Source organism: Salmo trutta, chromosome 19 (assembly GCF_901001165.1).
Source record: "Salmo trutta chromosome 19, fSalTru1.1, whole genome shotgun sequence".
Taxonomy (NCBI): Eukaryota; Metazoa; Chordata; class Actinopteri; order Salmoniformes; family Salmonidae; genus Salmo; species Salmo trutta.
The window spans coordinates 35,845,584-35,947,422 of record NC_042975.1 but is presented as its reverse complement, the minus strand read 5'-3'; the positions used below and the strand labels follow the sequence as shown (position 1 = coordinate 35,947,422).

General features: G+C 41.7%; 4 protein-coding genes and 2 long non-coding RNA genes across 11 annotated transcripts in view; 2 read left to right on the top strand and 4 right to left on the bottom strand.

Annotated features, from left to right (window-relative positions):
* LOC115154466 (sestrin-3) overlaps window positions 1-5,237 on the bottom strand; it is a 19,433-nt gene extending 14,196 nt beyond the window's left edge. For 2 of the 3 annotated variants that reach the window (XM_029700723.1, XM_029700724.1), the window contains exon 1: window positions 4,919-5,237. In XM_029700723.1, the coding sequence (XP_029556583.1) occupies window positions 4,919-4,996 (78 nt within the window). In that variant the 5' untranslated portion in view covers window positions 4,997-5,237. The remainder of the gene's footprint in view (window positions 1-4,918) is intronic. The other variant, XM_029700722.1, reaches the window with a different exon arrangement.
* Window positions 5,238-17,403: 12,166 nt separating this feature from the next.
* LOC115153703 (uncharacterized) lies at window positions 17,404-18,448 on the top strand. Its single transcript, XR_003867742.1, has 4 exons — window positions 17,404-17,420; window positions 17,506-17,624; window positions 17,722-17,795; window positions 17,940-18,448. It is a non-coding gene; the product is annotated as an uncharacterized LOC115153703 (long non-coding RNA).
* Window positions 18,449-29,415: 10,967 nt separating this feature from the next.
* On the bottom strand, window positions 29,416-38,481 carry LOC115154464 (protein FAM76B). 3 transcript variants are annotated; one of them, XM_029700719.1, is made up of 10 exons: window positions 38,042-38,481; window positions 37,031-37,095; window positions 36,850-36,904; window positions 36,594-36,749; window positions 36,314-36,492; window positions 36,025-36,075; window positions 35,770-35,871; window positions 35,393-35,528; window positions 33,858-33,959; window positions 29,416-31,119 (listed from the first exon to the last, which is right to left on the bottom strand). In XM_029700719.1, exons 1-10 carry the CDS (start codon window positions 38,126-38,128, stop codon window positions 31,030-31,032), a joined length of 1,023 nt encoding a protein of 340 aa, XP_029556579.1. In that variant the 5' UTR covers window positions 38,129-38,481; the 3' UTR covers window positions 29,416-31,029. The 3 variants fall into 3 exon arrangements, with proteins under 3 accessions (XP_029556579.1, XP_029556581.1, XP_029556580.1); XM_029700721.1 differs by having other exon boundaries at window positions 35,393-35,525; window positions 35,794-35,871; XM_029700720.1 differs by having other exon boundaries at window positions 35,794-35,871; window positions 38,042-38,478.
* A 348-nt stretch (window positions 38,482-38,829) lies between these two features.
* LOC115154463 (myotubularin-related protein 2) lies at window positions 38,830-46,068 on the bottom strand. Of its 2 annotated transcripts, none has more exons than XM_029700716.1 (16): window positions 45,828-46,068; window positions 45,213-45,318; window positions 45,074-45,097; window positions 44,883-44,946; window positions 44,710-44,804; window positions 44,209-44,313; window positions 43,906-44,010; window positions 43,723-43,806; window positions 43,495-43,644; window positions 43,174-43,362; window positions 42,764-42,949; window positions 42,482-42,688; window positions 42,121-42,213; window positions 41,831-41,944; window positions 41,448-41,624; window positions 38,830-41,019 (listed from the first exon to the last, which is right to left on the bottom strand). In XM_029700716.1, exons 1-16 carry the CDS (start codon window positions 45,905-45,907, stop codon window positions 40,858-40,860), a joined length of 1,941 nt encoding a protein of 646 aa, XP_029556576.1. In that variant the 5' UTR covers window positions 45,908-46,068; the 3' UTR covers window positions 38,830-40,857. The 2 variants fall into 2 exon arrangements, with proteins under 2 accessions (XP_029556576.1, XP_029556577.1); XM_029700717.1 differs by having other exon boundaries at window positions 45,213-45,346; window positions 45,828-45,889.
* A 166-nt stretch (window positions 46,069-46,234) lies between these two features.
* Window positions 46,235-100,082, bottom strand: LOC115154462 (cGMP-dependent 3',5'-cyclic phosphodiesterase-like). The gene is made up of 29 exons (XM_029700715.1): window positions 99,725-100,082; window positions 63,572-63,661; window positions 61,956-62,047; window positions 60,179-60,288; window positions 59,699-59,754; window positions 59,546-59,605; window positions 59,272-59,425; window positions 57,706-57,758; window positions 57,525-57,599; window positions 57,382-57,423; window positions 57,210-57,278; window positions 56,942-57,072; window positions 56,670-56,781; window positions 56,447-56,486; window positions 56,306-56,369; window positions 56,133-56,214; window positions 55,834-56,008; window positions 55,587-55,699; window positions 53,681-53,758; window positions 53,434-53,556; window positions 53,146-53,339; window positions 52,967-53,054; window positions 49,284-49,331; window positions 49,044-49,118; window positions 48,853-48,952; window positions 48,197-48,309; window positions 47,754-47,792; window positions 47,525-47,631; window positions 46,235-47,360 (listed from the first exon to the last, which is right to left on the bottom strand). The coding sequence occupies exons 1-29, from the start codon at window positions 99,827-99,829 to the stop codon at window positions 47,204-47,206; spliced, it is 2,745 nt and encodes a 914-aa protein (XP_029556575.1). The 5' UTR covers window positions 99,830-100,082; the 3' UTR covers window positions 46,235-47,203.
* Window positions 50,380-54,244, top strand: LOC115154465 (uncharacterized). Its single transcript, XR_003867898.1, has 3 exons — window positions 50,380-51,226; window positions 53,151-53,294; window positions 53,458-54,244. It is a non-coding gene; the product is annotated as an uncharacterized LOC115154465 (long non-coding RNA).
* Window positions 100,083-101,839: the final 1,757 nt, after the last annotated feature.

Genomic DNA, 101,839 nt, shown 5'->3' with positions numbered 1-101,839 from the left:
TAGTAGCAGTAGTAGTAGTAGTAACAGCAGTAGTAGCAGCAGCAGTTGTAGTAACAGCAGTAGTAGCAGCAGCAGTAGCAGTAGTGCGTTGCAAGGTAACGAAGGAAACGATGACACTTTTTATGAATCTACTGGCCATGTGTATGTTGTCTAGTATATCATGGGCAGGATAGGCTCTAACAATGGGAATTCCAAACCACCTGTTGTATAATAAACACTAGACTGGGGTTGTCTTGTGTATTTAGCTGTCTTACAGTACATCTCCATGTAATAATATTACATAATGGCTAAGGGCCTCAAGTTCAAAGGTGGGAAGAAGGTTTATAGTACGAATGGATAACAAAGCTACATAAACCACCAAAATATACAGTAAGACAATGTAGTTCTCTATGGGAGAGAAAGTGTGTGTGCGTGCGTGTGTGTGAGAAAGTGATGTTTGCGTGTGCGTGAGCGAGAGAGTCAGACAGAGACCCCTCTCTGTTCTAGTGGCATATGTCTTGCTACATAACAGACGTTTGAATGTGCGCTCTGTCAACAGACAGGCCATTTCCTGTGAATTTAGCTAATTGGGTTGAAGCCCTGACTCCCACTGCTACCGGTGACACAGACAGACCTGCCCTGGGCTGCAGACAGTTTCACCCTGGTATTAATCCCTCCCTCTTTTCCTCCGTCTCTCCATCCCTCTCTCCTCCTCTCCTATCTCCTCTCCACCCTCTGTCTGTCTGGCCCTTTGTGTGTGTTGGGTGATGAGTGTCTGTTGTTGGGGCAACGTGGCTGATGCAGTTAACTGAGATTCCATAGAGAGAGGTGGTTCTAGTGCTCCTCTCTACCTGCCTGTGCAGGTTTAAAGAAGAGCCTGGACCCGTCTGTCTCTATCATCTCCATCACAAAAAACAAATAGCCTAAAGCCAGTTTATAAAAACAACAATGCTTTTTAAAGAAAGTTGTTATTGTGGAACTAGTATGTGATAGATAAGTAATAAAGCATCAAAAAAACAGAATCTTACATCATAATTAATGATAAAATATGAAATGACAGTTTCATCGCTCTCTCAGAATACTGTAATTTCCAACAAAGAGGGTTTCTGTTGAGAACAACCTGTATGAAACCTCTTGGATTCAACCTACAAAATTAAAGATCTATACTCTCTGCCTTCACCAGTATATTTCTATGTGATCGTGGCATTGTGTATTTACCAGTATCTATTGGTAACTGTAGACGGCAGACATAAAACAGTGCTTTTTTCTGTCCGTGATGTTTGTCAGGAAAGTGCTGACTCTGGTGTGCAGACAGACAAAGCGGTCTCTAGGCATTGTAATCTATGGATGTCCACTCCTCATGTTTTGCTGTTAAAGGGTTTCTCCACGTCAAAAAGCACAAGAGAGAGGATTTCGACACCCACCATCTCAGATTGCGCTGAAATGGTTTCTGTGGTTGGAAACAGATAAGATTAGCATCCCTGCAACATTATTTTGTGGAAATAGAATTTGATCTCTGAGAAATTAAGCTAATTGATTGTATCCAAATTGGCCATTTTAATTTATAGAATTCATATAATATTCAATAAATGTAGTACCTAACATCCGATTTGGCCCAAACTTTTTTCGAACAATGAGTAAGACGTGAGGAATCTAAAGAAATGGTCAAAAGCCCCCCACGGACCTCCCACACTTCACACCAATCCCACCCCAACAATGAATATATAAAATCAGTTCTCTATATTTGACTAGTAGTATGGAGCTCCAGCTCAGAGTATTGTCTCTTCATCCTATTTAATGTATTATCAGTGAATTTGGTGACGTTTTTTCCCCTGTTCAGATAAATGAGTCATTGAAGTTGTTAGGTTGATGTCCCATCCTACATCCTGATATTACAGGTTCTGACCACTAGATGGTGCTGTTCCTGCTGTTAAGTGAAATGAATCTCCCCCCCATTGTTCAAATCAAATCAAATTGTATTTGTCACATACACATGGTTAGCAGATGTTAATGCGAGTGTAGCGAAATGCTTGTTCTTCTAGTTCCGACCATGCAGTAATATCTAACAGGTAATCTAACCTAACAATTTCACAACAACTACCTTGAACACACAAGTGTAAAGGAATGAATAAGAATATGTACATAAAAATATATGAATGAGTGATGGCCGAACAGCATAGGCAAGATGCAGTAGATGGTATAGAGTACAGTATATACATATGAAATGAGTAATGTAGGGTATGTAATCATTATATAAAGTGGCATTATTTAAAGTGGCTAGTGATACATTTATTACATCAATTTGTCATTATTAAAGTGGCTAGAGTTGAGTCTGTATGTTGGCAGCAGCCACTCAATGTTAGTGATGGCTGTTTAGCAGTCTGATGGCCTTGAGATAGAAGCTGTTTTTCAGTCTCTTGGTCCCCGCTTTGATGCACCTGTACTGACCTCGCCTTCTGGATGATAGCGGGGTGAACAGGCAGTGGCTCGGGTGGTTGTTGTCCTTGATCTTATTGGCCTTCCTGTGATATCGGATGGTGTAGGTGTCCTGGAGGGCAGGTAGTTTGCCCCCGGTGATGCGTTGTGCAGACCTCACTACCCTCTAGAGAGCCTTGCAGTTATGGGCGGTGCAGTTTCCGTACCAGGCAATGATACAGCCCGACAGGACGCTCTCGATTGTGCATCTGTAAAAGTTTGAGTGTTTTTGGTGACAAGCCGAATTTCTTCAGTCTCCTGAGGTTAAAGAGGTGCTGCTGTGCCTTCTTCACCACGCTGTCTGTGTGGGTGGACCATTTCAGTTTGTCCGTGATGTGTACGCCGAGGAACTTAAAACTTTCCACCTTCTCCACTACCGTCCTGTCGATGTGGATGGGGGGGCTGCTCCCTCTGCTATTTCCTGAAGTCCACGATCATCTCCTTTGTTTTGTTGACATTGAGTGTGAGGTTATTTTCCTCACACCACACTCCGAGGGCCCTCACCTCCTCCCTGTAGGCCGTCTCGTTGTTGTTGGTAATCAGGCCTACCACTGTAGTGTCATCTGTAAACTTGATGATTGAGTTGGAAGCGTGCATGGCCACACAGTCGTGGGTGAACAGGGAGTACAGGAGAGGGCTGAGAACACACCCTTGTGGGGCCCCAGTGTTGAGGATCAGCGGGGTGGAGATGTTGTTACCTACCTTCACCACCTGGGGGCGGCCCGTCAAGAAGTCCAGGACCCAGTTGCACAGGGCGGGGTCGAGACCCAGGGTCTTGAGCTTAATGATGAGTTTGGAGGGTACTATGGTGTTAAATGCTGAGCTGTAGTCAATGAACAGCATTCTTACATAGGTATTCCTCTTGTCCAGATGGGTTAGGGTAGTGTGCAGTGTGATTGCGTCGTCTGTGGACCTATTGGGGCGGTAAGCAAACTGGAGTGGGTCTAGGGTGTCAGGTAGGGTGGAGGTGATATGGTCCTTGACTAGTCTCTCAAAGCACTTCATGATGACAGAATTGAGTGCTACGGGGCGATAGTCATTTAGCTCAGTTACCTTAGCTTTCTTGGGAACAGGAACAATGTTGGCCCTCTTGAAGCATGTGGGAACAGCAGACTGGGATAAGGATTGATTGAATATGTCTGTAAACACTGGTCAGCTGGTCTGCGCATGCTCTGAGGACGCGGCCAGTGATGCCGTCTGGGCCGGCAGCCTTGCGAGGGTTGTTAACACGTTTAAATGTTTTACTCACGTTGGCTGCAGTGAAGGAGAGCGCACAGGTTTTGGTAGCGGGCCGTGTCAGTGGCACTGTATTGTCCTCAAATAGAGCAAAAAAGTTATTCAGTCTGTCTGGGAGCAAGACATCGTGATCCGCGACGGGGCTGGTTTTTCTTTTGTAGTCCGTGATTGACTGTAGACCCTGCCACATACCTCTCGTGTCTGTGCCGTTGAATTGCAACTCTACTTTGTCTCTATACTGACGCTTAGCTTGTTAACCCAATTGACAAAATTACATATTGGTGTTCTTAACCTGTAAGCAATCTATAGACCAGGTATGACAGCAACCAATGCTTTGGTTTTGTTTACCTGGCCACTGTTTCAAATGCAAACATTTTAGCATTTGTGTCATAATTCCAATGCAAGCCAATTTTTACCTACTTTAGGATTTTCACGCTTCATATCCAAATCATCTATAAGTAACATAATTGAGTTACACTATGCATTTTTTTAAACATTAGGACATGAAATGTGAAAATGCTAATATAGCTTTTTTGCATTTTCACACTTCATGTCCAAATCATCCTAAAGTATCAAAACATTTATTGTGTAACTCAATGATGCCCTGGAGATGACAGAAACGGACCTCCTTCTGCCTTGAGATCATCGTACGATGACTCCCGAGCAAAAACTGGGTCATATGTACCTAGACTAATGGCTACTAATAATAGCAGTCAGACTCAGAAAGCAGGACACTAGAGAGAGATATCCATGTTCTTATCAAATCATCAATCTATCCCCCAACTCTATCGCTATCATACTGATTGACGACCATCCTGGGAATGAAATGAATCCAAATGGGGCAATCTGTTGCAGATAACTGTACATTATTAGGTTTGAGATGGTTAAACTAGGCGTAATTGGAATTACAAACGATTCTGAAGCAATTCTATAGATGATGTGAAATACAGAATGCAGATGAATGCACAAATATCAGTATGGCAAGGAGAAGACCAGTGAAAAACAATATGTTTGTTCTGCAGTCTGAATCAATAGATAAAATGAAAGTACACTAGGGCCTAGGCTACTTCTCCTGCAGGATCTCAGTGACATCTTCATAACATGCAACGACATTTTATCTGAATTGGAAGGAATAATAAATAGGCCTGACTGATCACCTTTATAAAACATGATATTGGTCGACAAGTAAAAGTAACATTTGGAGAAATCAAATCAGGAAACATCATACCTTTTTCCTTATCACCTTCTGACAGATGTTACAGATGTGAAATGGGTTGGAGGTGAAAGACTCCGCGCTGACGTTCATATTGGCTGCCACTTGAACAGTCCTAGACACCGTATTTTGAAAAGTTTACACAGTAACGTTACTTTTACTGTACAATTAAATTACAGTATATCCTTCACTTGTAGGTGGGTCGGCAGCGGCGGTGGTGGGTTGGAGATGGGGAGACCGAAGAGCTGTTAAATTACGAAGCCTTTCTCGAGAGTTCTATGGGCTCCGTCCTCCCCAGTCTCGCTCACCACACACAACGCCAGGCAGTTTCCGAGCGAACTTCTAATTTTGCTCTGCCGAAGGTAGACACGCCCAACAGCCAATTGCCGCCAGAGGGGTGTGTTTGCTGAACAACAAAAATGTTCCACAAACGGCACTTTTTAATAGGTCCCAACACAACTAAAACGTACATTGAATCCGTAACAATAAAGCAAACAATTTCAGCAATAGAAAAACTATCATATGAGTTTTGTTTGTGTCACCCAGTATAGAATAGTCTTTAGGGTTAAATTGCAATAGCCTACATTTGCCATAGGTATTTTAAATAGGATAGAACAGGATAGATATAATATACTCAGGTCTACAAGGTTCGTTTTACTAATAGGCTTCAGAAAGTATTCACACCCCTTGACTTTTTCCACATTTTATTGTGTTACAGCCTAAATTTAAAATGGATGAAATTTAGATTAATAAAAAATGAAAAGCTGCAATGTCTTGAGTCAATAAGTATTTAACCCCTTTGTTGTGGCAAACCTAAATATGCCCAGGAGAAAACATTTGCTTACCAGTCACATGGACTCATACCATGACGAGATCCTGAGGCCCATTGTCATGTCATTCATCTGCCGCCATCACCTCATGTTTTACCATGATAATGCACGGCCCCATGTCACAAGGATCAGTACACAATTCCTGGAAGCTGAAAATATCCCAGTTCTTCCACTTACATTTTAGTCATTTAGCAGACGTTCTTATCTAGAGCGACTTATAGTAGTGAGTGGATACATTTTCATATTTTTTTTTTTTTTATACTGGCCCTCGTGGGAATCGAATCCACAACACTGGCGTTGCAAGCGCCATGCTCTACCAACTGAGCCATACGGGATCTATGACCTACATACTCACCAGACATGTCACTCATTGAGCCTGTTTGGGATGCTCTGGCGTGACGTGTTCCAGTTCCTGACAATATCCAGCAACTTCACACAGCCATTGAAGAGCAGTGGGACAACATTCCACAGTCCACAATCAACAGCCTGATCAACTCCATGCAAAGGAGATGTGTTGCGCTGCATGAGGCAAATGGTGGTCACACCAGATACTGACTAGATTTCTGATCAACACCCTTACCTTTTTTTAAGGTATCTGTAACCAACAGATACATATCTGTATTCCCAGTCATGTGAAATCCTGAGATGTTTTGTTACTGGCCTACACACACAGAAAACCCCATGAAGTGGAATTATGTTTAAATATGTTTTTTGTTTTTTTCAAATTAATAAAAAATGAAAAGCTGAAATGTTTTGAGTCAATAAGTATTCAACCCCTATGTTATGGCAAGCCTTAATAAGTTCAGGAATAAAATGTTGCTTAATAAGGATCGTACCCTTTTTCAATTTTCACCTAAAATGACATACAAATACAGGCAGTTAGATTTGGGTATTTGTATTTATTATGGATCCCCTCTTGTGGCATGTCTTGTGGGGTATGCATGGGTGTACCAGAGGTTTAGCCAGACAGCTCGGTGCATTCAACATGTCAATACCTCTCAGAAATACAAGTAGTGATGAAGTCAATCTCTCCTCCACTTTCAGCCAGGAGAGATTGACATGCATATTATTAATATTAACTCTCTGTGTACATCCAAGGGCCAGCCGTGCAGCCCTGTTCTGAGCCAATTGCAATTTTCCTAAGTCATTTTTTGTGGCACCTGACCACACGACTGAACAGTAGTCAAGGTGCGACAAAACTAGGGCCTGTAGGACCTGTCTTGTTGATAGTGTTGTTAAGAAGGCATAGCATAGCTTTATTATAGACAGACTTCTCCCCATCTTAGATACTACTGCATCAATATGTTTTGACCATGACAGTTTACAATCTAGTGTTACTCCAAGCAGTTTAGTCATCTCAACTTGCTCAATTTCCACATGATTTATTACAAGATTTAGTTGAGGTTTAGGATTTAGTGAGTGTTTTGTTCCAAATACAATGCTTTAAATTTTAGAAATATTTAGGGCTAACTTATTCCTTGCCACCCACTCTGAAACTAACTGTAGCTCAGGACCTGAAGCAAGGATATGCATATTCTTGATACCATTTGAAAGGAAACACTTTGAAGTTTGTGGAAATGTGAAATGAATGTAGGAGAATATAACACATTAGATCTGGTAAAAGATAATATAAACAAAAAAACATGCGTTTTCTATTCTCTGCACTCACGCACACTGGTTTGGTGCTTGTTCACTGGGGCAATGTAGGTACCAAAATAATACAATTACAATACAATATCTTTAACAATGTACCTGATAGGAACAGCCCAAAATTGCACGTCATGCAATTTTTTTTTTTTTTTTTTTTTTTACAAATGTTAGATTTTGTTCTTCCGCCTTCATCCAAAAATGACAATTAAATCCATTTTAATCCCACTTTGTAACACAACTAAATGTGGAAAAAGTAAAGGGGTGTAAATACTTTCTGAAGGCACTGTAACTGTGCTAGAAACTTTTATGAGGTTGTGTGTGTGAATGTGTGTACACAAAAACGATGAAAGATGAAGGCTAAGTAATTTGCAGAGCAAAGCAACACAGGCCTTCAGCCCAAATATATCTTCACGGTTACAACCATTCTTTTCATCTTTATACTGAAAAACTATGAACAAAGACATAAAGGAAGGATTCTGCTTTTGTTTTTGGTGTATGGGGCCATGGTAGTGCTGGTAGGCCTGGAGTGAGACACCTATTTTCTGCAGGTATGCTGTAAATTGTCTTTCATTTGAAATGCATTTATAGTTCAGAAGAAGCAGGAAGCATGAACTGCATACAAACACAACATTGAGTCAGCAAACTGAAAGCGAGCAGTGGTGGTAACAGAACCACTCAGCAATAAATCCTGACCAAACCGGCACCCACAGACATGCATCTTTTTTTCCTTTCAAATACCTCTCACCCAGCAACAACAACATTGTATCAGCTGAGACCAGCTGTGACCAATTAAAGTGCTGGATAGCTGGCTGCATGTGCAGGGTTAGTAGTGGGCGCATTTGAGTGGTAAGGCGAAAGCAACCGACTGTAGACGAAAGACGAGTGAAATCGGGGAAGGTGCATCTGCGACAGCCAAAAGTCAGACACTAATGTGGTTTTCCAACAGCAAAGCTCAGATTACTATGGCAGTGTTGCCATTATTTATAAAAGTTGTTCTTTATAATGCCAAAATAGCATGGCTCCAACCCCCATATCACACACTCACAAACTGAAATCGTATGTGTGTACATTGTACAATCAATCAGTGAGAGAGAGCATCAAATATCACATTCATTTGAACTATACACTGTATACATCGTGGCAAAGTTGGTTCACGGTTTCAGTCATGTCTTTGGTCACATTTGCGTGGGTCAAACAAAACACCCTAATGATTGGATTGCGATAGAGCCTCCCACAATGCAGGCGATGAAGTTGGTAAACAACGATCGTCACCATCTTGACAAAAATGATCAGCTCGAAAATGCTCAGTGTTGTTTCCCTAGTTATGGCTGAAACACTGTCCTCTCACATCCCCTTCACTCACCACAGAAGTCCTTTCTGTTCAAGAGTCACGCAAGTAATGCCTTTTCTAGTGTGATTTGACAAAATAGGTTTTGCACATTCAATACAAGACATTAATAGACACAGGCTGGAGTTATAATATTCCTAAAAAATAAAAAATGTCTTCTTTGTGTTAAGTTTCTCTCTACATTGGACATTGATGCCAATACATTTAGAAAATAGAGTATTGACATACTGTACATGATTAAACTAATTGTAGATAGTAATTTGACTCTCTTAATATCTCTATGATACGTCTTACCACTGCCCTCTCTAGTTTACTGCCTCTTGCAGTTATGTAAATGACCATTTAAAAGGGATATGAGTTCACAGGCGTGATAATGAAAGAAAAGGCAGCTTACACTGAGGGTGAGCAAAGATGTGAGTCTTCATTTATGTTGATATGTCATCTTCAGTGTAGGGGAAGCTACTCTGAAAATATAGTTTACCAAGCTACCAATTACTGCACACAGGAAGAAGTTACGCTACACTAAAGCTACCCTAAATATAGTTTACTTAACTAAAGATACTTAGCTAACTAAAAGTACTTCACTACATCCAAACTACCTTCTGAAAAATAATCTAAATCTGAAATGTCATAGGATACACATGTCAAGAACAGATCACAGTAGTCAGATGTTAACAGAATCAGTGGCAACCCGTCATTTAGGGCAGTTGGGGCAGAGTCCCACCTGTTTTGAGCCCCACATTTTTAGGCCAAAAAATTAAATATATATATTTTTTTGCTGCATAAATTATATTAGCCAGGGAGATATGTATACTGTAGCTAAAAAAGTAATACTAAGTGTATGTTGTGTATGTTGTGTAGTAAGCTGTTAGTAACCCATGTGCCTCACCCTAATAATTTGGTCTATTTTCACCTCTTTTGCCTACTGTTCTGATTTGGTGGTGCACATGTAGCCTATAACCTGTTTTAGAGAAATATAATCATCAAATTTTGTAAGAGCTTTCATTGTCTGCTTATATGCCTCCTTTATTTATCCTATGGATCTGACTTGGTGTACAGGGAGAACACTGTAAGAACAGTCCATGTTCTGAATTCTGTCGCTGTACATTTCAAAAGTCCTAAACAAATAGTTATATTGACTACGCCCGTCCTAGCTCGCTCATTAATGTCTTAATCGAAATAACGGATTGCCTCTTATCCGCTTGTCGTCCCCTTATGCCATCGTTTGTACATCTCAATTGTCATTAGAAACCACATTTGTTTCAGCAAGTCAGCCAAATGAGCTATGTTTTTTTTAAAGGCAGTAAATGAGGCAGAATGAACTGTCTCGCTGCCAGACAACGCTCCGCTGATGGCCAGGTGTAGCAGTGGTAAGATGTTGGGACTGATGTTGGGACAGCTTTATGTAGGCCCTAACAGTTTGTGGGCACCGTTTGTCACCGTTATAGTGCAATGAATGTATTGTTTAGTGTTGTGTTGTGTAGTGGCTTTGCTGGCATGCGTCACACTTACTTTTTTTTTGCCCCACCAAGATTTACATGCTAAAATTGCCAATGAACAGAATGTGTAATTTATCCTATTAAACACAAAAACAATGTTTCAAGTGAGAATTAGGCAGGTTTGATACCAAAAAAGAAAGGAAATTATTGAATTAGAATTTAGTTCAACTACCACCAAGCTTCTGCAAAATGTAGCTTAATTACTAGTTGACACTAGTCATCTTATAACTCTTACTGACAGTTGTGGCTGCTTCACGGGATGTATTGTTGTCTCTACCTTCTTGCCTTTGTGCTGTTGTCTGTGCCCAATAATGTTTGTACCATGTTTTGTGCTGCTACCATGTTGTGCAGCTGCCATGTTGTGTTGCTACCATGTTGTCGTCATGTGGTGTTACTACCATGCTATGTTGTTGTCTTAGGTCTATCTTTATGTAGTGTTGTCTTTCTTGTCGTGATGTGTGTTTTGTCCTATATTTTTATTTGTAATCCCAGCCCCTGTCCCCGCAGGAGGAGTTTTGCTTTGTGGCAGGCCATCATTGTAAATAAGCATTTGTTCTTAACTAACTTGCCTAGTTAATTGAAGGTTAAATAAAATTTTAAAAATCAGCTTCTCCCTCACATTCTCTTTTTAAATTACTGTATCTTTTTTGGAACTATCTACATTGTTTTTTACTTAACTGATTAAAAAGCTGGTCAAAATGTAGCTAGGGACAATCTCCTCCACCTCAGTACCAGGGAGTCTCAGCAGGCAATACCGGGGCCGTATCAACAAAGCATCTCAGAATAGGTGCTAGGGTAGCAAGCATGAGTTTTTAATCACCAAAGTAATAACACAGTGTAGTAAAAGACTTAGTAACTTAGTTGTAGATACGGTCTGGTTACCTATAACTACAAACATAGTTATGTTTTTGGGGTTTTACATACTTCTTAACGTATTACCCACAATGCACTATTTCTCATGTCATATCAAGAATCTACTCTGTTTTATTTTTAAGATTATAAAAACTCCAATGCCCAGACAAACTCTAAGCCAGAAGTAAAATCAACTCATAATAGTTTATCTCAGCTGGTAATCACAACAGTTTGAAGTAGCCTACTGCAAAGGAAAGCTAGTGATGACGCTCATTGACATTGTTGCAAATGATGGGGGAATAACCAATTGCCATGAGGTACTGCCAGCTGTGAGAATATGGTGTAATTGCAGACCGCAATTAGGGGCGTTACTTGATGAGTGTTCCCGAGTTAAATAAAGGTTAAAAAAAATTATATCAGAAAACGCCCATTGATACCTGCCATTGGTCAGTTCCGGTGTTATGAACTGATGGTTTCTGGACACAGATGACTTGTTTACAAAGCAGGTTAGGATAACTAACGTGGCAGGTTAGGAATAGGCTTAGGGTTAGGTTTAGCTACCATTGTCAACAACTGTTGTCCTGGAACGAAAGAAACGGCCACGGACAAATGGAGATCATCAATGGACGTCGCCTACATCAGAAAACGCCCCTCACTGAGTTCTGCAATTACACCCTTCTCAGGTGTGAACTAAATTGCTGTCTTCAAATGCTAGTCAGAACTCAGAAACTTCCGACTTGCTAACTGGTTCAATGTGGCACGTGTAGCCTATAACTACAACCAGTTAGTAAGTTGGAAATTTCAGAGATTCCTAGTTCCAACTAGCAAGTGAACCTGGCATATAAGCAAGCTTCAGACAACCATTTGACTGTCCATCAAATGATGCAACGGTAAAACGTTTGATATAATTTTGCCTGACACGGACACTTTGCCTTTTATTAATTATCGCCTATATCGCCAATTTGTGTGGTCGTTAAAAGCAGAATTTTTACAATATTACCGATATATCAACACCGAGGTAAAGACAGTTTCAAGTTGGATATTCGACGGATATTCGCGCTTTCAAACATCAATAGCTTTCAAACCACTTGAGCCACAGACTCCAAATAAGTGTCATTATGTTGGGAAAATTGTGCACAACATTGCACAGGTCTTATTTTCATGACTTGGACATTAATTTGCTTTCCAAAGCTAATAAACATGTGGAAATGTGAGCAGCATTTTGTATTCCTAGTTGAATTAGTTAGGGAGCGAGCGTAAACAAAGTATTTATTTATTTTTTTTACATTTGAATTTCAATAGCTCATTGGTCATGTGACCTACTTCACTCAAACAAGGTCCAGAATGTCCACTGACTACCCTTCTCAATTGCACACCTTTAGTTTGTCCATTTTCATCTCACAAGATTTTACATGAATTTTTCTAAATGTAAACTTTCAATAGCTCCTTGGTCATGTGACCTAGTGACTTCAAACAAGGTTCAGAATGTCCACTCAGTGGGCTAACACATTGCACACCCTTTAGTTAGTCCATTTTCATCTCACAAGATTTTACATGAATTTTTCTAAATGTAAACTTTCAATAGCTCCTTGGTCATGTGACCTACTGACCTCAAACAAGGTTCAGAATGTCCACTGACTATACCATCATATCGCACACTGATGTTTTTCTACTTTCATATCATGCTATTAGACTTAAATCTGTAAGCTTTGCAGGCCTTCATTTCACATGGGTGTTAAAAAAATTAAGTTAACAAATGTTCCAGCCTCACAATAACTATCTTTCACATGGACACTGAAAAGATCCGCAAACGGCTGTATGTGGTATGGATCAAGGACAGGAGAGGTGTTCGAACAGAGGTGCTTAAAGGAAGGCGCACAGGTAGGCCTCATGAAAAACAATGTTTCATATGCTCTTTTTAATCCTAGTAATAGGCAGTGATTTGTCAGTCACAGTGAGCTTGATAAGGTGAAAGAATCCTTTTCATAGCATCACTTTCATATACTGTACATTAAGACAAATCCTTCTACGTTGAGTATTAGAACGCAGTTTACATAACCTGATAATGACTTGATATTTGAGTGCATTCACAACAAGCCACCTGCAGACAACTTACAATAGTGCATTTGAGAATTGGTTTTTCTGATGAAAATAATTATTTGATGCATGGCCTACTATTTCTAACTGGAAAAATTTATTTCTACGTCTTTTGTGAGTAAAATCCTTCTTCCAAAATTGATTCAGGTACTTTTTTGTGAAGTGGTATGAGGGTTTTGATATTGGTCTTTTTTTCTTTTTTATTGTATTTCCACCCCTTTTTTTCTCCCCAATTTCGTGGTATGCAATTGGTAGTAACAGTCTTGTCTCATCGCTGCAACTCCCGTACGGACTCGGGAGAGGCGAAGGTCGAGAGCCATGTGTCCTCTGAAACACAACGCAACCAAGCCGCACTGCTTCTTTGAAACAATGCACATCCAACCCGGAAGCCAGCCGCACCAATGTGTCGGAGGAAACACCGTACACCTGGCGACCTGGTCAGCATGCACTGCGCCCGGCCCGCCACAGGAGTCGCTAGTGCACGATGAGACAAGGATATCCCTGCTGGCCAAACCCTCCCATAACCCGGACGACGCTGGGCCAATTGTGCGCCGCCCCATGGGCCTCCCGGTCGCGGCCGGCTGCGACAGAGCCTGGACTCAAACCCAGAATCTCTAGTGGCACAGCTAGCACTGCGATGCAGTGCCTTAGACCACTGCGCAACTCGGGAGGCCTGATATGGGTCATTTAATAGTAAAATCATTTAAGGGATCAATACATTTGTATATTGCTTCCCCAGTATCTGCATGAACCATCAGGCCAAGTGTTTTTGGTTGACCCTGCTGGACAGAAAGAGAAGGAGGAATCGGAAGACGCTGCATTCAAATTCAGGTCTTAGTTATTCCATTGTACTGGATCTAATATATATTAGCATTTTACATACATTCAAAAAGAAAAACTCTTGGCTGCTGGCTCTGTCACTTTCAGACATGCGCAGAGCAGACTGAAAGGGGAAGGGTAGCTCTTGACTTGAACCACAGGGGTTCTCTGTAAATAGAGAATAATCCAAAAGGCACAGACACACCCCTTGACTTTCAATTGGCACCGTTGACCTGTATGTATTCTCTCCTTATTGGCTCTGTGGTGCAGTCTGGCAGTCTGACTATAGTGCCAGAGGTATGAGGAGAGACATCCTCCTTTGTATTTATGGGAACAAATATTTCCTAACACTTTGGATCCTATTCTTGGACAGTTAGGGAAAAAAAGGAAAAAAAAAAGAAATGTATGAACTGTATGCATTCACTACTGTAAGTCGCTCTGGATAAGAGCGTCTGCTAAATGACTAAAATGTATATGTAAATGTAAAAGTTAGAAGACACAATGCATCAATGCAAAAAAAATTATAATTACTAATAACCTCAACCTTGTGGGTTTGTGGGTGTTTGGATCAATAAAGTGCCAACTCAATTCTACCAGTGACGAGTCTCTCATGCCCCTATGAACGGGGACACAGGGCAATAGTCTTTAATCTAAACCAGCCCTTTTTACTGCAGTACACTAACCCCTAATCGGGGCTCTTTTCTTGACACACAGTAACAGTTTACCAGATAAGAAGTCAAGAAGATCAAAAAGTAGATTGTTGTAAGGGTGTATTACATCCTGTGTTGGCCCCATTGTCATATCCATTCTGGATTCTGAGTGGTAAAATCACAGCTGAAAAATGCCTCTATGTATGTGTATACATTTTCCTCCAGACAATCTACTGCAGAGATAGCCTGCAGAGTTCTGTCATACTATCCAGGTCTGTGCCCAAACAGTTTGAGATTCTACTTTCAAAAAGCCACCTTTCCAGAAATAAGTCTCTCACTGTTGCCGCTTGTTACAGACCCCCCTCAGCCCCCAGCTGCGCCCTTGACACCATATGTGAATTAATTGCCACCCATTTATCTTCAGAGTTTGTACTTAGGTGACCTAAACTGGGATATGCTTAACACCCCGGCCGTCCTACAATCTTAGCTAGATGCCCTCAATCTCACCCAAATGATCATGGATCCTACCAGGTACAACCCCAAATCCGGAAACTCGGGCACCCTCATAGATATCATCCTGACCAACCTGTCCTCTAAATACACCTCTGCTGTCTTCAACCAGGATCTCAGCGATCACTGCCTCATTGCCTGCGTCTGTAACGACCACCCCTCATCATACCACCCCTCATCATAGTCAAACGCTCCCTAAAACACTTCAGATGGCAGGCCTTTCTAATCGACCTGGCCCGGGTATCCTGGAAAGATATTGACCTCATTCCGTCAGAGGATGCCTGGTTATTCTTTAAAAGTGCTTTCCTCACCATCTTAAATAAGCATGCCCGTTCAAAAAATGTTGAACCAGGAACAGATATAGCCCTTCGTTCACTCCAGACCTGACTGCCCTTGACCAGCACAAAAACATCCTGTGGCGTACTGCATTAGCATCGAATAGCCCCCGCGATATGCAACTTTTCAGGGAAGTTAGGAACTTATCGGCAGACTCAACAGCTTTAGTTTCTCAAATGACTGCCTCGCCCGGTTCACCAACTACTTCTCGGATAGAGTTCAGTGTGTCAAATCGGAGGGCTTGTTGTCCGGACCTCTGGCAGTCTCTATGGGGGTGCCACAGGGTTCAATTCTTGGGTCGACTCTTTTTACTGTATACATCAATGATGTCGCTCTTGCGGCTGGTGATTCTCTGATTCACTTCTACACAGACGACACCATTCTGTATACTTCTGGCCCTTCTTTGGACACCGTATTAACTAACCATACAACTCTCCTTCCGGGGCCTCCAACTGCTCTTAATTGCAAGTAAAACTAAATGCATGCTCTTCAACTGATCGCTGCCCGCACCTGCCCGCCCGCCTAGCATCACTACTCTGGACGGTTCGGTCTTAGAATATGTGGACAACTACAAATACCTAGGTGTCTGGTTAGACTGTAAACTCTCCTTCCAGACTCATATTAAGCATCTCCAATCCAAAATTAAATCTAGAATCGGCTTCCTGTTTCGCAACAAAGCATCCTTCACTCTTGCTGCCAAACATACCCTCGTAAAACTGACTATCCTACCGATCCTTGACTTCGGCGATGTCATTTACAAAATAGCCTCCAACACGCTACTCAGCAAATTGGATGCAGTCTATCACAGTGCCATCCATTTCGTCACCAAAGTAGCAAAAATAGTAGCAAAAATATGCTACTCACCACTGCGACCTTTATGCTCTCGTTGGCTGGCCCTCACTTCATATTCGTCACCAAACCCACTGGCTCCAGGTCATCTATAAGTCTTTGCTAAGTAAAGCCCCGCCTTATCTCAGTTCACTGGTCACCATAGCAGCACCCACCCGTAGCACTCGCTCCTGCAGGTATATTTCACTGGTCACCCCCAAAGCCAATTCTTCCTTTGGCCGCCTTTCCTTCCAGTTCTCTGCTGCCAATGACTGGAACGAATTGCAAAAATCACTGAAGCTGGAGACTCATATATCCCTCACTATCTTTAAGCATCAGCTATCAGAGCAGCTTACAGATCATTGCACTTGTACATAGCCCATCTGTAAATAGCCCATCCAACTACCTCATCCCCATATTATTTATTTTATTTATACCTGTAATTTGTTTTGCTCGTTTGCACCCCAGTATCTCTACTTGCACATTCATCTTCTGCACATCTATCACTCCAGTGTTTATTTGCGAAATTGTAATTATTTCGCCACTACGGCCTATTTATTGCCTTACCTCCCTAATCTTACTTCATTTGCACACAGTGTATATAGACTTTTCTATTGTGTTACTGACTGTATGTTTGTTTATTCCATGTGTAACTCTGTGTTGTTGTTTGTGTCACACTGCTTTGCTTTATCTTGGCCAGGTCGCAGGTGTAAATGAGAACTTGTTCTCAACTGGCCTACCTGGTTAAATAAAGGTGAAATATAAAAATAAAGAAATACTGTATGTGGGAATGTCTTATGTCCGTCCTACATGTAGTGTTGGTACATTGAATATTCCTCAACTGCATGTATCATAAATTGCTATTGCAAATAGAAGAATTATGTTCAACAACTGACATTTTCATACAAATCTGGCTTGTGTATTAATTTGCCTATAACTAATCAGAATTCCATTATGTTTACATAAAAAAGAGAATACTTCAAAATGAGAAGATCCTGTCATGGAAAAGACGACTGGGCGGACGTAAAGTGGAAAGGAGGGGAAATAACTCACTCCATGCAGCAGGACACTATCAGCTGCGCGGTCTTTGTAATGCAGGTTTGATAGTTCTATTTTCAATAATGAATGGTTAGCTGTTATGTGACAATTAGGTCAAAAACTCTATTTTATTTTTTTGGTGTAGATGGCCAAGGAAGTTGCACAGAACTTCCCCAACATCCCCTCCCAAATTGATATGGAACCTTGAAAAACACATGGAGCAACTGCGAAAAGAAATGGCTGAGGATATACTAAAAATGTCTGGTATGTAATGACATTTAATTCAAAGTAAATGTAGATTCTTTATTTTTATGTAGTTGTGTGGGACAGCCGTATGTTCAGTTCATGCCTATGATTTCAGAGTTCAACAAAGCCAACAACTGCTTCATGTGTGCCACTGATAAAGAACCTGGATGTGGCCCAAAGACTGACTGGGTTAGTAACTTTATTTAACATGTTTAGAATCTTTTGACAACAGTGATGGCATGTAAGACAATTTATGATATAACACAATGGATGGCTAATTCGTCATTCTACATTGATATTATTTATAACGTGCTAGGCTTTGTTTTGTTTTAGATTGAATGTTTTGCATGCCAACGGTGGTTCCATGTGCTGTAACTAGGAATGAAGACAAGAGTTCAACAGAGTAAAGAACACAAACTGGAAGTGCAGTCTTTGTTGTTGAAAATGTATGCTATACCCCATCCACAGGCTCTGAAATGTATATCAACCAGGGATAAAGAGAAAGTTAACACTGGGAAATGTTTCATACTTATTTGAATTTAAGTGTATGTTGACATGTTGGAAAAGATTAAAGGTGGACAATTTCTGTTTAATTTGTCAATATTCAATTTTTATTCATTGATTTACTGGCCACCATTACAGTGGTTACATGTTCAGTATATGTATTGATGAGCAAACTAACTGCAGCCTACCTCACTAGCTCACTCTCCATCCCTGCTTTGGACAATTAATAGCATGACTCTGGAACTTTGCCCTTTTCCTTTATGGTTGATATTAACGACGAAAGGAGATATTATCTGTCTCTCTCCTATTGTGTACCGCTGTTAAATACTGTGGAAAAATAAAAAACTGGGAAAATAAGTACTTAGAACTACCAATTATTATAGATAAATATTAAAGAAAAGGGTAAACACAACACTGGACTGAATCCCTTATTTGTCAAACTAATTTTAATGTACAACAATATAGAAGATACATGACTAGAGGTTATGCAATATGGGTGTATATCCACTGCACACTTCTTAGGTGTGTAATTGACATAACCGAGGAGCTATTGAAATTTAAAACTATGAAAAATGTACATTAAACCGCGTGATTTTACAGCACACAAACAAGAGTGTGCAATATAGAAGGGTACATTCTGCACCATGTTTGAAGTCATTAGGTCACATGACCAAGGAGCTATTGAAATTTTACATTTGGAAAAATTCATATAAAATCTTGTGAGATGAAAATGGACTAACTAAAGGGTGTGCAATATAGAAGGGTGATCAGTGGGCATACTGAACCTTGAAGTCCCCTGGTCACATGACCAAGGAGCTATTGAAATGTTAAAAACCATTTTTAAATCATGTAAAAACGTGTGAGATGAAAATGGACAAACTAAAGGGTGTGCAATATAGAAGGGTAGTCAGTGGACATTCTGAACCTTGTTTGAGTCCAGTAGGTCATATGACCAATGAGCTATTGAAATTCAAAAATGTAAATAAATAATTTCAAATAGTGCAAGAGGTAAATTAACAAAAAAAGAAATGTGTGCAATGTGTGTCTATGCCATCGGGTTAGCTAGAACCAGTTTTGAAAGTTTTAGGAGTAATGGTTAAATAGCTATTGGAATTTGAAAAATGTGATTTGTCACTATGTTGACGGTCCCTAACTGCTGTTAGTGGACGTAAGGAAAACTACAGGCGAATATCCAACCTGAAACTGTTTTTACCTTGGTTATATCAACACACTAATCCCTGCCATTTAACAACTCTAAATCGCCTTGGCATAGTATGCATCAAGTCACTTGCCAATAAAGTTGCATACAACGTTTGAAAGGTTTATCATTTTCATCAAACACTATCAAAGTTAACATATGCCTTAGATGCCTTTAATTGCCCAATTTATAGGCATGCCCAATGTAGGCATCTTTTTTTAACAAGGTGATATTGCGCTCCAAAGGGATAACTTGAAATAACAATGTAGATAATTAAATAATCGGAAAAAAAACATGTTCATTTATTAGCCTAGTGGTTATATGTATTTGGGCATAAAATGTGAAATAGACCTTACGTGAAATCATTGTCAAAGGCACAAGAGGTCTCGATTATTTATGGTTTGATTTACGTTACATATTAGACGTTTAGCAGACGCTCTTATCCAGTGCGATTTGCAGGAGCATTGGGCTTAAGTGCCTTGCTCAGGGGCACATCATCGGATTTTCCACCTAGTCGACTTGGGAATTCGAACCAGCGACCCTTTGGTTACTGGCCAAACGTTCTTAACCACTAAGCTACAGAAATATCAAAACGTTATTTTAACAACTCCAAAGCAATTGCTTGTCTATGGCGCAGGAACCACTGACTCGCTGTATTTTTCTATTATCAAGACACCTGCTGGTAACTTTTAACTAGTTAGGACAGCTCATGAGGTGTCCTAAATACTGTATCTGTAGACTAGGTGTGACTCTTATGCTTGATCCGAAAATGTGATCAGAGGCGCGGTATGGATCATGTGAGGCAAAGCGAAGCCTCTGGAGGCACACAGAGGCCTAACTGAGCACTGTACCGCATCGCTGTGCGCCTCAAATTTTGTAACAATGCAGAGGGCTCCATATAGCTCCGCATTTACATGATTGGTTGACGGTATGTGGGCGCTTGACAACTTCCTTCACAGCAGCTCTGCAGTGCTCCTATCAGCGCAAGAAGTATGAATGCCCTGACTTCTGCAAAGGCCCAATGAGTATGAATGCCCTGACTTCTGCAAAGGCCCAATGAGTATGAATGCCCTGACTTCTGCAAAGGCCCAATGAGTATGAATGCCCTGACTTCTGCAAAGGCCCAAGAAGTATGACCATGCTGCCCCTTTAACCATTAAAGAGGCTTCATGCATAGCTTTCAGTGGTGTAAAGTACTTTAGTAAAAATACTTTAAAGTACTACGCAAGTTATTTTTTGGGTTATCTGTACTTTTGCCAACTTTTACTTTTATTTCAATACATTCCTAAAGAAAATAATGTTATTTTTACTCTATACATTTTCTCTGACAGTCAAAAGTACTCCTTACATTTTGACAATTCACACACTTATCAAGAGAACATCCCTGGTCATCTCTACTGCCTCTGATCTGGAAGACTCTTTAAACAAATGCTGCATTTGCAAATGATGTCTGAGTGTTGGAGTGTACCCCTGGCTATCTGTCAATAAAAAAAGAGAAGAAAATTGTGCCATCTGGTTTGCTTAATATAAGGAATTATTTATACTTTTACTTTTGATACTTAAGTACATTTTAGCAATTCCATTTACTTTTGATACTTTTAGGCTTTCACTCAAGTAGTATTTTACTGGGTGACTTTCAGTTTTACTTGAGTCATTTTCTATTAAGGTATCTTTACTTTTTCTCAAGTATGACAATTGAGTAGTTTTTCCACCATTGCTAGCATTTATTATAGTTGTCACGGTTGTCTTCGTCCTCTGACGATATAACGAAATTGTCATCGGAAAATGTGGACCAATACGCAGCAGGTTCGTGAATGCTCATCTTGATTTTTATTCACTACAAAAATGAACATACAAAAATAACAAAATACGAAAACGAACAACTAACAGTCTGTCAAAGCATAGTGCTTTACACAGAACAATCACCCACAAATCACAAACACACCCTTATATATGAGACTCTCAATCAAAGGCAGATAGCCAACACCTGCCTTCAACTGAGAGTCCCAATCCCAATTAACCAACATAGAAACACACTTACTAGACTAGACATAGAAATACATAAACAGACTATAAACCAAAACCCCGGAAATACTAAATCAAACACCCTTAATCAAACACACCACCCTGAACCACATAAAACAAATACCCTCTGTCACGCCCTGACCAGACTACAAAACAATTAACCTTATATACTGGCCAGGACGTGACAATAGTAGTAAAATGTCTCTATTCTCAGCACTAATTTTCTACTCTGAGACACTGTGGATACTGAATGGTTTAATTAAGGATCATGAAAACAATGTAAACCGCATGCCATGACCATCTGTCACCAGATCTGAGCACAACTGAACACTTATGGGAGATTCTGGAGCGGTGCCCGAGACAGCATTTTCCACCACCATCAACAAAACACCAAATTATGGAAATTCTTGTGGAAGAATGATGTCGCATTCCTCCAATAGAGTATTACATACACAGTACAGGCTTCCACAGTTTTACAATGGAGTGTACCTTGTATCTGTACTTATCCTCCAGAAATGAAACATCCAGATTATTTATCTTTACCTCAAGACTCCAATATAAACCTGTCCGGTGTTTAAGATGTGTGCTACACTACATAACCCCTCTATATGGTCAATACTGCTGTGTCTAACATAATCCCTCTGGCATTGAATCTAGTTTGTGCCTTTGTGTCCTTTTACCCTGTCCCTATAGCACACATGTGCTTCTCCATTTGGTTAAAAAATGTTGGTATTGCCTGTCCACCTTTCTTCCAGTTCCTTTGTAGCTGATTTACTTTCCTGGCTGTGGCTAAAGCAACAGACTGATTCCCAGTCCCCTCTAACTAGGTGTTCTGAGGTTATATGGAAATGGCTTGGCTATATTGCAATTCGCGTTTATGCATTTTACAGTCTGCCCCACAGATATGTAGTACAGTGACCATACCTAACCGCTGATTAAGATAACTTTTTAAACCAACAATCTTTTTTTCCCATTGCTTGACAGTGACACAGAGAGGAAGTTCAGATTGGTTGCAGTTCTTATTATACCTCAGTGGCCAGTCCCCAAAGAGAGCCTGTGACGCGACTTCCAGTTTTGGACGTTAACAAAGAGACACTCCATCTTAACTCCTCCTCCATATTTACTGGATTGGTTGAACAGTGCAGAAGAGAACCTCCCCTGACAGGCTCTCTTGTTCAAGCTGTGTTTAGAATCTTACAAAACATTATGGCTTTTGTCAACGTGATTATGTGAATTCCTTGCCAGTAATTATCTTATTATTCTTACATTATTAGAAGGCTGAAAGAGAAAATAGTGTATGATCTAATCAACAGTAAATTGCACAAGCACCATTGTAAAAGTGCGAAATGACACAGGGGGAACTCTTTGCACAAAGGGGGGATTTCTGGAATTGTAAAGGGCATTATAAAACAGCATCTAAAACCATATATGTAGGACCACACATATTGATCGGGTCTAAGTCATATATACATATACTTTATATAAAATGTAACTTATTTATTTTAAGAGGCCAAAGGAAAAAAACAGACCTCCTAAAATCCCATGTTTTGAGATGATATTATCATGTTCATCACAGAATGTGCCATTGACATCAACAATAAATTCTGACAGGAAGAAGAGGAAAGAGGGGAGAAGAGAAGAGATAACCATCCATAGAGATAATACTACCTCATACAAGAGGACCCAGGTGCAAACCATTATGCATTGTTCCACATTCATACCTACATTGACCAACATTCTGGACTGTTGACCCTTATTTCAGCCCAGCTGACCCTCCTGAAGCCTTCATGTCCTTCAACCGGGCAAATAATAGATTAAAACACATTGTTTTGCAATGAAGGTCTACAGTAGCCTCAACAAGACTCTGTAGGGTAGCACCATGTAGTAGCCAGAGGACAGATAGCTTTCTGTCCTCCTCTGGGTACATTGACTTCAATATAAAACCTAGGATGCTCATGGTTCTCACCCCCTTCCATAGACTTACACAGTAATTATGACAACTTCCGGAGGATGTCCTCCAACTTATCAGAGCTCTTGAAGCATGAACTGACATGTTGTTCACCCAATCAAAGGATCCGAGAATGAATCTAGTACTGAAAGCATAAGCTACAGCTAGCTAGCACTGAAGTGCATCAAATGTGATGAGTAGTTGACTCAAAGAGAGAGAAAGACAATAGTTACAGTTTTGAACAAATTCATTTCTTTAAAAAATGAAGGAGAAGCACAAGAGAAAGAGAGAGCTAGCTAGCTAGCTATATTTTGTTGTATTTTTTTCACTTTCACTTACTTAGCTAGCAAATGCATCTAGCGCAGGAGGTTGGTGGTACCTTAAGTGGAATGGTATCAAATACATGGGATCACACGCAACAGAACGAAACGGGGATAAACATACTTGAATTTGTCCACTAGAAACTCTAGTTTGCAACTGTTGGACTAATGATTACGCCCTAGATCAGCTAGATGCAGGCAAGAGCGTGCAAGACAGTATTAAATGTCAATGTCTGTCACCTTGATTACTGAAATTTCTCTCGACCTGTGCACCTACGTTGTAACCGTTCATTCAAAAGCTAGGTTGTAGCAATCTCATGATAGGGTATAGGGAACATTTAAGCATCAAGTAGTAGCCTAAACTAATCAAATGTTACATTGAACTGGGTGAATGGAATATGAATGACAGTCATCCAATATGCTGTAATAGAAATAAGGCCATGCTCATTAAAAAAACATCCTCGCTCATCTTAAAACTTTTCTCAATTTCCGCCTGAATAACATGCCCGAAGTAAACTGCCTGTAGCTTAGGCCCTGATATGCATATAATTGGTACCATTGGAAAGAAAACACTTTGAAGTTTGTAGAAATGTTAAAATAATGTAGGAGAATATAACACAATAGATATTAAAGGAGAAAATCCAAAGATTATTTTTTGAGAGAGAGACCATCCTCTTAGAAATGCAAGAGAAAGGTCATATTGTAAATTATCTCCCTGGATGCAATTCCTATAGATTACACAGGGTGTCAGCAGTCTATGTTCAAGGTTTCAGGTTTGTAACTTCGAAAACGAATAAGAAATACGTTTTAGTAGAAGGACACAGTCTTGGAAATCCGTGTTTGCATGCGCCATGAAGAAATTACGCACCAGCTAAAATCGGTTTCCTATTGAACATACTTCTTTCCTAAATAAATATTATAGTTTAATTACATTTTAGGGTATCTGCTGAGTAAATAGATACGTATTTTGACTTGTTGAAACAAAGTTTAGGGGTAGATTTTCGGATTCATTTCTCTGCAAGTTGAACGATTGGATTACTCAAATCGAAGGCGCCAACTAAACAGACTTTTTTGGAAATAAAGAAGGATTTTATCTAACAAAACGACACTACATGTTATAGCTGGGACCCTTTGGATGCCAAATCAGAGGAAGATATTCAAAAAGTAAGTGAATATTTAATCTTTATATGTGAATGTATGAAACCTGTGCCGGTGAAAATATATTTTGATGTGGGGCGCGTTCCTCAAACAATCGCATGTTTTCGCTGTAATAGCTACTGTAAATCGGACAGTGCAGTTAGATTAACAAGAATTTAAGCTTTCAGCCAATGTAAGACACTTATATGTACCTAAATGTTTAAAATCAATAATATTTATTCAAATTTATTTGAATTGTGAGCCCTCCAGTTTCACCGGAATTTGTCCCGCTAGCGGGACACTGATCCTTATTAAATGGCACCGACCACCACTGGTTTGCACATACCATTTTGAATGACTAACAGATAATATATGTACACTACCGGTCAAAAGTTTTAGAACAGCAACCCATTCAAGGGTTTTTATTTTTACTAGTTTATACATTGTAAAATAATAGTGAAGACATCAAAACTATGAAATAAGACATATGGAATGTAGTAACCAAAAGTGTTAAACAAATCAAAATATATTTTATTTTCGAGATTCTTCAAATAGCCACGCTTTGCCTTGATGACAGCTTTGCACACTCTTGGCATTCTCTCAACCAGCTCCATGGGGTAGTCACCTGGAATGCATTTCAGTTAACAGGTGTGCCTTGTTAAAAGGTAACTTGTGGAATTGATTTACTTATTAATGTGTTTGAGCCAATCAGTTGTGTTGTGAAAAGGTAGGGGGGGGTATACAGAAGATAGCCCTATTTTTTAAAAGACCAAGTACATTATGGTAAGAACAGCTCAAATAAGCAAAGAGAAACGACAGTCCATCATTACTTTAAGACATGAAGGTCAGTCAATACGGAAAATTTCAAGAACTTTGAAAGTCTCTTCAAGTGCAGTCACAAAAACCATCAAGCACTATGATGAAACTGGCTCTCATGAGGACCGCCACAGGAATGGAAGACCCAGAGATACCTCTGCTGCAGAGGATATGTTCATTAGAGTTACCAGCCTCAGAAATTTCAGCCCGAATAAATGCTTCAGAGTTCAAGTAACAGACACATCTCAACATCAACTGTTCGGAGGAGACTGAGTGAATCAGGCCGTCATGGTCGAAATGCTGCAAAGAAACCACTACTAAAAGGACACCAATAAGAAGAGACTTGCTTGGGCCAAATAACACGAGCAATAGACATTAGACTGGTGGAAATCTGCCCTTTGGTCTGTAGTCCAAATGTGAGATTTTTGGTTCCAACCGTCGTGTCTTTGTGAGACGCAGAGTGGGTGAACGGATGATCACCATATGTGTGGTTCCCACCATGAAGCATGGAAGTGGTGTGATGGTGCTTTGCTGGTGACACTTTCTGTGATTTATTTAGAATTCAAGGCACACAACCAGCATGGCTACAACAGCATTCTGCAGCGATACGCCATCCCATCTGGTTTGCGCTTAGTGGGACTATCATTTGTTTTTCAACAGGACAATAACCCAACACACTTCCAGGCTGTGTAAGGGCTATTTGACCAAGGAGAGTGATGGAGTGTTGCATCAGATTACCTGGTCTCCACAATCAAACCACCTCAACCCAATTGAGATGGTTTGGGATGAGTTGGACCGCAGAGTGAAGGAAAAGCAGCCACGTGGGAACTCCTTCAAGACTGTTAGAAAAGCATTTCAGGTGAAGCTGGTTGATAGAATGCCAAGTGTGCAAAGCTGTCATCAAGGCAAAGTGTGGCTACTTTGACAAATCTCAAATATATTTTGATTTGTTTAACACTTTTTGGGTTACTACATAATCCATGTTTTAATTCATAGTTTTGTAGTCTTCACTATTATTCTACAATGTACAATAGTAAAAACCTAGAAAAACCCTTGAATGAGTAGGTGTGTCTAAACTTTTGACTGGTACTGTACACAAACGTGACCTAAGACTTGACTGAAACAGGAACCAACTTTGTGGCCATTCATGTATACAGTGGATATATACACAAATGAATGTGATATGAGACACTAATTGATTGCACAACGTACACACATTTGATTTTAATGACGTCAGACCGAGGCTCTGCATCTGTCCTCATGCTCCTAGATCTCAGTGCCGCTTTTGATACCATCGATCACCACATTCTTTTGGAGAGATTGGAAACCCAAATTGGTCTACATGGACAAGTTCTGGCCTGGTTTAGATCTTATCTGTCGGAAAGATATCAGTTTGTCTCTGTGAATGGTTCGTCCTCTGACAAATCAATTGTAAATTTCGGTGTTCCTCAAGGTTCCGTTCTAGGACCACTATTGTTTTCACTATATATTTTACCTCTTGGGGATGTCATTCGAAAACATAATGTTAAATTTCACTGCTATGCGGACGACACACAGCTGTACATTTCAATGAAACATGGTGAAGCCCCAAAATTGCCCTCGCTAGAAGCCTGTGTTTCAGACATAAGGAAGTGGATGGCTGCAAATTTTCTACTTTTAAACTCGGACAAAACAGAGATGCTTGTCCTAGGTCCCAAGAAACAAAGAGATCTTCTGTTGAATCTGACAATTAATCTGGATGGTTGTACAGTCGTCTCAAATAAAACTGTGAAGGACCTCAGCGTTACTCTGGACCCTGATCTCTCTTTTGAAGAACATATCAAGACTGCTTCAAGGACAGCTTTTTTCCATCTACGTAACATTGCAAAAATCAGAAACTTTCTGTCCAAAAATGACGCAGAAAAATTAATCCATGCTTTTGTTACTTCTAGGCTCGACTACTGCAATGCTCTACTTTCCGGCTACCCGGGTAAAGCACTAAACAAACTTCAGTTAGTGCTAAATACGGCTGCTAGAATCCTGACTAGAACCAAAAAAATTGATCATATTACTCCAGTGCTAGCCTCCCTACACTGGCTTCCTGTTAAGGCAAGGGCTGATTTCAAGGTTTTACTGCTAACCTACAAAGCATTACATGGGCTTGCTCCTACCTATCTTTCCGATTTGGTCCTGCCGTACATACCTACACGTACGCTACGGTCACAAGACGCAGGCCTCCTAATTGTCCCTACAATTTCTAAGCAAACGGCTGGAGGTAGGGCTTTCTCCTATAGAGCTCAATTTTTATGGAATGGTCTGCCTACCCATGTGAGAGACGCAGACTCAGTCTCAACCTTTAAGTCTTTACTGAAGACTTATCTCTTCAGTAGGTCCTATGATTAAGTATAGTCTGGCCCAGGAGTGTGAAGGTGAACGGAAAGGCTGGAGCAACGAACCGCCCTTGCTGTCTCTGCCTTGTCGGTTCCCCTCTTCCCACTGGGATTCTCTTCCTCTAACCCTTTTACAGGGGCTGAGTCACTGACTTACTGGTGTTCTTCCATGCCGTCCATGGGACGGGTGCGTCACTTGAGTAGGTTGAGCCACTGACGTGGTCTTCCTGTCTGGGTTGGCGCCCCCCCCTTGGGTTGTGCCGTGGCGGAGATCTTTGTGGGCTATACTCGGCCTTGTCTTCGGACGGTAAGTTGGTGGTTGTAGATATCCCTCTAGTGGTGTGGGGGCTGTGCTTTGGCAAAGTGGGTGGGGTTATATCCTGCCTGTTTGGCCCTGTTCGGGGGTATCATCGGATGGGGCCACAGTGTCTTCTGATCCCTCCTGTCTCAGCCTCCAGTATTTATGCTGCAGTAGTTTATGTGTCGGGGGGCTAGGGTCAGTCTGTTACATCTGGAGTATTCTCTTGTCTTATCCGGTGTCCTGTGTGAATGTAAATATGCTCTCTAATTCTCTCTTCCTCTCTTTCTTTCTTTCTCTCTCTCGGAGGACCTGAGCCCTAGGACCATGCCTCAGGACTACCTTGCATGATGACTCCTTGCTGTCCCCAGTCCACCTGGCCATGCTGCTGCTCCAGTTTCAACTGTTCTGCCTGCGGCTACGGAACCCTGACCTGTTCACCGGACGTGCTTGTTGCACCCTCGACAATTACTATGATTATTATTATTTGACCATGCTGGTCATTTACGAACATTTTAACATCTTGACCATGTTCTGTTATAATATCCACCCGGCCCAGCCAGAAGAGGACTGGCCACCCCTCATAGCCTGGTTCCTCTCTAGGTTTCTTCCTAGGTTTTTGGCCTTTCTCAGGAGTTTTTCCTAGGGAGTTTTTCCCAGCCACCGTGCTTCTTTCACATGCATTGCTTGCTGTTTGGGGTTTTAGGCTGGGTTTCTGTACAGCACTTTGAGATTTCAGCTGATGTACGAAGGGCTATATAAATAAATTTGATTTGATTTCAGTTTGAGTGTGTGGGGGTTAGAGGCATGTTTATTCCGACATTCTAAAGAAAAACAACACTGCCATATTGATCTGACCCTTGCTGTTGGAATACCAGTGTCTGACGCTCGGCTGTCGCAGATGCACCGCCCCCGACATTCGTCTAGTCAGATCAATCTTACCACTCAAACAAGCCATTTGAGTCAGCGTGTCAGATCTTATAGAGTAAAGCAAAGTAACGAGTGCTACCTAGTGGTCAAACATGGAATAGCCGTTGACAAAAACCCCAACTCTGGTGGAAGAGGAAAAAGTACAGGCAAAATCCAGGCTAGAAATGGTGTTTGTGTGGGGTTGACACTATTATAAAGGATTGCTACAAGGCCCAATAGTAGAGAGCCACTACTTGAGATAATGGTAGTAAAATAAAAACAACATATGTTTAACCATATTTAATATTTTTGAAACATTGGGTTTGGAAAAAGTACAAAAGTGATCAGTACGCCACAGTATGAAACCAGCTCAGTCTGGTGCAGAGCTGAAAAGGTACGTTCCTTTAAAAAGCCTATTCTACAGATGTATTTATATAATTAACCAGCCTTACCTGACACACTCACTAAAACCAATACAAGTTACACATTTTAAATACATAGGCTGATCCCTGTAATACCTTTACACGCATAAAAAAAAAAAAAAAAAAAGGCTGAAAAAGTACATTACAGCAGGGGTTCTCAACTTTTTGGGTCCGGGGACTCTTGTCATAGCAAATTCATCAGGGACCCCCTCTTAACCAGAACAACTCGAGTGAGAAGAAGTAGCATACAAGCTAATACCCTACAAGCTAATGTCCTGCAATTCTACACATTTTGCTATGAGGCAGAGAGAACTTTAATTACAGTGCATTTATGTTCTGCATTTTCTTGGGTAAGAAGTAACGAGTTGAAAAATAGATAACTGGTGGAGTACTGTGGATACCAATATCCCTGTGAGCCTCCCAGGGCCATTCTGCCCAGAGTTAAGAACAAACCGTAGATTAATATTATTAAATTGTATTATACCCTCAACTTAATCCACAGATACCTTCACCAAATCTAATTTAATAATTCATCTGTTAGTAATATTCATGATTTTTATTTTTAAAACAAAAACTTATTTTGAGATCTGGCCACGGACCTCCTGCATTACCTCCCCAGGGGCTGGTGAACCCCAATTTGAGAAACCCTACATTATAGTACAGGAGACCACAATGCTAACCTGTATGTCAGTAAGTCATGCAGTATTACAAATCGTTCCACTACAGAAAAACAGCAAAGCACTACAGCTGTCACACAGTGAGAAAGAGGGCAGCCGGGAAGTGTCTCTACAAAACAAAGTTTAAAAATCTCTCAGAGTTGATGCTTTTTGGACTTCAACATCTAGAGCGGTCTCTGCTGCTGGCCAGCAATGCTGTTGTCAGTCACCCTATTGACATTTGCATACATAGTAAGTTGAGAAGGGTCTCCAATAAGGAGTGTTTCTCTTCCATAATTACATCCATTTAGAAAAATATAATTAATATGTTACGAGAAAGTTGCTGTTGAAGAAAAAAAATCTCCCAAACCTGGGAAATGCTCTGAGTATGTGCTGAGAAAAAACCAAAAGCTACAAAATGTAATTGAATAAATAAAATTGCATGACATCCGTAAAAATCAAGTGGGATCTGTGATGTTGACAGAATCGTATCCACCTTGCGCAAAACATGCTGCTGGACCCGGGCAGTGTTAACGAGGCTCTCTCCTCATCCACAGTCACATCACATCCAGTGGCAGAGTAAAATTCAGGGTTAGAACATTTAAAACATGTTGAAATTGAGGAAGCGTCCTTATTTTCATGTCAACATGAAAGAGGATTTCCATGTATAGCATGGTCACCAGTTTTCAAACGAATAACATAACTGAAAAGATCAAAATGATTGAGAAAACAGAAGGAGGGAGGGGAAAGGTAGAATGGCATCAGGCTTTCACAGTGTTAAAACAATGAAGCCACTGAGCCGTGGTTGGGTGGGCTTGTCGTTACGGTAACAGCAGTGAACTCCCTGTCCTGTCAAACTTCTTGCCCTTTGAGAGGGCGGCCACTTGTTTCAGCAGCTCCCGGTTTTTGGCCTGTAGTAAAAGAAAATAAGTGAGTATGTGACCATCTATGTTTAATGAAAGCCTTTACCACAAGCTAGGAGCGTTTGATTCGTGCCTTCAGAAAGTATTCACACCCCTTGACCTTTTCCACATGTTTGTTGTGTTACAGCCTGAATTTAAAAAAAAAAGATTAAATTTAGTCTTTAGTCAAAAATTATTCAACCCTTTTGCTATGGCAAATGTGCTTAAATCACATGGACTCACTGTGTGCAATATGTGTTTCACATTTTTACTAAATGACTACTAATCTCTGTACCCCACCAGAACATGTGAGGGGAGTTGAGCGGTTTACCACTCCGGTGCTCCATGCCTTTCCCTACCGCTGCGCTAAAAGCCACTCCGCGCTCACAGAAAAACAAACTGCCGCTCCAAATTCACTCCATTCAAATCACAATTTAACCAAGACCTACCTAGACCTACCAATTGGTTTGTAGGTATTGAAACCAAATCATATGGATTTTAATGAAAAGTATTTGAATAAACATGAAAAGAAGCTGCCATTTCAAATAGACTAAATGTCATATTAAACAGCATATAAAAAACACTAAATAGGCCAGTAACCAGACAGTGAGCCTAAGAAGGAACTAAAATGAATTATTTAAAGCCATTTATTTCAAGGCTATAGCCTACAAAGATATACATTGTGAAGCACTTGCGAGTGCGACATAATAGGCTTGTGGTATTAAATAATGTATCTATAAATTGCACATATAGGCTGTGACTTACTAAGAATGAAATACAAATTATACAACAAAAAATCTTATTAGAAACAAGTTTGGCCAGTCTGTGGCTTCAGGCTCATGCGATGGTGCCTGGAGAGCAGGTCAGCAGCTGAGAACATCCTCTCCACACTTTGAGCCACTGGGGTCACTATAAAGATAAAGGCATCCTTCCTAACTCAGTTGCCGGAGAGGAATGAAACCATTCAGGGATATCACCATGACAGTTACCGAGTTTAAATGGCTGTGATGGGAGGAAACTGAGGATGGATCAACATTGTAGTTATTACTCCACAATAGTAACCTAATTAACAGCATAAAAAGCAGGACGCCTGCGTAGAATTTCAAAACATGCATCCTGTTTACAACAAGTCACTAAAGTAATACTGCAAAAAAATGTGGTAAAGCAATTCAGTTTCTGTCCTGAATACAAAGTTGTGTTTGGGGCAAATCCATTTTTATTTATTTACTTAATTTTTTTTATTTAACCTTTATTTAACTAGGCAAGTCAGTTAAGAACAAATTCTTATTTACGATGACGGCCTACTCCGGCAAAACCTGGACGACGCTGGGTCAATTGTGTGCCACCCTATGGGACTCCCAATCACAGCCGGATGTGATACAGCCTGGATTCGAACCAGGTACTGTATTGACACCTCTTGCACTGAGATGCAGTGCCATAGACCGCTGCGCCACTCAGGAGCCCCCCCCCCAATATAACGCATTACTGAGTACCACTCTCCATATTTTTAAGCATAGTGGTGGCTGGATCATGTTATGGGTATGCTTGTAATCGTTAAGGACTGGGGAGTTTCAGGAAAACATTTTTACAGAATGGAGGTAAGCACAGGCAAAATCCTAGAAGAAAACCTGGTTTAGTCTGCTTTCCACCAGACACTGGGAGATTAATTCACCTTTGAGAAGGACAAAAACCTAAAACACAAGGCCAAATTCTACAGTGGAGTTGCTTACCCAGAAGACTGAGTGGACGAGTAAAAGTTTTTACTTAAATCTATGGCAAGAACAAAATGGTTGTCAAGCAATAATTAACAACCAATTTAACAAAGCTTGCAGAATTTTGAAAATAATAAAATGGGCAAATATTGTACAATCCAGGTCTGCAAAGCTCTTAGAGAGACTTACCCAAAGACTCAAAGCTGTAATCGCTGCCAAAGGTGCTTTTACAAAGTATTGACTCAGTGGTATGAATACTTATGTAAAAACATGTTTTCACTTTGTCATTATGGGGTATCGTGTGTAGAAAATCTATTTTATCCATTTTGAATTCAGGCTGTAACAACAAAATGTGGAATAAGGGGTATGAATACTATGTGAAGGTATGCTTCATCCTAACTTGTTAGGAAAGTTGTTTGAATCCCATGTGCTTGAGAAGCAACAGGTCAACATATGAGGTCCTCCCACGACAACTCAGAAAAGCATGCAGTTTATTAGGCTACAGATGAAATAAATGATGAACTTCACAGGGTGGTGAAAGTGCACAGTGATGAGCTTGATGCTGATCTCCAATAAATGTCAAGGGTCTTATTCTTTGACAAATAAAAATTATCTTGCTCTTTTGTCCATAACAAATCATGTTGGCTATACCTGCACTGTATCCGCAAGCTGTTGGCTAGAGTGCATGTGCCAATACCAGAGTGGGCAAATTCACTATAGAGTGCAAAATGTTTTGAGAGAAAACGATCAGTAGTTAAAAATGCAATGGAAACCCATTTAACTTGTATTTTTATTCGGTACATGGGAATTTAACCGCAAAAGGTATTTTTATGTGCACTACGTCATCACGCACTGCCTTTTATGACCAACAAGTCAATTTGATGGAAACATCTCGGATGGGAAATTGTGCATATTACTTTTATGCAGATTTTAGAATAGTCACATGAAACTGTGTTGCCAATTGGATGGAAACCTAGCTAGGGGCCCACAAGATGTCTGTTTTTTTTCATGTCTGTATGGTCATTTTTACTCTACCTGTTGCTGTTCCATGGCCTCTTTGTGCGCCTTCTCCATGTTGTTCATCTTAACCCTCATGTTGGATTCCTGGTACTGGAAGTCTGCCTTGAGTTCTGTGAGCTGGAAGTACAAAACAACATGACCAAAAGTCACATCGAACATAGCAAAACAGATAGTTTGTCAAATCAAATCGTATGTCACATGTGCCGAACACAACAGGTGTAGTAAACCTTACTGTGAAATGCTTACTGACAAACCCTTAACTCTAATTTCTTAACTGTGTTGTTGGTTAAGAAAATATTTACTAAAAAAACTAAAGTAACAATAACGAGGCAATATAAAATGGGGTACCGAGTCAATGTGCGGGGGTACAGGTTAGTCACGGTAATTTGTACATGTAGGTAGGGGTAAAGTGACTATGCATAGATAATAAACAGCGAGTAGCAGCAGTGTAAAAACAATGCAAATAGTCAGTGGTCATTTGAATAATTGTTCAGCAGTCTTATGGCTTGGGGGTAGAAGCTGTTAAGGAGCCTTTTGGTCCTAGACTTGGCGCTCCAGTACCGCTTGCCGTGCGGTAGCAGACAACAGTCTATGACTTGGGTGGCTGGATTCTGACCATTTTTAGGCCTTCCTCTGACACCGCCTAGTATATAGGTCCTGGATGGCAGGAAGCTTGGCCCCAGTGATGTATTGGGCCATACGCACTACCCTCTGTAGCACCTTACGGTCAAATGCCCAGCAGTTGCCATACCAGGCAGTGATGCAATGGGTCAGGATGCTCTCGATGGTGCAGCTGTAGAACATTTTGAGGACCCATGCCAAATCTTTTCAGTCTCCTGAGGGGGAATAGGCGTTGTCATGCCCTCTTCACAACTGTCTTGGTACCATGATAGTTTGTTGGTGATGTGGACACCAAGGAACTTGAAGCTCTTGACCCACTCCACTACAGTTGGTAGAGCATGGTGTTTGCAACACCAGCATGGTGTGTGCAACGCCAGGGTTGTGGGTTCAATTCCCACGGGGGGCCAGTACAAAAAAAATAAAAAAATAATGTATTAAAATGAAATGTATGCATTCACTACTGTAAGTCGCTCTGGATAAGAGCGTCTGCTAAATGACTAAAATGTTTAAAAAAACAATTTAAAAAGTAAAATGTACAGCCCCGTTGATGAGAATGGGGGTGTGTTCGGCCCTCCTTTTCCTGTTGTCCACGATCGGCTCCTTTGTCCTGGCACCACACTGTTGTCCTGGCACCACACTGCCTGGTCTTGGACCTCCTCCCTATAGGCTGTCTCATCACTGTCAGTGATCAGGCCTACCACCGTTGTGTCGTCAGCAAACTTAATGATGTTGGAGTCGTGCTTGGCCACGCAGTCGCGGGTGAACAGGAAGTACAGGAGGGGACTAAGCACGCACCTCTGAGGGGTCCCCGTGTTGAGGAACAGCGTGGCAGATGTGTTGTTGCCTACCATTACCACCTGGGAGCAGCCTGTCTCAGCAGTGGTCGTTTAGGGGCATGAATTACTGTGAAGATACAATTAGGTGTGTACCTTTCGGTCCTTCTCCAGTATTGTCTGATCCCTCTGTTGAAGCATTCTCTTTAATGACATCACTTCCTCTTTCAGCTGGCTGATCAGAATGAAGTTGTCCGTTCCTCCAGAATCCATAGATTGGGTAATGGAACTACTGATGGGAGAGAGGACAGAGAGCAGGGAAGAAAAGTTAAGATGTCAGAAAAAGGAAAGTACCTTAACTCAGATCTTTTCACACTGACCCACTTTGTACCATTGCCTGCTCCAACACACCTTGATGGCATCTATCAGAGATGTGTGTTAGAACAATGAAGTTCAAAAAAAGTGTCAGTAGGAACCTACTGGATGTTTTCCATGTTTACTTCAAAAGTTAGAGCTGGCTTGTAACTCCTTACATGTGATTGAAACTCCTCTCGTACCTGTCCCCGTTGGATGGCTTCACCTCCAGTTTTGGCTTCTTCTTTGGGGTCTCCTTCTGGATCGAAGACGATTTATGGCTGAGGGGAGAACCAACACACAACTTTAGCCACTGAGGCTCTCCATCAGACCTGTAAAGTGTCCCAGAGTATGCCATAGTTCAACTAAGTTGTATAACTAGGCAAATAGACTTGTCATAACAGTCAATCAAGACTGGGGGGGGTATGTCTTACCTCTGCTTCCACAGTCCCTGCTCCTGCTCTGGACTTAGGCTCCCACTGAGTCTACAAAAAGACAAAGAACAAACACCAAGTTATCAGACATTTTTCCCTTCCAACATGTTCCTTCAAATATCTGACACATGCATCATTACTCAGAGACCACAACATCCTTCCAAAAAGTGCCCGTTCAGCACAATACATATACAGTATTGTGACAGAGTAGAGCCCTGCAGAAGACCCGCATCACAGAGGAAGTAATGGCCTAACAGTTAGAGAATAAGGCCGTGGCACCATGGCCTACTTATGTGAGCTGCTGTGTCTGTGCTGGTGTTGATGATGCTGCTGTCTGGAGTGGTGGTCCTTCTCATTGAGCGAGGAGTTGGAGTGGGAGGAGCTGAAGCCTTTTCTTTGCTCCTTGGTCTTCTGCAGCACACGGCGGTAGGACAGAGTACATAGCCAGCACAGCAGCTTCCCATCCACCTGACAAGACACACAGGACAGTGGAAAATGGTAAATACGCAACCCCATGAGTGCTGGACAAAGTGTGTTAGGGTATCAATGCAGCGGGTGAGCGTGCCTACCTTCCTCCTACCCTCTTCCTTGCGGTCAAATGCACACTGTTGTTTGCACTGCTCACAGGTCTGTGGAGGGCCATACTTCTTCTCTGAGTTAGTGCAACGCTGGCACTTTGTTCCGATGAAAGCAGCAATGATGTTACAATACTGGCAGGGTTTAGGCTGAGTGGGGAACAGAAGAAGATTTGGCAAACATAACCATAACAGAGTCAATACATGCTGTAAAATTATAAGAGGGACGTCAATTCAAGTCAAAACTTACCGTCCCAAACTGCTTTACATTCTGGGCACATTTCTTGCAAATGGTGTTTGTTTTGCTGGAATAGAGAATGTGAAAAAGAAATCGTATCAACATTCTGGAACCAATGTTATCACTATATTACATGGTGATGCCTTTGGAATAACAATACCATGCACAGTAAAGGTGATGGAGCAAAACTCACCTCTCCTGCTGAAACTCTGATCTGCAGTATGTACACTTGACGATGGGATGAGCGATGCGACACTCCTGTTGACACAAGAAACAAAGCATTTGAGGGATTCATCTGTCGGAGAGTTTATTTAGCCCTTTGCTTAAAAATAAATGCAAACAGATACAATGTAGGACATAACATTTTAAGAATTCACTAAACGCTAAATCATGACTTTGGTTTGTCCAAAATGTCAAAACCCCTTTGTATGGCGTTATTTAGTATTAAATAACCATGTATATTAACCATGTATTGAATAGTGTTCTTACCTTTTATTCAGACATGTTTTCAAGCCTTCTGCCCAGTATGTGTGTGGTGTGCTTATTATGGCAATGTGAAATATGCATTTCCAACGCACCAGCATGAATAGAAAAATGTGATAATTTGCCACGAATTATAACTTGATTTTTGCCCATTGCATGAATAATTTATATGGAACATAGCCTACACTACTGGCCGAAGAGGGATGCTACACTGAGCCCCCTAGAATGACATTTTGTAGCTGCCGGTATGTTAAAGACACCGACGCTGTGGCTACATTGATGCTAAAATACACTTATTTGTAAAGGGCATGAAGTGTAAACAAATGCTAAATGAACAGGTCATGGGAGACGTAATGTGAAAAGATCTAGCTAGCTAACCAATGTTTATCTGACGTTATTTTGTCTGCTACACCCAGCAGACACGGCATGAATAGAACAAAAACATTTCGCGAAGAAATGATATCGTCCTGCGTGTGACATTATCTAACAAGGTTGGCCATTTGCGTCCCAGACAGGTTGCAAGGATACTAGTTAGTTGTTACATCATCTATCAAAGCCATCGCTTGCGATAAGTGCTGAATGTGGCCAGAGACCTTATAATTAAACATCTAGGGAGCAGTCGAAATGCATATGAGCCTGTAGCAGTTGCTTTGTAATCTATTCATATTGCAAAATGTGGTGCTAGTTAGCTAGCTATCACCCACACACTTCCAGTCCAAACCTTGCACAGTTGCTGTCCCTGCGACAGTTCTTCGAAAGGATACCGCTGGTTACACTTCGTACACGCGTACAGGGCCGATGTTGCCATTATCACCAAGATCAAGAAAAAGTCAAAGATAAAAACAAATAGAGTCAAATAGCTAGTCACCCAGACAATTTCCTTGGTAGCTAACTAAGCCTGTAGCTAGCCAGCTAGCTAATAATAGCTAGGCTAATGCTAAATAAACAGCTAAATATTGTTAAATATTATCATCTCTCTCTGTTGGCTAGCTAACATAAGTTACTTGACATAGGTAGTCAAAAATACTGATCTAGCATCCGCATAATGTATAAACAAGAGTAAAATGTAAATAGTTTTTTCGCTGTTCTTAGCTAGCTAGCTATTCCTATTTTCCCTTTCTCTTTTTTGCATCCGCAGCGTCGTCATTCAAACCGGATGCGGCCAACAACAGAAGAAAGAGAAGCCAATCACGACACATCATTAGTGCGCGGGACTTTGTATTTTGAAACACAGAAGCCAATCACAGTGCAAAACAACACAGCGATTAAGTTCCATTAAGCTGCCTCAATTTGTATCACTGTGATAAGAGGAATATGGAAACAAAGTAACTAGAATGTACATGTGCAGTGTTACTGTTAGATCTTTTAATTATAAAAGCTAGCTACATGTAATTAAATGTCACTGTCAGGTGGCTGCGGATAAAAGAGAACAATATATTCATACCATTGTGTACATTGTCAGAGTCATTCTGAAAATATTAGGCAATGCAATGGCACTATGAATTCTGATGAAGATTGTGTTCACAACACACATTTAATTTGTGGTGGTCTTTTATTTATCATTAAATGAAGTCAACAGCAACTGACGTCAATCCTGGATCAAAGAGCAAAGTAAATCCAGGCTGGATAAACTGCTGACGTGCTGGGCCATATGCTGTGGTTCACAGGCAATATAAAGTCATGTTGTATCTACCTACCTACTAACAATATATTGGTGATCATAATATAAGGACAAGAAATAGTTTTATTTCCTATTTTGCAAATTAACATTTAAACAAAAACAAATAAATTATCAAAATATCGCGGTCAAATGTGTATTGTTGACAGGCATGGGTTACAGTCCATGGTAGTCACCTTGCTCTATGTTAATGGCCTGCAATTAAACTGACCATAAAATTCTCACCAAATTAATTATTCTACTAACACATAAATATTAGTTAAACAGTTACTGATTTATATTGATTAAGGATGTGCCCTTGTGAGGCCATGAAAAAAGCCACTTCATCATTGCACTAGTGGGGAATGAGCCTCACAACTTTTCCTCTGGTTAGTAATCAGATCACTGTTCAAAGACAAAACCCTGTTGTGACTATTTATTTTAAACAACAGTGCAAAGCTCTACATCACTGTGCCTGTGAGAGGCATGTTGTTGGTGAGTATTAACATCTTCCATGGAGGAATGGTTAGTGCCATCTGTGGTATTCAGTTTCTAGTTTCTGTAGAATTTGTTATTCTATACATATGCAGCATTTATTAACAACCTGTGGGTATGACCTTTCAACTAAACCATGTCATGCACATTGTCAATTTTACTGATCTGTTTTGGGTAAACAGTCTGCTACGTGACATCACCAAAGCCCTCAAGTTATCACCTAATTATAACTGAGACTCAAAGCTCAGTATTAACCTAAAAGTCTATGGTATAAACTGTACACACAATCTAGACTAAGGGAATGGAAATAATATGTAGTTAACTTGCTAGTAAAAAGAACTCAACAGCTTAGAAAAAAACATCAACATACTGATCAGATGGAATGGCAAACCTAACTATACACCCACATTCATTCAACCTATTTGGTCAAAATATTTGTCCATTCAGTAACAATATTTTCAGCTTCAAAACAGCAGACATTTCTGACCTCAAAACCTATTTGGAATATGTCAAGTAGAAATAAACAGAAAATTGCTTAAATAGCATGTCTTTTTTTCTTTTCTTTTTTTTAACAATTCCCCACCTCGCTTTCACAACAGAGAAATTCAATGAGCATTTACTTTTAGTGTGTAGCTACTTGTTTTATCCTATTAATAATTTAGTGTACTTATTACTTTAGAATAAACTAATGCATTAATACTGGATGTAGTTAAGCCGATATGCTATAGCATACTTGTGAGGGATTATTTGATGATCATTATATGTTACAGTACTCTTGACCCTGGTAGCAGAGGTCAGCAAAGTATAGTATGGCTATAGTGAGGTGGTCTCAGAGATAAATAGAGGACTCATCTTTATATATGTGCCATTATAGCATGTGTGACAGCATGGGCAGCGCCATTGCTGCTACAACCCATAGGAATCCCCACCCTATTGAAAACATTGATTACTTTAAAATTGCGGAAGCATGGTGGAAGCCCTTAATGATGCTGCCCATGCTAAAACAGCCTTTTGGCCACTAGAGGCCTCTGTTATTGTCTATGGGTGGTCTGAAACAGAGGCAGCTCTGTTTTGTGCATAGACAACATAGAGTTCTGACCATAGACATATAAATTCATATTCTTATTCTATTTCTATGGGTCTGACCCTGTACGACCTCAGCTGTTGGAGCAGCAGTGAGATGGAACAGCCAAAGGCCAATACATGGTTTCTACAGACACTTGGTGGTTGCGTTGCTTCCTACAGGAGTGTGTCATGTTAAGCAGGAATGTGTGACACAGCAAGTCCCCTGCAGTGCAGTCTATTAGTTATGGGCATGGCACCTTATCGTTGTGGGGCCTCAGTCCTCAGCCTTACTCTATAAGCCCCCTGTCAAACAATGTTTGTCAAACAAAGGTCTGAACGGGAGTGATGGAGCGGGTGGGCGAGCCCGCCCTCTCAGTGGAGGAGGCAGAGCGATTGGTCACGTCTCGCTGCAGCTCCTCCACCCTCTTCTGAAGCTCCGCCCGCTTGGCCAGCAGCTCCTTGTAGCGCTGGTGAACAGGCTCCTGGGAAGAAGGTACACAAACAGTAGTGGTCAACACTAGAGCAGAACTATGCTATAAACAAGCATATAAACTGCCATTTATACTCATACTAACAAGCAACAGTAAACATGTCATCCCCCACAAATGATGCAGCCCCCCCGACAAATTGAGATACCGTGTGTGACTAACAGATCCCGCCTTGGGCCAGTCAGTGTAATTTTGTAAATGCCGGATCTTTATGGCAAGACGCATCATTCACCCAACTTTGGTGAAAATCGGCCAGTGCTGTAGGAGATATCGCGTGTGACTAACATACTAACAGGCGGAGAGAGATCCATAGTCCCCTCCTCAATTTCATTCAGGGGGACAATTATACAAGATAGCATAAATATTACTACTATCAACATCAGTACTACTACTACTATGAAAGTGAGGTAGTTTGCCCAGACCTGTGGCCTCATGCGAGGGTTCCAGCGGATGTAGTAGCCCACCCAGAGCTCCAGGTGGCGCATGCTGACCACTGGGAACAGCACATGGTTGGAATAGTTGACATAAAGAGGGTTGGTGAACTCCTCTAGCTGGCTGTTGATGTAGGCCCACAGAGAAACTGTCTTCTTAGGCAGCTCCTGCAGAACAATTAGATGTATGAGATGTTGGTTTTAACATTAGCAAATAAAACATATCTCTTAGCATATTCCTATTAGCACTGTTATGACAACTGTGTGTGAAAAGTCATCCATGAGAGACAGTCAAATAAACACAGTTTAGTTTCAGGTTTTCTGAATTGCACTCCATCCAAGTGGTGTTTAAACCTAACAGTCTGCACTCTCACCTCCTTCACCCTTTGCTGTTCACTGTTACACATGAATGTCCCAAACAGGCAGCTGTACATGTGGTCCAGGATGGTGACCAGGAAGTACTCGTTGAACTCAAAGGCTGCAGGAAACTAGACAGGAACAGTTAAATTATAATTCATATACGATCAGGAGAATCCGGAGGGATTATGTACATCAGTAAAACATCCCGTGTGTAATGTGTGTACCTTATTACTAAGCCTGGAATTTTTTTCTGGTCAGGCCACATGACTACCCATCAACACCCCCTACCAGTGATGTCCCTCACCTGTCGGGTAATCTGCCACACACAGTCAATGAACTGCAGGAAGACAGGCGAGCGGTCTGCGTCTGTGTGGTTCTTATCCCCATGACCGATCCTCTGGAAGGAGAGTGGGGAAGGAGGGAGAAGAACAGAAAGTCAAGTGACCGTAATGGCAGAACAAGAAGGGTAAAGCTGTGCCATGGCGATGGTTGACCCATGTGAGTCAGGAAATGAGGAAATTTCAAACCATTTTAACTTCTCTTACCACATTAGAATGTCCCGAGCATTTCCAAAACGTAAATGAATAATCAAGAGAATGTGTCCCAAGTGTTTTAGCTTGGTATAAGGAACACTACACAGTGAGAGGGAGTAAAGGCTTATTTACTAGCTGGAAGCGGTGGCCAAAGCTCAGCCACTCTTTCTCCAGCAGCACCTGGAAGCCGCGGATGGTGCGGTAGTGTCCGTCCAGCATCAGCATGGCCAGGGAGGTGAGCTGGGCCGTACGGTCCCATCCATCACTGCAGTGAACTACCACTGAAGTCTTCCCAGACTCCACCTTGTCTGCAATACGCAGCGCCCCAGCCAGGATCAGCTACACAGGGAACAGACAGACAGGTTCAACAAATAATCTCAACCTTGATTTTCTTTCTCTCCCTTCTGTCCTCACCTTGATGTGCTCCAGCCAATGAGTGGACTCGAGGTTAGAGAGCCAATGGGACTCCTCGATGTTGGGATAGACCACCTCCTTCAGCTTGCGCAGTGACTCTCTCATCACATGGATGTTGTGGATGTCCAAGAACACCAGCTCTGCATTCTGATAGGCATCCTCACTCTCATAGCCACCCCCTTTCATCTGAGGAGAACGCAGGGAATGTAGTCATCTCTTGGAATTGAATATACTCTGAATAACACTGAATAGTTTTCATACTTACAGAATGTAATTATCTGTGAGAGGAGATCAAAATCAAATCCAAAGAAAATAACGCTATGGGTTGAGCATTGAACCGTATAGGCACTGTGTGTGGGAAATGCACTTTGACTCAAAATAAAACAGGATTATTATTACTAACTACATACCTTGTTGGCGGCAGCATTGACGCTAGGCCTGGCATCGAAGATGAAGAGCTTGTGGGACTGAGCGTTGGCATCCATGATGGCCTGGAGGTACTTCTCATCGTCTTTGCTACGCTTGCCGTTGACCCCGACCATGGGCTGACTACAGCGGGTCACTGTGGCCTGGCTCTCTGGGTGGATCCACGACAGCACCTGCAGAGCCACAGCAGAGGCATTGGCACGGACAGTAACACAAGACCGCAGGCACTACATCAGCGTACTACTACAGAGGTACTGCAGACAGTTAAAGAGTGGGCACAGTGTGAAGTGTAAATGTTAACTCACAGGTATCCTGCCCTTGGCTCTGAAGGCAGCCACTCTCTTCAGCTCCTCATCTGGTATGTTGACAGGCACCACTAGGTTTGATGGGTAAGTGTCACACACTTCGTAGTGATCATTCACTTTAGTTATCCTCCAGCTCTCGTTGGGTAATCCCTACACACAAATATGAGTATAAAAACATTTAAAAATAACTTATACCTAAAGCCCAGATTTTTGAAATCTTCCAAATACCTGTCTTTTGTATTCCGCTTGAGCATCATACACTTTCCAGCCATTTTCAGGATAGACCTGCCCATACTCAAAGGCAAAGGTTGGCTGTGGATGACAGAGGGGAAAAAACAGTCGGTCAGTTGGCCCTGGGCCTTTATAGTACACAGTAGCAGACATGGGCAACAGACCTAATGACTCACTCACCAAACCATTGGAAACAGGAAAGGCAAATTTCATCAGGATCTCAAAAATGGACTTCCTGAGTGAGTCCTCCATCTGCTTGTGTGCAAACCGCAGATTACGGATATCCTGAGGAGACAGAGTGACAGATCACTGTAACCATTGTCATTTACACTCAGAGAAAGAAGAAGCACTAGAATGCAGTGATTAGAGTCTGAAGTATAAGAAAAATGCCTGTTCTCTTTGAGAGCAACAAAGAGATTATATATTAGTATAAACATCAGGTAAGGAATGTTCCAGACATTTTTTTTGGTGGTCACTGCTCACCTTGCAGACCAGCCCGTAGGAGACCTCACCACGGCTAGATGCACCTCCTATCTTCTCCACGCGGCTCACTACCCCCAGGGGCAAGTCCAGCACAAACGCTGGTTCCTAGGAGACAAAGGAAATAATAAGAACACTGATTTGACATCCTGAAGAGTGGAATGGAGACCAATTGAATGCTGAAAAGCATACCCTGTCCATGCATCTGAAAAACATACCCTGTCCATGCATCTGAAAAACATACCCTGTCCATGCATCTGAAAAACATACCCTGTCCATGCATCTGAAAAGCATACCCTGTCCATGCATCTGAAAAGCATACCCTGTCCATGCATCTGAAAAGCATACCCTGTCCATGCATCTGAAAAGCATACCCTGTCCATGCATCTGAAAAGCATACCCTGTCCATGCATCTGAAAAGCATACCCTGTCCATGCATCTGAAAAACATACCCTGTCCATGCATCTGAAAAACATACCCTGTCCATGCATCTGAAAAACATACCCTGTCCATGCATCTGAAAAACAGTCTGTAGTTGGTGACAGTCAATGTCCCCCTCAGTGCACCAATGTAAGGACAGATGTAGGTGACGTCTTTGGCTGTTAGAAAATACAGATAAAAGTTTAAGCAGGTCATTCCATTAAACCCATAGCTGGGGGGTGGGGGAGATGACCTACCCATGTCTTGCACACTTTCCTTTGGTAGTAACTGTGGTTCTTCTTTGTTTGAATCCCTGAGCACCTGTATATAAAACAATATCCAATGTATAGGTAAAACATACTGAGTAGCCAACAGCACAAATCAAGTTGATTATTTTTACTTAAACACCAACGCAAATCTTTGAGGGAAGAGGGATGGAAGACTATACCTTGGCAACTGCTTTAGGTCTGCCCTGAAATCATTAGGGGAAAAGCGAGAGGGTTAACCGCAGACATGTTTAAGATGCTATTGCTACATTAGTAGAACTGAATCTGTGTAAAGTTGTAGGTGAAAAACCCTGTACCAACCCGTAGTTCTGGGGAGAACTCTGTTGAGGTGGACACATTGTCAGAAGACATCGCATAGGGGGTTTTGGCAGCGTGAGTGGACCGGTCAGAACGAGACGTGGACGTACTGTCAACAGAATTGCAGAATACGTGTACTATAGGATAATGAGCAGTGAGAAATAATACTATAGCAAAATTGCTTGTTCATTTGACAGCCGTGTTCGCTAAAGCAGAAACTAAATGGCTGGCACCTAGCCCAGGGGACTGGAGAATAGATCCACTCTGTATGTTACAGACCCTCTCTGTTTTTCAGTCCCCTGGGCTATTTGTACCCAGACTAGATGGCCGTGGAATCTGACATTATGTCTAGCTAACTAGATAACGTTAGTAGTATAAAGTAAGGCTTTCTTGGGCAAACTGTTTACCTTCTCGGGCTGCCTACTATAGCGACTTTTGTAACCCGAATCTCCCAGTAAAGTTTAGCTGATACTTCAACATCTTTCATTGAATTACACTAGTAAAATTCAATATCTTCCCTATCGACAATTTTTCGCCACATTTAGATAGCAAGTAGTTAGACAACTATAAAAGCTCCTGTCAATCGACTACACGGGGAGCTAGTTGAACGAGCCCCACCTGGACAATGAATCAACACTGGCCTGCCTTGACGAGGATTGCTTCGAACCCAGACTGTCGATGCTTCCGCTCTTCTCCATGGTTAATCTTAGTAAAGTTTTCAAATATTTGAATTTGAGGCGATTGGGCCGATATCTACATGCAACTGTTTTGATTCCGTCCTTGGTGAAAAGTAAATCCCAGGTACAGACAGGAAGCTGCCATCTTCTCCCAGAGTTCCCAACCCATAATAAACAAGGGAGTGGTGTTTGGAGTTGGGGGTAGCGCCCCCTGCCGCCATTACTGGTTATTACATGTAGCCCAACACTATCTTCACCATTAACAACAGCAACATGCTTCAGGAATAGAGATGTTTAAAGATAAATATGTAGAGAGGTGAAGATGTTGATTGAGAAAGGACACGTACATTGTGTGAACAATATTTTACTTGTCCACAACTATTAATTAAGAACAAATGTAAATATCCAGTGCATGATGTTAACATGTAGATTCAGAATTCACAGAATTATCTCTATTATTTGGAAATAGGAAAATGCAAACATACATTCTGTACAGTACATCAACATAATAACTGAATATAGCTGTTCCAAAAACAAAAAGCATATGCCATTTGTACCTGTCAAACATTCAAAAAGCAATGTCCAAAGGGTGAGATGATCAGCCCCAGATTTAGACCAAACCCTGAAAACAACGTTTGGGGTTCTACAGGCAATACAGGGAATCCCCAAAGTGGTGGTAATGCCAATTCAACCATTTACATGTTAAGAAAAATCTGTGCGCTATCAACTAGTACATTTATAACAAAAAATATACCGTTTTACAGTATTATGTATTCCAATCACTAACATTGTAATATACACAATACCACAAAGTATATATTATCAATCCAGCAGTTTCTCACATTGAAGGCAACTTAGACAATGTAAGGCAAGCTTGTAACATTCTACTTATAATGTACATGTTTTGACCTGGTAACCCTAAATACCTGCCTGTAAAGATTCACACAAAGTTCAAACATCATTGTTAGAAACTCCAGGCAAAGGAAAAAAATATAATTTGAAAAATGAGATCAAAGCCATCAGTATTGTCTTCTACAATTATGTGTAATCAATCCTTTTCTGTCTCCCCCTGGTATCTGCATTGTGTTGCTCTATACCTGCTGCAATGTGACACACTCTAATGATCATTTAGACTTCTGTATCAGCAACAACACCACACAACAACCTGTAAATTAGGTGTATTTTCAGGGGGAGGTAATACATTACTGATGATGTAGTTGTTAGTTTGTCTTGCTGGGCCGGAGGGCTACCATTGGTCTCATCGTCCCTTCCCTGCTCTGTCTGTCCGTCCTGTTCTCCCTGCTCTGTCTTTCCATCCTATCCATTCTGCTCGTCCTGTAGCTGCTCAAACTCTGCATCTAGGTAATCCAGAGAATCGTTTCCCGGCTTGTGAGAGACCCTGCCCCACTGTTCTCTATTGCTGGCCACGGTGTCATACAGCTCTGCCGACCTGGGGAACAGGTCCTGGAGGAGTCTGCAGGAGAAGGGAGCAAAGCCGGGAGGAAAGTATAGTCAGACACAAGCTAAGGAGGGACCACTAATATGCATATACAACACACAACAGTTCTTATTGTCTGAGATAACAATTACACCACTCATCTCCCAGATATGGGGGTTACAGATCAGTCAGAGGCTCACTTGTAGATGGGCATGGCTATGTGCTCCATGAAGCCTGTCTGTAGCTCTGGGATGTAGGCCTTCTCTCTGTCCATCATCTCACTGGGACGGTTCCCCATAGCCTTCTCCTGCAACCACAAGCACAGGGACACACACACACAGGAAATGATAAAGGTGCCTGTACTACATGGACAGAGAGAACAATATGATGGATACAATGTTTGGCATTCATAAATAATTGCATACATACCAGATCTCCTTGAGAAAAGAATTCCTTGTAAATGAGTCCCTGTCACAAAAACAGACATGAGTTTCATGTTAGCATACTACATGGAGGCCATCTTACTAAGAACAATAAAATGGATGTAAATTAAATAAGATGGAGAGGTGAACACAGTTGGTTTAGCGGCGGCAGGTAGCCTCAAGGTTAGAGCATTGGGCCAGTAACCGAAAGTTTGCAGGTTTGAATACCGGGGCCAACAAGGTGAAGATTTTTTTAATCTGTCGCTGTACCCTTGAGCAAGGCACTTAACCCTAATGGCTCCAGGGGCGCGACCCCACTTCCTGCTGGTGTCTCAGGAGGAATTGGAATATCCCCCCAAAAAACATTTCCATTACACACGAGTATAAAAGGACAAATATAAGAACCCCCAAAATTCTTATTAGAGGAGTCAGATCTGAGTGGGTACTTACAGCGATCTTCCAGGTGGTCTTCCAGTCTTTGGTCTGGTCAGAGAGGTCACAGGAGGTCATGATCAGGCACAGTAGCAGGTTATGGTGCTGAGGTTCTTTGGTGTTGTAGCCCACTGGAAGACAAAACAGACAATATGATCTAATTACATTTTTATTTAACCTTTATTTAAAAGTGGGGCGGCAGGTTGCCTAGTGGTTAGAGCGTTGGGCCAGTAACCGAAAGGTTGCTAGATCGAATCCCCAAGCTGACAAGGTAAAAATCTGTTGTTCTGCTCCTGAACAAGGCAGTTAACCCACTGTTCCTAGGCTGTCATTGTAAATAAGAAGTTGTTCTTAACTGACTTGCCTAGTTAAATAAAGGTAAAATAAACATTTTAAAGCTAGGCAAGTCACAGGCAAGAACAAATTCTTATTTACAATGACGGCTTACCCTGGCCAAACCCTAACCCGGACCAATTGTGCGCCGGCGTATGGGACTCTCAATCACGGCCGGTTGTGATACAGCCTGGAATCGAACCGGGGTCTGTAGTGATGCTTAGACCGCTGCACCACTCAGGAGCCCTAATAAGAAATGGAAGAGCTGTAGAAATTAAGATCTACCTTCCTACCGCTCACAAGACACTCAGACAGGATGTATGGGCCGGTGGATGACTTACCATCTGCCATTTTCTGTAGATCCTTCAGGATCCGTAGGTGATGAGCTAAGTCTGTGGCCAGGATGATGTCCCTCATCAGGTCAAGCATCCTCTGGTAGTCCTGGCAACCAAAAACACAACACAGAAACAGAGTGAAAATAGTACAAAACCAACTAGAAAAGAGGAATGTTCTTACATTGCCTTTGTCTTACTTTTCTGGAGAACTTCTCAAAGATATTGCAGCCCTGGGTGTTGAGGATGGCGATTGCCTGAGCAAAGTGGTGTCTCTGGAAATGAAAGCCAATAAATAGTCAGTGGTGAGGCTGCAATTACATTTCATATCCACTAGAGGACAGCAAATACCCAGAGCGCAATCAACTCATGTTTTTACCTTTTACCTTTAAATGAAGGACACACATAATACATTTTTGTTCATGAAACTTTGTGTTTACCTCCAGCACAGATCCCTCAGAACTATACAGGCCAGCCAACACAGATTTCTGGAGAAGAGAAGACAAAACGGATTGTTTTTGTAATGCATGCTTCTGTGGCAGTTTGTGTGACCCCAGTAAGCAAAATTATGTTTATTTGTTGGTCATTGATTCTATGGCTAAATTTAAAGGGAAACTCCGCCGCTTTTAACATTTGGGTTGTTATTAAGAAGTATTTAGTAATGTCCTACACAGTGTGTAGTATTATGATTTCATGTCTATTGACTGGTTAATGATGAGCAAAATTGGAAATTGTTTATCTGTGAAGTTTTCAAGTAGAATCTCTGAGATGACTAATAAAGGTTTTTATGGACAGTCATTTTCAGCTATCTATATAACTCATCTGCAGTTTTCTGATCATATTGGAACTGCCTGCTATATGTTGCTCTGGTTGTTTTCATCCAAAAACCTATAGAATTATATGTATAGTCAGCTTCCTCCAATAAACTCCCATGACTCCATTTGGCAGAACCACTCCCACCATCACAGATAAAGTTGCAACTCAGGCCATTGCATCCTTTCCAAATAGCCTATATTTTTGTAGTGAATTACTTGTTAACTTCATACTTTTTATTAGTTCTACAGTGTTGTATTTGGCTGTTAATGTTGAAAATACTTTAGATGCAGCAAGATTGGCTACTTTACTGAGCTAGCTAGCATTGCTAATGTTAGCATCAAAGATACAGGCTTCAATCAATAGAGACTAGGATTCTGTAGTGATTAGCCTGTAAATGTCATGATAAATGTTCTGTTCTAACAGGCATACATGTTGTTTGGACTGTGGTTTAAGACAGTCACTAAGATTACGCTTGGCTGTTATTGTTGCAAACACTATTATTTTGGGTGTAGCAGTCGGGCTAGCTTGCTAGCTAGCCATCAGATACAGTAACGTATGGTTAGCTTTTGTTTGCATCTAAATTTGAATGGTTCTTTATTGTAATGCAGTTGATTGGTGACAATACATAAACATATATTCAGCATGATATGCATGCAAGCATTATAATATGATTACAACACAAAAGTAATGTGAAATGCACTTATGACATAAGCTTAAAGCTAATTTATGCTTGATCTGAAAATGTGATGCAATTGCGGAGCCTCGGAGGGCTTGCGGAGGCCAAATTGAGCTCCGTGCCGCATCACCATGCGCCTCCCAAATTTTGTAACAATTACATGATTGGTTGACAGTGGGTGGGGGCGGTACATCCTGTGTAAACACAAATTCACTTCCTGACAACTTCCTTGATAACAGACATGGAATTTTGACCAAAGGCTATCAGAACAAGTTCACAAATAAAAAACATATTTATGATACCTCGTGTAAGGAAATTCAAAGACACAAAAATTTGTTTGAACTCCTGGAAAGATATCGGGGAGGTAATAGATACAGTAAAGATCGGGGATAGATACAGTAAAGAGGTCAATGGAATGCAGGCTGTGGGATAGGACACTGGATTGGCGCACATTCAACCAATCTGATCTGTGGTTATTTGTCAAATCCGTCATAATTGATGTATTGTAACAGACCCACAATGTGGTTTCTAAAATCTTATTATATTTGGCTGTTTTCACTGCATAACATTTAGAAGTTGTTCCTTTTCAGGTTTAGAAAAACAAATTCCCATTCGTATCAGCATACAAAAATCGAAAGTGGTAATCAAAGTAGTTTTTACCCGTAATGCAGTTGATTGATGAGGATGACATCAATGTATTGGGGTTGACAGATTTTGACCTCAACATAGTGTGGAATATACATATAAACAATAGCCTAAATGTAGAATAATTTAGCTGTGGAGCAATGAGGAGATTCGTGGGGGGAAACGGTGCAGTCGTTTTACATCATGCTATCTTGGCTGAGCTCCTGTGTCAAGCAATGGGAAACAGACTCCAACATCTCAGAAGAGGTAAGGTCTGGTCTTTTCGTTTAGCTAGTTGCTTGTAGCTGGATGGCTATAGAGATTAGCCCTGAATCACTAGGAGTGGTGCAGTGCAGACCAATTTATTGACTGCGTATGAAGAGCTCTCTGAAGCGCAAGAAGTATGAATGCTTTGACTTCTGCGGAGGCCGCATCTCAGTAAATGCTGTACGGCCACTGCAGATGTTGGATTGACCATGCATAGCCTTTTAGTCTGGGCTTGCTAGCCAGCTAAGCTAACTGCAGACTGGGCAATGCATTGCATCCTGGGAGGTGAAATGCACCCTGGGAATTGTAGTATACTGTACGAGGGCAATACAGAAGCTTAAAAAAAATGACAAAAACAAGGAATCGTGCAGTACGACTAACAAAAACGATAAAACGTCAAAACGTGTATCACATCTTACAGTAGCACATATACACTGAGTGTTCAAAACATTAAGAACACCTGCTCTTTCCATAACATAGACTGACCAGGTGAATCAGGTGAACGCTATGATCCCTTATTGATGTCACCTGTAAAATCCACTTCAATCAGTGTAGATGAAGGGGAGGAAACAGGTTGAAGAAGGATTTTTAAGGCTTGAGACAATTGATGTGTACCATTCAGAGGGTGAATGGGCAAGACAAAAGTTTTAAGTGCCTTTGAACGGGGCAATACAGGCGCACCAGTTTGAGTGTATCAAGGACTGTAACGCTGCTGGGTTTTTCACGCTAAACAGTTTCCCATGTGTATCAAGAATGGTCCACCACCTGAAGGACATCCAGCCAACTTGACACAACTTTGGGAGGCTTTGAGTACACATGGGCCAGCATCCCTGTGGAACACTTTCGACACCTTGTAGAGTCCATTCCCCGTCAAATTGAGGCAGTTCTGAGGGCTAAAGGGGGTGCAACTCAATATTGGGATGTTATTCCTAATGTTTTGTACACTCAGTGTATGCAGGTACTTACAGCATAATAACTGGTTATAAAGTGGTGGAATTGTCCTTCAAACTGCAAATACATTCTCAATGAAGTAAGCATTATATCACAATAATAATGTTTAAATCAATTTAATATAGGAAAGAGGAGCCAACTGAAGAGTGCAACATAGAATATTTATTATTGCTCATATGTTACATGCACTTATGTTAAAACTGGAAGCGATGATGTTCAAAGTAGTCCAAGCTACAAAATAAACCAACAGACCACTTCAAATACAATAAAACTCTCATAGAGTACAGTTTAGTAGAGTACATTAGAGTAAAGTAGAGTAAAGACACTACATTATACTGTACTATACTGTGCTATAATGTACTGAGCTATACTTTACTTTTCCTTACTTTACTGTACTATATTCTACTATGCTCTACTGTACTGTGCCATTCTAACTTGTGAAACATAGATGTCAATGATTGGTTCAGATTTGTTCCGGACCGGACCAAATCTATGTTTGGGCCAAATATAGGCCAGTTCGGACCGGACGTGTCCGGATGTTGAAATGAAGACTAGTCCGGACCAGAACAAATCTGAACCAAACATAGACGTCTATGATCTACTTTGGTGGACATTGAAATCAAGGCTTGTCGGGGCCGCACCAAAAAAAAGACAAAATAAAGACGGTTGGTCCAGACAGGACCAAAAAAAGACATCCAAAAGATGTCGGCGTCGAACTGTGCTTAGTGGGCTATAGAACGGCTACATACAGCATAGGAATCTGTGTGTTTGTGGTATGTGGGATCTTACCGATGCCACCTGGAAGGAGTTGTTGGTCCCTCTGTGGTCCAAGTCATGACACATGCAGGACACAAAAAGAGCAAACATCTCGATGTCCCTGAAAGAGGACGCTGCAGTGTGAGTTGAAGTGTTCATGTTTCACTTTACCGTAACAACGTTTTTAAATGCATTTCTCTGTGTGTTCTTACTCTAGGTAGTTGGAGAGCTCCAGGTTCTTGCAGAGGAGGTAGCAGAAATGAGAGACTGAGAACGCGTGCATCCAGTTGTGATATGGAGGATCCCTGTAGCCTCTCTTCACCATCAGACAGAACCTGGCCAGCGTGTGCATGTTGATCTTGTAGGTGTTTATGAAGCCCATGTCCTCAAACATGCTGATCACGGCCTAGGAACAGGAGGCATAATCGAGAGACATGAGAAAACAGAAATAATACACACTACCAGTGTCTTTCTCCAAGAGTGTGTGTTGATTGTCTCACTGTGGGTGTGCTGTCGTCTGACAGGGAGCGAGGTGTATAGGTGAAGCTGGAGAAGCTGGGGTGTATTTCCCCTACAGCCTGGATGCCCACAGTCAGTAGCCGGGTCACTTCCTCGTCTGACACCTGAGAGACAGGGTCAAAGGTCAGGACATTAACTGCCAAATCTAACAAAATGACTGGATCTGCATTCATAGATTGAAGAGATAAGTTGAATAGGTTGAAGAAGAGCTCTGATTGGATGCTTTACCATCATGTGGTACTTCATCATCTCATTGGCCAGCTGACTCCTAAACTGTGCTTCATCGACCCTCTTATACAGGAGGGACTGAGGAGGAACAGAAAACACAGGAGTCATTCAGCATGATGACAATATTGTTGATGACAAATTAGTGTTAAACAATTTATCAATATCCACACTAAGGACGATAACTTTAACTTTTTGGTATTTATTATTGTTCTAATTCAAGTGAACAGGAGCGTTCACAGTACAACGACAACTACAAAAAGAGTGGGGAACGATTACAAGAGCTATCGTTTGGATCACTTTCAGAGCGATTTCTTTTCCATATCCCTCTGACGATAAAAAATTGACAACCAATCAAAAAAGCATTCAATTGAAGTATTCTTGGTTCTAGGTGCGCAAGACTGCTTGGGGAAGAGAGACGGCTGAGTGCATGGTAAGCTTACCTGAATAACTGGGCATGTGTGAGCATATTGGTGGCCACATTAATTATAGGACGACTTGGGAGAATGATGACAAACAGTGCATGAGAAGGCCATATTTGACAATACATTCTGACAAAATACACACTATGACTGGCCTGCTAATATGCCTTTCTGGACCTTGTAAACTGTTGAGAATAGACCAATAACTAATCAATGACATGATGTAAAAGATGTGCAGGCTAAACAGCGTTTGTTGTTGAATTACTACATTTAAATATGAGTTTCAATATTACATGTACACCACCATTCAAAGGTTTGGAGTCACTTACAAATGTCCTTGTTTTTGAAAGAAAAGCAATTTTTTTGTCCATTTAAATAACATAAAATTGATCAGAAATACAGTGTAGACATTGTTAATGTTGTAAATTACTATTGTAGCTGGAAACGGCTGATTTTTAATGGAAGATCTACATAGGCGTACAGAGGCCCATTATCAGCAACCATCACTCCTGTGTTCCAATGGCACGTTGTGTTAGCTAAACCAAGTTTAGAATTTTAAAAGGCTAATTGATCATTGGAAAACCCTTTTACAATTATGTTAGCACAGCTGAAAACTGTTGTTCTGATTAAAGAAGCAATAAAATTGGCCTTCTTTAGACTAGTTGAGTATTGTGGGTTCGATTACAGGCTCAAAATGGCCATTAACAAAGAACTTTCTTCTGCTACTCGTCAGTCTATTCTTGTTCTGAGAAATGAAGGCTATTCCATGTGAGAAATTGCCAAGAAACTGAAAATCTCGTACAACGCTGCGTACTACTTCCTTCACAGAACAGCACAAACTGGCTCTAACCAGAATAGAAAGAGGAGTGGGAGGCCCCGGTGCACTACTGAGCAAGAGGACAAGTACGTTAGAGTGTCTAGTTTGAGAAACAGACGCCTCACAAGTCCTCAACTGGCAGCTTCATTAAATAGTACCCGCAAAACACCAGTCTCAATGTCAACAGTGAAGAGGCGACTCCGGGATGCTGGCCTTCTAGTCAGAGTTGCAAAGAAAAAGCCATATCTCTGTCCAGTGTCTGTGTTCTTTTGCCCATCTTAATCTTTTATTTTTATTGGCCAGTCTGAGATATGGACAAAAAATATGCTTTTCTTTCATAAACAAGGACATTTCTAAGTGACCCCAAACTTTTGAACGGTAGTGTACATTGAAGCACTGAATGGTCTTGTGTTACTACCTTATTACAAGGCCTACAGCGTGCAGTAGGATGCGTTAATCAGCTGATCGACAGGTTTACTGCAGAATGATTAACGGTCCGCTGGTGTGGATGCTCAAAATATAGTTATGTATAATTTATTATTATAGTTATCTTTATAGTTATTGTCCTTGGTGTGGATGGCCCTTTACTTTATACAAAAACACATGATGTCAGGTAATAATCAGTTATAAGGTCATATAGGATAAGAAAATGGGATGCCTGTGCACTCACATGAGCGATGCTGATGCCACAGTATATGGAGAAAGCTGTGGCCAAGTCCTCATCCAGGCGGGTGAACCATGGTCCATTAGTCTTGTTGACCAGCTCAGCCACGCCAATCACTTCTGAACAGAGAGAGAGAAAGAGATAAATGAGGGATATACAATTATCAGTAGAAGGATCAGAAATAGGGAGACGGGGAAATGGAGAGAGAAAGAAATAAAAACGGGCAGAAAAAAAGAGAGACGGAGAGACAGACCTCCATGTTCGTCCTTTATGGGGAAGCAGAGGATGTTGCGTGTTTTGAAGCCTGTGCTGTCGTCCACGGCGCGGTAGAAGAGAGGGTGGGAGTAAGCATCTGTGATGTTGAGGATCTTCCCTGTGGTGGCCACATGGCCTGCTATGCCCTGGTCAGCAGGGATACGCAGCTCTGTCTGAGATGACAAGAAAGAGGCCATTACACTATGGAAATAACAGTCATATACAATACCATTTTGTCTAAGATAAAAGTCTGTGGATTAGAGATTTGGTGAGACTGAGTTTAGGATGATGACCCACCTCCTCATCGATAACCACTCCTCCATTAAACACCTTGGCAACCAGTTCATGACTGACACTGTCCAACAGGAACACAGAACAACTGGAGGAGAGATAGAAGGGTTATATTAATCAATGTTACTAACGCTTTTGTTACCATCCTTGTGATAGCCTTATGGTAATACAGTACTTACATTTCTGCACTGGTGAGACTCCTGGCTTCTGCAATAATCTCTTTCAGCAGGACTGATACATCATCTGGAGGCAGAAATAAATAACTGTTGTTATAACAACTGACATTGTGCCACTAAAAATATGTTAAGTATGATACTCACCCAAATGTGTGAAGAGGTTTTTGGCGACCTGAAGCAGTGCCTATATGAACCCAAACAGACACAGGTAACAGTTGAGAAGACCAGAAGTGTATTTGTGGGTTAGCTAAAGATTCTCACCAAGTTAGGGATTGTTATGGACAAAGGTCAGTCGAGCAGAGCAAGGCTAGCACAGTACAGTATTGGCTCAGTGGTCAATGAATGCAGTCAGGTAGCGTCTCCTTACCTGACATTCATACTTCAGTCTCTGTTCCTTCTGGAAGGCCAGTGTGCTGGTCAGTACTGAGGATGTGTAGCGGAAACAGTGCTGCACTATGTGTTCATCCACCTCTGTGTGTCTGAAGGATGACAAACAAACAAACAAACACACACACACACACACACACACACACACAATATTTTACAGGAAGACACACACAGATGCAGCTATCCATGCACACAGGTATACACTCACAGGCAGCCGTATGCATGCTTACGCTAACACACATAGATATATACCTATCTGCTCCTTTTTTGTTGAAGGCACAGGCGAGGGCCACAACCTTGGTGGTGGCCCGACACTCAACAGGAACACACAGCATAGAGAGAACTTCAAATCCCAGAGTGCTGTTCAGCTGCTGGTGTTCCTCCTACAGTATCAGCCCAGAGAAGAAGGGAAAGGGGCAGAGATGTAGAGAACACGAGCATCAAACACATCCAAACCTACTACCTACTGTAAGACTACAAAACACCACAATACTGATCAGGAACATTTCAGTGTTCTTACTGGAGTGACGTCTTGCAGGGAGGTGCTCTTCCTCTTCTCCACAGCCTGACCAAGGTGGCCAAACGTCAGCTGGACCCCAGACAGATAGACAGGGTCAGGCTGAGTAAGGGGCAGCAGCAGGGGCACAGGTGGTAATGTCAGAGGGAAAGAAGGGCTGTGTTGTGTAACTTACTGGGAAACTGATCTCTGCCTTCAGAACCTTGTCTCCAACTACCTGAGGAATAACAAAGACATCTAACAAACTTGTTTTTGTTTGTTTATTTTTGCAACTTTTGCTTCATTTTAGAATATTGAATATTGTGTGTGTATGTGTACCTGACAGAACAGCTGCTGGTTATCCTCTGATACCAGAAGTAAACAGCAGCACAATGATTGAGTCTGCTCCTCCAGCTGTGAAAACAACAATACAAACCATTCAGTCAAATAGTCACTGTGTATCAATCAAACAATCAACCAGCTCTGATAATTCACAGTTTATTTTTGGGTCTAGACTCACATAACGAATTACTTTTAGTTGGAGAGAGGCAGCGTCCAGGTCATACAACTCTCCTATAGTAAGAAGGTGAAATAATCAACATGAAGTCATTACTTTATATTATTTAATCATATATTCTTATCTACCAATATTCGATGCTCAGCATGGATGTATCTACATTGGCAAGAAAAAGTATGTGAACCCTTTGGAATTACTTGGATTTCTGCATAATCAATGAAACGAGATTGGAGATGTTAGTTAGAGCTGCCCTGCCATATAAAAAACACTCACAAAATTTGAGTTTGCTATTCACAAGAAGCATTGCACGATTTGATTCATGCCTCGAACAAAAGAGATCTCAGAAGACCTAAGATTAAGAATTGCTGACTTGAATAAAGCTGGAAAGGGTTGCAAAAGTATCTCTAAAAGCCTTGATGTTCATCAGTCCACGGTAAGACAAATTGTCTATAAATGGAGAAAGTTCAGCACTGTTGCTACTCTCCCTAGGAGTGGCCGTCCTGCAAAGATGACTGCAAGAGCACAGTGCAGAATGTTCAATGAGGTTAAGAAGAATCCTGGAGTGTCAGCTATAGACTTACAGAAATCTCTGGAACATGCTAACATCTCTGTTGATGAGTCTACGATACGTAAAACACTAAACAAGAATGGTGTTCATGTGAGGACACCACGGAAGAAGCCACTGCTGTCCAAAAAAAACATTGCTGCAAGTCTGAAGTTCGGAAAAGAGCACCTAGATGTTCCACAGCACTTCTGGCAAAATATTCTGTGGACAGATGAAACTAAAGTTGAGTTGTTTGGAAGGAACACACAACACTATGTGTGGAAAAAAAAAGGCACAGCACACCAACATCAAAGCCTCATCCCAACTGTAAAGTATGGTGGAGGGAGCATCATGGTTTGGGGCTGCTTTGCTGCTTCAGGGCCTGGACAGCTTGCTATCATCGACGGAAAAATGAATTCACAAGATTATCAGGACATTTTGCAGGAGAATGTAAGGCTCTCTGTCCGCCAATTGAAGCTCAACAGAAGTTGGGTGATGCAACAGGACAACGACCCAAAACACAGAAGTAAATCAACAACAGAATGGCTTCAACAGAAGAAAATACGCCTTCTGGAGTGGCCCAGTCAGAGTCCTGACCTCAACACGATTTAAAATGCTGTGGCATGACCTCGAGAGCGGTTCACACCAGACATCCTAAGAATATTGCTGAACTGAAACAGTTTTGTAAAGATGAATGGTCCAAAATTACTCCTGACCGTTGTGCAGGTCTGATCCGCAACTACAGAAAACGTTTGGTTGAGTTTATTGCTGCCAAAGGAGGGTCCACCCTACACTGTGAATGTTTACACGGTGTGTTCAATAAAGACATGAAAACGTATAATTGTTTGTGTTATCAGTTTAAGCAGACTGTGTTTGTCTATTTTTGTGACTTAGATGAAGATCAGATAAAATTTTATGTCCAATTTATGCAGAAATACAGGTAATTCCAAAGGGTTCACATACTTCTTCTTGCCACTGTATAGACAACATAATACAGGTGCATGTCTCCCATCCCACTATCATACCGCAAAGCCTCAGGATCTGATGATCCAGTGCACTGTAGTCCACATCAGGTGTTGTCCTCCTGTTCAGGGATAGACATGGTGTCCTGTTGACCTCTGACCCCTGAGTGAGCCTTTGGCCCTGCAAAGCCTGGACTCTCTTACAGGCTATGGTGACCTGTGAGGGACAATCAGAGTTATACCAGCAAATGTCAGCTACATTCAGAGCAGGCCTGCTGTCCCCAAATGTGATCCCATGAAAGGACTGGTGGGTCTGGAGAAGGCATTTCAGACTCACATGTTTCTCCAGGACATCAAGGCTTTGTTCCTGAGCTATAGTGGGCAGTGTACAGCAAACCTTTTAGAATAGAAAAGACACAGAGTGTTTAGAAAGTATTATCATTCACACTGTAAGGCAGAGAGGTGAGAGGGTTCAGTGGATCATGCTCACCAAGAGGAGGGCGGTAGCTACACCTTGGTCCCGGTCCAGAATTGGAATGATCAACACTGGGGTGGAGGTGGAGAAGATGGTGAGAAAATGAGAGGGTGGAGAGGAGGGAAGTATTAGTCTGGAGGAGGACTGTGTACTGTTTTGAACTCTCTCAAATCATTTCGAGTATAGTTGCTATTGTTCACGCTGCAACCCACACAAATACTGATACTTGGAGGCAGGCAGCCTAGAGGTTAGAGCATTGGACCAGTAACAGAAAGCTTGCTAGTTCAAATCCCCAAGCCTACAATGTGAACAAATCTGTAGATGTGCCCTTTAGCAAGGCACTTAACACTAATTGCTCCAGGGTCACCCTCTCAGAGGGTCTCTCAGGTAGATTTGGGATATGCAAAAAACATATTTAAATGTACACGTGTGAAATACGACAATTATAAGCACCCAACAAATTATTATGACAGATAGACAAAAACAAACACACACCTCTTTTGTCCTGCTGCAGTGGTTCTGTTAGTCTCTCTCTCTGTTGCTCCTGCAGCACTGAGGAAGGAAGACCCTCACATTGTACTCTCCTCTGCTGGACAACCACATCCCTGAGAGAGACAAAGATTTTATTGATTGGTCACACTTTATTTGGATAGTCCGGATTTTTCATCTATAGATGCCCTACAGATGGTCATACTATCAGCAAGCTATCTGTTGATGAGCAACTGCTTGATAATGTTATGGTTAGGTTTAGAATAAGTGTTAGGGTAAGGGCTACGGCTAGGGTTAAGTTTAGGTTTAGGATAAGGGTTAAGGTTAGGATTAGAGCTAGGGTTAGGGTGAGTAGATAGTTTGTTGAAATGTTATTGATAGTCAAATAAAGTATTGCCAATTGATTTAAAGGGTAGGAAGCATGAGATTTTACTCACCAAAGTAACAACACAGAGTGGTCAAAGACATAGTAACTTAGTTGTAGTCACGATCTGGTTACCTATAACAACGTTTTTACATATTTATTAACTTATTTCTGGATATGTTCAGAACTACCCACAACGCACTATTTCTCAACGTCATATGGAAAACCGGTGCTACCGAGCTAGGTCCATCTGGCTAACGTTAGCTACTAGCCATGCTAGCATGTAATTACATTCTAAACCAAGTGTTGGCGCTAGTGAGCCACTATGTACATCCACGCAGAAGAAAACATATACATTAATGCAAAAAACTGCATCTGCTCTTCTCCTGTGCGTTTGGTAGTAGTAGTTGAGCGAGCTAGTAAGTGTTGTAGTTTTTTCCTTTGTCCGTAGCTAATTTTCGTTTTCATTTCAGACCCAACAGCTTTTTTAAAAGTGCAACCCAACAGGTTTTTTAGAAGCTAAATATGCCAAGTAGGTGTGTTGTTGCTGGGTGCAGTAATACCCACAAGGACAAGGTTACGACTCATTTGTGGCCCAAAAACCAGAAGCTAGCTTTGAAGTGGGACTGGTTTGTCCGGTTGAAGCGAGCGTATTGGAGTAAGGGAACCGGGGGCATGTCTACTGTATGTAGTACTTATTTCACCCCAGAGGATTCCGATGGCTATAACCAGTGGAAGACAGGATTCGGTAATGAGACTCCGACTGAAACCAGGTGCTGCGCCGAGCGTGAATGTGAAGCCTGCAACCTGTTTCCTACCGACCTTCCGGTACATCGCGAGTGTCAGCAGTGATGGAGATAAACCGTGTAAGTTCATTGTGAGTAACTGTGTTCCAAAAACATGCTGACACATTGCTGGGACTGAGACATGGGAGCCAGCTTGCCTAGTTAATTAACTTCAGCTAAAGTTATTTTTGACGATGGTCCTGTCGGTCAATGTCAATGTCATTGCATTGGATTCCAGAAAATTGTCCCCGGAAAGTTGAGCGCGAAAAATTGTCCACCAAATTTGGTCAATATAATTGCATTGCATACCAAAAGTTGTCCACCAAAATTGTCTGCCAAATTAGTATACCAAAAGTTGGCTGGCTAGCTAGGTCAATTGGTAAGCTAGCTAATTCACTTTTAGCCAGTTAGGTAACAACCAAAGCCATCTAGATAATATAACATATTATTAGAGATATTTCCTATATTATAGAATATTGCTTGTATGTCATAAATGACAGGTAGTCTTTATTAAAAAAACACCATGCCTTTGGCTGATATATTAAATTACAAACAATGTCACTTGAGGGAAAATGAAGACTAAATTATGACTGTCTGAAGTACAGGTCAACTGGGTACCACATCAGCCTATTACCTGAGTTTCCCCTCCTTCTGTAGCTCATGAGGTGGTTCTTCACACCACAAGCATCCTGTCTCTGCATCTAATAGATAGACGTATACACTGTCCTATAAGAGAGAGGGGGGCAGTCTGTTAATGAGGGGGTTAAAAACCACATGCACGCCCCTCCATATGTATTTTTGGACAGTAAAGCTAAAAACTCCGGTATTCTCATTCAAGATATAATGTTTCATATTAGACGACAGTACAGAATATCAGATTTTGTTTGAGGGTATTTTCATATCTTTTTTGAAAGCACTTTCTGTTTCTATTCCTCCTGTTTCAGGAAGTCTACAAATTCCCTTATAGTGTATTACGTTTAGTCAGAAGTTTGTATTTAGTCCCATATTCCTAGCATGCAATGACTACATCAAGCTTGTGACTCTACAAACTTGTTGGATGCATTTGTGGTTTGTTTTGGTTGTATTTTGGATAACGTTTTGCCCAATAGGAACTGAATGGTGAATAATGTCTTGTGCCATTTTGTAGTCACTTTTATTGTGAGTAAGAATCAAAGGTGTTTATGAACACTTCTACATTCATGTGGATGGTACCATGAGTATGGATAATCATGAATGGGTCATCAATAATGATGAGTGAGAAAAATGTTAGAGGCACAAATATTATACCCCCAAAAATGCTAACCTACCCTGTTAGTGGTAATGGTGAGAGGTTAGCATATCTTGGGGGTATGATATAAAATGCTAACCTACCCTGTTAGTGGTAATGGTGAGAGGTTAGCATATCTTGGGGGTATGATATAAAATGCTAACCTACCCTGTTAGTGGTAATGGTGAGAGGTTAGCATATCTTGGGGATATGATATAAAATGCTAACCTACCCTGTTAGTGGTAATGGTGAGAGGTTAGCATATCTTGGGGGTATGATATAAAATGCTAACCTACCCTGTTAGTGGTAATGGTGAGAGGTTAGCATGTAACATTCTCTCTCATCATTATTCAGAAACATCTTATCTACTCACTTAGAAAGAAAATTACTCCAGTCATCATTCACCATTCAGTTCCTATTGGGCAAAACATAATCCAAAACAAACCTGCAAATGTATCCAACAAGTTTGTAGAGTCACAAGCTTGATGTAGTCATTGTGTGCAAGGAATATGGGACGAAATACTAAGGTTTTGAATACTTTAATACCCTATAAGCACATTTTCCCAAATACTTATGACATGGGGTAGATACTGTACATAAAGTGCTTTCCTTTCTAAACAGTAAAACAGATATATGAACATACCCTGAAATAAAGGTGACATTCTGTACTGTTGTCTGATATTAAACATTTTATCTACATTTCAAAATGTTGGTATATTGAGCCAAAATAAAAATAGCTTCACTGTCCAAATACATATGGAGGGGAGTGTATGTATGCTTCAAGACCAAGCAGGAGAATATTTGACATTTTCTTCATTACTTGGTCAAACATGTACAAGTGGATGGTATTTGGCCTGTTTTGTGTCATTCACTTGGTTTCCTGTTTCTCTGTAAGCCCTACCCCAGGGAGAATACAGTATGTTGGTGAGTAGGATGGAGACAGACTTTAGATATAAATCATGACGGAGACAGTAGAAACACACCACTTCAGAGAGGACAGCCTGGAGAGCTTTTCTGATGGCGTCCCGCAGGGAAGAGGAATCTGTGACTGAGGCCAGTCGGAGCAATGCATCCTGGGAAATAAAGTAAAGGGAAATAATCATATCATGGTGACTTTGATGCAAAGATATACAGAGGAGAAGGAGCAGGAATAGGCTCTGGATGTTACTCACACAGAACTGCCTCTCCAGTAGCTCATATTCACTGGAGACACATGTACTGTAGAATACAGCCAGACCGACCAGTGACAAATACAACGCACTCACTATTACAGCAATCAATGCTAAATATTAGGATATATCTCAAAGGATGTAGCCGGGTCAATTCTCTAACTGTCAAACTGTGACTGGCAACCAAACACTCAGCCTCCAAAAACTGTAAGTCAGAATAGACATTTTTGTCTTTTAGCAGAAACTCTTATCCAAAGCGACTTACAGGAGCAATTAGGGTTAAGTGCCTTGCTCAAGGGCACATCGACAGGTTTTTCACCTAGTCAGCTAGGGGATTTTAACCAGTGACCTTTCAGTTACTGACCCAACACTCTTAACTGATAGGCTGCCTGCCCCCCAAATGACAGTAAGTTAGTCATAACCAAAATTATTGGATCGCTTGATAAAGATTAGCAAAAAATACTATAAAATAAATAGTACAAATACTGAGCTACACTGAGTGTACAAAACATTAAGAACACATGCTCTTTCCATGACATAGACTGACCAGGTGAATCCAGAGGTGAAAGTTATGATCCCTTATCGATGTCATTTAGTGTAGATGAAGGGGAGGAGACAGCTTTCACACCCGAGGCCGTGCAAGAAATCGTGTCCAAATCTAATTTATTGGTCACATACACGTGTTTAGCAGATGTTATTGCGGGTGTAGCGAAATGCTTGTGCTTCTAGCTCCGACAGTGCAGTAATGTCTAACAACTAATATCTAACAGTTTCATAACATATACCCAAAATACACGTAAATCTAAGTAAGGAATGGATTAAGAATACATATACATATATGTCAGAGCGGCATTGGACCAAGATACAGTGGCATAGTATAGAATACATATTAGTAGTATATACGTATGAGATGAGTCATGCAAGTTACGGAGACATTATTAAAGTGGCAAGTGTTTCATTTCCTTAAAGTGGTCAGTGAATCCTAATCTATGTCTATAGGCAGCAGCCTCTGATGTGCTGGAGATGTCTGTTTAACAGTCAGTGGTGTAGTATAGAATAGAGGTCGACCGATTAATCGGAATGGCCGATTTAATTAGGGCCGATTTCAAGTTTTCATAACAATCGGAAATCGGTATTTTTAGACACCGATTTTGGCCGATTTTAATTTAAATGTTTATTTTTTTTTTTTACTTTTTTAACACCTTTATTTAACTAGGCAAGTCAGTTAAGAACACATTCTTATTTTCAATGACGGCCTAGGAACGGTGGGTTAACTGCCTTGTTCAGGGGCAGAACGACAGATTTTTACTTTGTCAGTTCGGGGATTCGTTTTTGCAACCTTCCGGTTACTAGTCCAACGCTCTAACCACCTGCCTTACTTTGCACTCCACGAGGAGCCTGCATGGCAAGTTGACTACCTGTTACGCGAGGGCAGCAAGAAGCCAAGGTAAGTTGCTAGCTAGCATTAAACTTATAAAAATCAATCAAGCTTCACATAATCACTAGTTAACTACACATGGTTGATGATATTACTAGTTTATCTAGCGTGTCCTGCGTTGCATATAATCGATGCAGTGCCTGTTAATTTCTCATCGAAATCACAGCCTACTTCGACAAACGGGTGATAATTTCGCACTGCCGTTGCACCTAACCATAAACATCAATGCGTTTCTTTAAAATCAATACACAAGTATATATATTTGAAACCTGCATATTTAGTTAATATTGCTTGCTAACATGAATTTCTTATAATTAGGGAAATTGTGTCACTTCTCTTGCGTTCCGTGCAAGCAGTCAGGGTATATGCAGCAGTTTGGGCCGCCTGGCTCGTTGCGAACTGTGTGAAGTCCATTTATTCCTAACAAAGACCGTAATTAATTTGCCAGAATTGTACATAATTATGACATAACATTGAAGGTTGTACAATGTAACAGCAATATTTAGACTTAGGGATGCCACCCGTTAGATAAAATACGGAACGGTTCCGTATTTCACTGAAAGAATAAACGTTTTGTTTTTGAAATGATAGTTTCCGGATTCGACCATATTAATGACCAAAGGCTCGTATTTCTGTGTGTTATTATGTTATAATTAAGTCTATGATTTGATATTTGATAGAGCAGTCTGACTGATCGACGGTAGGCAGCAGCAGGCTCGTAAGCATTCATTCAAACAGCACTTTCGTGCGTTTGCCAGCAGCTCTTCGCAATGCTTCAAGCATTGCGCTGTTTATGACTTCAAGCCTATCAACTCCTGAGATTAGGCTGGTGTAACCGATGTAAAATGGCTAGCTAGTTAGCGGGGTGCGCTCTAATAGCGTTTCAAACGTCACTCGCTCTGAGACTTGGAGTAATTGTTCCCCTTGCTCTGCAAGGGCCATGGCTTTTGTGGAGCGATGGGTAACGATGCTTCGAGGGTGGCTGTTGTCGATGTGTTCCTGGTTTGAGCCCAGGTAGGGGCGAGGAGAGGGACGGAAGCTATACTGTTACACTGGCAATACTAAAATGCCTATAAGAACATCCAATAGTCAAAGGTATATGAAATACAAATGGTATAGAGAGAAATAGTCCTATAATAACGTAAAACTTTTTACCTGGGAATATTGAAGACTCATGTTAAAAGGAACCACCAGCTTTCATATGTTCTCATATTCTGCGCAAGGAACTTCAACGTTACTTTTTTTCTTACATGGCACATATTGCACTTTTACTTTCTTCTCCAACACTTTGTTTTTGCATTATTTAAACAAAGTTGAACATGTTTCATTATTTGAGGCTAAATTGATTTGATTGATGTATTAAGTTAAGTGTTCATTCAGTATTGTTGCAATTGTCATTATTACAAATAAAAGAAAAAAAAATAATAAAAAATGTGGCCGAGTAATCGGTATCAGCTTTTTTTTTGGGGTCCTCCAATAATCGGTATCGGCGTTGAAAAATCATAATCGGCCGACCTCTAGTATAGAATACAATACAGTGGGGAGAACAAGTATTTGATACACTGCCGATTTTGCAGGTTTTCCTACTTACAAAGCATGTAGAGGTCTGTAATTTTTATCATAGGTACACTTCAACTGTGAGAGACGGAATCTAAAACAAAAATCCAGAAAATCACATTGTATGATTTTTAAGTAATTAATTTGCATTTTATTGCATGACATAAGTATTTGATACATCAGAAAAGCAGAACTTAATATTTGGTACAGAAACCTTTGTTTGCAATTACAGAGATCATACGTTTCCTGCCGTTCTTGACCAGGTTTGCACACACTGCAGCAGGGATTTTGGCCCACTCCTCCATACAGACCTTCTCCAGATCCTTCAGGTTTCGGGGCTGTCGCTGGGCAATACGGACTTTCAGCTCCCTCCAAAGATTTTCTATTGGGTTCAGGTCTGGAGACTGGCTAGGCCACTCCAGGACCTTGAGATGCTTCTTACGGAGCCACTCCTTAGTTTCCCTGGCTGTGTGTTTCGGGTCGTTGTCATGCTGGAAGACCCAGCCACGACCCATCTTCAATGCTCTTACTGAGTGAAGGAGGTTGTTGGCCAAGATCCAGCGATACATGGCCCCATCCATCCTCCCCTCAATACGGTGCAGTCGTCCTGTCCCCTTTGCAGAAAAGCATCCCCAAAGAATGATGTTTCCACCTCCATGCTTCACGGTTGGGATGGTGTTCTTGGTTGTACTCATCCCTCTTCTTCCTCCAAACACGGCGAGTGGAGTTTAGACCAAAAAGCTCTATTTTTGTCTCATCAGACCACATGACCTTCTCCCATTCCTCCTCTGGATCATCCAGATGGTCATTGGCAAACTTCAGACGGGCCTGGACATGCGCTGGCTTGAGCAGGAGGACCTTGCAGGATTTTAATCCATGACGGCGTAGTGTGTTACTAATGGTTTTCTTTGAGACTGTGGTCCCAGCTCTCTTCAGGTCATTGACCAGGTCCTGCCGTGTAGTTCTGGGCTGATCCCTCACCTTCCTCATGATCATTGATGCCCCACGAGGTGAGATCTTGCATGGAGCCCCAGACCGAGGGTGATTGACCATCATCTTGAACTTCTTCCATTTTCTAATAATTGCACCAACAGTTGTTGCCTTCTCACCAAGCTGCTTGCCTATTGTCCTGTAGCCCATCCCAGCCTTGTGCAGGTCTACAATTCTATCCCTGATGTCCTTACACAGCTCTCTAGTCTTGGCCATTGTGGAGAGGTTGGAGTCTGTTTGATTGAGTGTGTGGACAGATGTCTTTTATACAGGTAACGAGTTCAAACAGGTGCAGTTAATACAGGTAATGAGTGGAGAACAGGAGGGCTTCTTAAAGAAAAACTAACAGGTCTGTGAGAACCGGAATTCTTACTGGTTGGTAGGTGATCAAATACTTATGTCATGCAATAAAATGCAAATTAATTACTTAAAAATCATACAATGTGATTTTCTGGATTTTTGTTTTAGATTCCGTCTCACAGTTGAAGTGTACCTATGATAAAAAATTACAGACCTCTACATGCTTTGTAAGAAGTAAAACCTGCAAAATCGGCAGTGTATCAAATACTTGTTCTCCCCACTGTACATATGAAATGGTTGATGCAATATGTAAACACAATTTAAAAGTGACTAAGATACCATAGAATAGTGTGGAGTGCAGTTTATACATATGAGATGAGTAATGCTAGATACGGAACATTATTAAAGTGGCTAGTGATCCATTTCTAAAAGTGGCCAGTGATTCCTAATCTATGTCTATAGGCAGCCGCCTCTGATGTGCTGGTGATGGCTGTTTAGCAGTCTGACGGCCTTGAGATAGAAGCTGTTTTTCAGTCTCTCAATCCCAGCTTTGAATCACCTGTACTGACCTCGCCTTCTGGATGATAGAGGGGTGAACAGGCAGTGGCTCAGGTGGTTGATGTCCTTGATTATATTTTTGGCCTTCCTATGGCATCGGGTGCTGTAGGTGTCCAGGAGGGCGGGAAGTTTGCCCCTGGTGATGCGTTGTGCAGACCGCACTATCTTCTGGAGAGCTTTGCGGTTGTGGGTGGGGCAGTTGCTGTACCAGGCGGTGATACAGTCCGACAGGATGCTCTCAATTGTGCCTCTGTAAAAGTTTTTTAGGTGCTAAGCCAAATTTCTGAGGTTCCTGAGGTTGAAGAGGCTTTTGCGCCTTTTGCGCCCTTCTTCACCACACTGTCTGTGTGTGTGGACCATTTCAGGTTGTCGGTGATGTGTACGCCGAGGAACTTGAAGATTTCCACCTTCTCCACTGCAGTCCCATCGATGTTGATAGGGGGTTGCCCCCTCTGCTGTTTCCTGAAGTCCATGATCATCTCCTTAGTTTTGTTGATGTTGAGTGAGAGGTTATTTTCCTGGCACCACACTCCCAGAGCCCTCACCTCCTTCCTGTAGGCTGTCTCATCGTAGTTGGTAATCAAGCCTACTACTGTTATGTCGTCTGCAAACTTGATGATTGAGTTGGAGGCGTGCTTGACCACGCAGTCGTGGGTGAACAGGGAGTACAGGAGGGGGCTGAGCACGTACCCTTGTGGGGCCCCAGTGTTGAGGATCAGCGAAGAGGCGTTGTTTCCTACCTTTACCACCTGGGGGTGACCCGTCAGGAAGTCCAGGACCCAATTGCACAGGGCGAGGTTCAGACCCAGGGCCTTGAGCTTGATGATGATCTTGGAGCATACTATGGTGTTGAATGCTGAGCTATAGTCAATGAACAGCACTCTTACATAGGTATGCCTCTTGTCCAGATGGGACAGGGCAATGTGCAGTGTGGTGGTGATTGCATCGTCTGTGGATCTATTGGGGCGGTAAGCAAATTGAAGTGAGTCTAGGGTGGCAGGTAAGATAGAGGTGATATGATCCATGATTAGTCTCTCAAAGCACTTCATGATGTCAGAAGTGAGTGCTACGGGACGATAGTTCAATTACCTTTGCTTTTTAGGTACAGGGACAATGGTGGCCATCTTGAAGCATATGGGGACAACAGACTGGGATAGGGAGAGAGAATATATTTGTAATCACACCAGCCAGCTGCTCTGCGAATGTACCCCCAGCATAGGCCCCTGAGCCTTTATATTGACTTTATTGAGAGCAACCAACAAATGCAATCACCAGAGCGGTATCCTACGAAGCAAGCTAGATCTACTCAGGGTTAGCTTCACATTCCATCTTAGGCTTTATCCGTACTATGACAGTGTATATTGCTAGTCCGCTGGCCGCTAACTCTAGCAGGCTTGTAACTGCGCGTGCATGTCGCACATGGCTAGTTGAACCTCAAACTCTTCATTGAGACAATGCTGAAGCATTAATTCATGGGTGAGTCAGTGCCACATTTGTGCCGAATTCAAAATCAAAGACAAATTTTATCTTGCAAATTCAGCAGGCTATGGTGTGAAAGAGGCTTTTAGAAGTGCCGTCTTTATTTTATTACTCATCGTTAATGCCGTCTTTTGTTTTCTTTGGTGTGCTTCTCAATGCACAAGCACCTTTTTTCCCCAGGCCTATCACTATGTTACCTTTATTAAGTCATACAAAAGTGTTACATTATTTGAAGTTTAAAATGCATTCTGTCATGACTAAATGTGTAATGTGATATATTATAACATTACAATTTTTTTACACACAAACATTTGGTTAATAAAATATTTAATCAGTCGTCTTCCTCAAATTATTTTTTATTTTATTTAACTAGGCAAGTCAGCTAAGAACAAATTCTTATTTACAATGACGGCCTAGGAACAGTGGGTTTACTGCTTTGTTCAGTGGCAGAACAACAGATTTTTACCTTGTATGCTTGGGGAGTCGATCCACCAACCTTTTGATTACTGGCCCAACGCTCTAACCACTAGGCTACCTGCCGCCCCCATGGGGATGATGATGCAATCTTTGCAAGAGGGAGGGAATCTGATTTCATTGGTCCTCGGCTCAGGTGAGCCACTTTCGTAACACTGGTTATTCCGAGTTGAACTCAGAGTTGACCAAAATTACCTTGCTAATTCCTTAAACCTGCTTCATAGGACACTCCTCTGGAGTTTTCTAAACGGCGCTGGCACTAGGATTAGAATCGGGTGCTATGGTCAGATGAGACAAAAATAAAGCACTTTGGCCACGCACACCAGTGGTGGGTTTGGAAGAAGGATGCATATCAGAAAATTATCTCATATCTACTGTACAATATGGTGGTGGATCTTTGATGTTATGAGGCTGTTTTTCTCTTGATAAGGTTAACAGCATAATGAACTCTACCAAGTACCAGGACATTTTAGCCAAAAACCTGGTTGCCTCTATCAGGAGGCTGAAACTTGGTTGCAAGTGTATTTTCTAGCAAGACAATGACCCCAAGCACACATCAAAATCCACCACGAAACCACAAAATCAACATGCAATAGCCATCTCAGTCTCCAGACTTGAACCCCATTGAAAACCTGTGATTTGAATTGCAGGGGGCAGTCTGTAAGCGCAGAATGAAGCATATCAAGGATCTGGAAAGACTCTATTGGTCTAAGATCCCTCCCAATGTGTTCTTCAATCTCATAAAACAATATAGAAAAAGACTAAGTGCTGTTATCCTCCCAAGGGGAGGATGCACAAAGTATTGAAAACAGGGGTGCCAATAATTTTGACATATCTTTTTAGATTTTATTTTATTACTTTTGTATTACAATAATATAACATTATTTTGTTTGAGCATACCATATAGCTCAGTATTTGTCTTTTTTGCTATCTTTATGTCAATCATTTCTGTTGTGGCTGTATGTTCCCTTTCATTGCATTACCAAAGAACATGTGGCTTTATCCGTGCCTTCATAATTTTGCACAATTAAAATGGAAGCTGGTTTTAATATTGTTTTATAGCTGTGTTTTTCAGTAATATTAACAACACTTTAATGTTCACACGCATAGGGAATGCTCTCCCACCAGGAGAGGGTCCCTGTTTTATAATGCATGATCATTTATTGATGAAGTTCATAAACTTGGACTTATATCAGCTCTCTGGGCCAGAAGAATATGGAACACCAAGAATGATTAACCTTTATAGTGAAGTGATAATACGTTTAAATCTTCCACATATACATACACACCACAGGAGGCTGCTGAGGGGAGGAAGGCTCATAATAATGGCTGGAATAGAGTGAATGGAATGGTAGCAAACACATGGAAACTGTGTTTGATGTGTTGGATACCATTCAATTAATTCCATTCGAGCCATTACATTTTTTTTTACATTTTAGTCATTTAGCCGACGCTCTTATCCAGAGCGACTTACAGTAGTGAATGCATACATTTCATACAATTTCATACATTTCATAATTTCTTTACTATGAGCCCGTCCTCCCCAATTAAGGTGCCACCGGCCACCTGTGGTACAAACATACTTGCCACATAGGAAACCTTCACTTGCCTTAGACTCTAAGTTACAAACAGGTCTGGAGAAACAACTTCATCATACACAGTGATCATCCTAGGGTTGCAAATAGAGGGTATATTACTGGAAAGTAATGTGTGTGTCTCCTACACAAATCGACAGATAGCTAACACCTCTAATAATGAAGATCCAAGAGGCAGGAATACCATTTGGGTTCTTTAGTAAGGATGATAGTAAAACGGCAATACAAAAAAGAGAAAATATGCATCACAACATGTTCTGCATCCATTCACATGAAGCAAACACAAAGGCATACAAATAATGATTTAGAAATACACCAATGAATAGCATGAATCCGTGAATTTACCATCCCGAGCTAACAAGGAATAGGGCCTAGCTTAGCTAGCAAGGATAAAATGACTTGTAGAAAGTATGACAATTTTAATGACAGGAACATAGCCATAAAATGACTGAAACCCAGTACACACAACTATGTATACATACAATGTAATTCAAATAATACAATCTCATTACACACTAAGCTCTGAAATTAGCCAGATACATACAAAGACAAGAAGCTAGCAACATTTCATCACGGAATGGGAGCTAGCATGCTAACACACAATGTCAAGTGGTTATCGTCACAGCCGTGTATATCCCCCAGCAAGCGGATACCAAGACGGCCATCAAGGAACTTCACTGGACTTTATGCAAACTGTAAACCATCTATCCTGAGGCTGCATTTATTGTAGCTGGGGATTTTAACAAAGCTAATCTGAGAACAAGGCTACCTAAATTCTATCAGCATATCGATTGCAGTACACGAGCGAGTAACACACTCGACCACTGCTACTCTAACTTCTGCGATGCATACAAGGCCCTCCCCTGCCCTCCTTTTGGCAAATCTGACCATGACTCCATCTTGTTGCTCCCCTCCTATAGCCAGAAACTTAAACAGGAAGCACCCATGCTTAGGTCTATCCAACGCTGGTCTGACCAATCAGATTCCACGCTTCACAACTGCTTCGATCACGTGGACTGGAATATGTTCTGGGTAGCCTCAGACAATAACATTGACGTATACGCTGACTCAGTGAGCGAGTTTATATGGAAGTGTATAGGATATGATGTACCCACTGTGGCTATTAAAACCTTCCCTAACCAGAAACCGTGGATTGATGGCAGCATTCGCGCAAAACTGAAAGCACGTACCACCGCATGACGGTGGAAACATGACCGAATACAAACAGTGTAGCTATTCCCTCCGCAAGGCAATCAAACAAGCAAAGCGTCAGTATAGAGACAAAGTAGTCGCAATTCAATGGCTCAGACACGAGAGGTATGTGGCAGGGTCTACAGTCAATCACGGACTACAAAAGGAAAACCAGCCCCGTCGCAGACCACAATGTCTTGCTCCCAGACAAATTAAACAACTTCTTTGTGCGCTTTGAGGACAATACGGTGCCAACAACACGGCCCACTACCAAAGACTGTGGGCTTTCCTTCTCCGTAGCCGACGTGAGTAAAACATTTTAACGTGTTAACCCTCGCAAGGTTGCCGGCCCAGACGGCATCACTGGCCGCGTCCTCAGAGCATGCGCAGACCAGCTGGCTGGTGTGTTTACGGACATATCCAATCAATCCCTATCCCAGTCTGCTGTCCCTACATGCTTCAAAATGTCCAACATTTTGTTCCTGTTCCCAAGAAAGCTAAGGTAACTGAACTAAATGACTATCGCCCCATAGCACTCACTTCTGTCATCATGAAGAGCTTTGAAAGACTAGTCAAGGATCATATCACCTCCAATCTACCTGTTACCATAGACCCACTCTACTTTGCTTACCGCCCCAATAGGTCAACAGATGATGCAATCGCCATCATACTGCACACTTCCCTATCCCATCTGGACAAGAGGAATACCTATGTAAGAATGCTGATCATTGACTATAGCTCAGCATTAAACACCATAGTACCCTCCAAACTCATCATTAAGCTTGAGACCATGGGTCTCGACCCCGCCCTGTGCAACTGGGTCCTGGACTTCCTGACGGGCTGCCCCCAGGTGGTGAAGGTAGAAAACAACATCTCCACTGATCCTCAACACTGGGGCTCCACTAGGGTGCATTCTCAGCCCTCTCCTGTAATCCCATTTCACCCACAACTGCGTGGCCATGCACGCCTGCAACTAAAATCATCAAGTTTGTAGACGACACAACAGTGGTAGGCTTGATTATCAACAACGACGAGACAGCCTACAGGGAGGAGGTGAGGGCCCTCGGAGTGTGGTGTCAGGAAAACAACCTCTCACTCAATGTCAGCAAAACAAAAGAGATGATCGTGGACTTCAGGAAAAAGCAAAGGGAGCACTCCCCTATCCACATAGATGAGACAGCAGTGGAGAAGGTGGAAAGTTCCTTGGTACATTCCACCGACAAACTGCAATGATCCACCCACACAGACAGCACCTCTTCAACCTCAAGAGGCTGAAAAAATGTGGCTTGTCACCAAAAGCCCTCACTAACTTTTACAGGTGCATAATTGAGAGCATCCTGTCAGGCTGTATCACCGCCTGGTGCGGCAACTGCACCATCCACAACCGCAGGGCTCTCCAGAAGGTGGTGCGGTCTGCACAACGCATCAGCGGGGGCAAACGTCCTGCCCTCCAGGACACCTACAACACCCGATGTCACAGGAAGGCAAAAAAGATCATCAAGGACAATAACCACCCGAGCCACTGCCTGTTCACCCTGCTATCATCCAGAAGGCGAGGTCAGTACAGGTGCATCAGCGCTGGGACTGAGATATTGAAAAACAGCTTCTATCTCAAGGCGATCAGATTGTTAAACAGCCTCCACTAGCACAGAGAAGCGGGTGTCCACCTACAGACTTGATATCATTGGCCACTTTAATAAATGGAACACTAGTCACTTTAATAATGCCACTTTAAGAATGTTTACATATCTTGCATTACTCATCTCATATGTATATACTGTATCATTTACTATCTATTGCATCTTAGCCGCTCTGTCACTGCTCATCCATATATGTAATACTTACATTGTAATATTCTCATCCCATTCCTTTACTAGTTTCTGTGTATTAGGTTTTGTTGTGGAATTTGTTAGATGTTAGGTTTTGTTGTGGAATTGTTAGATATTACCTGTTAGATACTGCTGCACTGTTGGATCTAGAAGCATAAGCATTTCGCCCCACTCGCAATAACGCCTACTAACCATGTGTATGTGACCACTAAAATTTTAGAAATGTTTTAAGTGTATGGCGATTTGCTAGCTCAATTCGCTTAGCACATTTGCGAACTTAAAAGCTTTAACAAAGATGTGAAAACATGAAGCTGACAGAAATCACAGTTTGTATTAATTAAAGCATGTGCTAAACACTTGTAAACAACATGTACCAACTTACATAAATATCTTTCCAAGGCCAAAACAGGAGCAGATGGGAAAGATAATCTAAATGAAAATATCACTTCATTTTTTTTTTACCAATAGAAAATGAACTCAACAATACAATGTGAAAATAAGCACATTAATATATGTGTGTGTGTGTGTGTGTATATATATATATAACTAACCCGTATGTGATTAAATCTTCCACTAGATTTCAACTTGTCTTGAACTGCTGTTCCACCATGACAAAGATTATTTTAAAATAATAGAAGGAGAAAGATGTTAAACAGTGGTCACCAACCGGTCAATTGGGATCTCCAAGACATTTCTAGTCTATCACCTAACATTTCTGTAAAAAAAAAAAACTGCGATAAAGCCTTGCGTTCCTATTTTGTTTCATTAGTTTCACACGGTTGGAGGTACACTTGATTAAGCAAGTAATGCAACAAATTATCTACCAGTGTGATCATATATATATATATATCACAAAAGTGAGTACACCCCTCACATTTTTGTAAATATTTGAGTATATCTTTTCATGTGACAACACTGAAGAAATGACACTTTGCTACAATGTAAAGTAGTGAGTGTACAGCTTGTATAACAGTGTAAATTTGCTGTCCCCTCAAAATAACTCAACACACAGCCATTAATGTCTAAACCGCTGGCAACAAAAGTGAGTACACCCCTAAGTGAAAATGTCCAAATTGGGCCCAATTAGTCATGCGATTCGTTAGTGTTACAAGGTCTCAGGTGTGAATGGGGAGCAGGTGTGTTAAATTTAGTATCATCGCTCTCACACTCCCTCATACTGACTGGTCACTGGAAGTTCAACATGACACCTCATGGCAAAGAACTCTCTGAGGATCTGAAAAAAAAGAATTGTTGCTCTACATAAAGATGGCCTGGGCTATAAGAAGATTGCCAAGACCCTGAAACTGAGCTGCAGCACGGTGGCCAAGACCATACAGCAGTTTAACAGGACAGGTTCCACTCAGAACAGGCCTCGCCATGGTCGACCAAAGAAGTTGAGTGGACGTGCTCAGCGTCATATCCAGAGGTTGTCTTTGGGAAATAGACGTATGAGTGCTGCCAGCATTGCTGCAGAGGTTGAAGGGGTGGGGGGTCAGCCTGTCAGTGCTCAAACTATACGCCGCACACTGCATCAAATTGGTCTGCATGGCTGTCGTCCCAGAAGGAAGCCTCTTCTAAAGATGATGCACAAGAAAGCCCGCAAACAGTTTGCTGAAGACAAGCAGACTAAGGACATGGATTACTGGAACCATGTCCTGTGGTCTGATGAGACCAAGAAACTTATTTGGTTCAGATGGTGTCAAGCGTGTGTGGCGGCAACTAGGTGAGGAGTACAAAGACAAGTGTGTCTTGCCTACAGTCAAGCATGGTGGTGGGAGTGTCATGGTCTGGGGCTGCATGAGTGCTGCCGGCACTGGGGAGCTACAGTTCATTGAGGGAACCATGAATGCCAACATGTACTGTGACAAATTTACACTGTTATACAAGCTGTACACTCACTGCTTTACATTGTAGCAAAGTGTCATTTCTTCAGTGTTGTCACATGAAAAGATATACTCAAATATTTACAAAAATGTGAGGGGTGTACTCACTTTTGTGATATACTGTATACATACATACAGTACCAGTCAAAAGTTTGGACACACCTATTCATTCAAGGGTTTTTCTTGATTTTTTTTGTTGTTGCTATTTTCTACATTGTAGAATAATAGTGAAGACATTAACACTATGAAATAACACATATGGAATCATATAGTAACCAAAAAAGTGTTAAACAAATCCAAATTTATTTTATATTTCAGATTCCTCAAACTAGCTAGCTTTGCACACACTTGGCCAGATTCACTTGGCCAGATTTTCTCAACCAGATTCATGAGGTAGTCATCTGGAATGCATTTCAATTAACAGCTGTGCGACGTTAAAAGGCAATTTGTGGAATTTCTTTACATCTTAATGCGTTTGAACCAATCAGTTGTGTAGTGACAAGGTAGGGGTGGTATACAGAAGATAGCCCTATTTGGTAAAAGACCAAGTCCATATTATGGCAAGAACAGCTCAAATAAGCAAAGAGAAATGACAGTCCATCATTACTTTAAAACATGGTCAGTCAATCTGGAAAATTTCAAAAACTTTGAACGTTTCTTCAAGTGCATTCACAAAAACCATCAAGCACTTTGATTAAACTGGCTCTCATGGGGACCGCCACAGGAAAGGAAGACCCAGAGTTACCTCTGCTGCAGAGGATATGTTCATTAGAGTTACCAGCCTCAGAAATTGCAGCCCAAATAAATGCTTCGCAGAGTTCAAGTAACACACATCTCAACATCAACTGTTCGGAGGAGACTGAGTGAATCAGGCTTTCATGGTCGAATTGCTGCAAATTCGACCATGAATAATAATAAGAGACTTGCTTGGGCCAAGAAACACGAGCAATGGACATTAGACTGGTGGAAATCTGTCCTTTGGTCTGATGAGTCCAAATGTGAGGTTTGTTTCCAACCGCCGTGTCTTTGTGAGACGCAGAGTGGTTCCCACCGTGAAGCATGGAGGAGGTGTGATGGTGTGAGGGTGCTTTGCTGGTGACACTGTCAGTGATTTATTTAGAATTCAAGGCACACTTAACCAGCATGGCTACCACATCATTCTGCAGATATACGTCATCCCATCTGTTTTGCGCTTAGTGGGACTATCATTTGTTTTTCAACAGGACAATAACCCAACACACCTCCAGGCTGTGTAAGGGCTATTTGACCAAGAAGGAGAGTGATGGAGTGTTGCATCAAATGACCTGGCCTCCACAATCACCCGACCTCAACCCAATTGTGATGGTTTGGGATGAGTTGGTCTGCAGAGTGAAGGAAAAGCAGCCAACAAGTGCTCAGCATATGTGGGAACTGCTATTTTCATTAATTAGGTTATTTTCTCTTGAACCATATGGTCAATTCAGTAGCGTTATGGACACATAAATACTATATATGAATACACGTTTTAAAAGTAATTAAAGTATAAATGACCAAAGTTACCATAGAGTACCTGTTAATTACCAAAATGACTGAAGATTCCAGTAACCTTTTAGTAAATTACCAGTAGCATTGCAACCCTAAACCAGAGTGAGTTAAGGCACAGTGCATTCGGAAAGTATTCAGACCCCTTGACTTTTTCCACATTTTATGTTACAGCCTTATTCTAAAATGGATTAAGTAAAAACATTTCCTCATCAATCTACACACAATACCCCATAATGACAAAGAAAAACATTATTTACATAAGTATTCAGACCCTTTACTATGAGACTCGAAATTGAGCTCAGGTGTATCCTGTTTCTACAACTTGATTGGAGTCCACCTGTGGTAAATTCAATTGATTGGCCATGATTTGAAAAGGCACACACCTGTCTATATAAGGTCCCACAGTTGACAGTGCATGTCAGAGCAAAAACCAAGCCATGAGGTCAAAATAATTGTCCGTAGAGCTCCGAGACATGATTGTGTCGAGGCACAGATCTGGGAAAGGATACCAAAAAATGTCTGCAACATTGAAGGTCCCCAAGAACACAGTGGCCTCCATCATTCTTAAATGGAAGAAGTTTGGAACCACCAAGACTCTTCCTAGAGCTGGGCGCCCGTCAGTAATGCATCTGAATCCCCCCAGTAGGGTGGGTGTGTGGAGGGAGGATGTGGAGCTGGCCGCCCGTCAGTAATGCGTCTGAATCCCCCCAGTAGGGTGGGTGTGTGGAGGGAGGATGTGGAGCGGAGCACCCGTTGCGTCTGGAGTCATGTTTCTGCTGGGTGAATTGATCTATGCTAAAGGTCACAGTAACTTTATGGAGAATATAAGCGCTGAGTAATCACATCACCTGGAAAGAATAGGACTCCACCTACACTATATGGCAGGCCTCTGCTTTACAATACAGTCCTGCTTCAACTCCTGAGCTGCCTCATCTGAGGTAATTAACATCTGACTTTCGACCTGTGGCTACGGCAGGCCAGCCTGGAGGTTACCTCTGTCCGAGTTTGAGCAGAATTGAAGTCTCTCTTCTGACACTTCATAGGTAGCATAAACACTATCATTGCTGGAAAAGAAATTTCAAATCATTCATGAAAGAGGTAGAGCGAACAAAAACACTCCATTCATCTCAACACTTTCACATCAAAGCCTAATCATATTTCTTGACTGCTGCTACTAGAGTCAGAGTTGGCTGGTAGAGGTGTCGGATGAAACAATTATAATACAAGACCATGCAAGACCTACTGCAATGATTGCGTGAGCATTGCCTTTTCTGATTACACACATGCGTGCACACACAGAGTAAATGAGTCAACTCAGTGTTTATCTTAAGACAGTGTTCAGACTTTGTCCTATAAACAGTAGTGATGTGTCTTGTAGTTTGCTCCCATTAGTCTCCACTGGTAGGATAACACTATGGAATAGGATTCATACAAGTATTCCTGCTTTGGCCTCAGTGGACCTCTGTTCACTGTGTCTGCTTTATGTTTGGTAGAGTGTGTATAGAAATGTACAGAAAATAGGTCACGTGTCAGGAGGTTGCTGGTATGAGATGTGTGAAGCAGGCTATGATACATTAATAAATGAGACAAGACTGGGACACAGAAAACTAGGGCAGACTTAGGGGTGACAGAGAGGGATCCCACTTGTTAAAAAAGACTAAGTTGGGATGAGAGAGAGAGCCTGTCCAATATTATATACATGGCTATGATAATATAATTTGACAGTTATTTGAGTGTGTTACACCTATATCTAAATACGTCATCAGGAGGATAAACAAGGGGAAATAAACCAGACTACAGTCTGCCTACATAGGATATTAGCTTAATCCACTGGGAAGTTGTAAACCAGATGTATAGTGTATAGACCTCTTTCATCACATACAGACAATAACAGTGGCACACGGACATGCCAAAACATCCCCACCATCCTCATTGGGAATGTCAACACTATGACTCTGGCCTGTATTCATTTGCTTGCCAGATGCACTCATCCCTGCACATCAAACACCTGTCTTTTATCCTTTGACAGGTAGCTTACACTCACAATCTGCTCTTTTCATCAGCCACAGTTTATTACACATGGCGTTATCTGCTGCTAATATGTTAGTGTTAATATGGGGTGTTGAGACCTTTGGTTCAGCATTATGCCATTGGAGGACTGCCTGAAAGCACTGGGACTGAGCAATCTGAGGGTGTTCCTATAGAAATAGCATAGTAGTAAAAGCATAAGTAGCTCATTTGAATGGTTTCGAGCCTCATTCCATGTGAATAAAATATCATTGTGAGAGAATGTACTGTGGATACATACAGAACCAGTCAAAAGTTTGGACACACCTACTCATTCAAGGGTTTTTCTTTATTTTTACAATTTTCTACATTGTAGAATAATAGTGAAGACATCAAAACTATGAAATAACACATATGGAATCATGTAGTAACCAGAAAAGTGTTAAACAAATCAAAATATTTTATATTTGAGATTCTTCAAAGTAGCCACCCTTTGCCTTGATGACAGCTTTGCACACTCTTGGCATTCTCTCAACCAGCTTCACCTGGAATGCTTTTCCAACAGTCTTGAAGGAGTTCCCACATATGCTGAGCACTTGTTGGCTGCTTTTCCTTCGCTCTGCGGCCCAACTCATCCCAAACCATCTCATTTGGGTTGAGGTCGGTTGATTGTGGAGACCAGGTAATCTGATGCAACACTCCATCACTCTCCTTGGTCAAATAGCCCTTACACAGCCTGGAGGTGTGTTGGGTCATTGTCCTGTTGAAAAACAAATGATAGTCCCACTAAGCGTAAAACAGATGGGATGGCGTATTGCTGCAGAATGCTGTGGTAGCCATGCTGGTGTGCCTTGAATTCTAAATAAATCACTGACAGTGTCACCAGCAAAGCACCCCCACACCATCACACCTCCTCCATTCTTTACAGTGGGAACCACACCTGCAGAGAACATCCATTCACCTATTCCGTGTCTCACAAAGACAAGGTGGTTGGAAACAAAAATCTCAAGTTTGGACTCCTCAGACCAAAGGATAGATTTCCACCAGTCTAATGTTCATTGCTCGCGTTTCTTGGCCCCAGCAAGTCTTTTCTCCTTATTGGTGTCCTTTAGTAGTGTTTTCTTTGCAGCAATTCGACCATGAAGGCTTAATTCACTCAGTCTCCTCTGAACAGTTGATGTTGAGATGTGTCTGTTACTTGAACTCTGTGAAGCATTTATTTGGGCTGCAGTCTGAGGTGCAGTTGACTCAAATTAACGTTTCCTCTACAGCAGAGGTAACTCTGGGTCTTCCTCTCCTGTGGTGGTCATCATGAGAGCCAGTTTCATCATAGCGATTTATGTTTTTTGCGACTGCACTTGAAGAAACTTTAATGTTCTTGAAATTTTCCGGATTGATTGACCTTCATGTCTTAAAGTAATGATGGACTGTCGTTTCTCTTTGCTTATTTGAGCTGTTTTTTCCAATATATGGACTTGGTCTTTTATCAAATAGGGCTATCTTCTGTATACCACCCCTTCCTTATCACAACAAAAGTGATTGGCTCAAACACATTAATAAGTAAAGAAATTCCACAAATTACCTTTTAACAAGGCACACTTGTTAATTGAAATGCATTCCAGGTGACTACCTCGTGAAGCTGGTTGAGAGAAGAGTGTGCCAAGTGTGTGCAAGGCTGTCATCAAGGCAAAAGGTGGCTACTTTGAAGAATCTGAAATATAAAGCATATTTTGATTTGTTTAACACTTTTTTTGGTTACTACATGATTCCATATGTGTTTTTTCATAGTTTTGATGTCTTCACTATTATTCTACAATGTAGAAAATAGTAAAAATAATGAAAAACCCTGGAATGATTTGTTGTATCCAAACCTTTGACTGGTACTGTATACTGTAAATATCAGTGCTCCAGCAATGCAGATTTAGGAACTTTATCTTAACAGGGAAGTCTGAATTTATATAAACAAAGTTGTAGAGGGCTTAATGGGAAGACAGAAGAGAGATGTACACAGTGAGACAGGCCATTAGAGTGCCTCTAGCCTCCACTGTAGTCAGAAAACACTGTTTGCTGGTGTCTGTAAACAGCAGAAGGGTTTGAGGGTAAAGACCAGGGGTCTGACAGATAGTTGCTGATGTGAATGGGTCCATATTGATTAGCAGCATGCTAGTTGTGACCCAGAAATACCTTCCCTATCTTTACCCCATTGCATGCACACACAGTACGTCAGAGAACTGACAGTGACAGTTAAAAATACTGAGCGCTGTCCTCACCCCAACTGTGCTTTGACGAGCAGCTCAAATGCCAACACCAGCCTCCCAGCAGGCCTGTCTCCATCAGCAAACAAGGCTCTGGAGGATCTTAGTTAGAGCTGAGCATCACCCACATAGAAAGGCACCCCACTGACAAGTCCTGTGTAGAGACAATTACGCATCACAGAGTTAAGAGTCCACTGTGGCATCACTAATGGGCAGAGACATCATGGGGCTCTATGGTCAACAACATCCCTGACTATCTCTGAAGCTGAGCTGCCTTGATTCCTTGCACAGACACAGGCCTGCCTGCCTGCCTGCCTGTCTGCCAGTCTGTCTGTCAGTTTGCATAGAAGACCAACTGAAACTATCAGAGGACTCATGGGAGGATGCTGTGGATATATTCAGCAATTACAGTGCTGAGTGGGAAGAAGAGAAGTCGCTGATATAAGTTCTATACTAATAAAATGAAGTGCTTCGTAACACTAAAACTAGTCGCAAATGAGCTATCACCACCTTAAAGGAGACGAAACAAACTTTGCTGGAGTATTTAAACATATGGATGTGAGGGTATTGGGACAGATTTAAGGTGTACTGAAACATTCATCCTGAGGTGTTCTGAAACATGACATGGTGTTTTGTAACACCAAATAATCAAAAAATGTGCAGCACCTTGTCAGAGACTGGGAGCACGAACACTGAGAAGGTTGAAAACACTGGTGTTTTGAGTTCTGTTTAGTGCAGAATTAGATCCCTTCTCTTTTGGTGCCGTTTCCTCTCTCTAAAGCTTCTAAACACTATTGTGGTGCTACACATCCTGTCTAGTACAGAATTAGATCCTGTCTTCTGGAGTTTCCAAATACAGTAAATGGGAGTCCCTTTTCTTAGTGTATATTCCCTGATCTTATATGGTGTATTTACACTCATCAGTAATTCCAAAAGGTCAAACATTTTCATTATTATCCTCAAAGGACACGAGAAAATGTATTAATTTGTTTTCACAAAACTAATTTTGTCCAGAATAATAACTGAGTACAAAATTACTTTTTCAAGATTAGAATTTTGAAGCTTCAAATGCTTTACATTTCATTGGCAAATTATCAAATGAAAACCATTAACAAGTCTAAAATGTTTTATTGATAAAGTAAGACAGTTCAAAGATCTGTGTTGTATTTATCATATTAACATTCTTAAAAAAATACAGGCAATGACTGCTAGAAGTAACACTTATACAAAACTTCAGCCCAGGGCTCAATACGATCGCTCAATACAATCCATCAAATCAAATTGTATTGGTCACATACACGTGTTGAGCAGATGTTATTGCAGGTGTAGTGAAATGCTTGTGTTTCTAGCTCTGACAGTGCAGTAATATCTAACAAGTCATATCTAACACCTTCACAACATATACCCAATACACACAAATCTAAGTAAAGGAATGGAATTAAGAATATATAAATATATGGATGAGCAATGTCAGAGCGGCACAGACTAAGATACAGTTGAATAGAATACAGTATATACACATGAGATGAGTAATGCAAAATATGTAAACATTATTAAAGTGACTAGTGCTCAATTTATTAAAGTGGCCAGTGACACTTTATGCTAATGTTTGACCTGAGTCTTTATATTCACATGATGTTACATGCATGGAAAGTTTTTCAGATGGATTGAATTACAGTACAGTTGAGTTAGATGATATGATTGACAGTTCAGTTGGCATTAGTCTGTGATTCTTGTATGTATGTTTTTCTGCAGGGAGACATAAATGACTAACAATAACAATAATGATAGCACATAAATACATAATTAGGTTCTCAATATTGTAATATTAATAAATTGCAATATGAATTTACAATTATGAAACATATCAATAGCAATATGCAAAATGCATACATGCTTAAGCTATGCAAATATAGCAACAAGATAACAATATGAATTGTCAAAAGTAGGATGCAATAACATGGTGTGGTATGGTAGGCCAATGCTAGAGCAGGCTAAATTGGCAGTGGTTATTTACCAACATACATCAAACAATAGATACAGCTCAAAGTTAGTAGGCAAACAAGCCAGCAGTATTAACTAAAAAGCAGGCCTTAATTTAAAACAAGTGCACAAAAGGTGCAAGCAACGACATGGCAATTAACAACTACATGTAGCATCATGAAAACTGATCAACAAATTAAAATGGCTGTTTGACTTGGATTATTAGCATTAGTGGCTGAAATGCTACCCCAATCAAATATTCTTATTGAGTGAATTCCTTTACCGGTTCCTTTCTCAATTTGATAACATTGTACTCACATTTTCATTGACACATACTTGGATTGTTTTGGACAGTTTTATCTGAGCGTCAAAGATGTTCTATTATATTGACAAGACGGTCGTGTTACTACTAACAATGGAAAAACATGTCCTCGAAGATGGAAGGCAGGCGGGAGGAGGCAAGATCAGGTGGGACCATTCTAGTCAATGAGAGGGCAGATATGTGTATCCACAACAGGCAATTGAGATAGAGGACTCATCTTTATATCTGTGCCATTATCTCCCTTTTTAAGTAGTCAATTCATTGGCTGATTGCTCCCAGCTCATAGGAATCCCCACCCAGTTGACTACTTTGTCATTCAGGGCTTCCACCATTTTAATGTCATTCAGGGTTATGGGTTAAAGCAATGATTTGATTTGGATCTCTTTTAGTCCCCATTTGGACTAATCTTCCAAGAGTCCTTAAATATTAAAATACAATTTATATACGAACACATTTTCACATATAATATTACAAACATACATAATATACTAACGTAATAAACCAATAAATAATCAATCTAAAAAATATGAATTCTTCATCTACTGTAATCCCACAACATTTCTGTGTATTATATTTAAATTGTTTTAAAATAATGTTTAAATTTATATATTGAAAGGTTTCTGGTTTGCTCAGTTAATTTATTCCATTTCTTTATTGCTCTAAATCGAAATGTTCTTTTGCCTATTTCTCTTTTCTGTCTGGATAACGCATAGATGGTGGACAATCTATTCCTAGTATTTACGGAATGTCTGTCTCTTACCAACTGATTACCGTTGTGAATTGTACTTGGCCGTTTTAAATTATGTATATTATGAAATAAAATAAGCATGTTTTTTTCTATTATCTTGTCGATTGATGACCAACCAAGAACATTGCGTATGACTGCAACAGAAAAACCATATCTCCACCGTAAAACAATCCTTGCTGCTTTGTTCTGTGCAATCTGCAGCCTCCTAACTTCACTTGATGATGCATTTCCCCAGACCACAGAACAGTAGTTCACTTGACTCTCAATTAAAGCTTGTGTTATTTGCTTAAGAATTTTTCCTGGTAAATATTTAGCTATCCTTCTGATTATGCATGCTGTTTTAATTTTTTTACATAGATTAGTTATTTGAGATGACCATGATAAGCCTCCTAATAGTTTGGTTTCTGCCACTTCTTCAATTTGTACTCCTCCCATACTTAATTGTATCCCATGCTGTTTTGGCCTTTTCCTAGTGGAACAGACCAACATAACTTTGGTTTTCTTGGTGTTTAAAATAAGTTTATTCTGGCAAACCCACTCCCTAATATTCTCCAAATCTCCTTGTAAAGCTTGCTGTACCTGTTGAACCGATTGTCCTGCTGCATAAATTGTAGTATCATCTGCAAATATAGTAGCTTGAGTTTCAGCTAGGGCATAGGAAAGGTCGTTGGTATATATTAAATAAAGAAGTGGCCCAAGGCAGCTGCCCTGCGGTATTCCACAGTTTAAAGCATGAGGGGAAGAAAATGAACCATTGATATAGGTGGACTGTTTCCTGTCAGTTAGATATGACTGTACCCAATTCAATGCTAACTCCTTAAAACCATAATGCATTAATTTTGTAAAAATTATCTCATGATCCACTAAATCAAATGCTGCACTGAAATCTAAAAATAGTACCCCCACAAACTTGCCATTATCCATAGCATTGAGCCACTGGTCAGTCATGTCAACCAATGCAGTGGTAGTGGAATGATTTTTGCGATAAGCATGCTGATTGGCTGTAATCAGATCATTATTTTCCATGTACTCCCATATTTGTCTACTCACAATACCCTCCAATATCTTACTGAGTGTAGGGAGTAGACTAATTGGTCGACTATTGGCAGGAGTAGCGGGTTCTTTGCAGTCTTTTGGAATAGGACAAAGTTTAGCATGCTTCCATACATTTGCAAACATCCCCTTTTCCAGTGACCAATTAAATATGTATCTCAGTGGAACTGCAATCTGGGGAGCAGCACAGCGAAGCAAAAAATTGTCCATAAGATCATAACCTGTAGATTTCCCATCAGGTAATGACTTCAAAAGGTTTAACACCTCCTCCACTGACACCGTTTGCAGACTAAAAGAGCAGATCTTGTTGCTCATAATATGATCATCAATCCATTGGACAATAGCTTGTTTGGAAGAATGTATGTTTACATTGTTGCTCAGTAAATTAATTTTCTTTGTGAAAAAATCTGCAAAATGATTGGCAATATCAACTGGTTTTGTTATTATTCTCCCATCAACCTCCACACTATAGATGGGCATGATGAGATAGATGTACCAAGTAAACCCTTAACTGTATTCCATACCTTTTTAGAATCATTTTTACAATCAATAAAAGCATTGTTGAAAAATAACTTTTTTTTCCTTCGATTCAATTTAACTGCATAATTACGCAATGTTCTATAATTCTGTTCATCAATTTCTGATTTTGATTTGGCTGCTAAGACTTTTAACATATTTCTTTGAGAAAAAGCCTCACCCAGTTCATCATCAATCCATGGAGATGGACGAGCACCAACTGTACTCTTTCTTATAGGGGCATGATGGTCCATAACCTCAGTGAGCAAATCAATAAAACATTCTGTAGCGTGATTTAAATCATCCTCTAGATAAATCAGCTCCCAGGGTACAGCAGCCAAATAATTTAGAAATAGCTCATAATTAAATGTTTTAAAATTTCTCTTGACCACAATCCTAGGGGGTTTCTTTGGAACCTTGGTGTTCATGGTTATGGTCACAATATTATGGTCTGTCCAGCCCACTGGCATTGATCTGGCTTTTAAGCATTGCGATGGTATATTACAGAAAATCAGATCAATGCATGTCTGAACGATGACCCAACTTAATTGATGATCTAGTAGTATCATTAACCATTTGTTTCAAACCACAGTTCTCCGCATATCTCAGCAATTTTGTTCTATTCATATTATTGTGATCCTTCCAATTTATATTAAAATCACCCAAGATTAATACATCTCTGTTGCTATCTGTGGCCTGGTCAAGCCCAGTGCATAAGTCATCCAAATAGGACACCTTAGAGCTAGGAGGTCTATACACACATCCCACCAATATAGCTGCCTGGTGAGGCAGATGTACCTGAGCCCATAGTGCCTCTACTTGACATACCTTTTAAGAGGAGGAATGACCTTAATGTATCTGATTCTGAATATACAGTGCTACACCCCCACCATTCCTATTCCTGTCTCTTCTAAGTAGATTATATCCATGAATGTTAATTTGCCCATCATTTACAGATGCATCTAAATGCGTTTCGGTCGTCAAGGCCAAAATATGAATATTATTTATCTTGACCAAGTTAAAAACCTCATGTATTTTGTTAGGAAGGCTATATACATCAACCTGAGCTATATGCAACCCTTTCCTTGTCAAGTGAAGATCAATAGAGAATGTATTCGTTATAGTTGAAGTTGTCATGATACACTACAACATACAAACTCAAATTTGAACATTAAATTAAAATAGCCAGGGAGTTACTCTAGAGACCCGATACAATTGCCCGTTGATATAAAGTTTATCCATCACCATGGAGACTCGTTGATTCAGGCAACGTTTTTCCTTCATGGTGGGATATAGTTTTTTTCTCCTTTCATTGATCTCGGTGGGGAAGTGATCATTCATTCCAAAATCAGTGTTTCTGAGTTCTCTGCCCATGTTCTTCGTCATTTCCTTTTGCTTAATTTTGTCAAAACATGCAATAATAGCCCGTGGCCTATTTCCAGAGGTCTTACCTATTCTATGGACTCTGGAGAAAGTGACATCACGCACAACATCAGTGGGCAGTTTTAGTTGAGTTGACATAAAATCTCGGACTGTGTCCTCACAGCCTCTACTGTTGTCATTCTCCGGTATCCCTGAAAATATGAGATTGTCCCGCATTGATCGGCACTGTACATCAAGCAAGGTTTCTTTAAGTTGTTTGTTCTCCCTTTGTACCACCTCCACCTTGCTATGAATAGAGTCTACAGTACCTTTCAGCTCCGTGTTCTCTTTCCTTAGATCATCAATCTGACGTTGGCTAAATTCTAGACTAGCACATAATGCATTAATGTCCTCTCGTAATATATCCAAGATATCAAGTTTGGCAAGACTTTCATTGATGGGTTTTAACAAGTCAACATCCATATCAGTTAACCTCTCCTCACTCGCCCTCTTACTAGGGGATGGTTTGGTTCCATCGTTGATACCAATTGTCCAACCTGATTTTGGTTTGGTTGTCCTTAATGCTTGAGTCCTCCGAAGCTAGAGATGTTTCTAAGAGTTCGTAAGTATCTCTCGTCAATGAATCGTTCAAGCTCTTCAATGGATTCTGAATCATCCAGCGTGTTTACAGACAGAGTTTAACAAACAAACAAATTGTTCAGCTGCGTGAGTTACTGGAGTAGATCGTTACCACCGAGATGACGTCATATGGACCAAGTCTCTTCTAAGCTCTGTTAGCAACAACCAACATGACATAGCCATCAGCCTCCTCTCTCAGCAATCATCTGGTGTCTGCTCCAGATCAGGTTGATGAGTCCTCTATGACAACTAGCACAATTCCGATATAAAGTTGTTTTGGGGTAAGTTGACGAAATGCTACGTGCGTCCTCTTATATCAGTGCATTTGTAACAACCTAACTATTACAAAACTTATATTCGATCAAATAAGCTTCACGTAGCAACTTAGCAATTCCCCCCAAAAATGGACCAAAACTCTCTCTCATTGACCTCCATACAAACATTCCTCACTTTGTGGGCTTATTTTCGTGGACAGATTTTGGGCAGAGTAAAACGTCTCGCTTCACCTCTTCCTGTGAGCATTTGGTGTGCTCTCACCTGTCTGAGTTCATGAAGGACCCGAATACAGGGGAGGCATCCACAAACTTGCCTGTTTTTTTACTCATCCGTTGTCACAGATTTCTTCGTCGTCTGACGATATAGCGAAATCGCTGTCGGAGAAAGTGGACCAATACGCAGCGGGTTGCGTGTTCAACGTCATAATTTATTAAATGAATGAGAACACGTGAAAACAAGAACAACGAATGACAGTTTCGCAGGCTATACCTAGCAGTGCAAAATACAACTACCCACAAAACACAAAGACAAACACACCCTATTATATAGGACTCCCAATCAAAGGCAACTCAACACACCTGCCTTCAATTGGGAGTCCAACCCCAATTAACTATACATCGAAAACAAACCTAGAACCTATACCAACAACTAACACCCCACTACACCACACACAAAACCCCAAAATACAAAACAAATATACCTCTGCCACGTCCTGACCAAAATATAATACAAATAATACCAAAATATTGGTCAGGGTGTGACATTACCCCCCCCTAAAGGTGCATACACCGAATGCACCAACATAAAGAAAACCCAATACAAAAATAAACCCCCTAAACTAAAGGGAGGGAAGGGAGGGTGGCTGCCGTCAACGACGGCACTGTGCTACACCCCCCCTCCCCAACCCACCTATATTGGAGGTGGCTCCGTTTCTGGCCTACTGCCCTCCAGACTGTAGACAGACTTGCTTGGCTTTGGACAGTAGGCAGACTCCTTCGGTTCCAGGTCGGAGGCCGACTCCTTCGGTCCCGGTCTGTAGGCAGACTCATTATAGTCACAGTTACTTATTTCTAATTTGGGATCGTAGCCAGACTCACCGGTTCTGGGTCACAGGCAGATTCCCTCAGTCCTGGGTCGCAGGCCGACCCCCTTGGTTCCGGGTTGCATGTAGACCCCTTCGGTTCTGGGTCACAAACAGACCCCTCCGGGCAGACGGGCCGCTCTGGCTGATCCGTGCAGACGGGCCGCTCTGGCTGATCCGGGCAGGCGGGCGGGCGGCTCTGGCTGATCCGGGCAGACGGGCGGGCGGCTCTGGCTGATCCGGGCAGACGGGCGGGCGGCTCTGGCTGATCCGGGCAGACGGGCGGGCGGCTCTGGCTGATCCGGGCGGGCGGCTCTGGCGGCTCCTGACTGGCGGGCGGCTCTGGCGGCTCCTGACTGGCGAGGCTGGGCTGACGCACTAGATGCCTGATGCGTGGGGCTGGTACTGGATGTGCCAGTCTGGGCACACGTACCTTAGGGCTAGTGCGGGGAGCGGGAACAGGCTGAACAGGACTAGGCTGACTATTTGGAAGCTTGGTCCGGGTTGCTGGTACTGGTCGTGCTAGACTGGGAGTACTCACTTCCGGGATACTCCGAGAGGCAGGAACCGGAAAGACTGGGCCATGGAGGCGCACAGGTGGCCGTGATCACACCGCCTGCACAACCCGTCCTGGCTGGATGGAACTAGTAGCCCGTCACAAGCGGGGTGCTGGTACAGGGCGGACTGGGCTGTGTGTGCGTATGAGCGCGATAGTGCGCACCTCGGCGAAACACGGCGCTCTCCACCTTCTTCGCCCCTTCCTGCACTCACGGGTAGCTGGCTTATGGCTCTTCCTACGCCCAGCCAAACTACCCGTGTGCCCCCCCCCAAAAAAATTATTGGGGGTGCCTCTCCGGCTTCCCAGCCAGACGTGTCCCAACGTAGCATTCCCGTTCCACCCCAGCCTTCTTCCACGGCCCTCTCCGGCCAGTATCTCTTCCCAAGTCCACTTTTCAGAATAATCCATATATTCCGCGTCCCGCTCTTTACTCCGCTGCTTGGTCCTGTTGTGGTGGGTAGTTCTGTCACAGATTTCTTCGTCGTCTGACGATATAGCGAAATCGCTGTCGGAGAAAGTGGACCAATACGCAGCGGGTTGCGTGTTCAACGTCATAATTTATTAAATGAATGAGAACACGTGAAAATAAGAAAACAAGAACAACGAATGACAGTTTCGCAGGCTATACCTAGCAGTGCAAAATACAACTACCCACAAAACACAAAGACAAACACACCCTATTATATAGGACTCCCAATCAAAGGCAACTCAACACACCTGCCTTCAATTGGGAGTCCAACCCCAATTAACTATACATCGAAAACAAACCTAGAACCTATACCAACAACTAACACCCCACTACACCACACACAAAACCCCAAAATACAAAACAAATATACCTCTGCCACGTCCTGACCAAAATATAATACAAATAATACCAAAATATTGGTCAGGGTGTGACATTACCCCCCCCTAAAGGTGCATACACCGAATGCACCAACATAAAGAAAACCCAATACAAAAATAAACCCCCTAAACTAAAGGGAGGGAAGGGAGGGTGGCTGCCGTCAACGACGGCACTGTGCTACACCCCCCCTCCCCAACCCACCTATATTGGAGGTGGCTCCGTTTCTGGCCTACTGCCCTCCAGACTGTAGACAGACTTGCTTGGCTTTGGACAGTAGGCAGACTCCTTCGGTTCCAGGTCGGAGGCCGACTCCTTCGGTCCCGGTCTGTAGGCAGACTCATTATAGTCACAGTTACTTATTTCTAATTTGGGATCGTAGCCAGACTCACCGGTTCTGGGTCACAGGCAGATTCCCTCAGTCCTGGGTCGCAGGCCGACCCCCTTGGTTCCGGGTTGCATGTAGACCCCTTCGGTTCTGGGTCACAAACAGACCCCTCCGGGCAGACGGGCCGCTCTGGCTGATCCGTGCAGACGGGCCGCTCTGGCTGATCCGGGCAGGCGGGCGGGCGGCTCTGGCTGATCCGGGCAGACGGGCGGGCGGCTCTGGCTGATCCGGGCAGACGGGCGGGCGGCTTTGGCTGATCCGGGCAGACGGGCGGGCGGCTCTGGCTGATCCGGGCAGACGGGCGGGCGGCTCTGGCTGATCCGGGCGGGCGGCTCTGGCGGCTCCTGACTGGCGGGCGGCTCTGGCGGCTCCTGACTGGCGAGGCTGGGCTGACGCACTAGATGCCTGATGCGTGGGGCTGGTACTGGATGTGCCAGTCTGGGCACACGTACCTTAGGGCTAGTGCGGGGAGCGGGAACAGGCTGAACAGGACTAGGCTGACTATTTGGAAGCTTGGTCCGGGTTGCTGGTACTGGTCGTGCTAGACTGGGAGTACTCACTTCCGGGATACTCCGAGAGGCAGGAACCGGAAAGACTGGGCCATGGAGGCGCACAGGTGGCCGTGATCACACCGCCTGCACAACCCGTCCTGGCTGGATGGAACTAGTAGCCCGTCACAAGCGGGGTGCTGGTACAGGGCGGACTGGGCTGTGTGTGCGTATGAGCGCGATAGTGCGCACCTCGGCGAAACACGGCGCTCTCCACCTTCTTCGCCCCTTCCTGCACTCACGGGTAGCTGGCTTATGGCTCTTCCTACGCCCAGCCAAACTACCCGTGTGCCCCCCCCAAAAAAAATTATTGGGGGTGCCTCTCCGGCTTCCCAGCCAGACGTGTCCCAACGTAGCATTCCCGTTCCACCCCAGCCTTCTTCCACGGGCCCTCTCCGGCCAGTATCTCTTCCCAAGTCCACTTTTCAGAATAATCCATATATTCCGCGTCCCGCTCTTTACTCCGCTGCTTGGTCCTGTTGTGGTGGGTAGTTCTGTCACAGATTTCTTCGTAGTCTGACGATATAGCGAAATCGCTGTCGGAGAAAGTGGACCAATACGCAGCGGGTTGCGTGTTCAACATCATCATTTATTAAATGAATGAGAACACGTGAAAATAAGAAAACAAGAACAACGAATGACAGTTTCGCAGGCTATACCTAGCAGTGCAAAATACAACTACCCACAAAACACAAAGACAAACACACCCTATTATATAGGACTCCCAATCAAAGGCAACTCAACACACCTGCCTTCAATTGGGAGTCCAACCCCAATTAACTATACATAGAAAACAAACCTAGAACCTATACCAACAACTAACACCCCACTACACCACACACAAAACCCCAAAATACAAAACAAATGTACCTCTTCCACGTCCTGACCAAAATATAATACAAATAATACCTAAATATTGGTCAGGACGTGACATCCGTAGAGTATGCTAGAGGGCACAACTGCAACGAATACCCTCTCTTCACCTCCATCCCTCAGACTGGGGGAATTCTGACAACCCAGTATCACAGATTATTTTGAAATAGACACAAATAGCTAATTGGAAATTTGTGACAGGTACACAAAGAAAAAACATATTTTGTGTGCAGTACACAATTGTATATACAGTTTGCTGAATAAGCTTTTGTATACAGTGCATTTCAATCACAGATAGTAGGTTACTTCAGATAGGAGGGAGGTTGGTCGAGTGCATAACGTGAATGTCTAGCAACCCAAAGGTTGGGGTGTTCGAATCTGATCATGGGCAGCTTTAGCAACTTTGCAACTACTTTTTTTAAAATCTACTTTGCAACTACTTAGTGTGTTAGCTAACCCTTTCCCTAACCTTAACCATTTAACCAAACTTTAACCTAACTCCTAACCCTAACCTTAACCCTTTAACTACTTAGCTACTGTAGCATGTTACCTAACTTTAACCACTAACCCTAATCCCTAAACCTAACTTTCACCCCTAACCCAAATCTTAACCCTTAGCCTAGCTAACATTAGCCACCTAGCTAGCTTAGCTAATGTTAGCCACAACTAATTGGAATTTGTATAATGTACACAAATACGTTATGAAGAAAGAAAATCTTGTAATACACAATGGACTTTTTTGTGTGCCTGTCATGAATTTGAAATAAATAATTTGTCTTTTTCACAATAAGCTGTGATAGTGTGTTGAATTCTGAACAGCATGGCAGCACAATGGTTGAAGTTTACATTTTTCCTTTAATCTAAACATTTGTATTCTGATATGGGGGACCAAGTTCCTCATACGGTATGTGGTTGTGGGTAAAATTTCAAATACATTTGCCATCTTACTGCCCCAGCATTCAGGGGTTACATTTCTTGCCTCGTCCAACTTTCACTCCATAATAAAGGTGGAATTTCACAAAAATATATTCTCTCTAGGCCCTATTCAGACTTGAGATAAGGTGACTTAACATGACTTGAGTCCATGTTAAGTCTACTCATCTCAAGTCTGGAACGGGCTACAGTGCTCAGTGTAACAAGGGTGGTTTAGCACACCAGTTTAGTCTTGAAGACTGGCTGAGTGCACTAAGGCAGTGTTGACAGGTGGGAGACCCAGTTTCACATCCACCTTCTTACATGAATGCCATTGATGAAGGCCCACTATACACACGTGACCTCTGCTATAACTTACATAGCCCTAAACATTTTTATTGTAACATTATTTATAATCTCACAATGGGCCTGGCAACTGTAGCCTATAATTAGTGCCAAAGTCTACCCTAGAAAAATTATTAAATTCCCAATCTCTTCTTTTAAAATATTGAATGAAAATCCTCAATCAATATTTATGCTATAAACCATTTACAATTTAAAACCATTTGATTGTATGGGAGACAGTCTGCCAAAACATAATCTTAATGTTTTAATGTTGCCTTTTAAATGCGCTGAAACGCCAAAAGGGTTTTCCCAACACTCACTTAAAAACACAATTATTCAGATTAAAGAACCAATTTGGGTGTTTCAGAGTACTTCCAGTCTATTTTAAAAAACATTCAGTGTATCATAACATTTACATTAGGTTTACATTAAAACAGCAGATCTCACCATAGGTGCACTACCTTTTATGGTTTTACTACACAATGATGGTGTTGTGAGTCTTTCTATTTTTACAGTGTACACTCCCAAAACAAGAAAACAGACAGACCAGTGAAGAGATTGTAATACAAGGGTGGGGTGGAAAGGTTATGATTATAATTGCCCAAATGAGGTAGCCTTGTAATTACAAGACTGTGCAGTGAACATTCATGTAAGCTTGTGAGATCGGGAGGCTTGCGAGGCTAGAAATGAGTCTGAGAACAGATGAATCCATTGCTCTGTTGACTTACTGGGATACTTCAAAACAGAATCAATATACAGTAATCCCTTTCATGAGTAAGTACATGTTTGCTCTCAGGGTTTGATACCCAGTTCAATCACAAATAGATATTTTATGTGTAAGTGGCCCTCATGCTAATATCCTTGCTTCAGTGCTAAACAAACGGTCCTTCCCTAGACAATGAGCTCTATCCTGTAGGGAAAGTCATAATAACAGCCTGTCAGCCAGTCATGGATAATTAAGTGTTGATTTCACCTTGCCTGGTGGGACCCCAGGGACTGAGGATACCATCACCGTCTGACTAAAACGAATAATATCCCTCATCACACTGACTGCTGCATTTCAACCAGCCACTGTTTACCATGAATAAAGCTAAAATAAACACAATCGCCCATGCAGACACATAAACACTGAGCCAATGCTGCTTTCTTATCTGACAGCTATGAACGCCCACTAGCCAAACAAGTTTCCTCAGCACAGCAATAAGGTCCAGGCTAACGATGCAGACAGTCAATATGGAAGAGGGGCAGCTTCTACACTAAATGTACCAGAAAGAGAGAAGGATGACATTAAACAAGTTTTTAAAAAGCTGAAATAAATTTCAAAAAACATTACCAACACTGAAAGTTCACTAAAATTGAACTTTTTTTGTAATACTCTTCTGTGGCTGTAAAAGAGCTGGATCTGGTCTGTTCTCCTGCAGCTCTGAAGCCTGTGTATGAGGGTCTGATGAGAGTTCCTTGTGAATTATCCTAAAACTAAAATAGCATCAGAGGGCCGAAGGAAGTCATATGCAATATTTACACTTCACAATGTTACACTGTTAACTTCAAATGAATGTTACAATAACAGCACTGGCATACCACACACCCCAGCATCCCCCGCAAGACAGGGGGGGCCCATAGGCTTTGGGGTTAAAAAATAAATAAAAATAGATACAGTACCAGTCAAAAGTTTGAACACACCTTTCATATATGAGATTCTTCAATGTAGCCACCCTTTGCCTTGATGACAGCTTTGCACACACTTGGCATTCTCTTAACCAGCTTCATGATTTAGTTACCTGGAATGCATTTCAATTAACAGGTGTGCGATGTTAAAAGGCAATTTGTGGAATTTCTTTCCTTCTTAATGCATTTGAGCCAATCAGTTGTGTTGTGACAAGGAAGGGGTGGTATACAGAAGTTACCCCTATTTGGTAAAAGACCAAGTCCATATTATGGCAAGAACAGCTCAAGTAAGCAAAGAGAATTGACAGTCCATCATTACTTTAAGAGATGAAAGTCAGTCAATACGGAAAATTTCAAGAACTTGGAAGTTTCTTGAAGTGCAGTCGCAAAAACCATGAAGCGCTATGATGAAACTGGGTCTCATGAGGCCTGCCATAGGAAAGGAAAACCCAGAGTTACCTCTGCTGCAGAGGATAAGTTCATTAGAGTTAACTGCACTTCAGATTGCAGCCCAAATAAATGCTTCACAGAATTCAAGTAACAGACATCTCAACATCCACTGTTCAGAGGAGACTGTGTGAATCAGGCCTTCATGGTTGAATTGCTGCAAAGAAACCACTACTAAAGGACACCAATAAGAAGAGGAGACTTGCTTGGGCAAGAAACACGAGCAATGGACATTAGACTGGTGGAAATCTGTCCTTTGGTCTGATGAGTCCAAATGTGAGATTTTTGTTTCCAACCGCCGTGTCTTTGTGAGACGCAGAGTGGTTCCCACCGTGAAGCATGGAGGAGGTGTGATGGTGTGAGGGTGCTTTGCTGGTAACACTGTCAGTAATTTATTTAGAATTCAATGCACACTTAACCAGCATGGCTACCGCTGCATTCTGCTGCGATACGCCATCCCATCTGTTTTGCGCTTAGTGGGACTCATTTGTTTTTCAACAGGACAATGACCCAAAACACACCTCCAGGCTGTGTAAGGGCTATTTGACCAAAAAGGAGAATGATGGTTTTGCATCAGATGACCTGGCCTCCACAATCACCTGACCTCAACCTAATTGAGATGGTTTGGGATGAGTTGGACCACAGAGTATGTGGGAACTCCTTCAAGACTGTTGGAAAAGCATTTCAGGTGAAGCTGGTTGAGAGAATGCCAAGAGTGTGCAAAGCTGTCATCAAGGCAAAGGGTGGCTACTTTGAAGAATCTCAAATATAAAATATATTTTGATTTGTTTAACACTTTTTTGGTTACTGCATGATTCCATATGTGCTATTTCATAGTTTTGATGTCTTCACTATTATTCTACAATGTAGAACATAAAGAAAACCCTTGAATGATTAGGTGTGTCCAAACTTTTGATTGGTACTGTACATTTGGGGTTGGGGGCCCCCTGGAGGTCGCCCCCATAGAATTAGGAATTAGAGTACTAGAATGGCCATGAAACTTCTTATGATGGGATAAAGTTCAGCCATTTTGGTCAGGGAGTTGTTCAACCATGGTTTGCCAGTGCTGTGATAAGATATTGTGTAAAATAATGAATTTGAAGAATTTATCTGCACTGTATGTTTGTTAGCTAGGTAGCCAGCCAGTTTTAGAGGAAGGATTCCATTAGGTTTTCAATTGAACTGCCATTATGACAACATTCCATTAAAACAATGCAGTCAATCCACAGCCAAACACTGGCTAGAATCAGTAGTTGATTGGACGTAGATAAGTACTGATATTGTATCATATAATAACTCTCAGCTTTCCAAGAATACAAAAATGTGTACATTTATGGTCTTTGTTTTACTTTCCTGCATAAATCAAATCCGGATTATGCCTCTACTGCCATTTATTCCAATTAGACTGGGTTGGATTTCTCCCTGACCAATATGGCTGCCATGTTCACCCCATTCTGGAACTTTGAGGGTTCATGACATAGCCCCTCTAGTATTTGAATAAGACTTCTATGGTAGGCCCCCTCCCCGAACAGTCGTAAAAATATAATAACAATTGCTGTAACACTGCAAAATGTTCTCTCAGCATCATGGCAACGTGTAGAATAGCAGGAAAATAGCTAAAGAAATGCTCAATTATCTGCCTCATTGCAAAATGTGTAGAATAGCATGGGATTAGCTATAAAACTGCACGTGTTCCTCTCTGCCCCATGGCAATATGTGTAGAATTGCAGGAAATTAACTTAAAAATGCACAACTCTTTTAGAATCATTGCAAAATATGTAGAATAGCATGAGATTAGCTATAAAAATGGTTCTTTTCCCGATGGCAAAATGTGTAGAATTTTAGGGGGGGGGGGGGGCTAACAGGTGGCTAACGTCCCTCTAACACACAGATACACAAACACTCCACATTGCCACCAGTAAAACATGAACCATTTGGTCAAATCGGAAAGTCCACCTGCATTTGACAAGTCTAAACAGCACAGCCATACCAGAGGCCTCTACCAATCAGCTGAGCATGGAAATTATAAACACTTCCAACTCTGAGCTGGTGGGAATCCTCTCTCTCTCTCACATAGATTTACTCACTATTGCATGCAACAGATTTTAGTTGAAACATTATAAAAAAGAAGAAACCCGCACACTGCTCTTGACTGACAGCTGTCACTATGGTGACTGATCATATCTCACAGAGACTGACAGAAGCCAGTCCTTAAGTTTGTGGAGTACAGATACTTGTGGCAGGAGACAGACGGTGTGAGGCTGGGACACTGGTTAGTACTGTATGTGCTGGAAGAGGGCAGATAAGGAGAGCAGAGTCTTACCTGTACGGAGTTTGAGTACGCCCCTCTCTCCTCCACTGGCGGGAACACCTGCCGTCCTGCTCCCCTGATGAAGCGAAACAGGGCAATTAGAACCCACCGCAGCATAATGCCTGTGTTTCTATTGCTACCTCCTATCTTTCTGTCTCTCTTTCTTTATCTCTATGTTTCGTTTTCTATTTGTCTCTGTCCTTCAGCCACTAATAATATCTCTCTATCAGTCTCTTTGGCTCTCTTCATCTATTACTCTCCTGGTTGTCAGAGTAAGTGGAGACAGTTTCAGTACATAAACAAGCCTACACATTTCTGTGCATGCTCCAGGCTTCTCTCTCAGTCTACCCCTCTCTCTGTCTCTCTCTCAAGACTCTCTTCAAATCTCCTCCCCTCCAACATTCTCTCCACTCAGCCCCGCCCCCCTTGTCTGTCATAATAATACTGTGAGTGGGGTTATGTTGTGTGTGTGTGTGTGGTTTAGGCAATCCGTATGTGCACACTTGTATGGAAACTGCATGTTTGTGTGAATGTCTGTGAATATTCCCAATGTCATTCCCACCTGCTCTAGAACAACTGCAGTGTTCCAAAAACAGACAGAGGAGCAAAGAGGAAATACCTTCAGAAGTATCTCTCTCTCCCCCCTCTCTTTCGCTCGCTCGCTCTCTCACTCACACGCACGCTCACACACACACAGTGATATTGATCTTTAAGTGCCGGTGAGTGAGAGATATTGTTTCAAAGCAGGGTCAGAGAGGCTTGCTGGCTCAGTGGGGGTTGCCTTTGTGCAAGCTCCTGTAACAGAAGGCTTCATGGAGCAGCATTCTATCACACACAAGTCTATTAGCTTAGAATAGCACTGTCAGGTTGGCCTGTAGTGTACCATAGGTAGCCTATGATAACTGGTTGGTTTTAAATTGAATTAAGGTATTAATTAAGTTTTAATAAAGTTTTAATAATCCAGGAGGATGATTGTTACATCAATGGACATCAATGATGATGTTTGGTCCCATGATGAGGCATCTCTATTGACGCAAGATCCATTTGACTCTGAGTCATATTAGCAACAAAACAGTCAAGAGGTGGTAGCATCATATGACTTTCCAGATAAAAGGTTTGGTTAATGATAGACAAAAGCTGAACACAGATAGAACATCGGGGGAATAATATGCAACACAATGTCCTTTATATGATAATGAGGGCAAATAACAAAGACCCTGATATCATAACGGGCCTGTCTCCTGTCAAGAGTTACTGAAAAGATTTTCAGTTACCTACTGAAAAGCACAGCAAAGAAAACAACCATAAATCCACCAGCATGTGCATTTGGCATAACTTTGAAATGAGACACAGATAATAAGACAAAGAAGGGCCTCCCGAGTGGCGCAGCGGTCTAAGGCACTGTATTGCAGTGCTTGAGGCATCACTACAGACCTGTGTTCGATCCCATGCTATGTCACAACCAGCCATGACCGGGAGTCTTATAGGGCGGTCCACAATTGCCCAGCGTCGTCCGGGTTAGGGGAGGGTTTGGCCGGGGGGGCTTTATTGCGCTCAAGCGACTCCTTGTGGTGGGCTGGGCGGGTAAAGGCTCAGACTTCATTCGTCAGTTGAACAGTTTTTTCTCTGACACATTAGTCCAGCTGGCTTCCGGGTTAAGGAGCATGGTTTGGCGGGTAATGTTTTGGAGCACGCTTGACTCAACCTTCGCCGAGCCCCTTTGGAAGTTGCAGTGATGAGACAAGATCATAATTGAAATTGTGAAAAAAAGGGGGTATAATAAAAAGACAAATAAAACTTTATAGGCTCGTGTGATTCTATTAGATCTGAATAAAATAAACTCAATCTCCCATCAAGCATATAAACTGAGTTACAGTATATGGGTCTTTCTATAAACTAGGGTATCAGTGAGGATTCCCTACACTGGACAACTTGTTACAGCTGTTGATAAGTAATTGAATCTGACAATTTGTTTCATGTCATTACTTTAAGACATAAGGGGGGGGGGGGGCTTCATAGCTATATTCAATGAAATTCCCAAGTTGATTTAAAACCTGTTTAACCCTTTATCATGGTTGGTGTCTTGGCGGAAAACACATTTTCTTTGTCATTGCATTGATGGCAGTG

Coding starts and splice junctions, on each gene's coding strand:
- LOC115154464 (XM_029700719.1), bottom strand. CDS start 38,128: ATGGCAACATCGGCCCTGTACGCGTGTACGAAGTGTAACCAGCGGTAT. Junction 35,872..36,024: donor CAGGGACTGTGGAAGCAGAG/GTAAGACATACC, acceptor TTCTCCCCTCAG/CCATAAATCGTCTTCGATCC. Junction 35,529..35,769: donor GAGAGGAGTTTCAATCACAT/GTAAGGAGTTAC, acceptor CTCTCCCATCAG/TAGTTCCATTACCCAATCTA.
- LOC115154463 (XM_029700716.1), bottom strand. CDS start 45,907: ATGGAGAAGAGCGGAAGCATCGACAGTCTGGGTTCGAAGCAATCCTCG. Junction 44,947..45,073: donor GACCTAAAGCAGTTGCCAAG/GTATAGTCTTCC, acceptor TTTTATATACAG/GTGCTCAGGGATTCAAACAA. Junction 41,945..42,120: donor TGTGGCAGATTACCCGACAG/GTGAGGGACATC, acceptor GTTCCTGTCTAG/TTTCCTGCAGCCTTTGAGTT.
- LOC115154462 (XM_029700715.1), bottom strand. CDS start 99,829: ATGCTGCGGTGGGTTCTAATTGCCCTGTTTCGCTTCATCAGGGGAGCA. Junction 59,755..60,178: donor ACTGCAGCAGGACAAAAGAG/GTGTGTGTTTGT, acceptor CCTCCACCCCAG/TGTTGATCATTCCAATTCTG. Junction 56,782..56,941: donor AACAAAAAAGGAGCAGATAG/GTATATATCTAT, acceptor GTCATCCTTCAG/ACACACAGAGGTGGATGAAC.